Here is a 144,179-nt window from a genome sequence, read left to right on the forward strand (position 1 = left end):
ACCTGCTCTGTATTAAGCACTATCCTAGGCACTGAGGATAAAACAGCAAATGATAGATATGGTCTCTGTCCTCAGAGTTTCTCAAGAGGGACAGTCAAAACCCAAAAGCCCAAATAAATATGTGCAAGTTTTTGTAATACAGACTATAAAGAAAACAGAGGCAGGGAAGAGATAAGAGAATAGGGGGCAATCTCCTTTAAATGGCGTGAGCAGGTCTCTCTGAGGAGATGGCACTTAAGCTTAGGTGTAAAGAATGAAAGGAATCTACCTTGCTTCAAGGAACAGTGGGAAGATGACAGTTTCAAGAGGGGTAGCATGTGCAAAGGCCCTGAGGTGGGAAAGATACTGGAATGAGGGAGCTTTGAAAGGTGGCCAGTGTGTCAGGAGAGTGGTGAGTAAGGGGGATAGCTGTACTAGATTAAGGTTGGAGAAATCGGCAGGGGCACTCCCCAAATAAACTGCAGAAGATGAATGAAGGAGATTCTAGTGGCCAGTTCTTTCAATTCTTTTACCAATGGTTTAGAATCCATTTTTATCAGTTATGTATAGCCTATTGTTTTGAAATACAATAAAAGAGAACAAAACATTGAAAGAAATGTTAATTTGGTTGATAAAATTAGAATTCAAAGAGTAAAGTATAGTGGATCAGCACTTAGGCTCTGGTCTCAGACCAGTGTTTGAAAACTAGCTCTAACATTCTCTCTATGGCCTTAGACAAGTTATCTAACCCCTCTAAGCCAGGTAACAAAGACAATATAAGGGCTGACACAGCGGCTCACACCTGTAATCCCAGCACTTTGGGAGGCCAAGGTGGGTGGATCACCTGAGGTCAGGAGTTCAAGACCAGCCTGGCCAACATAGAGAAACCCCATTTCTACTAAAAATACGAAAATTAGCTGGGCGTGGTGGCGCGCACCTGTAATCCCAGCTACTCGGGAGGCTGAGGCATGAGAATTGCTTGAACCCAGGAGGCAAAGGTTGCAGTGAGCCGAGATCATGCCACTGCGCTCCAGTGTGGGTGACAGAGGGAGACTCTGTCTCCAAAAAAAAAACAAAAATAAAAATAAATTTTAAAAAAATTCAAAGCAGTTTTCATACTTAGTAAAATTGAGAAATGAGAAAAACTACAATTATAATAGTGTTTTGGGGATTAAATTCAGTAACTCCCTCTTAAGATTTAAGATTGTGCCACTTTTTCTCAGCACTTTTGTCAAGTAAAAGTTTTTTTGATGTTGCTTTATTTTCATGTCCCTATTTTCTCACGTAAGCATAGTTAGCAGTGATAGTTTTCCTTATTTGATTAAATCTTATATTTTTTTGCATTAAAATGTGCCTTTTAAAAAGTTATCCGTAATTAAAATGTTATCCATAGAAAAGTCATCCTATTTTCTCTATGTAAGCAGTTAGTAGTGATGAAGTTTTCCTTATTTGATCAAATATTTATTTTTTGCATTAAAATGTCTTCTAAAATGTTATCCATAATTGGATATCCATAATATCCAATATACATGTCTTACTTTACTGTAAGTTTATGATTTACTTTACTGTTGGCTTATGATTTGCTTAAATTTGGAGAAACTATGACATATTTAACTAGAAGTCTCCTAGGCAAGCAAACTGCTTGTTTTTCCTTACTGAAAATTATGCTGATTTTTCTTCTGCATGTGCTCCTGTTTGATTCCAGTGCCAGCGACCTGATCTAGGCAAATTTCACAGGACTTCCTAACTCCAATCCCTCTTGGTTATATGCTATCTTACACCTGCTGCCATAATTTCTAATTCTTCCTTGCTGCAGAGCCTAGGTAATTTCACACTGTTCAGTCCAGTGTATGCTACAATCACCTGATTCCTCCACCTCAATCCTGCTCCTCTTCTGTTGCTACCTGCCACTCTACTTCTGCACCTGGCCTCTCCATCATCTTCTGCTAAATGAAATTCTCATTCTCATGATAAAAGAAACCCAATACCTTCCCAATCATCCCTACTCCACTTGGGTCACTTTTCTGTTTTTCCTTATCACCAGTGAAACCAGTTTTTACTTAATTACTTTATTTCCATATATTCTCATAACTATACATTTATATAACTGCCTACATCCCCACCAGTTTATAAACTTAGTCAAGTAAGGGTCTTAATCTTCTACTGAAATCCTATTTCAAAAAAACCCTTCAGTAACTGACTCAAGATGTACAACTTTATCTTTCATGTGATTTTTTTAACTGTCAAAAATACATGAAAAAATATGAAAGAGAATGTACCAAATATTAATAGCAGTTACCTCTGGAAAATTTCAAAACGGGAGTTGGAAAGGGCAGGGGTAGGGTTGGTGGTAGTAATGTACCTCAATATATACCCATTACCTAAAATTGTGACTGGCACATGGGTCTTCAATTAATATTTGTGGAATGAATGGTCAGAGTCTAAATATTCAGTCAACAGTATGAACATTTTTTCGTTGGTTCTTTTATAATCTTTAGTACTTCTTGAATATTCCATAATGAACTTGGATTTATCATATAAAAACTCAAACTAAAAAAGATACACAAGCAAATTTGACACGGAAAGCATGACAACCAAATTTGACGTGGATAGTTTGAAGATTCAGCGCAAGGTTTGATTCCAGTATCTTAAAAGTTTTTGGAAGACAAGTCCTCTGTTGAAACCAGATGGCTTTTAAAAACAACTAATGATACAGAATCTTGAACTGACAAACTAAGAGAAATGTTGTCGTAATTATTTCCTCCAAAGAAATTCTTAATCCCATGCAAAATCCCTAGCTGTTGCATCCTGTTCTGTGGCTTCAAATACTATCAATATAGTGACTCCCCATTTCATTTTTAATATTTTTTGAGAGACAGGAACTGGCTCTGTCTCAAGTGATCCTCCTGCCTCAGCCTCTCAAGTAGCTGAGACTACAGGCGCATGCCAACCCACCCAGCTAATTTTTATTTTGTAGAGATGAGGTCTTGCTACATTGCCCCAGCTGGTCTCAAAATCCGGGGCTCAAGTGATTCTTCTGCCTTGGCCTCCCAAAAGTGCTGGGGTTACAGGTGTGAGCCACCATGCCCGGCCTAGTGATTCCACATTTTAATTTTCTCCCCTTAACACTACACTCATATATCCAACTGCCTACTATGCAATGTCTCTGTTAGAATTATTAATAGGAATCTCAAAACTCAATCACCCTTCTCACACCAAAAACTGGAGTCATCTTTTGATCTTTTTCTTCTTGTTCACATCTAATCCATCGCCAAGTCTTATCAGCTTTACCACTAAAACATACCCCAATTCTGACTTCTCCCCATGACTATCACCCCAGTCCAAGGTCCCACCATCTCTCACCTGGATGACTGTAAAAGTCTTCCTTACCTTGTTCCACTAGTCTTTTCTCCACTGACCAGAGAAATTTACAACACACCACACATCTCCTTTGCTTAAAACTCTCCAATGGCTTCCCATCACATTCAAAACAACATCTTAAATCCCTCACTATAGGCTTATAGCCCTAAATGGTCAGGCCCTTGCCAATCTCTAAAACCTCATCACCTACTATTCTCCACACTCAATGGACTTACCTTACTGGCATTCTTTCTTTCTCAGCGAGTAATTCCATATGTGCTTTGGGGACTAGTTTTATTGTTCTCTTCATCTCGAATGTTTGTTCTTTGGTCTTGGTCTAATTTTCTTGTATCATTCAAGGTTACGACCCTATAAAATTGTGCCCCAGTCCCTCCACCACCATATTCTGCCTCATTTTACTCACAGCTTCGGAAATTACCATTTCATTGCTGTCTTATCTACTAGAATTCAATAAACTCCGGAAGGCAGGAAAGCTTTGTCTTATACCCCAATGTACACCCATTACTGAAAATAGTGAGTGGCACACGGGTCTTCAATATATATTTGTTGACTGCATGGCTGAAGAGAGTCTTAATGTTCAATCAAGCGTCCAGGGCATGAAAACAAAACAGTTGCTCCAACTCATCTATACTTTGCAATAGCAACCTCTCCTCCCGTCCCCCACAAATAACCAGCTACCTCCCACAAAAATTCCACCCCAAACCTCTTTAGAATATACTATTTTAAAAGCCTATGTTCTGGATCAGCTGTTGCAAAATTATAAAACAAAACCAGAGCCTCAAAAATATGTAGCTTTTATGCACATGGGCCAAGCAGCATTGCCCTCTTTGGAAACTTTCTCACCCTTGAGTCAGCCCTTGGTATGCATTTCTATCTAATTTCATCAAAGTAAAACTGTATGTGCTGGGGTACAGGTAAGCAAACAAACTGGTGCTATTTGCTCTATGTTAACTCTCTCAAAGACAGACCTAGCTCTGTATCCTTCTTAGGAGGGTCCTATGGCCAGGCGCGGTGGCTCATGCCTGTAATCCTAGCACTTTGGGAGGCTGAGGTGGGTGGATCACCTGCGGTCAGGAGTTCGAGACCAGCCTGGCCAACACGGTGAAACCCCGTCACTACTAAAAATACAAAAATTAGCCGGGCATGGTGGTGGGCGCCTGTAATCCCAGCTACTCAGGAGGCTGAGGCAGGAGAATCACTTGAACCTGGGAGGCAGAGGTTGCAGTAAGCCAAGATCGGGCCACTGCACTCCAGCCTGGGTGACAAGAGTGAGACTCTTATCGCAAAAAAAAAAAAAAAACACACACACACAAAAAAGGAGGGTCCTGATTCACTCACAGGCTCTTTGGCTCTACCAAAAAGCAGTATTTCCTATAAAAATAAGAGATCTAAGACCAGTCTCAATAAAACTCACCAAATTAGTGTTCAGTGCCAGAGAGAAAAGCAAGCTTTGAAATAAACATAAATAGCAACCACATCGAAATGTGAAATAAAAAAATTCTTAAGCTTTCGATTTTGTCAAATGAAGCTTAAAATTCAAGTATCAGTTCTTATGGTTCTAGCCATTATAAATCTTATGTAAACATAAGAGCTAAAAACAGACTGGTGTGTGGAGAATGATTATTTGGGCTCAAGTTTTGTCTAAGAAACATAAATTTAATTATAACTCTTAGTAATTATTTAATCCAAGCTGTTTTTCTTCAAATATTTTGTACTGTGTTTAGCCAGAAAACAAAATACAGATGAACTCTTTCTCTTTGTAAGGTGACTGTATTATAAACAAGGCTAAAGTAGCAAGGCTAAACTTTTAGTGCAGATAATAAAATTTGAATAGTACAAGAATACTCTTTAGGTAATATCTACAGAATAAGATCTCTAAATGTTTTTGTATCAGGTGGAAATGCCATCTAAAGTAATATTAACAACATAAATGTATATATGTGCATACATAAATATATAATACACACTTATACGTATGGGGAAGGGAGAGGTGTGTGTGTGTGTAAGGGAATGAAGAGAATGAATGAGAATGGGTACAAATCAAAGCAACCTTTTCTTGGGTTATTTCAACTATAAAGATGTATCTCAACTTCTAAAGAAATTCCTGGTTTGTATTTAAATGCACTTTAAAAAGACCGTTAACACTCAAATTTAGTTGACAGGCTACAATGGGATTCAGAAAAGGACACAGTGAATATAGACTTAGGTGCAAGTTCATGCTGGTGATTTTTCTTTTTTAAAATGTAAGCCACTAATATTTTAAGACAAAAATTTAAACCAAAAATTGCATATTAATATTATACACAAACTGAAACATAAGTGACTTTTAGCACAGTGTATACATGCTTACATAAACTCAAACACATTTAAAACAATTTCCATTTAACATATGAAAGTTTTGAAATACATAAAAGCATTAATACTTTCTATAAAACTACAGTTAGAACATCAATTTGCTACAAGCATAAAAAAACATCAAGTGCTTTCTTGGAGTTTCAAGTTTCCTCTCTAAAACACAATCTTGCTCACATATATAGTCCTTTTCCAATAATCAGTATTAACTTTTTTTTTCTCAAGAGGTTTATTTTCCAGGTACATTATAAGCTCAAGAAAAAAGACCCAACAATTATGCAATATAATTGTGTCATAACAACTTAATTGCACATAATGCTTTAAAGTAGGTTTGGATGAAGTTCTCAAACACTTTGGTATATGATCTTCAGGGACTTTAATTAGAAACAACAGAAATTATAAGTCCCTTCAATCCCCATTTTGCTTTAAAAGGGACAAGTCTTTGGTTAAAGTTCTACATTTTCGGCATTTATTTTTAATTAAGATGGTCCCCAAACCAATAAATGGTACTGATCTATTACAAATTCACAAGACTTCATTTAACCTGCTTCTGATGCAGTGGGAGGTTACAGATACTCATTTACTATAATATGTCATTGGATAGTTTCAATCTTTCATTTATAAGCAGAGAAATCAATAGGTTTATTACTTCTCTGTCAGTTTTCTGTTATAACCTAAACTGTACAGTAATTTGCAGTAACTACAGATACTGTTCCACAGTATATATAATTATGACTGATAAGATGTAGAGCATTAAATTTAGAGTTAGCTTATTCTGATAAGTCAATATTAGACTGTTCAGTAACTCTGCATTAACTATAGAAAGGTTGTTAGTTAATGCTTATTTAAAAACCCCAAACCATTGCATTTACAAGAGAAATTGTTGCAAATGTATAAAACAGCAGATATACAAGGAGAACACCAAACATACTTTATTAGCACAAAAAAAGCAGCCATAACAAGGCACAGCAAGCAGAAACATACATTAGCAGTCAAAAGGTTAGTGTTGCATACAAATATAGCTTTCCTTTTTTGTAGCCTTGGCAATAGCCATAGGGATGTAAAATAACATTCTGTAGCAGCAGGTAAGGAAACTATGGAGCACTCACCAGTGGTACAGAGCACATTAACGAAAAGACACGAGAGTGGATTCGGCTACTTTAGTGCAAAATGTCTAGGACAGAACTGTAAATTCAGTTCAGTTACTAAGAAGCAAACACTAGAACTTGATATAACTTCCAAAAGCGCTCACTCAAGTAGTAGTACATATTATTCTAAGTGACAAAAAGGTGCTAAGTTATTTACAGATATAATGGTTGTACAGTACCTTTTAAATCTGCAATTTAGGTTTCAGATTTTCCATTAAGAATTAACTGCACTGAAATTCTATAAATTATACTTAAGCAATTCAGTTATGAGAGTTTACAAAAAAGAGATAAATTCTGCCATCCAAATTATTAATTATAGTTCAACAATAATTTCAACATCAGCAACCACTGTAGTTACTATTATCTGACTTGTTTGGGCGTCTTCTAGTCTCACGTACTTCACGGTTCACAAAATCATCCTGGGCATAGGAACAGATCCAACTTTTATGAAACAACAATTAGACTGCACATCAACTTAAAAAAAAATCACACGCAAGACTACATTGCAGCAGCTATTCCAAACGCCTGTTTTAAGTTAAAGCACTCATTTAAAAAATTAATACCTAGGCCTTTCAATAAAATTCTACTACTAGCTTTGTAAGTCTGAAATTTTAAGAATGCCTATTTAGAAAATCTGGTTTACTTAACAGTACCTTTTGCAGAAGAGAAAAGGCGTCTGATTATAAACTACATCAACACGTAAGTGAACTGCACTATGCCCTTGTGGCCAGAAAATTGCATTTTTTTCTAAAAGGAAGGCAGTCTTTTATTCTTTTTGGACTTCCAAAGCTTGATTTATAGTAACTACAAACATCACGACTTTTGGAAGGTTATAGAAAAACTCTTAGAAAAAATAATTTCAAACATTAGTCACACTGTTGAAATACTCATCCAATATTAATAATTTGTTCTTCAGTAAGAAATAGAATTCTTCATAACAAATGCCCCAGAGTTGCCTCACTCAAATACTACAGCCATTAAAAACCAAACTGTTAGCGAAATAGGCAAAATGTTTTTGTAGTCTTACTGAACACCTGTAGCTCTATCCTCTATTGTTCCAATAGGCACCATGTTTATCTGAATAAGTAACAGCAGGTAGCATCTGACAGATACTAACACTAAGCTTACATACTGTATGAAAAAGCCTAACACTGCTACGTGTGCTTGCTATAGGTGTACTGTCTGATGCACATGAAAGCGGACCTAGTTAACACCCTTTGGGGACCGGAGAGTTTACTTTGCCTTGACTGGTTCTCGTTCCAACCAGCGAACTCTAACTTTTTGTTTATAATGATACTCTTTTAAAAAATCCTGTAACATTGAGGGTAGAGGGAGCCCATCAATTCCATCATACGTAGTGCACCTGCAGATTACCGCGCGACAGATATACTGCAGGCTAAAAGGGAAAGTCCTATTTAGTGATATAGTAAGCAATGGTTCAAAAAACATGCACGAACTGGGATCTTTATAATGTTCTAAAAGTCCCGTTACAGTGGAGGAGTGAAATACACACGGGTCATGGGCGTCGAAACTAAAGTTGTGATTCCACTGCTCAATTCGGGCATGCAGGGATCTGTTGTAGCGGCGGAAGCTCACAGAGAAGAGGTAGTCCTCTTGCGCAGAGTCCCTGAGCAAAAACGTGCCTTCAGGTTTCCCTTCGAGAAGGGCTTCTGCTTCATAACGGTCCATTACTCCCCAGTAACAGGGATTCCCTGTAATTTGAAGCAAATCAGGCACGAGGCAGTGTATGTAATCAATCTGTGTGTGGACTTTCCAAGCTCCCTGTCTGCTAACATGGGTATGGCTGTCTCCAGATATCTGACGCTGCTTCTGCCTCCGTGACTGCAAACACAGGGTGGTTGTATCCTCTTCCGAGTCACAATTAGCTTGTGGAATTGCAGAACTGTCCCCACTTATTTCAGTCATTCCAGGAGCTAACTTTGGTCCCAGTTTATATAATGGATTAACCTGTGCAGTAGCTTCAAATGTATGTATTTGTGCATTGGGAGGGGGATCAACCCCTTCTTCAATACTAAGCCGCCTCCTCTCTCTAAGCCTATCTTCTTCATCTTCTGTAGAAACCAAAGATGGATCAAATGTATCAAAAAATGTTGAATGTGGGCTCACAGGAGCTGTATGCTGTTTAATCAAATGCCATTTTTGGGCTAAATCTGAGCCAGCAGGAAAAGGGCATTTCTCAAGCATTAATTCAGAGAGATGGATTTTTCTTTTATTGGAAAAGAGAGGCTTTGACTGCTTGCTGTAAGTTCTCATGGGAAAACACAAGCCCACAGTATCCTGCAACCTCTGTCTTAGAGAGCGACTTCCTACAGTTCTGCTGGAAACACTGTCCATGTCGTGTACAGAACTTACGCCGTAGCGCCTCTCTCTCCTTTGAAGTCCACTTCGAGTTCTACCAAACTTTTTATCAGCATCCAATGAACTCTGGGTCTTTGTAGAACAGGAATGTTTTTTCTTCCCACCCCATGGAGCATGTCGAGAGTAGGAATCTCTTCGTGCAAGTCTTGTTCCTGGGGTAACACAAGAATCATTATCCTTTTCGATGCTTATTTCAACAATTTGAGGGATTTCTGTGGCACAATTTTGATTTCTCCTTGAAGAATTCTTTGAAGGGCTTAATCCCAGTTGTAAGGCAATATTTTCTCTTAAGGGACTGCTTTGTTGCTGAGGAGTTGAGTCTCCTATGCTGATGTTTTTCTCTTTGACAGACAAACATCTGTTGGAGTTCATGTCCACATTTTCACTACGGCTTCCTCCCTCACGACCGAAGAGATTCTGACACCTGTATTTGAAGTTATTCCACATTTTTCCCACTTTATCCATTGATTATAAAATCTAAAGACAAAACAGCAAAAAGAGAAAAATAAATTAATCAAAGTAGCATGTGAAGGTAGCTAAGGCAGTGCTCACACCCCTTCCCGTCCAGAATTTCAGTGATACTGGCCAAGCGTTCACCTACACTGCCCTGCTGAAGTGATGAGGCCGTGTGTTCTGTTGGGCAGCAGGAAGGCCACCGGGCCTTTTAGGCACTGACCTTGTTCAAGCCAGTCATTACTTCCCAAGTCCTTTCAGGTAGAATATTCTGAACTCAGGTGAAAGGAAATAAACGCTCTTAAACTCTGGTTTCTTTTTCCCGTGCTTCAACCTGTCTCCTTAATTTGAATATTACAAAGGCAAAATATGTTCCATATTGTTGAAACACATTTGTATTCAACTTTTCAAAAGTTGTAACTAGAACATTTGTGTAACACATTAAAATTAGTTCAAAAACCTTTCATTAGTAGCAATCTTCCCAATTTTACTTAACTGGTTCCTTGCAATTCTAAGGTTTACAGGTTCATCACTTGTAAAAAACCCATATCTTCCCTCCCACCCTATAATGTATCAAATTTATCCATGATATTGAAGAAGCAGTTTGAGTAGAAAAGAAAGAAAAAGAATGTAATATTTAGGAAAGGTGTCCTTTTTTCCTTTTTCTTTTTTTTTTGAGATGGAGTCTCACTCTGTTGTTCATGCTGGAGTGCAATGGTGAGATCTTGGCTCACTGCAACCTCCACATCCCAGGTTCAAATGATCCTCCTGCCTCAGCCTCCAAGTAGCTGGGATTACAGGCGTGTACCACCACGCCCGGCTAATTTTTGTATTTTTAGTAGAGACGGGGTTTCACCATGCTGGTCAGGTTGGTTTCAAACTCCTGACCTCAGGTGATCCACTGCCCTCGGCCTCCCAAAGTCCTGGGATTACAGGTGTGAGCCACCACGCCCGGCCAGGAAAGGTGTCTTTAAACTTCCCAATTCTTTAATCCTGGAAGAGTTGGGAAATTGTAATAAAGTAATAGAGAAAGGCTATGATACTGTACTACTCGCAAAAACAAAAACCAAAAACATACAATTTGGCATCTTTATTCTTGTTCCTTAAAAAAAAATCTAAAGCAGTGTATGATACTTTACAAATAAATTCTTTTAAGACTACAGTATCAACAGGCACACTGTCTAGTTCAGTAACTAGAAGTCAACATTAGAAGAAATGGAAAAACCTAAACTTAAAATTCAATTGGTTTTGTCACATTATGATAGCAGAAAACTTTAGCTGATCTTGCCGTAACTTCAACTAATTATTTTTGTCATAAACGCTTATATTTTCAAGAAGTTAACTAGGAATAAGAGAATAACAGAGAATAAACTTTGTTAGAATGAATTATAGGTCTTCCCATTAGTTTCTCACAGAAAAGGCTCTCGGACTAATGGAAACACAACACAGAAAATTAATGTCCATGATATAAAATGTACTTTCAGATGATTTAATTCTTTATTAAAAGCACACTGTCAGGCACATAGGAAGTTTGCACAGTAGTTGGTATATATTAGAATAAAATGTATTAGACAGAACTGTTAAATCTCAGTAAAGTCTATTTTAGAACACGGCCTCCTCTGTCTTGCAAAAATCTTTCTCGTAAGCATTTTTTATGAGGTTTACGCCATTTGAACTTCACGTGCCTTGTTATCATTTATTCTTCTTCTTAAATTAAGATTTCAGTTCCTTGCCCATAGTCCTGTTAATACAGCCGAATTCCTGCCGTATTCTTGGTGACTCCATTATCTTTGTAGATGTTCTCGTCCAATATCCTAGCCCCTTTCTAGCCTAGTTTCTTCTCATTTATTTTAAAGTTAGTTTTTATTTTTACCTAATTCATATATTTGTAGTTTCAAGGTCAAATGTCACTACAAGACTCTTAACAAAAAACAGCACCACCCACCATGTGGCTACTAGAAAATTTAAAAGTAACATATGTGATTCAGGTTATATTTGTATTGAACATTACTGATGTAGAGCAAGGGCCAGCAAACCAAAGCCTGAAGGCCAAATCTGGCCCGTGGCCTGTTTTTTGAAGGGATCCCAGCTCAGAAAAATTTTTACATTTAAACATACACACACGAAGAACATTTGACAGAGACCACATGTAGTCTGCAAAGCCTAAAATATTTTCTATCTAGCCCCTTTCAGAAAAAGTTTACTGACCCTAATCCACCTATTTAAGATAAACCACATCACTCTAGACACTAGAAGAGCCATATTCAAGAAGTCCAAGAATTTAACTCTCTTCTCCGCGTTTATAAATTTTGTAGCTATCTAAAGATACTTCTCTGACAAGCAAATTATACCCAAAAAATAACTTTTAAAAAGTGACCTAACCTAAAACCACTCATCTCCTTATATAGGTCTTTATAAGTTGTATGAATTAGTGTGATATGCAGAAAACATTTCTACTTGCCAGGGCACAAAATGCAGTTTCTAACACTGAACCCCCTGGTTCAGTTTCGCAGAGCATGAAATTTAGTTATTTCTCTATTCTTATTCTGGAGCATGTTATCAGACTGCATCTTACTCCATGGAGAAAGATAGTTGATTTTTCTTGACATGTGAAATGTGATGTGGGCAGCTTTAATATTAGGAAGGAAAAAATACTGACAGTAATTCACAGACTAGTCGACATAACAATCAGGAAGGCATTTCAACTATCTTGGTATTAACAATGTCAGATTCGAAGTTCTTTTGTTTGTTTTGTTAAATTTTTAGAAATGTTTTTAAGATAGAGCTGAAACCCTTTGAGATCTAAATTACAACTCTACTACTTTATGGTTTTATATGAAATTAGACAGGGCTAAAAAAAGCGTTAAATTTCAATTGCATTGATTCTAGAATAAAAGTTTATCATCCATTACAATCTCTTACATTTCTACACATGCTTAGCTGTTCTTAAAACTATCCAAAGCAAATTTCTAAAAAGTTATTCTTTCCTCGAAGGAATAATAATTTAAAACTGATTTTATAATGCTTTTGGAAGTTAAATAGCTTTTGTTGAAAAATTATATTTAACTGGATAAGCTACAAATTAGAATTATGGAAAATTAGGTCAAATTCCATCACTACATAAGTTTACATATATAAAAATGAAATAGTACAGTCAATGGCCCTTCTTAATGCCAACTAGTATCTATTACAAAATTTACACAAAACAAAATAATTGAAATAGTTCCCAGGAGTTTATTTCAATGGGACTTAACCCATGCTTTATGAGAAATAAATTAAGTTTAACATGTTTAAGAATACATTGAGAGAGAACTATTATACTTACATAATTATAAGTTATATTGTTAAAATATACAGTTATAACATAACAGTTATATTCTTAATGCTGAATGCCATAAAGAGGAAGAATGTGACAACTCAAATCCCTCCTCTTCTTCAGTCTATCTAGACTTCTTAGCTGTAACACCTTTCCAATAGAAAGTCCTTCAGTTACAGTAACAAAAATTGGGACAGGTAGGCTGATTAAAAGTATTTCTGTATCAAATTCAGGCACAAGAGGCAGTTTAGGAGACAAGTTTTGATTGATATTTTGGTAGCATTTCAATAATTTTTAGAAAAAGATAATACGTTTGACAGTAAAACTGACCCAGAATTTCAGGAATGTGTGGCTGTCATAACTACAGCTTCTTAAAATAATCTAAGAATCCCCTGGCCTTTTAAAAATGATTTATTTTTAATTGTTATTTACGCGTCATATTGTGACAGGATCTATTATTATCTAATTGGATGGCCATTTATCCTTTACACTGTTATTTAATATTAGGTTGAACCATACAAAATTGCTATTTTGTGGGTAAAAAATAAACATATAATTCAACCTTAGAGTTACACTATTACAGTGTACATGATATATTAATACAGTAGACCATGTACACTCAAAAAAAGGTGCAGTCCTCTAATCTAGTATACCCAGACACTTCCAGTTCCCAGCAGTGAGTTACACTTTTAGTTATGTTAGGTTCCAAACCTGTTCATGCCATTTATATTGGTGTAACTATGTGATTTAATTAAATGTCAACTAACCTAATGAAGTATGGAAGAGTGGGGAGTTTTATAAAGTTGAATGACTCTGAAATACTCAATAAAAGTGAAATACTTCTGCTGCTGAATTAGGTACAGGCCAAGACAATAGTTCAAAGAAATGGAAAAAATATTGTAAAGATCTATAAGGATTTTAAGCTAAGAATTCATCTGAAGAGCCTAAATTCTTGTTCTACTTAAAAAAACCCAAACTGGAATCTTACATGATACATTATGGGCATGGCTTCCCCAATACAGACAATATGGATCTATAACTAGTAGACCTACTCTGAAAGAAAAGGCCTTGGCTCTTTCAGAGGTGTTTGAACCAGAGCAACCCCATCTTGAATAGGGGCTGGGAAAAATAAGGCTGAGACCTACTGGGCTGCATTCCTAGGGGGTTAGGCATTCTAAGTCACAGGATGAGACAGGAGGTTGGCACAAGATACAGGTCACAAAGACCCTTGATAAAACACAGATTGTGGTAAAGAAGCCAGTTAAAACCCACCAAAACCAGATGACAACCAAAGTGACCTCTGGTCATCCTCACTGCTCATTATACATTAATTATAATGCATTAGCATGTTAAAAGACACTCCCACCAGCACCATGACAGCTTATAAATGCCACAGCAATGTCAGGAAGTTACCTTACACGGTCTGAAAAGGGGAGGAACCTTCAGTTCCAGGAATTGCCCACCCCTTTCCCGGAAAACTCATGAATAACCCACCCCTTGTTTAGCATATAATCAAGAAATACCATAAGTATACTCAGTCAAGCAGCCCATGCTGCTGCTCTGCCTATGGAGTAACCATTATTTTATTCCTTTGCTTTCTTAATAAACTTGCTTTCTCTTTTCTGTATTGACTCACCCTGAATTCTTTCTTGCGCAAGGTCCAAGAACCCTCTCTTGGGGTCTGGATCGAACCCCTTTCTGATAACAGCTCCTTAATCAAAAGACTGACAAATGAACATAGTTATATTCTTAAACTTAGAATAAACTACTTAAGGTATGTATCCCTTCTATGATTTATTGCTTTATTAGACTTTACAGACAACTGGTTCTGACTGAATCAGATAAGCCTTCCTTAACAATCATAATTAAAATTTATAGTAGTACCAGGATTGAGTAGCAAGTAACAAAGTCCTAAAGATAACATGGAAACGTGACCTAGTTTCGGGGTTGGGGAGCAAGGAAGACTTTTCTGAGGAGGTGATGTTTCAAAATTTTATCCTGAAGGATAAGAAGAAATGAATCAGGACAATGTACTATAGGCAGAGGGAACAGCATTTGCAAAAGTCCTGAAGCAGAAATGAGCATGACATGAACAATGGCTGAAGTTAACACAACCCAGTGAGTGAAGGGAAGTGTGTCGAGATGAAGTTGGAGAGGTAAGCCTCATAGTCCATGATAAGAGAGCAAGGGTGGATGCTGATATGGCACTGAAGACTACTGCAGGAGTCCAAGCAAGCACCTGACTAGGATGGTGATAGTAGAGATGGCTATGAGATGTTCAGATGTCAAATCTACAGGATTGAAGATCAACTGAAAATGGGAAATGAGGAGAGAGTGGTATTGAAAATGACACTAGGAGTCTTGCTTAGGCAAATGCATGAATAGAGATGCTGTTTCAGAGAGAAAACATGAAATAAAACAGTTTTGTCAGGTAGGGGTTTGAAGACAGTCAACAAATTGAATTTTTAAAATGTTGCTGTTGTGGCTGTCATGGAGATATGTAAGTAAATGATAATTAGTCCATCAGTATACATTCATACAGTGGAGCACTATATAGCAGAAATGATCAACTATAGCTACTTGCATCAATATAGAATGTAACACTCAAAACATAATGCTTAGAGAAAGAAATTATAAGAGATGAATATATCCATTATGAAACAATTTACCTTTTAAACAAGCAAACCCCCAAATATATTGTTTAGGTATACATACATATATAATAAAGATACAAAAGCAAGGGGATGTCAGCAAAGTTAGGATAATGGATGCCTATCATGGGGAAGGGTAGAGAATTAGAAGAGGCATTCAGAGACTTCTAAAACAGCAGTCCCCAACCTTTTTGGCACCAGGGACTCGTTTCATGGAAGGTTTTAGGATGAAACTGTTCCACCTTATATCATCAGGCATTAGTTAAGATTCTCATAAGGAACACGCAACCTAGATCCCCTGAGCGCAGTTCACAACAGGGCTGAATCCTATGAGCATCTAATGCTGCCGCTGACTAGACAGGAAGTAGAGCTCAGGTGGTAATACTCGCCGAAAAAAAAAAAAAGAACAAAACACTGAACTAAATGGGTTTCTCTAATGTGGTACAGGGCTCAGCAAACATTTTCTCTAAAAGGCCAGGCAGTAAATGTTTTAGGTTTTGTGGGCCGTACAGTCTCTATGGCAACTACTGAACTCTGCCACTGTAGCCTGAATGCAGCCATAGGCAACATGCAAGTAAATAAGCATAGCTGCATGCCAATATAACCTTATTTATGGTCAGCGACACTTAAATTTCATATAATTTTCCCTTGTCACAAAATATTATTCTTCTCATTTTCATTAACCATTTAAAAACATAAAATCCATTCTTAGTTCATGGTGGGCTATACAAAAACAAGTGGTGGGCCAGATTTGGCCCATACGCCATAGTTTGCCAACCCCTGATGTACTACATAAAACATTTAAGATTATGTTTACCAAATCTAACAGTCATTCTATGGAACAGTTTGAAGATCAATACTCTAAGAAGATTATCTTAAGTGCATTAAGTAAGTGGATGATCACTAGAGCATGAAGTTATAAAATAGAAAACTTTCTTAGAAAAATAATATACACACAGAATAATTAAAATACTCCAGAAGTATTTTAAAAAATCTAACCCTCACTTGAAGTCTCACCACCTAGAGATAATCACTGTTAATATTCTGGTGAGTATCTTTCCACATGTTCTCTTTTATGCAAAACCTGTACATAATCTTCTCTTATAATAAAAAAAAAACAATTGCATGTCTGTGTCTACATTCCTTTTTATTTCTTATAAAGTGTATTTTTTTTTAAGTAAACTATGTCAGAGATGGAATCAGACTAGCAAAAGAGAAAAACCTCTGGCAATTACATTTTTTAACAGTAAATCTAAGATTCTTTGAAGTGAGTAATCAAAGAAATAAAACTCTGGAAAAAAGCTGAATCTTGAAAAAAGAGTAATAATCTTGACAGTAATGGCTGTGAGGACAATTTACATTATTGGGGGCTAACAATGTACCAGGCTCTGACATAAGCATTTTACTTCTCCCAACAACCCTATGAGTAATAATTATCTCAATTTTATAGATGTAGAAACCGATATATCTGAGAGATTAATAACAACTTGGACTTCAATTTCTTCTATTATTATTTGGTCTATTCAGCTTCTCTACCTCTTTTTGAGTCAATTTTAGAACAGTATATTAATTATTCTAAGTCCAAGTACAATAGTGTCATTAATAAGTTCTTTAAAACTTCAGAGAATACATCATATCCATATTTTGAATTACTGGAGAGCATAAAAAGATGGAATATATCTCAAATTATTATACAAACTCAGCATCACTCCAACACGAAAATTTGACAGAGGTAGCACATGCATACTCAAGAGAAAATTTCTAGCCTATTCTATTTTAATTGTAATGAAACAATACTCTGACCAAAAGAATCTCAAGTATATTCATGGGCCTACCAACAATGTTTCGGTATCTGTACTTTAAATGCCTATCAACTATTAAACCCATGACCCTTGTGTAGGCCTGTATACCGCTCAGAAATGTTCTGGTATTATTGTAACAAATGGTTCTATATTAGTAAGTTCTACTGCTTCTCTGAATACTACTTTTAATTATATGGTCAGTTAAGAATGTATTTTGTAATCAGATGCCTAATTTCAAGGGATGGAGTTTAATAAGTTCTTGTATTTTTCTCTGTACATTAATATAGTGGTCCATTTTTAAAAAGAAGAAAAAAGAAGACACAGAACCAAATTAAGAGTCATGTGTGATATAGTCCCTGCAATCCTACTCTCCAAAAAAGACAATTTTAGGGCTATTTTTTTCTAATTAAAAAAAAAGTAAGTATTTAATTTTACATTTCCAGTTCCTAAGTTTTATCCACACAATTCTAACTTCTAGTATCACGTAGGAGGGCACGCCGAGCCTAGCAGAAATCTTATTCTTAAGCCCAAATCTCACGTACAGATACTGCCTATGCTTTGCTTAGGGCACCAGAATGAAAAGCGGATAGGCAATAAAATAATCAAACGTTTGGGAGGCAGGAGCAGAAAGGATGAATTCCAGCATTACCATTTAAGAATGCTATAACCTTGAATGTCTTTCTTCATATTTCTGAACCTAAATTAGCCCCTTGGTACAATGACGATAATATCTACCTTATGGGTTGGATGTGATGATAGAAATAATATACATAAAATGGCTCATAGGAGACATTCAAAAGACAGAGAGGTTTTAAAAATGTTACCAGTATTATCTAGCATCTTTAGCTTTTCTCTCTTTTAAAAAATACTTCTTTCTTTCAGTTCTTCTGGGTCATGCCACAAATGTCATTTTCCTATGTACAGTATCTGCCAGAGTGAAAGTTCTATCCATGACTCCAACTTCCATATTATATCCTAAGAAACACTATGGACATTTCAATGTTCCTAAGCCATTGACTCTACAGCTCATCTACAAAAACTAAGGATAGCTAATCTGTACAGTACTGGGTAAGGTCCAGGAACACAGTCCTTATTTATTTGGAGGGGCTTCTGATTCTTTTTTAGTCTATAAAACACTACCACAATTTAAATTTTGCTCTATAGATACCATACACTAGAGAAGCCTAAAATCCCAAGAGGTTATGCTTCATTTTCTTATGGGGAAAATATCTTATGTAATATACTAACAAATACACCATTCATCGAAATGTTTCTTATTTGGCCAGCATTATTGGCAGACTGTGGTATAACACAAATAACATAAGCCTTAGATTTAGCAGGACCTAAAATCAAATTCAAGCTCCCACTAGCTGTGTAAGAGACCTAAGTCTCGGCCTTTCCAGGATAACATGACATAAGGTAAAAACAACTAAGTATACAATAGGGCGACAAAAATGATAGCTTCTGATATACAACCAATCCAAAGCATGTTAGTTCATGTTAGTGACAGTAACAAAAAGTAAGGCTGTTTTATGTCTAGGGAGAGATTATTGCTGAGTCAGTTCTGCATTGATATCCCATCTCCAGGGAGACTACTTCTGTTAGGCAAACCAACTTAGTAAAGTAAATAACATTTTACTCAGCATTATAACCACATGTGACTAGTACTGTCAGCACTGCCTCTACTGATCATGCTTACTAGAGCACAGGGCATCAATGCTTCCCACAAATCTCCCTTAATATAAAAGGTGGTTAAATATAAACAAAAATACCAACAAAGTAAAACAACTCTCAGTTGAGGAATTTAGCAGACAGCTTAATCCAGAAAAGAGTCTCTGATTAGGGGAACTACTTAACAATGAGCTCATTTATGATCCTGCTAATAATTTACAAATAATATTCAGTTACCAATGGTAAGTGAGCAAATGGAATCTGCACCATTTCCTTCTCTAGGGAGGATAACCATTTTATAACCCCAGCAGTTTAAATCAAGTATCACAAGAAATACGAAGACTCTAAGGACTAAAATAAATAAAATAATGTTTTGATAATAACAACTTTTTTACTTTTTATCTAAAACTGCTTAGAATACATTTGCTAATCTTTAACAAACTTAAAAGATACTACTGTCTCCTATGCCAAATTTTAGCTCTAAAAAAAACTAATGGAAAATAATTTGACAACTTGTAATGAATCCAAGAAAGAAACAAAGAAAGAAACTGATCAGGACAATGCGTGCCCCTTTTTGGATCTACCCTCCCTGACACCATAAGAAAAAGGAAAATTTGTCTGGACACAGTGGCTCATGCTTATAATCCCAACACTTTTGGAGGCTGAGGCAGGAGGATTGCTTAAGCCCAGGAGTTTGAGACCAGCCTGAGCAACAGACAGACCCTGTCTCTACAATAAGATTTTCTAAAATTAGCCAGGCCAAGTGGCATGCATCTGTGGTCCCAGCGACTCATGAGGCTGAGGTGGGAGGATCGCTGGAACCTGGGAGGCTGAGGCTGCAGTGAGCCAAGATCGTACCACTGCACTCCAGCCTGGGTGACAGAGTGAGACTGTGTCAAAAAAAAAGAAAAGAGAAAAGACAATGGAAACATCTTAAAATTAGTCTTTAGCAGGATATTTGAGAAGGGTATCGGCAGAAGTAAAGGCAAATAAGGATAACTTTTAATCACGTAAGAAAACAAATGTAGAGAAGCATGTTGAACAAAATCATCAACTAGAAACTCCAAGTAATACAGCTTAGTTTTGGTTTTACCAATTAGCATGTAACATACAAATTTAGTTTTTAGAAATAGGACAATCAAGAAATCTTTAGTTTATTAACAACTAAAATTAAACCTAACCTATCAAAAGCTCAGAATCTGAAAAGATTTTTTAAATATTCATTTTAACATTTGCTGAGTACCACATGTGGACAATATGACGATAAAGTTCAAACTCTCAGATGTAAATATTTAAAGCTCTTTCTCTATGCCTATTTACTCTAAATTGACCTTCAATTTAAGCAAACTTTATTTGCTAGACACCAAGGGCATAGCAGCTTAGAAACTGCAAATTAGAAGGGTTGGGGATGTGGTTATAGAGGAGTACTACGTGTAAGTACAATGACCACAGGAAGAGAAGAACAAAGAAACCTTAAAAAGTGTAACAGCCCAGGGCCACAGACTACATGGACACATTATGCAAGACATAAAAAAGGGAACACATGGAGATATAAAACAGATTTAAAAGAGACTAGCCGGGCATAGTGGCTCATGCCTGTAATCTCAGCACTTCGGGAGGCCAAGGCAGACAGACTGCTTGAGCCCAGGAGTTTGAGACCAGCCTGGGCAACAAGGCAAAACCCTGCCTCTATATACAAAAGTTAGCCAGGTATGGTGGTGTGCGCCTGTGGTTCCAGTTACTCTGGGGGCTGAGGTGGGAGGATCACTTGAGCCCAGGAGGTAAAGGCTGCAGTGAGCTGTGACTGCACTATCACACTCCAGCCTGACCAACAGAGCAAAATCCTGTCTCAAAAAAAAGTAAGAGACCACTATGAACAACTGTAAGCAAATAAATTTAAAAACTAAGAAGAAATGACTAGATTTTTAGAAAAACATAAATTACCAAAACTGACTCAAGAAGAAATTAAAAATCAATAGCCGTTAAAGACTTTGAATCAGTAATTAAAATCTTTGCTCAAGGAAAACACCAGCCCATGCAAACTGTTCTTCTAGGCAGAAGAAACAAATCTGTCTAGCAACCTTGATACGTAATCACTGATGGCCAGAACAAGAGATCAAAAGAGATGCAACAGCCAGCTCAATAAGGCAAAAAAAAAAAAAAAAAAAAGAAATAAAGTCATGCAAATTGGAAAAGAGAAAATAAAACTCCATTTTCTGATGATGTGATTGTCTACATAGCAAACCCTAAGGAATCTTAAAAAAGAAAGAAAAGTAAACTAAGTGAGTTTAGCAGGGTCACAGGATACAAGATCAACACACAAAAATCAATTACATAACTATATACCGTACTAACAACAAACATGTAGAAACCAAAATTAAAAGAGATGTAACAAAAATATATAACCTTAAAGGAGGCAGGCTGATGGGATCTTTTTTTTTTTTTTTGAGATGGAGTCTCTGTCGCCCAGGCTGGAGTGCAGTGGTGCAATCTCGGCTCACTGCAACCTCCACCTCTCAGGTTCACACCATTCTCCTGCCTCAGCCTCCCGAGTAGCTGGGACTACAGGCGTCCGCCACCACGCCTGGCTAATTTTTTGTATTTTTGGTAGAGACGGGGTTTCACCGTGTTAGCCAGGATGGTCTCAATCTCCTGACCTTGTAATCCACCCACCTCGGCCTCCCAAAGTGCTGGGATTACAGGCGTGAGCCACCCGGCCCTGATGGAATATTTCTATACTCCAAAGGAGAAGATTCAAATGGCAGGAGAGAAAACATGCTAGATATTCTAGAGTTACCACTGCCTTTGTACTTACTCTGGGGAGTGGTGAATAATAAGAATGTGAGTCTATAGTCTACTTCACAACCATATCAGGCCTATCCCTCTTCTCCATCTCCACTGCCCCCTAACAGGTTCAGTCTTCATCATTCGCATGGATGTATCAGATGCCTAAACAGTCTACCTTTCTCCACCCTCACTCCTTTCTGGAGCATCCTTCATAATATTGATCCCAGGATTTCGAGCATCAAAGAAAAAAAAAAAAACTCAAAGGGCTCCGTGTCTGGCTACCTCCTCCACCCTTTAAAAACTGGGAAGAAAAAGTACAGCAAAACAACAGTTAACGGTATTATAATTTAGGAATACTGAGATAATATAGTTGGAATTATGCCATCTGGAGAATGAAGGTGATCAAATGTTTGTTTTTACATATACAGAGACCCTTTCTTTAAAAATGGGAATTCTGACTGGCCGCTCTTCAATCCTTCTAAAGACCAAGACAAAGAAACTCTCAGGAAAAAATTAAATTTCAAATGGTTAAAAAGGTAAATAAACAACCGAAAGAGATTTGTGCAGAGTCTTTCATGGGAAATGTTAAAGAGGATAAACAACCCTCTGTCTCTAGCCAGCCCAGGTAGTCCTTCCTCTACAAGCAACTCAATTAGCTAACCTCAAAGATCTGTGATTTTTCTTTTAATACTAGAATTTTTAAAATAAGCAGAGCATTCCACAAATGGAATCCAGTTATTTAAGGTCTAACATAGCACAACAGTTACAACTAATTCTGATCATACTCCTCTCCAATTAAATAAAAGAAAAATCCTAATGTATAATACTGAGTTATTTAAATAGTCTCATACTCCATAGCTAGACATGTTTTTGATCAGGTACAATTTTATGTTCAATTTAAACAATGTAAATGTAGTGTCAGCTACAAAAATATGTAATCGAAGAAATGCTATTCTTCCAACACAAACTTTCCCTTTCCTGTCTCCCCCTAAAAGAACTTCTACACAGTTTAAGGTATAGTCATTTCCCATAAACATGGCTTAAAATTGAGACTTCTTTTGCAGATAAAGAAAAGCAGGTTTAAACAGTCTCAAAGATGAACTGGTAGTTTAAAGCAGAATTCTCAATATTCTTTGATAAGGATGTAGTGCTACATTAATATCCCCAAAATTCTTAAGACATTCTCTGAAATCTGAAATGAATTAAGACTTACTATTAAACAGTTTGCATCATAATTGTTTGAAGCATAGTGGGTAAAAATCCTTTGTTATTGCTTGCAGGTCAATCTGGAAATCCACTTAAATGGGATAATTCTACATCTTGTTATACAGATTTTCTAATTTTCACAATAAAATATAAAACTTTCCAGGAGCAATACTTAGATCTAGTATGGATGAACCATTCCACAACTATTTCCCAAGCACTAAATAGAAACCACAAATAGACATAAAATAAAATCGGGTCAAAAATCTCGATTACGGCCGAGCGCGGTGGCTCACGCACGTGAGCCCTGCACTTTGGGAGGCCGAGGTGGGCGGATCACCTGAGGTCAGGAGTTTGAAACCAGCCTGGCTAACATGGTAAAACCCCGTTTCTACTAAAAATACAAAAAATTAGCAGGCATGGGGGCATGCGCCTGTAATCCCAGCTACTCAGGAGGCTGAGGCAGGAGAATCACTTGAACCTGGGAGGCAGAGGTTGCAGTGAGCCAAGATAGTGCCATTGCACTCCGGCTTGGGCAACAAGAGCAAAACTCCATCTCAAGAAAAAAAAAAAAGTCTTGATTATTATTTTGAAAGAACTAGTTTGGAAATATCTCACCACCCACACTGATTTTCTATGTTCTAACTGTAATCAAATTACTTCACCACAAAGATATATATGTGGTTTGTATTATTTTGGCTCCCTACACAAATACTTTACCAGAATTACAACTTAATGTTATGCTCTCAACTTCTTAAGAGTTTATCAAATAAGTGGTCTTGTATTACTCCACGTTCTATAAAAATGGTATCAAAGGGCTGGGTGTGGTGGCTCACGCCTGTAATCCCAGAACTTTGGGAGGCCGAGGCAGGCGGATCACTCGAGGTCAAGAGTTCACAATCTGCCTGACCAACATGGTGAAACCCCATCTCTACTGAAAATACAAAAATTAGCCAGGTGTGGTGGTACATGCCTGTAATCCCAGCTACTAGGGAGGCTGAGGGAGGAGAATCGCTTGAACCCAGGAGGGGGAGGTTGCAGTGAGCTGAGATTGCACCACTGCACTCTAGCCTGGTGGACAGAGTGAGACGCCTTCTCAAAAAAAAAAGAAAAAAAAAAAGTATAAAAGACATCACCCCTGATATAAAGACCCACACAAAAAAATTCTTCTTTGACTTTACTGCCAAGGTTTCTCTTTAAAAAACTGATATGCTTCCTTTATGTAGAAAATGAGAAAAATATAACTCATTGTGTTTCTCCTTTTTTCCTATTACCAACAGAAAATACAAATCGAAGGCCTTTGTTTAAATTTCGGATATATTTGGAGATGCCCCCCAGTCCCTTGTATGACGCTTAATCAATTATCATTATACTAAATGTTCAAGTATACATCTGTTTGCCAGAGGCATGTGAACTATCCTGAGTAGGGGTTGGGTAAAATGAGGCTGAGACCTACTGGGCTGTATTCCTAAATGGTTAAGGCATTCTAAGTCACAGGATGAGATAGGAGGTCAGCACAAAATACAGGTCATAATGACCTTGCTGATAAAACAGGCTGCATGACAGAAGCCAACCAAAACCCACCAAAACCAAGAAGGCCACAAGAGTGATCTCTGGTCATCCTCACTGTTACACTCCCACCAGTGCCATGACAGGTTACAAATGCCATGGCAATGTCAGGAAGTTACCCCATATGGTCTAAAAAGGGAGGCATGAATAATCCACCCCTTGTTTAGCATATCATTAAGAAATAACCATAAAAATGGGCAACCAGCAGCTCACGGGGCCGCTCTATGGAATAGCCATTCTTTTATTCCTTTAACTTATTAATAAACTTGCTTTCACTTTACTCTATGGACTCGCCCTGAATTCTTTCTTGCGCAAGATTCAAGAACTTTCTCTTGGGGGTCTGGATCGGGACCCTTTTCCTGTAACATGTTGAATATAATACATATATGCAGTGGAAGGAGGGAGGAAGTAGATGAAAAACTCATAAAAAGTTAACAGTCAAGTTTTCTGAAACTTCAAGACTATACTTTGGGGCCTAAAATTGAGTAATCTCAAATGTTCCCATAAGATGAATGGGTAAGAATTTCAACGGATTGTAAAAACATAAACCTTCCATTAAAAAAAGTAGTAAACAGGCCAGGCGTGGAACCTCATGCCTGTAATCGCAGCACTTTGGGAGGCCAAGGTGGGCGGGTCACAAGGTCAGGAGTTCTAGACTAGCCTGGACATCACGGTGAAACCCCGTCTCTACTAAAAATACAAAAATTAGCCAGGTATAGTGGTGTGTGCCTGTAATGTGAGCTACTCGGGAGTCTGAGGCAGAAGGATCGCTTAAACCTGGGAGGCAGAGGATGCAGTGAGCCGAGATCGCGCCATTGCACTCCAGCCTGGGTGACAGAGCGAGACTCCGTCTCAAAAAAAAAGAAGTAGTAAACATAAAAAAACTTATGACTTCTCAAATAAGAGATGGGAAGGTGTACTTAAGCAAAATGCTGAAGCAATAAACCAAAAGGCAATGATCAAAAGACTAAATGACATAAAATTTAAGATTTCTGTATATCAAAAAATGTCATAAACAAAGGTAAATGATAAGCTGAATAAAACATTTTCAACATATGACATATGGAAACGACATGATACATGACAATGTTCTCATATGTTGAAAATTAATATATATATTTTATAAGAAAAAGATATGCCAGACACAGTGGTGTGCGTCTACAGACCAGCTACTAAGAAGGTGGGGGTGAGGGTGGGGGTATGGAGAGGATGCTTGCTTGAGCCCAGGACCTCAAAGTCCAGCCTAGGCAACAAAGCAAGACCTGTCTCTATTTAGAAAAGAAAACAAGACAAAGAAAATGGTAAAACACAACAACTCAATTAAAAAACAGCAAAGGATATCTCTAGAATAATCACAAATCAGATGTATACTTGGCCAATAAAGACCATTCTTGGAATTTGTCAAAGACATCCAAATTAAAATGTGATACAAATTTATCATTTATCAACCTGGCAAAGTTTGTTTTTATTTCTTTTACATTTTAATGGTACTATCTAGCATGGGTATTGAGAAAGTAGCATTGTCACACACTAATGTGAGAACATAGATCTACATGACGTTTCAAAAAGGAAATTGTATATTATGTACTAAAGCTTGAAAACTATGCACATCTTTCTATCTAAGGCTTCCCAATTAGAAATTTATTCCAAGAACATAATCAGATAAGGATGGAGATTTATATGCAGGAAATATTCATCATAGCATTAGTTATATTAGGAAAAAAATGGCAATAATCATATTGCTCAGTGAATAGAAGAATGGTTAAATAAATTCTGGTGCCTTTACATGCTGAAATAATAGACATAAAAAACCATGTTTCTGGGGCATTTAATATTCTGGTAATGTTCATGATATTAAATAAAAATGGTTATAAAATAGTACAACTAAACAGACCTCAACACACATATATATCACAAACATTTTTAAAAAAATATAGTTAGGAAATACCACTGTGGTTATCTCTGGATAGTTTCTATTTATTGTAATTTCATTTTTTTTCTTTGTTGTACTTTCCAAAATATTAGATTCAATATTTTTAAAATGTTAGTTAAAAAGGAAGTAGATCTTGGCGCCAGGTGCAGTGGCTCAGGCCTGTAATCCCAACACTTTGGGATTTGTAAAAATACAAAAATTAGCCTGGCATGGTGGTGCACGCCTGTAATCCCAGCTACTCGGACACCGACGTAAAAGAATCACTTGAACCTGGGAGGCGGAGGTTGCAGCGAGCTGAGATCACACCACTGCACTCCAGCCTGAGTGGTAGAGCGAGACTCCGTTTCAAATAAATAAAAGAAAAAGGAAGTCGATCTTGAAAAAGATCAATCTAATTTCATATTATAAACTCAAAGATATATGCGAAATGCAGAAGAAATGAATAATGAAATATTTTTAAAACTTTTTAAAGATGAAGCAACGGTGAGGAAGGAAAGAGACACAAATAAATGGTGGGTTAGAGGGGCAGAGAACACAATCAATGGAGAAAGGAATCGCAAATACAGGTCTCCACTCAAGCCAGCGTGACTTTCTCAAACAGTATTAGGAGTTAGTGGTAAGTAATATCACTAATGAATTTCAACTCATTTATGAGTCTCTTCTGGTTGCAAGGTTCTGACATACTCAAATGTAGGTGTGTATGGCTGAGGAAGGATCCTGATTAATAAGCACGGATTTGATAAGGAAAACAGGTCAGAAGTCCAAGAACAAAATCAGTGACACAAGTGGGTCTGGGCCTCAAGGATACTGGGACTGAGAAGGGTCTGGTTCCAGAGCTGCCCTAGGAAGCAGCAAGAGGAGCAGTAGGCAGTGGCAGATCCTTATTCTAGAACTCTGGTTCTTACTGGGACCCAGCAACTCCCTGGGTATCAGCTTTAGATATGTGATTTGCCTCCAGCCACCAGCTGGTATCTCTGCTTCTAGACTCTGTATTCTTCTTCTTCCTCATAGGTGCCACTTTCTCATACCTTTTGCTAATTCTTGATCTATCACAGGCCCCTCCTATCTCTCTCTTGATTTTTCAAATTCTGCTTCCAATACTTAACTGCCAATCTCTATTTCTTTTTGTGAGTTTTATGATACACATCATGTGTATCCTTACAGTAACCAGTACTCCACCTTGTCTATCTGGAGTACATCCAGACAGAAAATTAAAAGCAAAAGCTGTATTTCTTTAACCAAATATAGCCAATTGTAAGGCCTGTCAGAACCTGATTGGTTAAGCTCATTCCCATGTGGAGACAACTTTCTGTGCTTCCACCTGGTTGGGCAGTGGCCGACCAATCACTGGTGACTTTAATTTGGATACCCATGCCAGTCCAATCACCTATGGCCAGGTAAGGTAAGGTCATTCACGATTGAAAGCACAGCTACCTTGGTTTACTCCCTCAGTGAATGTTCTCCTTAGACATGATTGTAGGAATAGCAGGCACTGAAATTACTCAGTGACAAAATGTAATAACAAAAGGTCTTATCCAGTATTTCATAACTCATGTTCCCTAGAATTCTAGTATACCACATGATATTAACAAGTATTCTACAAACAAAGGTTTCCATTTGAATACGTTAATACCTTAGTTCTCTGAGAGAGGAGATCCTCCTGGGCATTATTTCCTAAACTGGTCACAGCTGCGTTTTTCAATATTATAAAGTAGAGCAGAATAAATATCTTATAGTATATTGATACAATGGAATAGTATATGCACAATGGATTAGAGAAATAAAAATACACACGAATACTGACATGTATACACATGTGTGTAGACATGTGTACAAAAGAGGCAAAACTAAACTATACCATTTAGGGATGCATATATAGATGGTAAAAGTTTAAAGAGAAAGAAAAAATGATGTTCACAAAAGTAAGAATATGGTTACTTCTGGGGGATGCGATGGGGTGGGGACAGATGGAGTATGACTGGGAAAGGGCACACAGCAGGCTTCTGGTTCACTGGCAATATTCTATTTCTTAATCTGGGTAGCAAATATGCTTTATAATTACTCATTAAATGGTACCTTTATAATGCATTCATTCTTTTATATATAGGTTACATTTTACTACAGAAAAGGAGAATAACCAAAAAGCAGCATACGCAAGAGAGACAACAAAGAAAGCAGAAAGAAGTACTGTACTTGTACTTGGAGGCATTCGCAAAGTGCTACTAACAACCACCTCAGGTATCCTTCGGTGAAACTTCAATAATAGTTCACCCCTACACAAGACTATTATTTCTCTAATTATATTACCTTTCAAACTATCATTCCTGTAAGATATTACATCTTATGACAATTTACAATCCAATAACAATGGATATAGTCTTCTGCCAAGTTTTTTTTCTCTTTGACTCCATACGGTTATGTATGTTTTGCTATTAACAAAAAGAGCCATTCTGAGAGAGAAAGCCACAAATAAAATTTGGCACAGTCGACCCAATTAAATATTCTACCAAAGAAAAACATGAAGCATCCACTTTCTACTGGTACATTACTTCAAATGGTGTAAAAATTAAACGTGTTAAATAGTTCAATAATTTACAATATTTAAGAATATAATGCTCCTTGATATGACATTATTCTGCCACAATGTTTATTCCAAGATGTTCCTTAAAGAATCTGAGTTCTTATCCTGGTTCTGCATCTTACTTACTGCTAGCAAAATGCAGCTTACTAGCTTTCTTATTTGACTGTATGGGAAAAAACTTCAGTTTCCTGGATGTGATTGACGAACTTCATCTATTTAACCAACCTAGTTCCTTCAAGTGAAATGATGCTAATGGGAAAAAAATTTTATTTGACTTAAAGATTTTTTAACACATACATAGAAGCTATGAGAACATATGTTCCTACCATTACAGTTATAAACAAATATTCTCTAGGACCAATTTTCACCTCCTCAAATACAACTGGATGTGTATGGGAAACACACTTGAGTCCACACATTCAACACACACTCTTCGGTCCACTAACAGCCTAAAAGTCTGTCCCAATCTGGCTATTCTCCATCGGACCTCAAATTAACTATATCCAAAATTAACAATATGTCTCCCCAGGTTTGTACTTGAAATGTTATTTATCAGGATTGTACTTGATTTCTTGGGAAAATCTTAGAGTATCTTACTCTTCCTCCACTTAATACCACCATATTTAATGTTACCTAGTTCAACAGTTTCTTTTTTCAAGATGTCCCTCCAGTGTACCTTTTCTGTCTACTTTCACTGCCAGTAACTTTGTCCAGATTTTTGTCTCATTCCTAGATTTCTACAACACCTTAGTCTCTCTCCTGTCTTCCTGGACTCATAATACTGCCAGATTCTGTTTCTTTTAGGAACATTCAACAGTTAGAGCATCTTGCACCTCACATTCACTCATTACCACCCATAATCAGGCCCTGCTTTATCCAAACTAATTTCTCCTTACTCTGAAATACCTCCCTTAGTTGGCCCTCTACCATTCAATTCTAATTTTAACATCTACATCAAGTTCAAATGTCTCCCTGTTGATTTCTCTAAAAGGGTTTATAGTTAACACCACAATTTGTTCTCACCTTTTCAGATCATTTCAAGCATATCAATTTTATCTCTACAACTGTAAGATTCTAAAGATAAAAAATGGTCTTATATTGCTTCTTAAAACCCAAAGCACATAGGAGAGGGATGGAAATTTACATCCCAATTTTTTTTTTTTTTTTTTTTTTAGAAAAGACAGAAAGGTATCAGAGCCAAGGTACTATCTTCTATTCTGCTGCTTTGATCTTGGCTCAGGTAACTGATTATATCAACAGCTGGTGTGTGAGTTGGCCAGTAAAGCATGACTCACCATTTTGCCAAACAATCAGCTTCAATGGGAAAGCGTCTGTGAAATTCTGTTTAAACCACTGGATATGTATTCTATGTAAATGCATGAATCATTTGAAAGCTTGATCAGATAATTTTAGTAGAAGAATCTGATTGCTAATTTGGGCTATATGCCCACTAGAATACAGACCCCAAATCAGAATTTTCTAGGCATCAGGCAAATTATTAGCAACCAAGCATCCAAAAATAATTATTGTCACCAAACTGATAATAATCAGTTATCAGATTGCTATCTGATAATAAAAGTCACCCAGTAGGAATGGAGTTAATTTTTCTTACTTTACTCATTAATAATCTTTTTCTCTTCAATACCAGAAGAATTTTATAAAAGCAAAACCATCAAGCTACAGCTATAACATTTCTTCTCATTGTCCAGTCATGATAAAATCTCCATAGTTCAAAAGAAGAGAAATTCACAGATTGTATTGTCCTGTGTCTCTCACCAAATAATTAAGAGACTCTTAAAATCTAGTCTTTTATTGTGAAAGGCCACTGTATTTCTCTAATTCCACTCTTGGATCTACTTTTAAGATTTAACACCTGGATAATGTTCTTCATAACTTTCTTAGTTTACATTTCAGAAGCTAAGATTGGGAGAGGTGATAAATTACTTGCTAGAAAAATAAGTTCTTAATATAGGTGAGTGTACTTTTCTTAAATTTCGTTTCAAGAAGCTATGTGAGTACAGGTTGAGCATCCCTAAATCCAAAAATCTGAAATTCAAAATGGTCCAAACTCTGAAACTTTTTGAGTGCCTACATAATGCTCAAAGGAAATGTTCATTGGAACATTTCGAATTTCCACATTAGGGATGCCCAACTAGTAAACATAATGCAAATATTCAAAAAAAAAATCTGAAATCCAAAACACTTCTGGTCCCAAGCATTTCAGGTAAGGGATACCAACCTGTATGTGGCTTGTGTTTGTGGGTAATAGGTGTTTGGGGGTAGCACAACAACCCAAGCGTCCATCAACATATGCATGGACAAACCAAATGTGCTACATACATAATGGAATATTATTCAGCCTTAAATAGGAAGGATATTCTAACACACGCTACAACATGGATGTACCTTGAAGACATTGTGCTAAGTGGAATAAACCAGTCATAAAAGGGCAAATACTGATGATTCTTCTCATGAGGTTCCTAGAGTAATAAATTCATAGAGACAGAAAGTAGAATGGTAGTTTCCAGGGGCTGCGGAGAGGAGGAAATGAGGTTAGTTTTTAATGAGTACAGAGTCTCAGTTGGGGAAGATGAAAAAGTTCTGCAGATAGATGGTGATGATGGTTGCAAAATAATGTGAATGTGCTTAATGCCACTGAACTATACACTTAAAAATGGTTAAAATGAGCCAGGTGTGGTGACTCACATCTGTCATCCCAGCACTTTGGGAGGCCAAGGCAGGAGGATCGCTTGGGCCCAGGAGTTCAAGGCCAGCATGGGTAATATAGTGAGGCCTCATCTTTACAAAAAAAGTTAAAAATTAGCTGGGCATGGTGGCACACACCTACAATCCCAGCTACTCGGGAAGTCAAGGCAGGAGGACAAAATTGGGCCCAGAAAGTCGAGGCTGCAGTGAGCTATGATGGCACCACTGCACTTCAGCATGAGCCAGAGAGAGAGACTGTCTCAAAAGAGGGAGGGAGAGAGGGGGAAAGAGAGGTAGAGAAGGGGAGGGAAGGGAAGGGGGTTGGGGGAGAGAGAGAAATGGTTAAAATGGCAAATTTTATGTTTTGTATATTTTACTACAATAATAAAGTATAACACAGAGAATCATATTACTTTTTAAATAACTCTATGTTCTGTGTGGTCAATTTTGAGGCATGCCCTCTACTATTGACTGTGTCTATTCTTTTCACATAATGGAGAAAATAGGAAAAAAATTAAGAAAAGACATCAATGTCTACATAAGCAATTATCTTTGTACACATGGGTATTTAAATACTGCCATCTGCTTATGTCTGATATTTTTGCTGTACTCTTCCCCAAATGTCTTTATCCATTCATTCAACAAGTATGAACATGGACTATGTGCTAAACTTTATGTAAAGTGCTAGAGATAAAAAGATGAAAAACACAGTCTCTGATAAGTCCAGAATCAAGCAGAGAAGGCAAATGACAATATAGCCTAAATGTGAAATAATTAGAGTGCTCTGGGAACACAAAGCGCAAAGCAACTACCTCTAGTTGGAGTAATGTGGCAGACTGCCAATTGTCCCCATACCTGTTCTCTTTTCTTCCATAATAATATAACCTTCCTTGTGGCCATGGACTAAGTTCTGGCCAATGCGATGCAACCAGATACATGGTGTGGGAGGCTTTAGGGAAGCTTTTTTAAGAAACAGCTGGTGTATGCCCTTTGTCTCTTTTTTCGTTCATACTGCTGCTTAAAACAAAGACACCTCAATTTTGAACCATAAGGACAAGGGTCAAATCTGAGAGCTTCCAAAGCCATGAGCTGAAAATTACTTCGTGGAGCAGAGCTGTCATTTTAGCCCTACACTGCAAACTCTGAACTTTGATAGGAAATAAATTCTCATTTTTAGGCCATCCTTATTTTGAAGTCTCTGTTACTTGCTACCGTACCCAACTAATCCTAACTAATGCAGGGGATCAGGAAAGGCTTCGCAGAAAAGGTGATCATGAGCTAGATTTTAATGACTGAATAGCTATGTGCCAAGTGGAAAATGGAATTTCAGGCAGATATCGCAAAGGCATGGACTCGGGAAAGGGCCTGGCTCTCCAAAAGATGGAAAATGATTCAGATGGCTGATGTATGGGGCGGATGATGTCAAGTAAAAGACAAAGCAACCTGAAAAGTGGGGAAGAGAGAGACTCTCAAGGGTCTTCCATGCCATGTTTAAAAGGTGCTTTTATTCCTGGATGTGGTCTTATTAAATGACTAAGACTTCATTTCTCTGCATATGCTAGAAGAACCAAATGGCTCAGCTGGAAGACAATCAAAGCAGTGTGGATTAGGTATGATGAGGACAGGGATTCAGGAAAAAAAAAAAAAATCTTATTTCTGTAAGAGAAGGGTACATTATTATTTTAGTAAATATTGAGGACTAGAAGAAACAAGACATGAAGAAAAGATTATGACTCTGAGAGTTAAGGGAGAAGAATATGGATAAATGTATACTTTGGTAATGGCTAGATTAAGTAAGGATTCAAATATCTGCCTATTAAAGTGAACTAAGGCCAATGAATTATTGTATAACTGTAACCATCTATCAATAATAAAATTCCTTTTTATTATATGCCTATACCTGTATGCAGGTTTCCTTTCAGAAATGGCTGTCATAGATTAGTAAGTGAAAGCTGAACAGTACCAGAAACTTGGTATTTGATGATCTGACCCCTCTCAAAGAGTTATAAAGAAAAATCAGTGCTTTTAAAGGTTATTAAGAGCTTTAATTTTTATTCATACAAGTGGCATTCTTTTATTTTCTGCAATGATTGTATATTATTTTTGTAAATTTTAGTTTTCTAATTAAAAAAAACCACCAGTGTCCTATTAAGAAAATAAAAAACAGCACCAACTATTGCTCCACAGAAGTATCAGAGACAAATTACTGAAAGGGTATATGGCCTCTGTGAATCCATAATCCATTAATTATACTGTCCAAAGTGTCAAAGATCAGAAAATTCCAAGAAGTCCCACAACGTTTCCATTATTTCTTTCTAACTCTCCGTTAAGTACTACATTTCAGTCTTTTAATAAATAGTTACTGCATACTGATTACATCCTAAATAGAGTGTGGGACAGTTTATTAACTAGAAAACTGTAGGACATGGTTTTTATGTTTTAACCTGATATTCCTGCTTTCAATTACTTTTGGTGTGTCATTAGTATCTTCAACCAGATTATGAGTTTTCTCAGCACCTTACTCTGTAACAGGCACCAAAACACTTGCTAAGGAGCACTGTGGGAAAATACTGATTTTTTAAAGAGTGAGATACATGGCTTTCTTCATTTAGATGTTATTCAAATCATTTGTATCTAATTGTAACTTTTGCTTGAAAGAATGTTGTAGCTTTTTTTAACCTTGAATTTTACTTGCTTATTATTTATTCATCCCTTACAACGGTTATTCCTTTTTTTTTTTTTGAGACAGGGTCTCAGTTTCACTGTGTTACCTAGGCTGGTGCAATCCAGGATCACTGCAGCCTCGACCTCCTGGACTCATGCGATCCCCCCACTTCAGTTTCCCAAAGTGCTGGAATTACAGGCATGGGCCCCACACCCAACTAGTTATTCTTTATTATAAAATAATCTGGGATTGGCTGGGCATGGTGGCTCACGCCTGTAATACCAACACTTTGGGAGGCTGAGATGGGTGGATCACCTGAGGCCAGGAGTTCAAGACCAGGATGGCTAACATGATGAAACCCCATCTCTACTAAAAATATAAAACTTAGCTGGGCATAGTGGCATGCGCCTGTAATCCCAGCTACTCAGGATGCTGAGACAGGAGCATCACTTGAACCCGGGAGGCGGAGATGGCAGTGAGCTGAGATCGCGCCACTGCATTCCAGGCTGGGCAATAGAACGAGACTCTGCCTCAAAAAATAAATAAAATAAAAATAATTTGGGCAAAAATAGGAATCTAGTATGTAAAGAGGCCTTTGACCCATGTAACTATTTGCCAGCGGATACACATTAAGATGTTAAAATCTCTCCAATTATGATTCACCACACGATTTTTAAACATTGTAAGAATAAAGCTAACAGTGAAACCAGCTATTGTGAAAGCTGATTATAAATTCACCTAACTCATCACCATATAAAAGACTAACTCGCATGGCCCTGGCCCCTAATATCAAGAGATGAAATTACAGTGATAATGATTTCTAGGAACAAAGAAAGGACACAGTTGCCAGTGAGCATCTATAGCTTTTATAATATTCTCAAAGGGGTCAAGCCTATTAAAGATACACATTGGTTCTTCCTTACCTCCAGATTCTCAGAGCCCAGCTGGGCCTGCTTCAAACTATCTTCCATACTGTCTCCAGGAGTGCTACATAAATCAGCACTGGGAAATAGTTTCTGTTCAAAATTCTTCAGTGGTCTCTACCCCTTGAAGGATAAAATGTAAATTCTTTCAAGTGGCACACTGGGCCATGATGAATTTGGCTCCTGCCTAACCACTAAGTTTCATTAACAGTGTTTCTTTTTCTTTCCAAGTTCAAACTACATAGGAGTTTTCTGGAGACACCAGGCTTCCTTCTGCATGCTATTCCACAAGCTGCTGTTCCCTCTGCTTGGAATGCCCTCCCTCTACTTACACTATACCTAGCAAAAACATTACTACACTCATTCGGCAAGTCTCAGTTCGCTCATCATCTTCCCTGTAAAGGCATCCAAGACTCCTCCAGGCTGACTGACAGCTCCTTCCAATGGTGTGCTCTCGGAATGGAATAAAAGCCCTGATACAGTCAGTTCTACTATAATGTTTGTTTTGAAAACTACAATTTGTTTCAATGTGCTGGTTACACTAGGGCACAACATGAACACATGAATCCCATTTGCTTATGTGCCATTTAACACTAGATGGATGAAATAAAACCGCATCCAGCCACAGAGCCTGAACATAGGAATACACAACACATATACCTCAAACATCTCCCAGCTACCTCAGTACATCTCTTATGTTACCAGCCACAGCCATCCACATCTGGTGTTAACTTTTCCTCAGATTTCAGGCAACTGTCCTTCCACCATTTCACAGTAACTCACAAGAGGCAACTTTTCCCATGACTACCTTCACATGCAAACTTCAGGTCTTTTTTAAGGTAAAGTGCCATATTTATTGTAGTTTTTATGTTTCTCTTATGTAAAGCTGTTAAAATGGTTCTATCATTTTTATTAGGTTCCTACTTCTTTTAAAAATGTGTTACTGATGAAACTTTTATGTGTTGTGCCCCAATCTTATTTCTCCCTACACTTGGTGATTTTTAAGAATGTATACATCTCATTATAGCAGAACTGACTGGATGCAGTATTTTGCTGGTTTCTGTGGTATATGTACCAACAACAGTCAGTTCTACTGGCCAAACCTGGCTCCAACATACCACATCCACATTCCTTTGTACATACCTGTGTCATAACAATCACATTTTTGCTTAAGTCCTTTCCTGTTTATTTCAATAGACAGTAAACTCCTTGAGGGCAGGGTCCTTGTCTTAGTATTAGTATTTTCTGGCTGTCATAATGAAAACACCATAAACAGGGTGGTTTATACACAAAAGAAATGTATTTCTCATAGTTCTGGAGGCTGAAAGTCTAAGATCATCATAGCACTGGCAGATTTGGTGTCTGGTGAGGACCTGCTTCCAGGTTCAGCGATGGCCATCTTCTCACTGTAACCTCACATGGTGGAAGGAGAACTCTCATCTTTTCAGCTCCGTACAAAGGCACGAATCCCATTCATGAGGGTATCATCCTCATAATTTAATCACCTCTCAAAGGCTCCACCTCCTTATATAATCACACTGGGGATTAGGTTTCAACATATGAATTTTGGGGGGAATACGAACATTCAGTCTACAGCAGCCCTTTCCACCTTAGTACTGATACTCCTTGAAGAGTATCCAGCAGATAGTACGCATCTTGCTAATGCAGACACAATGGAGTAATGGACTTAAAATCGAATATAAAAAGAATGGCTATAAAGCCTACTTCTACAATGGAGAATTAGTAACACCTGCTGTGCTCCAAACCCCCACCAACCTTATTAGTAAAAGGAGAGCTCGGATTTAAACACAAGTGTTTCTGACCCCAAAATGTAACACAAAAGAGACAATGGTCCATAATTAACCGTCATATCTGAATATACCTACTAATCCAATATCCTAGCCTACATATACTTCAAGGTAAATGAGAATTATAGACTGATTAATAAAGCAGACTCCAGAAATGTGATTGACAGATTTTTTCCCATCAATTAGCAAGTGTATATAAAATGTCTTCTAGGAATATGCAAATTAAATTTAGTTATACATTTAATATTTCATGGGAAAAAATTGTATGAAATAGGACCCATTCTCCAAATATGGGCCATTTAATCTTTTTGAGACAGAGTCTCACTCTGTTGCCCAGGCTGGACTGCAGTGGCAAAATCTTGGCTCACTGCAACCTCCGCCTCCTGAGTTCAAGCGATTCGCCTGCCTCAGCCTCCCAAGTGGCTGGGATTACAGGCGCCCACCACCATGCCTGGCTAATTTTGTATTTTTAGTAGAGACGGGGTTTCACCATGTTGGCCAGGCTGGTCTCAAACTCCTGGCCTCAAGCAATCCGCCCGCCTTGGCCTCCCAAAGTGCTGGGATTACAGACGTGAGCCACCATGCCTGGCCAACCTAATCTTAATCTAAGCCAATCTCAAAAGTTACCCTGAAATCTAGGACAAACAGTATTAATATCCTGAAACTTAAAATACCGAGCATTACATGGCATAGTAGTTACCAGATGTGATTTGTTGGCCAAAATCCGTATCGAAGATTGATTTCTTTACATATACAGTCATGTGCTGCATAATGATGTTTGGGTCAATGAGAGATGGCATATATGATGGTGGTCCTTTAAGATCATAACAGAGCTGAAAAACTCCTATTCTAATGATGTCTAGATGATCCTAACCAAGTGTATGCTCAGGACAATGTGTGTGTTTGTATCTTAGTCTTTAACAAAAAAGCTAAAAATTTAAAAACAGAAAAAAGCTTATAGAATAAGGATATAAAGAAAAAACATTTTTGTACAGCTGTATATGTTTGTGTTTTAAAACAAGTACTACTACAAAAGAGGCAAAAAGTTATAAAGAATTAAAAAGTCTACAAAGTAAAAAAGTTAAAGGAAGCTAAAGGTCAATTTGTTATTGAAGAAAGAGATTTTTAAGTAAATTTAGTGTACACTAAGTGTACAGTGTTTATAAGGTCTACAATACAGTAATGTTCTAGGCCTTCACATTCACACACCACTCACTCACTCACTCACCCAGGGCAACTTCCAGTCCTGCAAGCTCCATTCAAAATAAGTGCCCTATACAGGTGTGCCATTTTAAAATATTTTATACTGTATTTTTACTGTACCCTTTGTGTATAGATGTTTAGATACATAAATACTTACCATTGTGTTACAACTGTCTAGAGTATTCAGTACAGTAACAGGCTATACAGGTTTGTAGCCTACGAGCAACAGGCTACGCTATACGGCCTAGGTGTATAGTACGCTATACCATCTAGGTTTGTGTGAGTCTTGTCTATGATGGTCGAACAATGAAATTGCTTAATGACATACTTCTCAGAACGTATCCCTGTTGTTAAGCAACATATGGCTATTTTTGGATCCCCTATTATATGCATACATTCAAATTTTTTAAGTCACAGTATTTATATTTTAACTACTGTTGTCTTGAGTAACATAGAGTGAATTTCAAGCTATATGTCAGTGATGTTAGTAAAATATTAGATTTTAGCATACTAGCATATGTCTCAAACAATGGTGAAAAACTAGTTTCTTATATTAAGGTTTTGCTAAGAAACTAAACCACACATAGTGCTTGTGAAGTTATACAGCACAGATAAATGGTTCTCAAATTAAGCATGTATCAGGATAACAGACGGCTTGTCAAAATGAATTACTGGGTCTCACTCCCAGAATTTCTGATTCAGTAGATCTGAGGTAGAGCCAGAAATTTTGTGTGTCTAACAAGTTCCCAGGTTGATTCTGACGATGCTAGCCCTGGTACCACACTTTGAGAACCACTGGCATAGAGGCAAATGGAAAAACTTTGGGGGTCAGAAATACAAATCGCTGGCCAGCGTGGTGGCTCATGCCTATAATCCCAGCACTTTGGGAGGCCGAGATGGACGAATCACTTTGAGGTCAGGAGTTCAAGACCAGTCTGGCCAACATGGAGAAGCCCCACCTCTACTAAGAATACAAAAATTAGCCGGGCATGGTGGCACACACTTGTAGTCCCAGCTATTCGGGAGGCTGAGGCAGGAGAATGGTTTGAACCCAGGAGGTGGAGGTCGCAGTGACTGAGATAGCAGCATTGCACTCCAGCCTAGGTGACAGAGCAAGATTCTATCTTGAAAAGGAAGAAATAAAAATCCCTGCTTGTATTTAACATCTATGGACACAGGTAAACAGTTTTACCCTTAAATTTCCTCATGCCTAAAATGAGGAAAATTATTGGAGAATTAAACAAATAATATATGTAATAAGTGCCCAATACATAGTAAGCACTCAAATGATAGCTACGTGTGCTGGCTTATGAATAAATGAATATCATACTTAACAGTACACATTGCTTCAATGCAAACCAAGATAGAGTAAAAACACTCCATCCTGTCTCTCCTACTGAATATAGCTATAAAACCCCAGAATGCTTGGAGCAGCTATTTAAAGATTCTGAAAAGTAAATGGTGGGAGGTAGATGGCAAAATATCAAAATTCAATGGTAGCATGGAACCAGTGGTAAGTTTACTTTTTTCTCCTCTTATATCCTGCCACCTGGACTTGGGGGAAACCTGGAAGTGGAAATCAATGCAGAGATCCAGGAGAAGCCCTCCAGTTCAGGCTTAAGAAACTGGGAAAAGGATCCTGGCAGTTAACAGTTGGGCGCCCACAGGTACCTAAAACTCTGAGGGAGGGAAACATTCCTCCACAATCCCAGAAGCTGTCGTTTCAAGAGAGTAGGCAACCTCTCTCCATCAACTTTTTTTTCCTCTCTGTACTCCTACCACTTAGCCCTGGATGTGGGTGCAATCACAGGAAGTGAGCAGAGTAGAAAAAGACCCAGCTTTTTCTCTCAAGGACTGAAAAGAGGTCGGCAGCAGAAAGTATAAAGGAAATTGCTGAGAGGGAGGAACTCACAGCAAAGTGAATCCATAAAGTTGATTATAAACTCCTGGCTTCATCCCAGAGCTGAACATGGCATGGATCTCAACCTAAACAGCAAACCAAAAACTATGAGAACTGAACTAAGAGAGAGATTACCACCTATCTCAAACTGACTGGAACAGTATCAGACTGATACTGCATATAGGACAGACCCAAACAGCGAAGCACTACAGGCTTTGAAAACAAACTGACATTGAAATCACCACCCACAGAAAGCTGGCTGCAACTTGAAGGTTGAACCCAACAGACTCAACTGACTGCTAAAACACAAATAGCAACATTCTCCATGGAATTTAAGTAAGATCCAGAGTCTTATAATGTAATATTGAAGATGCCCAGGATGCAATCTAAAATTACTTAGAATATGAAGGACCCAGAAAATATCAACTTGCATGGGACAATAAACAGACACCAACACTGAGATGACACAGTATTTGAATTATCTGACAAAGACTTTAAAGCAGCTATTATAAAAATGCTCCGCTACTCGGGAGGCTGAGGCAGGAGAATGGCGTGAACCCGGGAGGCAGAGCTTGCAGTGAGCCGAGATCATGCCACTGCACTCCAGCCTAGGCTACAGAGCAAGACTCCATTTCAAAAAAAAAAAAAAAAAAAAAGGCTCCAACAAGGGAAAACACTCTTGAAACAAATAGGTCTCAACAATTAAGTAGAAGCCATTAAATAGAACAGAATGAAAATTTTAGGCTGGGCACAATGGCTCATGCCTGTAATCCCAGCACTTTGGGAGGCTGAGGTGGGCAGATCACCTGAGATCGGGAGTTCAAGACCAGCCTGACCAACATGGAGAAACCCAGTCTCTAATAAAAATATAAAATTAGCCGGGCGTGGTGGCAGGCACCTGTAATTCCAGCTATTCGTGAGGCTGAGGCAGGAGAATTGCTTGAACCCAGGAGGCAGAGGTTACAGTGAGCCAAGATCGCGCCATTGCACTCCAGCCTGGGCAACAAGAACGAAACTCCATCGCAAAATAATAATAATAATAATAATAATAATTTAGAACTGAAAAATACTGTAACTGAAATTAATCACTGGATGGGCTTAATAAGCAAAATGGAGATGACATAGGAAAGTCAGTGAACTTGAAGATAGACTGGTAGAAATGATCTAGTCTGAACAACAAAGAGAAAAATAGTGAACAGAGAGCCATAAGAACCTTTGGGATATCAAAAGGTCTGACATTCGTGTCACTGGTATCCTGAAAGGAGAGTGAAAGACAGCAATGGAGAAAAATATTTGAGGAAATAACGGCTGAAAACTTTAACAAACTTAGTAAAAGATACAGTGTATATCAGATTCTAGAAGCACAGAGAAACCAAGTAGAATAAACCCAAAGAGGGCCAGGCACAGTGGCTCATGCCTTGTAATCCCAGCACTTTGGGAGGCCGAGGGGGGTGGATCACAAGGTCAGGAGTTTGAGATCAGTCTGGCCAGTATGGTGAAACCACGTCTCTACTAAAAATACAAAAAATTAGCCGAGCATGGTGGTGCATGCCTGTAATCCCAACTACTCAGGAGGATGAGGCAGAATTGCTTGAACCGGAGAGGCAGAGGTTGCAGTGAGCTGAGACTGCACCACTGCACTCCAGCCTGGGTGACAGAGCGAGACTCCGTCTACAAAAAAATAAATAAATAAATTTTTAAATAAACCCAAAGAAATCCATGCCCAGACATATCATAGTCAAACAGGTAAAAAATAAAAACAAAAAATTTTGACAGTAGCAAGAAAAAAAAAGTGATGCATTACTTATAGGGGAACAGTAATTTGACTGCCTATAAATTTCTAACCAGAAACAATGCAGTTCGAAAGGAAACAGCACATTTTTAAAGGGTTGAAAGAAAATAATTGTCAACTCAGACTCTAGGGAAGTAAGTAAAATGAGGACACTTTTGAATAAAGGTAAAATTATGAGAATTCATTACCAGCAGATCCACTCTGAAAGTTACTAAAGGATAGAAGAGAAATGATATCAAGGGAAAAAATGTATTATCTATAATTAAGGAAGAACAAAGAAATGGTAACCATCCAATGAATGCTGAGGTTTAAAAAACCAAAAAACAAAAAAACAGTACCCGTTGGGTTCAAAGCAGAAACTACGTAATTGTCTGATGGGGTTTTATATATATGTAGATGTAATATAAAAGACAATACAACAAACAAGAAAGAAGGCAGAGAAATACATATGGTGTTAAGATTTCTACAACTTCACTTAGGTGGAAAAATACTTATTTTAAAATAGAGTACTAAGAACTGTTTAAATAACTCAAAAGACAGCAGGAAGGGGGAAAAGAGGAACAATAAACAAAGAGAACAAACAGAAAGCAAATAATAAAACAGCAGAGCCAAATCTAAACGTATCAGTAATTATATTAAATGTAAATAACCTAAAAATGCCAATAAAAGACAAAATTATTAGATTTTTTTGAAAAGGATGACCCAATTGTATGCCACCTACAAGAAATTTATTTCAAATATGATGAGATAAGTAGGTTAGAAGTAAAAGGATGAAAAAAGATATAACATAGAACTATTAATAAGAAGAAATCTAAACTGGCTATATCATTATCAAATAGGTACATTTCAAAGCAAAGAAAACTACCAGGAATAAAAAGAGCCACAACATAATAATGAAAAGGCCAATTCACCAAGAAAATATAATCCTAAATGTGTATGCACCTAACAACAGAACTTCAAAATATATGAAGCAAAAACAGACAGAACTGGAAGGAGAAACAGACAAATCTACAATGATAGTTGGAGATTTCAACACCCTCCTCTCAAAAAACTATGCAACAAAAATCTAATAGACAAAAATATCAACCAGAAGATAGAACACCATCAACCAACTGTATCTAGTTGACATCTACAAAACATTCTACCCAGCAAGAGCAAACAAAATACACTTTCTTTTCAAGTACATGCAAAATGTTCACCAAGACAGATCACATCCTAGGCCATAAAACAAATCTTAACAAATTTAAAAGAACTGAAGCAACATAAAATATATTGTTTGACCATAATGAACCTAAATTACAAATAAATAACAGAAATAATCTCCAAAAATTTAGATATTAAGTGATGTACTTATAAGTAATCCACAAGTCAAAAAGGAAGTCTCAAATGCAGTTAGAAAATATCTCGAACTGAAAAGGAAATAAAAATACATCATTTGTATGATGTAGTTAAGCAATGCTCAGAGGAAAATATATGGCATTAATTACTTATATTAACAAAAAAGAAACTTATCAAATCAGTAATCTAACTGTCCACCTTAAGAAGCTAGAAGAAAAAAAGAGCAAAACAAACCCAAATCAGGTAAAAGGACATGCCTACAGCTAACATCATGCTTAATGGTGAAAGCCTGAATGCTTTCACTCTATAATTGGGAAAAATGCTTTCCCCTCTATAATTGGAATCAATGATATTTACTCTTGTCACTTCTAGTCAACATTGTATTTGACATCCTAGCCAGTGAAAGGAAGCAAGAAGAAAAAAAAAAAAGCATACAAATTAGAAAGAAATAAAACTATCTCCATTTGCAGACATATTTATTTACACAGAAATTCCAAAGAATCTACCAAGCAAACCTCTTAGAACTAAAGAGTAAGATTACAAGGTCACAGGATACAGGTCAACACACAAAAGTCAACCATATTTTTATATATTACCAATGAACAGTCAGAAACTAAAAATTTTAAAAACCAATCATAATAGCTCTGAAATAATGAAATATGAAATCTAACAAAACATGTACAAGAGCTTGTTTACTACAACTAATAACACTATGAAAGAAATAAGAAAAGATGTAAATAAGCAGAGAGATACCACATTCAAGGGCTGGAAGACTCAACACAGTAAAGATGTCAATTCTTCCCATCTGATCTACAGCTTTAACACAATTCTAATCAACCCCTCCCCAGGATATTTTGCACTGATACAGGCAAACTGATTCTGAAACCAAAGGCAAAGGAACTAGAATAGCCAAATAATTTTGATGAGGAATAAAACTGAAAGAATCATAAATCATAAGGTGTAAAAACATCATAAAAACCAACAGTAATTAAAACATTCTGTAGTATAGGGAAAGGACAGATACATGAAACAGAATAGAGCTGAGAAAGAGACCCACACAAATGTGACCAATTGATTTCTGACAACAGTGCAAGATGACTCAAGGGAGAAAGGGTAGTCTTTCCCTAAACCATAGGTGTTGTAACAGTTGGACACCCATATACCAAAATACATGAACCTTAACCTAAACTTCACACCTTAAACAATAACTCAAAATGGATCACAGATCTAATGTTTTGTAGAATGCAAACCTATAAAACTTTCAGAACATGAGATAAAATCATTGTGACAAAATACATGAACCTTAACCTAAACTTCAGAAGACCTTACACAATAACTCAAAATGGATCACAGATCTAATGTTTTGTAGAATGCAAACCTATAAAACTTTCAGAACATGAGATAAAATCATTGTCACATGGAGTGAAGAAAGAATTTTTAGACATGACACCGAAAGTACCACCCATAAAAGAAAAAAAAATTATGAACTGGACTTCATCAAATTAAAAACTTTTGTTCCATGAAAGACAATGTGAAGAGTATGAAAAGCAAAGTATAGACTGGGAGAAAATATTGGCAAATGACATATCTGACACAGGATCTGTATCCTGGATATGTAAGGAACTCTCAAAATTCAACATTAAGAAAGCATATAACAGCCATTAAAAATGGGCAAAAGACTTGAACAGAGTTCACTGAAAAGAACAGATGGAAGGCAACTGAGTACATAAAAATATTCAACATTATTAGACATTAGAGAAATCCAAATTAAAGCCAAAATGACATAAGAACAAATAAAATAAAAAGTGGTGGTAACACAAAATGCTGGCAAGGATGCAAAGCAACTAGAACTCTCATAACATTGTGAGTGGGGCTGTTTTCAGCTATTCTTGAAAACAGTTTGGCAACTTTTGATAAAGTTAAACATACATATGCCATATGACCCAGCAATCCCAACCCTTGGTATTTATCCTAGAGAAATGAAAACTGTGTTCACACAAAAACCCATATATAAATGTTTATAACAGTTCTATTCACAATTGCTCCAAACTGGAAATAACCCATATGTCCTTCAACAGGTGAATGGATAAACAAACTATTAGTGCAGCTATACAAAGGAATACTCTTGAGCAACAAAATGGAATCAACCATTGATACATACAACAACCTGGCTGATTTTCAAAGACATTATGATGAATAAAAGAAGCCAGCTTGAATATACCCACTAATCTTAACCTACTGGCCTACATATACCTCAAGTTAAATGTGAATGACAGACTAATTGAAAAAGCAGACTCTGGAGACGTGGTTGACAGATTTTTTTCCCCCTTGACTGGCAAATGTATACAAAATGTCTTAAATCCTTTGAGCATGTGTGCATCAGTAAAACAGGAGAATGAAGACAGCTGGAAGGAGACTTTAAAAAATTACTTACAAAGATATGACATGGGTATAAACTCTAGACTGAGAAACAAGCATATCTTTCAACCACCCATAGAGGCTATTAATAGTTAATATCAACTAAACACAAATATTTAATATCACCATGTAAAAAAGAGAATTTAAGACAAAGCAAACAGAGTATATACAATCAAATAGAAGTTTAAATAAAGATTATATATTCATACTAGATATTCATTGGGTCCTTGAAATAGAAATGACAATACTGTCCATTATTAATATGGAATGTGCCTGTTTTTTCTAATAGCAGTTACAGATTTATACTAATCTATCCATATTTTTTTCACCTAATTCCCTCTGACACCAAAAACATGCACTTTGAATGCGGACTGGGATCAAGTACTTAGACTGGTCACAGTTGCACCCCTCTGTAAAACCATCCTAAGAAGGCATGAAATATTTATTTTTCCTCCAAGATAAACCCACAGCAAATCAGTACAACAAAACACACAGAGGATTATAATTCAAAGAAGACAGCTACTCATTATTTGTAACTACATATATTTTGGGATGATGCCATAAAAGTTAGTAGACTAACCAGATGACTAAAAACTATTTAAATAAGTGACCTATCTCACTCTTCCTAATTTTAATTCTTAACGTATTAAATATAAGTCTAATGTGGAAGCACTAGGCTCCTTTTAAATGACAACAGCACTAGATAACTTCTCTATCTTAAACCTTCTGAGGATATGAGCTTTAAGTAGCAGATCCAGCTCTTCATGTTTTCCATTATGCTAAAATGTAAAATTTGGTGCAATTAAAAAACTGATAACAAATATTTACCTACTAATCAAGTTAATTATTGAATGCTTAAAATATCCCATGCCCTAAGAGTCATACAAAAGAGAGATCAAAATGATACAGGGCCTCAGAGACTTGGCAAAGGAGACAATGCAGATCTGAGATAATTAGACACCAAGACTGTGCATAATAAAGTACTATGGAGTACAGTTAGGGAATAACATCTAAATAGATGTCAAAACATTCTTTAATAAGTCTCCCATATAAATCTCTTCCATGGAAGAGAAAATAAATTCATTTAAAGTAGAGAGGCACTGCAATACAAAGGAGTCTCAGCTCTGCCATGAAAATGCTCTTAGATAAGTCTCAACTGCTGTAATGTCTAGGTAGTAGACATGACACCTGACACAAAAAGGACATTTGTTCATTCATCTCTGATTTGGATTTGGCTAATCAAGAAAGCAGGAGCAGGCAGGGGTTCCCCCTAGAACGGACTCACTCAGGATGTCTGCACCTCGGGACAGCAAGCTTGCTGCTTAATTCAATACTGCTTTCTCAGAACCGTGTGAAAGAAAGGATGCTGACACCCAAAAGGAAGACTTGGCTCCTCTCCTTGCCTCCTCCAGAGTACACACACTTATATTAAGGGCCTCACTGTCCTGCGCCCAGCTGCACTGGTACCTCACAGTCGCAGGGACCCCCTATGATGCATCAGCTGTCTAGCTTAGTTTCACTCTGGTTCTCTGTAAACTCATCTGAAAAACAGGGAATTGGACCAGATCCCTTACAATACCACAATCTACAAATACAATGAATTACAAACACTAACCACAGAACACTAATCTTACAAATTTGTCAGTTATTAGTAAAAACAGCTTATTAAATTTGCTACCTGGATTTTACTTCTGGTTTTATAAAAAATATCAAGCTGTTTTAGAAATGCCAAATTGGAAAAGCAAATACTGCTGAATTCTTTAAAAGAGATTCTTACCATAGACACAAAGTAGTAAAATAGCCAGATCTCACAGTAAGACATAATCTATGCAAAAACTCATCACAGTTTGTTATTAAAGTTTTACCATTCAGAACAAAAATATTCTTGTAAATAAAGTAATGTTAGTATCCTATGACACCAAGAGCAGTACAGTTCCCAGCAATGTCTGCAGGAATCAAGATCAAGTGAACCTTTAAGTTCAAGACTTCAAATTCAGATGTACAGGAAAACAATCTTAATTACTGAACAGCACGGATGTGCAAGGAATTGTACTAATCACTTTACTTGGATTATCTTTAGTTCTCACAATAATCCTATGAGGTACAAGTTTTTATCACAGTTTTAATGATGAGAACATTGAGGCTCAGGTTAAATAATAAGACTTCAGAACAACATGCTCTGATCAGTGAACCCAATCACTCACATCCTTTCAGCCGATATAACCCTACAATGAAAAGGTGGGCCATCAGACTATCATAGCTTGATATTGTTTCTTAATATAAATTTTTTAAATTAGCTTTGCTTTCTTTATCAGTTTTCCATAAATCTGCTTAGAATAGAATCAGTTCCCTGACCAAACTGAGTTTCTGGATCTGCGACTGCCGAGGAATAGCCTCTAGACCACTTAGGTTAAGGTCATTCTTCTTTGAGGTCTGGTATGAATGATGCTTCCCTGAAGGACGCACCTATTTCTTTGTTCATTCACCACAACAATGCTTTGACTTTTAATTATTAATTTTCTGCTATGGGTTTCCAACATGTTCTATATATAGCAAAATATGTGGAGCTGAGTCACTACAGTGAGTTCCTAAAGAGCACCAGGTCCATATGCTTAAGATGCCAGGGATACAGACGTCAAACATAATATTTTACTGAGAAAACGAAGACTATGACGTCCATTCTTTCTTTAACATAAGGACATCCACACCTGCAAGGAAGTGGGCAGGAACACTGGCTGAGAAAGCAAGATCAAAACTTCTTTAAAACCAGCTCTAGAAAAAAGAAAAAAGGAAAGATAGTAATATTAAATTTATTCAAGTGCATAAAGAACTGTTTGATAGAAACTCATAATTTTAAACTATGAAACATGAGAGACTGCCTTAGTTTGGAAAAAGTTTAGGATACATATTACATGTACAGTGTAAGAATAAGTGTTCCTTTCATTAAATCTAGTTATAAAGCTCAACAAAGCTCAAGCTAAAGTATCTGCAAAAATGGAAAAAAGGACTGGACATGTATCATCCTGCTTTTATCATTCACTATATTGTGAACAGTTTCTTATAACCCTCAAAATCCAAAAGCTCTTAATTTTTCATCTCCTGCCAGTTATTTTTATTATAATCAGTACAGTACACTAAATAAAAATTTTAAAGAACATGATTTGTAATAGTTTTATGGTATTTGGTTACACAACTATAGCATAATCTAATCATTTGAGGCTTCCAATTTTTCAACATTATAAATACCATTGTAATGAATAAGTAACATACACATTTGTGTGCATCTCTTATTTCCTTATAATAAATTCCTAAAAATTAAACTTGGGCAAAGAGTATGAACATTTTAAGGATTCTGAATATTGCCAAACTGCCATTTAGAAAGCTGTATCACTGTATGTTCCTACCAGCAAGATATTTGCCAATACTTTATTCTTTTCTATGTGAGAGACCTATTGGAGCACACAATTATTGATATCATAACTCTAAGCTCTTTGGCTTTTTCTGTAATCTTATTTCTTAAGCCTAGAGAAAAATCTTTTAGAAAGTATTATCTCTGGTAGTAAATATTTATCTGTGGTTGAGCAGTTTTTCCCATATTGCTTTTATTTAACAAATTTAGCTCTGTTAATTAAACTTAAATGCCTTATATCAGAAATAGTATGAATGGCATTTTAAAAATTAATGGCATTTTAAAAATAAAATAATTATCCTTCTGAGTAGATGTGCAATAAAAGATACCCAAAATGATGTTCATATAAGTGGTAAACTTTGGGTTTGGGGATATTGAGTTATTTTTCCTTTTTTAAAAAATTTCTTCTGTAACTCTCTGTATCACTTGAAAATTAATATATGAGCTGACATGATTTTTAAAAATAAGGCCATAGTCTAAAAAGTATAATATACCAAAAACTGTAAAGAGTTTTTAAAAAGAAGAAAAAGTAAACTCCTAAACTTCCACTTTCAATTATGATGGAGTAAACTGTATTGGGCTAGATCTTCGGTAAACAACTATAAAACTCGGCAATATACATGAAATATTATTTTCAGATATTGGACAAGAGGCAGCACAGGATTGTGATTCCTGAGAGAAGAGAAACAAAGACTCACAAATGCCCAGGCTTTCTGCTTATACCCCATACAGAGGAAACACACACACACAAAAAAACACAAGAATCTCACTGAGTTGAGGAAATAGAGCTTGAAGTTTGAGGCTACTGAGGTTGCTGGAATTTGAGCAGCAAAACTAGAAGAAGGGAGCTGTGGAGACAAAGTTTCAGAAATCTTTAGAGAGATCTCCTGAATCTTTGCCTAGAGACTAAGCTGCACATGTGCAGGCAATACTCCATCAGACCAGTGAAAGAATAACATCTAGGGAAAGAGCAACTAAACAGTATGAACCAAACAACACCTAAGCTTGTAAGCACAGGTCCGGGAGACATTAAAATTCCTAGAAGCTAAGCTAGAGTGAAAAGACCTTGTTGAATACCCCATGCTTTCAACACAGACTCTGAAAAGGCATGCCTCTATATTAGAGGTAACCTAACCCTAAAATTTACAAAATTACATAAAACCAAAGATAAAAAGAGAAATCTTTAGAGCAGTGGGATGAGAAAAAAATACATACAGCATTAAGTGAGCAATTATAAGAAATACCACTGACTTCTCATCAGAAATAATATAAACCGGAAGATTACGAAATGATGACCTTAAAATGTTGAAAGAAAAAAAAACCGTTAACCCGAAATTGTTTATCTGGCATGAATATCCTTAAAAAATGAAGGCAGAAGACTTCTGAATTCTAGTCATGAGCCAGAAGCAAAGTCCAGAATTGTCCTGCAGTTACAAACAAGTAGAAAACTAGACAAAATACCAAACAATAGTTTTCACACGAGATAAGAGGCAATATGAAAACATGATCCCCTAAAGAAGGAAAACAAGCAAGGGGAGCCCTGTGATTGCTCCAGCTTTCCGCCTAGAACCAAAACACAGGGAGAGGAAGCCAAATAGAGTCAGTAGGCTCACTAAGCTGACGTGACAGAGCTCAGAATTTGTAAAGTCTGAGACAGCTAGAATTTGCAGGGCATCGAACCACAAAGGAAGAAGTTACACAGAGAAAGTGCTCCAAAAACATGCAAAAGGGGTTTTCTCGAGTTTCTGGCCAAATACCAATCTGCATACATGTGGTGTGTAACTCCATGAGGCTACACAAAGAAAAACGTCCAAGAAAATAACAAATACTGGGACACTCTCCAACGATTTAGAGTTCACACAGGGCCAGGATCAATAACCAGCTGGGATGAATAAACCTTGATGAATACATGGGGAAATTAAAGGAGACACAAAAAAGTGCACACCTCAGTGGTGGGCCCAAACAGGCCCTAAACTAAAAGCTAGTCCGTATCTGTCCAGAAACAAACAAAAATTCCCCAAACAAAAAACCCTGAAAACAAAACTTGAAAGTTCAAGTTGATTCATAAAATTGGCCAAGCACAGTAGCTCATGCCTGTAATCCCAGCATTTGGGGAGGCTGGGGCAGAAGGACTGCTTGATAGAAGTTCAAGACTAGCCTGAGCAACATAGAGAGGCCCTATCTGCACAAAAAAGTCAAAATATTAGCTGGGTGTGGTGGTGTGCACCTATGGTTCCAGCTACACAGCAAGCTAAAGCAGGAGGATGTCTTGAGCCCAGGAATTCAAGGCTGCAGCGAGCCATGTTTGCACCACTGCACTCTAGCCGGGGTGAAAAAGTGAGGCCCTGTCTTAATTAATTAATTAGTTAATTAAATAAAAATGTTTAAAAGTTGATCCATAAATAAACTGCCTGCCAGGACAAAACTCAACACTATATGCAAAAAAAAAAAAAAAAAAAAAAAGAATGAAGACATTCAACATCATGAAATCCATTAAAAATTACCAGGCCTATGAAAAATAAATAATAAACTATAATAAGGACCAAGAAATGGCTGGGGTAAGTAAAGGACATTTGAGTAAAAGACCTTATAACAGCTATTAGAAGAGAGTTTAAAGACATAAAGAAAAACATCAACACAATGAAGAAAAAAGGAAATACCTCATAGAGAAGTGGAAACCAAACATATGTAAGAGAACTTCTAGAACTAAAAAAAAAAAAAAGGGGGTGTCTGACATGAAAAATTGACTGGACAGGCATAACAGCAAATTAGACAAAGAAGCTATTAACAAAAAAATCAGTTACCCTGAAGACAGGGCAGCAGAAAATTTCCAAACTAAAGAAAAAAGAAACAGATTGGAAGAAAAATGGACAGGGCCTCAGTAAACTGCAAGTTAATATTAAGTGGTTGAACATATGTGGGATTAGAGTCTGTAGGAGAAAGACACCTGAGAAGAAAAAAAACTTCAAGATAGATGGCTAAAAATTTTACAAATGTGATGAATACAATACACCCACAGATCCACGAAACTCAATAAACTTCCAAAAAGCCACACCAAGGCTCAACATAATAAAGTTGCTGTCAATCAGTGATACAAACAAAATCTTAAAAGCAGCCAAAGGAAAAAAACATATTATATACAGAGAAACAAATAAAAGAATTACAACAAACTTCTTGTCAGAAACTATACAAACAAGAAGATAGTGGAACAATATCTTTAAGATGGTGGGTGGAGGGGATCCTAAAAACCTAGAATTCCATATCCACACCAACAACTTTCAAAACTGAAAACAAAATGAGAGGAATGTTGAACTACAGGAAATGTAACAGGAAGTTTTTTAAGCAAAGGGAATATACTAGACACAAACTTGGATGGATACAAAGAAATAAAGATCTGAAAAAATGGTTAAATGAAGGTAAATATTAAAGATATTTTTCTTTTTTCTTTTTTTTTTTTTTTTTGACAGGGTGTTACTCTCTGTCACCCAGGCTCAAGCACAGTGGCATGATCTAGGCTCACTGCAGCCTCGACAGCCCAGGCTCAAGCAATACCTCCCACCTAAGCTTCCAGAGTAGCTGGAATTACAGGCACGAGCCACCATGTCTGGCTAATTTTTGTTATTTTTTAATAGATACTGTGTCCTACTACGTTGCTAAGGCTGGTCTTGAACTCCTGGGTTCAAGCAATCCACCCACCTCAGCCTCCCAAAGTGCTGAGATTACAGTATTTTTGTCACTTTTAATTGCTTGAAAAGGTAACTGCCTGACAAAGCAAAAAGAACAACTCAAAATGCATGACAACAAAAGCACGAAATATGGAAAAGAAGAAATGGAAGTAACTATTATGATTCTTGAACTACACATTAAGTGGTAAAATATTAGCTGAAGGCAAATCACGGTTAACTAATTAAGGCCGCCAATAAAAAAAAAAAATTAAAAGAGATGTAAGTTACAAACCAACAGGAAAGATAAAATAGAATCATAAAAAAAATCCATCCAAAAACAGGCAGATAATCAAGGAAAAAAGAAACAACACCAGCCAACAGAAAACAAATAGTAAGATGGCACATTTTCATTCAACTATATCAAAATTACATTAAGTGCAAATGGTCTAAACCACTGGTTGGCATGGGGGCATGGCTGTGTTCCAATAAAATTTTATTTACATAAACAGGTGGCAGGCCAGATTTAACCTGCCAGCCATAGTTTGCCAACCCTGATCTAAACACATCAATTAAAGGAGGGATTATCAGACTAGATAAAAAAAGTGAGACCCAACTACACACTCCCTACAAGAAATCCACTTTAAGTATAATGATATAAATAGGTTAAAAGTAAAAGGATGAAAAAGATATATCATGTAAATACTAATCAAAAGAAAAGTTTGTATCAGACAGAGACTTCAGAACAACGGAAACTACCTGGGATAAAGAGGACCATTTCATGATGACAGAGGGGTCAATTCATCAACAACACTTAATCTCCAATGTGCATGCACTCAACAGTGCTGTAAACTATGCTTGAAATAGGAAACAAAACTTATTGGAACTGAAAGAAGAAACAGACAAATCCAAAACTGCAGTTGGAAACTTCAACCCTCGTCTCACAATAGTTGACAGAACCACAGACAGAAAATCAGTAAAGATGTAAGATATAAGAAGATCAGACTAACCTAATTGGCATCTATAGAACACCCCACCTAGTAACAGGAAAATAACCATTCTTTTCAAGTATACATTGAACGTTCACCAAGACATACCATATGTTGGGCCATAAAACAATCAAAAAGTTTATATTGGTTGAAGTTATTAAGAGTATGTATGTTCTCTGATCACCACGGCATTAAATGAAAACACAGTAACAAAAGGATACCTGAAAAATACCAAATATTTGAAAATTATTTGGAAACATTCTTTCAAACAACCCATGGGTCAAATAAATTCCAAGAGGAATTTAAAAATATTTTGAATGGAATAATAATTAAATCATATCAATATCTGTGGGATGCAGCTAAAGAATGCTTACAGGGAAACTTATAGCTTTAAATGTTAATAATTGTTTTTTAAAAGGAGTTTCGAAAATCAATGATCTAAGCTTTCACTTAAAACTAGGGAAAAAAGAGCAAATTAAACCTAAAGTAAGGAGAAGGGAAGGAATTAAAGAGCTCAAATCATGAAACAGAAAACAGATAAACCACAGAGAAAAAGCAATGTCAAAAGTTGGTTCCTTGAAAGGATTTATGAAATTGATATTCCTTTCTCAAGTTAGATTAATCAAGGGGAAAAAAGGAGAAAAGACATCCAATCTCAAGAATAAAAGAAGGAATAGATCCTACTGACATAAAAAGGAAATATTGTTTCATAAAATTTATAATTTATTTTCATGCTGATAAATTCAACAGGTTCTCCAAAATGCAAATTACCAAAACAGACATAAAAAAGAAAAAGAAAATCTGAGTAGTCTTACATTTGTTTTAGACCCAGAGACTCACTCTGTCACCCACCCTGGAGTGCAGTGGTGTGATCACAGCTCACTGCAGCCTCAACCTCCCAGGCTCAAAGGATCTTCCTGCCTCAACCTCCTGAGTAGCTGAGTAGCTGGTGGCCTGCGCCACCAGGCCTGGCTAGTTTTTAAATTTTTGGTAGAGATGGGGTCTGCCTATGTTGCCCAAGCTGGTCTCAAACTTCTGGGCTCAAGTGTTCCTTCCACCTCAGTCTCCCAAAATGCTGGGATTACAGGCATGAGCCACCATGCTGGGCCTATATTCATTCTTTTATAAATTAAATTCCTTAATTAAGAACTTTCCACAAAGAAAACTACAGGTCCAGATGGCTTCATTGATAAATTCCATCAAACATTTAACGAAGAACATCAATTTTATCCAAACTCTTCCACAAAATAAGAGGAAACACCTCCTAATTCATAAAAAAGTCAGCATAACTCTCATACCAAAACAAACAAAAAACTATAGACCAAGAATAATCCCTCATTGAATCTAGAGGAAACAAAACAAAAAGCAAAAACAAAAACAAAAAAACGACAATACATCTCAACCAAGTTTATCTCAAGAATGCAAGGTTGGTTTAATAATCAAATACCAATCAATGTAATGCACCATCTTAATAGAATAAAGAAGAAATACCATATACGCGTCTCAATAGTGCAGACTCATTTTTTAAGAAAGCTGAACAGGCCGGGCGCAGTGGCTCACGCCTGTAATCCCAGCACTTTGGGAGGCCGAGGCAGGCAGATCACGAGGTCAGGAATTCGAGACCAGCCTGGCCAATATGGTGAAAGCCTGTCTCTACTAAAAATATAAAAATTATCTGGGCGTGGTGGCACGCGCCTATAGTCCCAGCTACTTGGGAGGCTGAGGCAGAAGAATCACTTGAACCCAGGAGGCGGGGGTTGCAGTGAGCATGGGCAACAGAGCGAGACTGTGTCTACAAAAAAAAAAAAAAAAGCTAAACATCCACTTGTGGGGAAAAAAAAAAAAAGCTCTAAGCAAAGAGAACTTCTTCAATCTGATAAAGGGCATCTATGAAAAATGTATAGCTAACATATACAATGGTGAAAGAGTTCTCTCTACACTAAAAAAGAAGATCTAAATAGAGCTATATTATGTTCATGTTAAGATGTTAATTTTCTCCAATTCATAGATTCAAATGCAACCCTAATAAAAATTCCAAAAGGCTTTTTTGTAGATATTGATAAGCTGATTACAAAATTTATGTGGAAATGTACAATACCTAAGAAAAAGTCTAAACAATCTTGAAAACTAAGAACTAAATTGGAGAAGTTCTATTACCTTATTTCAAGACTTAATGCTATGGTAAATCAAGACAGTGTCATAGTGGCAGAAAGACAAACAGATGAACAGAATAGAGTTTAGAGACAGATCCACACTTACTCCATTAACTGTGCTTTAACAAGGTGCCAAAGCAATTAATGGGGAAAGGAAAGTATACTGTGTTGGAACAATTAGCTATCTATATGGGGGCAAAAATCTAATCTCAACCAATAACTCAGCCTCAATACACAAAAATTATCACTATAAAGCATCTGGAAGAAAACAGGATAATATCTTCACAACTGTGGGGGTGGCAAAGATTCTTAGACAGGACCCAGAAAAACACTAGCATAAGAGGAAATATTGATAAAATAGACCACTAAATTCAAAACTTTTTTCATCGAAAGATGCCACCAAAACAATGAACAGTCAAGCCACAGACTGGGAGAAAAATCTCTAATACATTTATGCGTCAAAGAAGTTGCATCCAATTAGTATACAAATCCTAAAACTTAACAGTAAAATGACATAAAATTGGTAACTGGTTAATGTCTTGAACAGACATATCACTAAGGGTGATATGCAAAATAGCCTATAAGCACATGACAAAATGCATGACATCGATAGTCACAAGGAAAATGCAAATTCAAACCACAATGAGATATCCCAGTAAGATGACTAAACCAAATATTGATGATAATAAGAAACAGAACTCTCACAGATTGCTAGTGGGAACGTAAAATGGTAAAACTATCTCAGAAATTAAATTGTTCTGCAAGTTTCTCATAATGCTAAACATAGACCTATTTTAAAACCCAGCAATTCCACTTCATGTATTGACCCAAGAGAAAAGAAAACGTGTCACAAAAAGACTTATACAAGAATGTTCATGGTAGCTTTATTCATTAACAGTTGAAAACTGGAAACAATCTTTCCCACAATAATATTCATATAATGGAATACTACTCTACAACTAAAAGGAACAATTATTATATGTAACATGGATGAATCTCAAAAACATGCTGATAAAAAGAAGCCAGACTCAAAAGAGTACATACTGCATGACTCCATTTATAAAAAATTCTAGAACAAAGTTAATCTTCAGTGAAATAAATCAGAACAGTGACTGCAGCCACGGAAAAGGAGAAACAGCAAGGACTCAATGGGAAGAGAGCACAGGGGCTCTTTCTGGATGACAGAAATCATAAATTACAAAGATGTATTAATTGTCAAAACTAATCTTGAACTTAGGTACATCTTGAACCTGGTATATCCCTATTTAGATCTTTAAATTTTCTTTTTTAGTGTAGAAAGAACTCAGTCTTTCACCACTGAATATGATGTTAGCTATAGGTTTTTAATAGATGCCCTTTATCAGACTGAAGAAGTTCTCTTCTATATTTAGTTTGCTTAGAGTTTTTTTTCACAAGTGGACATTTAAATTTCTTAAGGTTATTAAAGATATTTGGTGTATGGAACTGTACATACACTTAATATCTGTGTATTTCACTATATGTAAATTACACTTCCACTTTTTAAAAAAATTAAAGGAGGCCAGGCACTGCGGCTCACACCTGTAATCCCAACACTTTGGGAGGCTGAGGCGGGTGGATCATGAGGTCAGCAGTTTGAGACCAGCCTAACCAACATGGTGAAACCCCATCTCTACTAAAAATACAAAAATTAGCTGGGAGTGGTGGCACACACCTGTAATCCCAGCTACTCAGGAGGCTGAGGCAGGAGAATTGCTTGAACCTGGGAGGTGCAGGTTGCAGTGAGCCAAGATTGCGCCACTGCACTCCAGCCTGGGCAACAGAGCGAGATGCTACATAAAAAATAAATAAATAAATAAAATAAAGGAAAACAACCACCAAAAACTGAAATTCTATCTCCTTACTCTTTGCCCACCCTCTAGAACAGTATCTCCTAAACTTTGGTCTGAGGACCACATATATCAGAATCACTTGAACCCTTGCCTTAACTTTTACTGAACCAGAATTCAAGCATGGGGGGTGGAGACTGGAAATCTGTATTTTAAAAAAGAGCCCCAGGTAATTCTCATGTCCAGGAAAGTTTAAGAATTGCTGTTATAGAAGTATGTAAGAAGAAAACAAAAAGATACAAGGGATTTTAAAATAGCATGTAAATTAAGTAATCAGTGCTACAAACATCATAAACTATAACAGTTGTCACTGAAGTCCTAAATTGCTATTTAAATTATGTTATAGTATCCTCTGTTCATGTTCAATTTTCTACTCAGTGCTTTAGGGAGTTGCAATTCCAAATTTTAGTCTTCAATCATCTAACTACCCAAATTTCTCATTAATCCCAACTCAAAATATGCATTTTAGATAGGAAATCTTGTTCACCAGGTCCTTCACTTCCCCCTGCTGCTCCACCCTTAATGTTCTATTACTTTCTTGGTACTGTTTTTCCCAACTCTTAATAGTGTTATTCCTACTTTTCTCTGCACAGCCTTGTCTTTCTACCTCCTTTAAAACCAAACCCAAAACTCATCTTTTCCACTAAGTGCTAAACACCACCTAAGTCAGATTCTTTCCAAATTCCCTTCAGCACTTGAAGATCTTCCTCCTAACAGACACATTTATTTTACTGAAATTGGACACCTCATCTTTATGACAAATTAACTCCATCCTCTGCTTAGAAAGCAGAACCTTTGGGGGAGAACTGAAAAGATTACAGCCTCTTCTCTCAAGCTGTTTTTATTTTTCCCTCTTTGAGTTGCTCTAAGGGGCTGGAGAGGTAGAGGCAAAGAGGCAAAGTGCTAGTTGCTTAGGGATGCTCTGGAATAGATACTAAAGAAGGTGAAAGCCTGTAATCGCAGCACTTTGGGAGGCCAAGGCGGGCGGATCGCGAGGTCAAGAAATTGAGACCGTCTGGCCAACACAGTGAAACCCCATCTCTACTAAAAATACAAAAATTAGCCAGGCGTGGTGGTGCATGCCTGTAGTCCCCGCTACTTGGGAGGCTGAGGCAGGAGAATCTGTTGAACCTGGGAGGTGGAGGTTGCAGTGAGCCGAGATGGCACTACTGCATACCAGCCTGGCAACAGAGCGAGACCCTATCTCAAAAAAAAAAAAAAAAAAAAGGCTTCAGGATTCAGTATCTGTTCAGAGACCACTTCACCAGCCCAAAGAAGCAAACATGGATTCCAAAAAGAAACTCTAGTTGAGGGATAAGGAAGTGCATTTGCCTAAGAATCCTGTGTTGTACTGGATGGCTAGCCAGGATTCCGAAGGCAGGAAGAAAGATCCCAACTGGTACAGTGTTTCAAGGACACTCAGATATTTCTGGCTTTCTGGCAGCAAATATTTTTCTACATTTTTTGTAACAGAGTTTGGGGTGGCAATGGGTAATAGGTAAATATTATGAAACTCTTGAACTAAGTACCAGTAATGGCAGTTACTTTTTGTTCTGAACGCATTATCATTTAGATATTATGGGCATTATTCATCTATTTTCATAATTTTCAGCTACAAAGTATATGCCTTCAAAATCATATCTATAATCCTGACCACGCTCCTGATCCAGACCCGTATTTCCAACTGATATTGTGGTATCATTACTTACCTAAAAAGCATTATTACTTATCTGAAATTAAACTCAGTATTCTCTCTCTCCCAAACTTGCATATATTATTCTATTGCCAAGCCAGGAACCTTAGACTTATACTCAACTTCTAACACCTTCTAACATTAACAAAATCTGGAGGACTCAAACTTTTAAGTATCTCTGAAATCAGCAGTGCTCTTGTTTCCAACCTCACTACAAATTCCTTAATTCAGACCATCATATAATTAGTCTCTTTCTTGAACTAGAGCAGAGCCTTAAATGTCATCCTTGACTGTCATCTATCTACCACAAGCCAAAGAGAACTGCTTCATTCACTCACCTTGCCATGTGTATTACAAACAGTCTCTGACTTACAATTTGGTTAAACTCACAACCATTCTATTTTTCATTTTCAGTACAGTATTCATTAAATTATATAAGATATTCAACACTTTATTATAAAACAGACTTCGTGTTAGATGATTTTGCCCAACTATAGGCTAATGCAAGTGCTCTGAGCACATTTAAGGTAGGCTAGGCTAAGCTATGTTGTTTGGTAGGTTAGGCATATTAAATGCATTTCTGACCTAATGATATTTTCAACTTAGGATGGGTTTATCAGGACTAACCCCATTGTAAGTCGAGGAGCATTTGTATTTGCTCAGTAATTATTTGGTAAATGTCTCCAATCTTTTCTCCTCCAGACTATTCTCTTTATGACTGCTATGATCAATTTTCTAAAACACAAAAGTGTTTGTGTTACTTCCCATCTATAAAACTAAATAAAAATCCAAACTCCTATATGGCTACATACAAAACCCTTCACAATTTGTTCCCCTCCTGCCTCGGTCCTAGTCTGATTTCCTAATTTTCTTTTGCACTAGTTTAGAAAAATCAAATAGCATCTTCCTCCTTAAACACTCTATGTCCTTTCATTTCTAATCATCTACAATAAATAGTAACTCAGTCCAGCTTATTTCATTTTATGAGTGCTCTTATACTATCTACAATCATTAGCTAAACCTATACAGAAGTAATGAGTGAAGAAACAATCAGACAACACACCAACTCTCAATTAGCTTATTTTCATAGCCTTATTAACATGGTCAATATAGATTAAATGAAAATGATTAAAACGTTTCAACTATCTCCTGAGCTTCCACTTTACAGTAAATTGATGTTAAAATTCTTCCGTTATAGATGTAATACCTACCTTTTGACTGACAGGCACAAAGAGAACCATAATTCAACTTTCTCCACATTTGTCCTTTTCCTCTCATCTTTAACACCTCCCTTCCCCACTTCTCCTCCTCTACCTTCTGTGCTAGTCCTGCCACCTAAATTTTCACTGCATCCTCTTTGTCCACTCTTCAAATGAACATCAGTATTCCTCCATCCTCATTTGTACAGCATTTAAAAATTTTTAAAGCATTTTTACATATACTTACTCACTTGATCCTTATAATCTTACTCTGAGATTCCAAAATCAAATGCTGCCGTTGGTACTTTCTTATATTTTATCTCAATTTTGAGGAAACTGAAGTTCAAAGAAGTTCAGTGACTCATCTAATATACTGCTGTTCCCTCTGCCTGCAACTCCACAACCCCTCTTCACCGGCTGATCTCTCGAGACAGTTCAAGCTTTCCTCTACCTCCAGGGCAAGAAGAATGTTATGCTTATTTCCATGCCATCCTAATGTTTTTCACATTACTACTTTATACCGCTAGAACAATCCAGGTCTCTGGACTCCTATTCTGGTGACTTTTCTATTAAACGATATTTTCCTTGCTAATTAATGTTCCTTTTATTAATGTAACCATTCAGCATTTTATAAAGTCAAGGGGAGAAATGTCAGGGGTCACCAGAGGTGACTAAAACTGTACACCAAGACATTCCTAGCTTTCCTTAAAAATCAAGAATTTAAGGAATGTCTCTAAATCCTCTCAAAGTATTTAGATACCATCCTTGTGGTAAAATGACATCCAAAGCCGACCATAGCAAAGAGTAAAAGAGCACTTCACAAACCCTAAATTAAATTATTACAAGTTTTAAGTGCTGCCTCCTAATATCCTGGGAAATGTCTAGGATTAACAATCAAAAGACTAGCACATTAGTCCCAACTCTACCACACATGGGCTGACTTGGGAAAGTCACTTAACCTTCCCGTGTCAAACTTGCTCTTCTATAAAATGGGATAATGCCACCTACCTTTCTGAACTAAGAGAATTAAATGAAAGAGCAGTCATAATAAATCAGCCTGGAACATAATAAACAGTCGAAATATGATAACCCCTTTATAATTTTTATATAACATCATTTTTGTTTTCAGAACCATGCCCAACAATGTTTAACATATTCTTGGACTTTCTGGCCCGGCAACAACCACAATAAATGCCTTCAAGGAAGTCATCTACATAACTTCTGGATCCCCTTCCTGGGTCACAATTCAGGTCCTATAAATATAATTTGGAATATCTTCCCCTAAATGCATTATCTTGTTCTGTGCCACATGAAAACTCATCAGAGGATATTCCTGTAGCTTCTCCTTGCTGGCTTGGCTTTTAACTACCTGGAACAGCACATGGAGTCAGCTGCAAATCTGGCAACTGTCACTGCCAGTCCGTCTTTTAAATCATTTATAAAAATGTTAAATAAAACTCATCCCAGTACTGATCACCTGAAGGATAATGGGGTAGGAATGCTGTTCTCATGTAAATAGCCAAGGTCAAAAACTAAATAATTAGATAAATGAGCTCCCCTTTGGCCACATGCATATTTTAACCCATAAGAAAGTGCTTGAGCTTCTCCTTAACAGATTATATTTAACATTCAGTGGGTTTATCCTTTAGTGTTAAGCATATTTCAGACGCTTTCCTGTCTGGTAATCTGTAGGAAAAAACAAACTCAGTTTCTTCACACTGTCCTTCAACAACCAACACAGAAGACTTTTGTGACCTCAAAACATATGTGTAGGGATTTCTCTCTACCGAAAAGCAAGTAATCAATTCTAAAGCAGCTACCAACTGGCTGTCCTCTAATTCAAACCAATTCTGACACCAGCTACACCTAGAGACAGCGTGAGATTGCACAGGTTGAGGACCCAGACCCAAAAGACTGAGCCCCACTTCCAATGCCAATCCCAAGCTCAATTATTTTACCTTTGCTTCTGACCAACCGGCTATAAACTGGGGTTCCTACAGCCCTCTCCTTGAGTTTGATTAATTTGCTAGAGCAGCTCACAGAACTCAGGGAAACACTGTAAAGTAAGTAAAAGTGTTTTAAAACACTTTTGCTGGTTATTACAAAACATATTTTAAGGATACAAATAAACAGCCAGAAATAGTGACAAATACAGCAAGGTCTGGAGTGCAGGAACTTCTGTCCCCATGGTGTTGGAGTGTGCCATCTTCCCAGCACATGGATGTGTTCTTGTTCACCTTCCTGGAAGCCCCTAAATGTCTGGCCCTTCTCTTCTCCCCAGTGGTTGGGAGGTGGAGTTGAAAGTGCCAACCCTCAGGGCCCAATGCTGATTTCCCTGGAGTATCAACACCTCCAACCAGTGCTTACCTAGTGACTTTCCAAAAACAGCCTCATTAACATATGCCCAGGTGTGTTTGAAAGGGCTTGTTGTAAATAACAAAAGACTATCTTTCACCTTTATTGCTCAGAAGCTGTTTCAGAGCTGCTTCAGGAACCAAGGATAAGAGGCCAACTACTTCAACAAAAGATATTCTTTCTGCTCTAGTCACTTAAGAAATGATGAGGCTTACAGGACCTGTGTTGAGCCAGGAACCACCACCGAAAAGCACACTGTATACAGTACATAATAGTATTACATCCTGATACAAAGACATGCCAACCTGTGGGATTCAGGATTTACACTAGGGCTAAATTCCTACAAAATTCAGTTTACCTCAACACTTTTCTCTACCCAGCCTCCAATTCTCATCCTAACTCCCCTTCCTCCAACTACCTACCATATACGCAGGTCTAACCTGCAGTTCCCGTATCATTTCCATTCCATCATTCGAGTTCTCATTGTTCCATTTTCCCTATATCTATTATTTAAATAAGCTTCCACCCTTTTAAATTGCTTGAAATACTTCTAACTCAAGGATACTGCTCAGAATAGGAAGACTGGACATTGTTCCTGTTTATGGTCATCTTCAAATAAAATAAGGAAGTCAATTTAAAGACAATCCCAGAGCACATAAGCCCATTTCAAATACAATTTTAAAAAAATTATCTTCATCACTGCTTCCTCTTACTAGCTTTGATAAAAAGATTACTGTATGAAAGCTCATCAGAGTAAGGTAAATTTAATTTTGGTGTTAAGCAGCATATGAATCTGTGAAAATATATTCTTGCTATATTATATTTCATAATACAGTATGGTCTCTCTGAAATCATTCCCTACAATTTTTCACCTACATGTAAAGGCAGGCAACTAATTTTCAGGTCACTAAGATGCAAATTTATCCAATATTAACATGAGTCAACAATCCAGCCTAATTACCCTTTCAAGATTACTTCTGCTCTAACCAGATTCAAAAGCCCTCCCCGCTCCCCTTGAAAGTAGGATAGCTGGCTGACTCAGATGAAGAATTTGTTAAGATGGACAATGCAAATAATTCATATTTTCCCTCTTTCATTCTCTAACAATTGCACTGAAACTAAGAAAGTAATTTGTACAGTCTACACCTACTCAGTTCACATAACCATGAATTTTAAATATGAATAACAGTCCATTCACAATGGCATAATTATCTTTAAATGTATAAAGAAAACTCCAACCTAATGAAAAAATGAGCAATAGTTGGTTATATTTTAACATGACATGCCTTCTAAAACCATATTTAACTAATTTATTCCCATGATTAGATTATGTAATAGACTTGAAGAAAGTACCTATGAAATTCCTAAAAGTATGTCATGAATGCAATAAATGTCCAATAAATTGTGGTAACTTCATAATCCTTATTATGAGAGTTAACCAAAAGAATATTAGAAATTGGTCACTCTTCAAACACTAAAATTCTGTATCAGTGAAAAAAAAAAAAAAACTGTGAAAACTTGTGATGGCTACATGTGGCTTTCTTAGCCCTGCTAGCATCACTTTGGACTCAAGAGCTGGCCCAGGTATTTATCATCTGAAGTACCACCAACAGCATGCCTGCCTGAGATCTAAAACAATAGCAAGACTATTACTAGTACAGTAACATTGCTTTCGAGCTATAGCTTGTTTCTAATTTTAATACCTCACCTGTAAAATACTCACTTCAATGAAACTCTACAAATAAGTGCAATTAAAAGACATTATGTGAGATACATTGAAAAAATAATGAAAATGAATGTTAAAACATAGTCATTAAAATAGAGCTCTTGCATGACAGATAAGAAGTTACATATTGTGACAGAAGGCAAAGATGCTTTAGGAAAGACCACAAAGATGCATGAGAATCAAAGTTGAAAGGACCACAAATAGAAGAAGGGCTGTTACAAAAGCAACAGAAAAACCTGAGAAGGCAGAACCACAGAACACCAAGAGAAATTCACCATTCTTTAAGTGATACACCATTAAGAAGGATTCTGAGATAACTTATGACTCAAACTGTCACCGTCAAAAACATTTGCTAAAACACATGGTCATGACACTAGTTGGACCTGGGTTACAGCAAATTAAAAAGAACCATATGTTATAAAATTGGAGTCACACACATTTTATCACTAAAATCTCACAGCTTAATGAATGAAGTCATCAAAATATTCATTTAATAGAAAACAGGGTTCAATGATTTTCCCATGGTTCCACTGGCAGAGAAGAGCTGGGATCAATAATAGACCTTATAAATTCCTGACTTCCTCACCTAAGTGTACCCAGCAGGTCTCTAGTACTCTAGTACGGTATTTTCACTAGAATATCTGCAAATCAATTATTAATATTTTTGTTCTAGAATAATGAAACTGCAACAAGGATCTCCCAATGACATTCAGAAACAGTAACACATTCACTCTAATTTGATATGCAGACCTAATTAAAGGTCCAAGGTAAGCAGAGGAAGGAGAGCAATACCAAAAATCAGAGCATCATTTGTACCAAGTACCCCCTTACCGAAGAGTATGATTTGCTCGTGCATTTTTCTAGGAATTTTTGTAACTTGAAAGTGCGTGTACAGCAAGGAAATAAATGGGCACACAACTGCCTGCTTACATCTAACGAACCACAGAGAATAATGTCTAATATTTGCTGTACCCTTTCTATGTAGTAGGTAGGCACAGTTAAACCTCACCACTATGCTGTGAGGTAGGTACTTTTAACACCCTCCCTTTACAAATGAGTAAACTCAGGTACACAGTGGTTAAATCACTTGCCTAAGATCATATGAAGGGGCTGGGATACAAATCCTGTCTTTCTCTATTACAACTATGATAGGAATGATGTATTCATAATGATCATGTAATTCTACTCTCTTTTTAAAGGTACTAAACCCATTTTAACAGAACCCCCACACTAACTGAAAATAATAATTTTCACATAATTTACTTTCAAAATAAAAAAGCCTTCTGAATTTTGAAAATCTTTTAAGCAATTAATTTTAGCATAAAAATTATAGAATGCTAAACTACTCTAGGGCATTCATTTAATATTTTCATCTAAATGACAGTTTGTCTCTTTCCAATGACAGGGAACTATCAGCACTAACGCTAACAATGCAGCATATTGTTTTAAACTTTTAAATAAAAGCTCACCCAGTTTTACAAAATTTCATGGATAAAAGTAGTCAACTCAAACTTCTTCATCCTTAGAAGGGAACAAATCACAAATAATCCAAAAACCATTAACAGTTGGCACGAGAATGCTTTAGAAATAAACAGTGTGAAAGTGATAAAGCAATCTCTGGACTGGAGTCCACAGACCTGCCCACCAATCCTGGCCCCACCATTAAATAGCAATTTAATCCCTTCAACTGCTCTGGGCCTTGGTTTCCTAATCTGCAAAATATCATCTCCATGGTCTACCCTTCCAGCTCTAGAAGAAACGTGACTCATACACATACATCTTTTTTTCCAAGCCTCCCATTCTCATTCTGTTTAGCTATTACTACTACTTCACAGCCAATGAGTCTTACTTTTCCTTAGTTCTATAAAAGGAGAAAACAGCCCAATCTAAACAAAGGTGATAGGGGAAAGCTTCCCTAACCACTGGTTTGCCATAGATGATTCTCAAGGTGAATAATGTAGAAGCTATTATAATGTTAAAAGGTGTTCGGTTTCAATATTTTAGGCTACTGTTTTGTAAGCCAGTACATTCTCCCTGAGGACGAATAGTAAAATTCAAGGACAATAAAGAGAAAATATATATAATTATCCATTAGTTATTCAAGAACTAAGAAGGTGCCAACTGAAAATATTAACACCTTTTTGCAGAAATGTTTTCTCTGATGGATAAAAGGGCCAAAATATGATATACAAATTTTTCCAAAATATGTTTAAGTACTAATCAGCTTTCATTTTGTAAACCGTAAAGTACTGTACAAATGTAAAAAATTACTAACATATATAAAATTAAAAAAATATTCATAAGATTAAAGATCTCAGTGAAATGAAGAACCGCCACGGACTGCCATGGAGGTGCACTCTGGAGACCACCACTGCCTAAACCCGGTGTGCATTTTCTATGTTCTCAAGAGTGCTATATAAATGAAAAATTATTAAAATTAAACTAAACAACTGACATTAAGATTACCAATTGTTAAGGAACTCAACCTGATTTTAGTATTGCTTAATAGAGCTGCTAGCTTACCACCTCCTTCCCAGTCAACACAAGTTAAAATATTTTAAAACTTATATAGAATCCGTAGTTCAATTTTGCATGATCTTGTAGAGAAACGAAAGTAAGGAAAAGAAAGTGAATTACTTATTAGTCTTCTAGAATAAAAGTCAGTAGTACATAATAGCACAATCCATTCTAAATGTTAAATAGGGAAGAAGTAAGCCACCACTATGGATAGAGAGGTTGCTACAAGAATTTCAAGGTGTAGTTATGATAATTTCCAGAAAAACTTGTGACTGATAGAATACCATCAAACATACACATATATTCTTCAATAAAAGATAACTGACAAAGTCCAGCAGCCAGACACCCTTTAGTTGGAATGCCACAAGAAAATGTCAAAATTTCCTTGTGACTCCAATCCCTCAAGCCTTTCAAAGTTCGGAACCAAACCAAGATGTATTTACACTGTTTTTTTAGCATCCTTCTTTAAATGCAATTCCCTCTCCACAAAAATCACTCCGCTTCTGCTACTCGGATGCCCAAACCCCACATCAAAGACTCTTAGGAGCCCAAGTAGTTGCAGAGGGGTCTTCCAGCTCCCGCCTCCGCATCCCTTACCCACCTTGGTTAGTTAAACCTCCCGGGGCACTCAATTCATTTCCCACATATGTACTCATTGGTTCCCTCCCTCCCCAAGAGGATCTTTTCTCCTCGACCTTGAAGACCCCCAGATCGGGCTCTTGGAGCCCCAAGTGACTTGGTCGGTGCTCCCTTCCCTGCAGCCTGTGTAACTGCTTCAGTCTCCGATGGCCTCCCCGCGACCCACCACGACCCCGATCACGGATGCCCTCCTACTGGCCCCGGACGACCCCCTTCCCCTTAGGAACCCCACGTTCCTCCAACCAGAAAAACAATTCCACAGAAATGCATCGAGAGCCTACTAAGCGCAAGCTCCCACTGTGAGCGGCGTGGTCTGCACGGGGCTCGCGGCCCGGGCTAGCAGTCCTTTTCCCGGCCAGCCCATCCCAGCCAGAGGCCGGCGCTGCCTCCGCCGGGGTGCGGGGGCGACAGCCGGGGGCGGAATGCGCCGGGCGCGGGCACTGGGGCACCGAGAGGCGGCCGCGGACGACGGCGCGGGGGCCGGGGAGCAGGCGGCGGGCCGGGCGCGACCGCAGGGACACTCACCGTTTGGGGCGCGCGGGGCGGCCTCATTCAGGGCACCTGCGGCCAGGCAGGACGGGCCCGGACGGCGCAGTCACCGACAGGGCGAGTCCGCCTGCCCTCCGGTGCGTCCCGTCCCCTCCGACTGCCCAGCGAGCGCAGCGTCGCTTCCTCCGGACGGAGCCCGGGGACCCCAGCTCCGCCGGATGCCCCCGCCAGGCCCCCACCCCCTTCCCTGCCGCCTCCCCCTCTTCACCCGTTTCCCCTCCCCCCTCCCCCCTCCCCCCAACCCCCACCAGAATGGAAAATACCTCCCGGGGCGGGGGGCGGGGGGCGGGCAGGGGCACGCCTCTCTGAAGGGCAGTCTACCGTGACCAATAGCAGGCAGGGCTTTAGAGGGGCGGGATTCCTAGCGGCCAATCCGGAGGCGGGTAGGTGAAGGCCGAAGGAGGGAGGCAGGGCGCGAGACGGGGGCGGCCCGGGAGTCGGGGAGGTCCGGCCGCTTGGGTGCGCGCTCGCGCGGCTGCCATTTTGGAGTCTGGCAGCTGCGACGGCCGCCGTGTCCGGCCGGGGAAAGGGAGGAGCCAGTCAGGTGGGAGGGAGGCGGTCACGTGGACCTGAGAGGCGGGGTAAAACGGGCTGCGGCCCGAAGGGAGGGGTCGACGGCGGGGAGTCTCGGGGATTGAGGGGGAATGTCACGTGGTCGGAGAAGGGCAAGCGATGGGCTTGTGGGTGGAAGGTGAACCTGAAGTAGGAGTGGGGGGAAAGCTTTGTCCCTGGTTTCAAGTCTTAGGGAGAAGGAGAGGAAAGTGCTGAATGGAGGGCGTGAGTGCCGAGTAGGAAAATGTGAATGAGTCTCCCTAGCGCCCTTCAGCATGGAGCCACCCAGTTAGCAAGTTCCAAGATCCACGGGAAACCGGGCACCTCCTGCAATTCAAGTATTCCCATCCCCGCCCCCAGCTGTCACAAAAATGACTCACAAATCGGAGGGAGGGGTGTCGGTCTCCGTCGTTTTGTCTGCATTTTATATGGAAGGGCCCCCTCCCTGGAAATGGCTGAAAGGGTGGAGGAAGAGAAGCATAGTTCACGCCTGCAAGGGCTCTTCCCGCTGGCTTTTTTTTTTTTTTTTTGGTAGACAGTGTCTTCCTGTGTTGCCCAAGCTAATCTTGAACTCCTGGGTTCCAGGGATCCTCCTACCCCGGCCTCCCCTCCCAAAGTGCTGGGGTTACAGGCGTGAACCACCATGCCCGGCCCCACTAGCATTTTAGAAACCTTGTCGTCGTTCACAAACTTACCAGTCACTTCTTAAGTGTTAGACATAACCTTGATCATGTTCCAGCGCCTCAACTTAATAAACCAAAAAGCTCTTCTGTGAGACTGTCTAGCTCTCACCCTTTATTTCAATTCATCCCTCAAGTACTGGCTAAGTTATTCTCCCAACTAATCCACTAAAAAGTGCTTCTGTTAAGGCTCGCAGTGACACCCATATGACCGGGTTCAAAGGTCGATTTGTAGTCATCCTGCTTGGTCTCCTGCGGTGGATTTTGTGGACTACATGAAGCCTTTTTCTCTTCCCTGATGTAACCCTCACCCCACTTTTCCTAACACCCTAAACCCTCAGATTGTCTTTCTGTTCAGTTAGCCTTTCTAAATCTGTTCTCTGTTGACTCTACGCCCAAGGATCTGACCCTCAGTCCTCTACTTAGTGGGCATGCAGTCGTTTCTCTCTCTGCCCACTGGGTGATCTGACCATTCTGATGGCTCAACAGCTGAATGTATGTTTAATGACGTCCAGATCTGCAGGTATAAGTGCCTCTTGGGCATCTGCACTTGCAAGTCATGATGTCTCCACGTGGGACCTCATATACCCTCTGAGGTTCACAAAACCTGCTCCTCCTTCTCATCCGTTCCTTATCTTTTTTTGATGGTAACAGCCATCCACTTATTTGCCCAAGCCAGGAACCTGGAAGTAACCTTTCATGCCATTTCCTCACTGCTCTAACATCTCCCTACCTCTTCTAACTTTATCGTGTTGGTAATATTTACTAAATGCTTTCTCCTGTTCAGTTCTACTGCCACTGCCACTGCCTCACCTGCATCATTTATTTATTAGGCCAGTACTTAACTGAGCACCTTACTATGCACCAGGCATTGTTTGAGATGCTCAGGATGTAGTGGTGAACAAAACAAAGTTCCTGAGTGGGACAAGACAAATGGTAAAAGTACATTAGTAAATAAATGAGATAATTCAGGGAATGATAAGTATTATGAAGACAATAAAGCAGGGAAACCGATAAGAACTTCCCAAGTTGTTGCTCAGCTCTTCACTGATGTCCATTCCCCCTTCCTTCTGCTTTCTTCTTACTCTCCAAGAAGAAATTGCCTTGATCCTTTCACTTAGTGTGTTGATTCCATGCCCTTTCATCAGCCAGGACTTTCCTCTATCTTTATATTTTTATATTACAGCTACCTGAATACAAATCCTTTAACTAGATGATAAGGTATTTGAGGTCAAGGATTATATCTTACGCATCTTTGTGCCCCCACAGTGCCTTAGCTCAGAATAGGTGCTCACAAAATGAGTGTTGAATGAATTGGTGAGCCCCCTGACACCTGCAACAGGCTACCACAAAAGTATCTCCAGCCCAAATCAGAATGAAAAGGTCAGTGAACTCGCCTACTTGAGTGTAGTGGCGGTGATGCCTGAGGGCAGGGGACAGAATTATGAATGATGTCACCTGTTTTGGTCCCTTCCAGGCCTGGGACTCCATGATCCTGTGCCCCATGTGTGGCAGTAGTTGCTTCATAAACGCTACTTTACTTGACAGTGCCAAGTACATGCAAGCAATTTAAAAGCACTCTTTGTTTCTGATGATGAGCTTCAAACCCAGAGAACCCTGGGTGAACTGCCAGGATAGGCCCTGCAGGAGAAGGCTGCAGTTGCCACTTCACTTTGTATTTCCAGGCCCTTGGGTATTGCACCCCAATAGGGAGCAAGATGTTGCCAGTTCTGTCATAGTCATTATAATTAAATCCAAGTTCTGGCAAAGGGCAGTACATAATTATGAAGTATTATGGTTTTTATCATTAGGCACCCAGCTGCCCAGCCCAGGAAACCACAGTAGTAAAACACTGAGAAGCCAAGCTCCTTTCCCAGCTGGCATGAACCAGTACCAGGTGTATTGGCACATCATCCTGCAGCTTCACACTCATCAAGATTAGACTTTCTGTCCCCTCTTTTTGGCAAAATAAAATTGTAAATGAATGGAAAGAGGAAATGTAAAGAAAGACCTTTGCCACCGCCTCTGAATCAAATTCCTTTTTTTCATTCCCTAAGAATGATCTCTCCTCATCCACCTATTTATTGCATAAATCTTCTTCAATTTTATCCTTGACCTGCTAGCTTTGTAAACATCATTCCACAATTACTCCTGAGAATATATCCCACTGTATTAGGGTGAAAGTACAAAGCACAGAAAAGAGTGCTTTCACGTTCAAGAAACTTAAGAGACTAAATATTTAGGAAAGGATAGTCAGGTTTGACAAGAAATTTGCCATGTATTGAGCACCTACTCAATGCTGCCACTGGCATTTTCACGTATACTATCTGACTTAATTCATACCACCCTGCAAGGTAGGTTTCATTATCTCCATTTTCTTCAAGGTCACAAAGACTTAGTAAGTGATGGAACCAAGATACCAACATATAAGTTTGATGATTGTATACTCATAGTGGATATGTCCATACTGGTAGCTGAATAGAGGTAACAGATTTCTGTTACCTCTTTCCATCAAAGTAAAAATGGTTTCTTGTACAAAATAGAGTTTAAGCTGAGCATTGAAAGGACAGTTCATAAGTGATGCTGAGGGATTTATGCCAAATGAGGAGGCCAAATTGGCCATAAGCCTAAAATTAATCAGTAAGGAAACATTTCTTGTTCAGCGATGAGTCACATTGTATTCTTCAAGTACTTTTGTTGTCTCAGCCACACCAAATGGGGAAGCCAACCCATGTGGCACTGAGTTGGCAGGCATAGGCTGAGGAAGAGTGTGCTCAGGGTGGAGGCAGGTGGTTTGGGGAGGGAATAGGTCTTTGAATGGAGGGATCCCCCAATGGCCAATAAACTGGCACATCTAGCAGTGGCTTCTGAAGCAACTGAAACCATGGCAACTTTCTTTGCTGCCAATCACTTGTTTTTAACTGATGTGTGTAGAACAATTTCCCCTTAAATAGTTATATAGCTAATTTAAACTTAGTTAACTATATAACTTAAGTAGTTAATTTCATCTTTAAATAGTTTAATGTTTGTCAATTTTTAAACTATTCAGCACTTATGTGTTGTACAAGGCAGTTTACTTCTACTAATTTTAGTGGGGTTTTCTAAGGGATTTATGTTTCAGTAAAATAGACACGTTCTAAGTGTACCAGTTTAATCTGTTTTGAGACATACATAACCCTGTAACTACTACCATAATCAAGAAATAGAATATTTGCATCACACCAAAAAGTTTCCTTGTGCCCGTTTACAGTAGGAATTTTAATAAAACTTGTATTTTGACGACTCTAACATTTAGATCTCCAGCTTAAACCTTGTTTTCGAAGTCTAGAACCATATTTTTAGCTACCTGCTCGACATACCTACTTACCTATTACAAACAAGCATCTCAAACCAAACATGGCTAATGGTAAATGCTTTAACTACAAGAAAACTCCCATCCCCCACCTACCATTTCCTTCTCAAACCACTTTTTCTGTACTCTCCGATATGGTTGAGCTAATCATCATTTATCAAAGTCACATATGCTAGAAGTTGTCTAAAATAATCTTCTCTTCCCTCTCTGCCACCTCCCAAGGTCAATAAGTGACTCTAACTCACACATACATTTTTTAGTAAGTATTTTCCATTTTCACTATCCTCATTCAGACACTTACCTCGCAAGATCGCAAAAACTCCTAACTTGTTTCTTCATGCTCCAATTCATCTACCAATCTGCCACTCTAATTTTCTTTTGAAAGCCCAGATCTGACTGTTTCAGTTCCCCGCTTTCATGGACTACCCAATTGCATACAAAACGGCACAAAATTGCCCCAACCTTCTCTACTGGGCCTCTCTGCTACCCACTACATAGAATGTGCTGTTCATTGTCATCTTTCTGCTTTTTCATCAAATCTTTGCTTAAAATGTGACTCCTTCTTTACCTGAAAAACTCCTGTCTGTCCTTCACAGCCCCATTTAAATGACTTTTCCTCGGCAAAGTTTTTCCAGACTTTTCCAATAAAAATAGTCCTCTCAGTTACACTTAACCTCCTATAACAGGTTGCACATACATTTATCACACTAAATAGACATGGTGATGAAGTAGAACAGGAGACCTGAGTCAGAAGATCTGGGCTTAAATTTAAAATCTCAGTTATTTGCTATGTCATCCAAGACAAATCACATAACCTATCTGAGCCTTGGTTATTTCACATATAAAATTGTAATAAAACCATAGTAATACCTTACCTCATGGGACCCTTGTGGTGATCAAATAAAGTAATTATAAATATGAACATGATTTGCTTTATGCAGATGTTAGATATTATAATTACAGAACTATATCTCCTGATAGATTTTGAGTGCCTTCAGTAAAAAACCAGTGTCCAATTATCTTTGTTTTGTTTGTTTGCTTTGTTTTTGCTTTTCTGTTTTTTGAGACGGCGTTTTTCGCTCTTGTTGCCCAGGCTGGAGTGCAATGGCACAATCTCAGTTCACTGCAATCTCCACCTCCCAGGTTCAGGTGATTCTCGTGCCTCACCCTCCCGAGTAGCTGGGATTACAGGCACCTGCCACCATGCTCAGCTAATTTTTTGTATTTTTAGTAGAGACGGGGTTTCACCATGTTGGCCAGGCTGGTCTCGGACTCCTGACCTCAGGTGATCCACCTGCCTCGGCCTCCCAAAGTGCTGGGATTACAGGCGTGAGCCACTGCACCCAGCTTGTCCAGTCATCTTTATATGCCTTCTACCTGACATAGTGCCTGGGCCTCCCTAGATTGGTTTATCACATAAATTATTGTTTTTTGTAGAATCGTATTCTCCCAATTAGTCCCTTAATTAACTCTCTTAGCCTACTTTCTTTTTTTTATTTTTTGAGACAGGGTCTCACTCTGTCACCCAGGCTGGAGTGCAGTGGCGCAGTCATGGGTCACTGCAGCCCCAACCTGCCAGGCTCAAGCATTCCTCCTGCCTCAGCCTCCCGAGTAGCTGGTACTATAGGCACATACCATCATGCCCAGCTAATTTTGGTTTTTTTTATAGAGACAGGGTCTCCCTATGTTGTCCAACCTGGTCTCCACCTCCTGAACTCAAGTGATCCTACTGCCTCAGCCTCCCAAAAGTGTTGGGATTACAGGCATGAGCCACCATGCCCAGCTTCTTAGCTTACTTTCTACAATGTTTCTTCAAAAACCAATCATGACATCCTCATTTATTTTAATAATCGTTTATTGCCTTTATAATTCAATAGTGACATAAAAAGGTCTCTAAAGAAATTAAATAAATATTCTATCCATGTTTAATTTTAAAGGCCTTTATTTACTTAACAAAAACTTTTTAGAGCATTATATACCTGGCCCTATTCTAGGCATCAGGCATGCAAAGATGATCACGAGTCTTCATCAAACTTACAAGATAGTGGGGGCAATAAGCACAAACCAACCAAGATTTTCATCTATATAGTTAAAGGTGCTACAAATAGCACAGAACAATAATGTAACTGGAGTGGTCATGGTGGGCTTCACTAAGGAAGTGGTGTTTGAGCATCGATGACTAGAAGGAAGCAAGTATACGAAAATCAAGAGGAGGGCATTTCAGGCAAAGGGAAGAGTGCAGAGACCCTGAGACAGGAGCGCACAAAGTAGATTTGAGAAACTGAAAGAAGATCTTTGTGGCATGACAGAAGCAAGGGGCAGTGGTAGGAATTGAAATCAAAGAAGCAAGTGGGGCCAGATCATGCAGAACTTTGAAGGTCAGGGTGAATAGTTTAAATTTTAGTCTAATTGTAACAGGAAACCATTGAAGGGTTTTAAGCAGAGATGTGATATGACTTATTTTTTAAAAGAGTGCTCTGGGCTAGATACAGTGGCTCATGCCTGTAATTCCAACGCTTTGGGAGGCCTAGATGGGAGGATCCCTTGAGCCTAGGAGTTTGAGGCTGCAGTGAGCTGTGATCACACCACTGCACTCCTCCCTGGGTGATGGAGCAAGACCCTGTCTCTAAAACAACAATAAAGATTGCTCCATCTGCATATGGAGAATGCATCCTGGGGTCTTTGGGAGTGAGGATCAGAAGGAAGATTAGTTGTTTTGGTTCAGACTACAGATATCAGTGGTCTGGATTAGGGTGGTAACACTGAAAATGGTGAAGAGAAGTGGGTTTTAATGTATGTTTTGCAGGTAGAACCGAAAAGTCTTATTTAATGGGGTGAGTGAGGGAAAGACATTCAATATGACTCTTAGGACTTTGGCCTAAGCAATTCGGTGGATGAAATACCAGTTTGTAGAGTGCCAGTCTTGTGGCAGGCACTGTGATAGGTTCTGAGAATACAAAACTCAATGAATAAGACACATTGCTTGCCCTCAAAAAACTCAGTCTAGTGGAAAAGACTGCCTCATACCCAGTGATTCCCAAGGAATGTTTTAAGCTCAATAACAAAGCTACACACAGGTGATCATGAGGGCATCGAGAAGGAACCCAGTCCAGACACATGAACCAGGAGTCTCACCCTCTTGGGAAGATAACTAGGGAACTTTCTTGGCATTTATGAATATATGCAATAACCCACATTCTTAGTAAAGCTTTAACTTAACTCTTTATTATATTAATAAAATATAATCATTGTCATCAGCATCTTCCAGAATCTCTGATTTCTTAGAGGAAAGAAAGCTATGAAAAGATAGCCAAGCGCACTGAAGATATTAGACAGGCCAGGTGCTCAGCGAATGGGACACTCAGAGAATGGGAATCAGTATGGTCTGGGTTTCTGTTGCAGCCCCCAACTTGACCCCTACCGAAAAGATGCCTTTCGTTGTGGAGGGTGGATTCAGGTTATTTGTTGTGGTTTTAAAAGCAACTACAGCTCTTGTGAAGTTTCCCTCTGACTCCTTTAATGACTTCTTTCAAGCATTTTCCTTTTTAATATTTATTTATATTTAACCAGCTGATACATTCACATTTTACAAATCAAAACCCCATCCATGGTTTTGCTTTCTGTGATTTGTTACCTCTAGTCAACTGTGGTCTGAAAACATTGGATGGAAAATTCCAGGAATAAACAATTCAAAAGTTTTACATTTCACGTCGTTCTGAGTAGCGTGATAAAATTTCCCATCATCCCACTCTGTCCCATCCAGCAGGATGTGAATCATCCCTGTACCCACCCATTAGTCATTTAGTAGCATCTCGCTTATCAGATTGACCGTCGCTGTATTGCAGTGTTTCTCTTCAAAGAACCCTTATTTTACTCAAAAATGGCCCCAAAGCACAAGAGTAGGGAAGCTGGAAATTCAGATATGTCAAAAGAGAAGCTGAAAAATGCTCCCTTTAAGTAAAAAGGTGAAAATTCTCAAAGAAAGAAAACAAAATAGTAGTCTGAGGTTGCTCAAATCTGCAGTACAATAAGGTATTTTGAGAGAAAAAGAGAGACCATTCACATAACTTGTATCACAGCATATTGTAATTGTCCTGTTTTATTATTAGTTGTTCAAATCTCTTACTGTGCCTAATTTATAAATTATAGTTTATCATAGGTATGCATTTATAGGAAAAAACATAGTATATATAGGGTTCAGTATCATTTGCAGCTTCGGGCATCTATGGGGGGTCTTGAAACACATCCCCAAGGGGGATCAGGGGAGACTACTGTAAAAAGGTGGAGTGGAAAGTCTCTCTCCTTCTTTGTAAGAGCTGGCCATGAAAAATAAAAAAGTCTCTCTCCTACCCTACCCTTTCACTCTGTTCTCCCCCTTAACACACTCTCATAGGTAGAGCTATCTATTTATATTGGTTTGTCTGTATATCCTTTCGGTGTTTCTTCATACAAGTACAAGCAATTCTTACATTTCTTCTCTTCCCCCTTCTTACATAGGAGGTAGCATATTGTATCCCTGATCTGTATCTTGCTTTTCTAACAATGTTCCTTGGGGATCTTTTATATCAATACTAAGAGAGCTTCCTCATTCTTTCAACATCTGCATGGCGTTACACTGCATGATATGCCATAGTTTATTTAATCGTTCCCCTCTTGACGAACACTTGGGTTGTTTCCAGTCGTTGCTATTTCTTACAAACAATTCTGTAGTGAAAAACCTGGCACATCTCTGCAAATATATCCTTATGATAAATCCCCAGAGGTCTCCCAAACTGTAATAAACTGATAACATCTTCCAAAGGACTGTTCTAAGATGTTGGGACTCCAAATTAGAACCTCAGTTTTCCAAGAATTAACTTTCTCATTTCATTAAGAGTACCCTGTACAGGCCAGCGCGGTGGTTCACGCCTGTAATCCCAGCACTTTGGGAGGCTGAGGTAGGCGGATCACGAGGTCAGGAATATGAGACCAGTCTGGCCAGTGTGGTGAAACCCTGTCTCTACTAAAAATACAAAAATTATCTGGGCGTGGTGGTGTGTGCCTGTAATCCCAGCTACTCAGGAGGGTGAGGCAGAAGAATTGCTTGAACCCAGGAGGCAGAGGTTGCAATGAGCCGAGATCGTGCCACTGCACTCCAGCCTGGGTGACAGAGTGAGACTCCGTCAAAAAAAAAAAAAAAAAGAGTACCCTATACATTCTTTGTGGGTTTTATTTTGATTTTGTTTTGTTTCTGAGACAAGAGTCTTGCTCTGTCATCCAGGCTGGAGTGCAGCGGCACCATCTCAGCTCACTGCAACCTGTCTCCCAAGTTAAAGTGATTCTCATGCCTCAGCCTCCTGAGTAGCTGCGATTACAGGCGCCCACGACCATGCCCAGCTAATTTTTGAATTTTTAGTAGAGACAGGGTTTTGCCATGTTGGCCAAGCTGGTCTCAAGCTCCTGGCCTCAAGTGATCCACCAGCCTTGGCCTCCCAAAGTGCTGGGATTACAGGCATGAGCCACCGCACCCAGCCATATTTTTTCTAATAAGGAACATTTAAAAATATTTAATCTGCCTCTCCTGCAACCAGTAATAGTTGGAATGATGCTTTAAAAGGGAAGAAAAAAAAACTCAGAGAGAATAAAATTCAATTTGATTATGCCCCAGCTAATGAATTGCATCCTCTAGAAAACTTGCATTTTCTTAATTCAACATATAGAAGCATCTCTGGAATGAAGTCTCAAATAGGATTGATGGGTTTGGAATTGAAAACTTGTAAGGTATTCCCCGCCTGAAACAGCTCTAGTGCTACCCTAGCCCCAGGGCCAAATACTCTTTGACCATTTTTCATTAGCATTCCTTCTCATTTCCCTTAGTAATTTTTCACTTTCCCATAGTTGCTTTTGGAACATAGATTTTAGGGCTTGGTGAAGTGGGTAGACTTTTGTAAATGTGCTTTATAACTGGGCCATGTAGAGCAGGTATTCTATCTTTACACTAGTTCCCCCCTCTACTCCCAAAAGACCTTTTCTTATTTATCAGATTCCAGATATACAAGATGAGGATAGAAGGATCCTAAACTTACATGAGTTCTTTGCGAGAATATATACAGATGTAGAAATGTGTATGAGTGATGTGGTAGTGTGAGTCGCCATTTAAAAAATATATACATCTTAAGAAGCTAGCCCAGCCACATCACTATCATTTTTATTTTCTATTTTTTTGACACAGAGTCTCACTCTGTCACCAAGGCTGGAGTGCAGTGGTGCAATCATGGCTTACTGCAGCCTCAACCTCCTGAGCTCAGGAGGTTCCCTCCCTCCTCAGCCTCCCAATAGCTGGGACTATAGGCACGTGCCTCCACATCCGGCTAAATTTTTGTATTTTTGGTAGAGACAGGGTTTCACCATGTTGTACAGGCTAGTCTTGAACTCCTGGGCTCAAGTGATCCACTCATCTTGGCCTCCCAAAGTGCTGGGATTACAGGCGTGAGCCAACATGCCTGGCCACTATCATTATTAGAAAATAAAATTATCTTTCCCCATAGAATTTCTCTTTGGTTCTGTTTCATGTGTATGGAGGTTTTTTTGTTTTGGGTTTTTCTTGTTTAATTATAGCATAAGAGAAAGTATTTAAAAATAGAACATGAGGTTAACAAGATACAGCAAATAACCATCCAGAAAGTTTTTCCTAGCTCCAGTGCACGTCAGAAATCACAAAATCTACAAATTATAGAACTCTCCAAACTCTCTGAAGAGTATCTAGTCCAATTCTAGTTGAAACTATCTTCCATTTTTTAAATGGTACAGTCTATCCTTTAGCTATTACCTTTTTTTCTTCCTCAGCTGTTAAGACTTGGACTTTATCCAGAATTCCCTCTTATGTGAAAAATAGTATTTTCTGAAATTATTTGTGCACATAGTCCCAATGTCTGTCGAGAATATCAGTTCTACTGACCACACTCTCATGGTCTTCAGGGAACTACGGTCCTCCCTTATTCACGGTCCATGGGATTGACAAGGGGAGTGATGTCCCCACATCTAATCCTTCCCTGCCTGCCTTAGGGGTGAAGCATGTGACTTTGGCCTATACCATCTAGTATGTCCTATTCCCTCAGTCACAATAATCCATTCTGGACTCACAAGAAAAAGTCAACTTGGATCTGAGCCTAGGTGCAAGTAGTCCCTGGCGTAGCTTGCATCCATATTGGGCATACAAAGGGTGAACTTGCCCAAAGATGGAACCAATATTGAAGATGCTGAATTGAGAATGGAGAGAGAGAAATCAGGTCCTGGGTCACACTGTTGGAGCCCTAGATCAAGCTTCACCTCAATCAGATGCCCTAAATTGTTCAGTTACAAGAACCAATAAATTAACCTTTTTGAACTTTTCTTCCTTTTTAAATTTTTATTTATTTTTATTTATTTATTTATTTATTTTGAGATGGGCATCTTGCTATGTGGCCCAGGCTGGTCTTGAGCTCCTGAGCTCAAGTGATTCCCCCCTTCTTGGCCTCCCAAAGTGCTAGGATAACAGGCATGAGCCACTGTGCCCGGCCAAACTCACCTTTTTCATTAAGTTAGTTTGGATTATGTTTTTAAATCTCTGGCAGAGGATTTTTAGTTGATGTAATATCTTCAAGTAAAATTAGACAAATTAAACTCATGGTGTTCCCATGGTTTGACAAATGATTTCTCTAGTTAATTCCCAGAGTCTGCTTTTCATGGTAGGAATAATGCTACTATGGCAGCCCTACCCAAGGACTGAACACCAACCCAGGCCAGAATTCCTTCCCCTTCCTCCGAGGACTCCTCCAGGTCTATGATTAAACTCAGCCCACTGGTGAAGTTAAAGAAGGAAGGGAACAGATGGTAACCTGAGGGAATTAAGCCAATTTACTTTAGGGGTCAGTTGCAGTTCACATTCAGCAGTGAATGAAGTTGTTTGAATCAGTTTCTGGTTCAGGCCTGTAATCATCTTGACGGATCCAAAATTCTTCATGTGGGACAAATATTTGGAGGGTTAAAATGTTATTCCAATTTGAGAGAACTAGGAAACATGGAATCAGGTAGCACCTGTCTTACCAGGTCTTTAGTACTGAATGCATATGAGCAGGGTAGAGGGACATTGATAACATAGTTAACACTTTAAAAAGTGAGTCTAGACTGCATCCAAAATAGGCAGTGTCATAAAGCCTACCCTTTGGATTTACTTTTAATATTTCTAATCCACATGAGAGCATACTTTGAAATATATCCTATAGTGGCCACTAAGTTACTAAAATATAAATTAAAACATCTTTTGTCATTTTTGCCTCTTTTAGAGGAACAAGATTTTTATAGGTGAAACATTGATAGCCTGTATTTGAAAATTATTTCTAGTTAGAGTGATATTTCATCAGTATCTTAAGGCCTTAAGACCTAGTGAGCAGTCTTGGGACAGAATTATTCTCTGGAAAATGTCATTAAAAACATAGGCTTAGAATATCAAATAGACCACTTTAAACTACTTCAGGTAATCTATTGAATATGCTCTGATATGAAGGATCATTTCTTCCATTGCTTCCATAATTTTTTTAAAATTTCAAGACACTTACAAAATGCTCAGCTTTTTCTAGCATATATTTTGTGAGTGGGTGGTATGCAAACAAAAGATAGAATGACAGATGCCATCTATATATTTTACAAAAACACCTCTTGCTTATGCATGTGTAAGCAGAAGTTGGATTTGACAAGATGCAAAAAGATGTCTTACAGATGGTACATGTGAGCAGGACAGGTCTTCCCAAACTGATGGAGCCATCAAAACAGTTGTCATGAATATGTGGACGTCTGTCACACCTGTTCTTCTGCAAAGAAATGCCCTCTTGTAAATATGACCAGATTTTCAGAGAGGCCCAAGGTTAGCTAAGCTTAGTTCAGTTTTCCATTAGCTCAAGAGAGACTATGGCTACCAAAGTGGATTGCAGGTCTTTTTGTGGTTCTGAGATTCTTGAGTGTTCCTTGGTTTTGTATTATTTACAGTTAAAGTTTAAGATTAAAATTCTTTCACTTGGCCCTCAAAAGAGTAACCATAATTAATCTTATAGCATTAAATTCATTGGCAATCTGCTTTGGAGGGAATAAACTCATATTCTGCAAAAGGGCTTGGATATACAGAATTTCAATGCTTCAAATGATGTAATTGTCTATAATATTTAGCCTGCCATTTTTAGTTTGGTATTCGTATAATATGAGATTTCGAAGAAAAAGCTAAAGAGAGGCTAATTTGCTTGGTAGTGCTTCTGTTCTTTTGTTCTTTTAGAATCTAAAATTAACCAACATCTGCAGTGTCAACAAGGACTCCATATGGCATTCAAGTTTGTACTTTTCCTAAATAATGCATTTGAGGCAATGTAATCTGAGAGGAATTCTGAGGTAATAATGAGCAGAATGTGTTATATTGTATAGCACTTTATAGTTTCAAAGTTATTTAACAACTAGGACCTTATTTGATCCTCACAACAACATTAAGAGGCAAGGAGGTGTAGGGTATTTATTATTCCTGTTGAACAGATGAGAAGGCAGGGATCCAAAGTATTGAAGAGACATGACCATAGTCACAAACCTGGTAAATAGCAGGGTGAAAATAAAACCCAGGTTATCTGATTCCTAATTCAATGTCCTTTCTACCATATTACTAGAATCAAGTTATTGACAACCCATGTTATGATAGCATGCTTTGAAAATAATAGATTCCACAAACAACTCTGCAGGTAAATAAAAAGAACTCAATCATGCATGTTTGATTTTTGAAAGTTTAATGGACTTCACTTGCTCAATTAAGTTAGTAGATGATTTCTATAGGAGTTCATCTATAGTTACACTTGTGATTTTCTATTTTACCTCCAAAAGTTTTCACTCAAATCCTTTTTCTCCTTGTGAAGTTGTACCTCATAAATTGTTATTAGTCATATCTAAAAAATTCAAAAACTTTCCTGTAAGAGATGTTACAACTAAGTGTTTTCCTCACAGTAATAAATATAATTTATGTCCAGCTGAGTTTTGAAACTTTTTGTTTCAATTCAAACTTCTGTAAATTTCTGTATCACAGCAATCAGAATTTCTGAGACAAAAAGAAAGTTGTTTGAAGCTAAAGAACATTCTAGAAACATAACTTGTGACTGGCACACAAATGTAAATTTAGAAGGACTCATTTTTTAAAGCATAAATAATGTTACTGCCAATACATACCTGATAGAAATTTCTAGCTATGTAATAGTACCATTTCTACTTTTAAATGCAGTGTAATTCAATTGCTTCCATTTCTTGAAAGTTTGAGGCTTAAAAATTATGAATGCTGGCATTCTGGAAGAGGAGCACTGTGAGTTCGTAACATCAAAAAGGTGCTGGCGTTCTCAGACATTGACAGGCAGATATATTTCAACAAGTGGAAACACAGGACTGCACTGGGAGAAGGAGCAGACAACAAGAATTTTCATCATGATTTGGCTTGGTCTATGCTGGTTCTGCAGAGACTTCACAAAGTGCATCTTTAGGAAGCATCTTCTACCAAGTGGAAAGCTGGCAAGAGGCAGCAGTAGAGGCTGCTGACACCAAAGCAACAGAGCTTACTTAAAACTTAGAAAAAAAATTGTTTCCATTAGTTGTTTGGATATGTCTCAAAGAACCACAAACAGAAAAGCAATATTTAAAGTTGCTACTGTCCAAACATTCTTGCAACTCTAATATCCTACCTACTCAATGTCTGAGATTTGTGGAAATACACTCCACATTTTTGAAAAGGAGATCATCTAACCTAAGTAGAATGTTGTCTCTCCATACATGAGCATACCTGGACATGGCAGTGGTAAAAAAGAGAGAAAGAAAGTGACAAAGAGAACAATATGGAATGTACAAGGGAGTCAGAGGAATTGAGGGGAGGTGGAGAATTTGGGGAGGAAAGCCTTGAGAGAGGAGGTTTAAATCATTTGAAAAGGCAATAATTCTGTCTGGCAAGTCCTGGGAATCTGTGAGGAGGGAGCAAAGGGTGACAGAAGAAAGTGGCTGTGGCGGTAGCATTCAGAGGGACTCTGGTTGCAGAGAGACGGCAGGTGCAGAGGCGGGGCATGAGGAAGTACCCGAGCCACCATGAGAACCTCCACTGTGGCTGTTTGCTCTTCACTTACTGGGTTAGGTCTAGTTTTGGCCCCCCTTCCCACCACACCTCTGCCCCCGACTGCAAGAAAAAATTGTATTCAGTAGGCTCAACTTTGTTTAACTTAGTTTTAATTGTCCACCAAGTGATTTGTGGAGATGAGGACTGGTAGTAACTTAGCAATGACTTCAGAATCCAGAATCAGAATTGGAGTGATAGAACTTTGTTCCCAGTCAACCCACTCACAACCACAGACCTCTCTGTTCTACAGCAAAGTAATGTGGTCCCTTGACTATTCTGCTGCTAATGAATGGATTGGACAGAAAAGCAATGGAAGGGCCGATGCAACTCTCACAACAGTCCAACTCTTTTCTGCCAGATTGGCTTAAAAAAAAAGGCAGCTGATCATGGCAAATCAAGTTAGCCAATACCTGTATTGTCTGCCTGAATTATAAAGCATAACAGTACATCCTGTTCTCTTGCAGTCCTTTATTAAAAGAAAGAGGAAGAGGAAGTATTGGACCATGCCTATAATAGACAAAATAACTAGAAAACCTCCTACACTACCCACTGGAACTTGTCATTTGCACACTGACACAGTAATGATTACTCTCAAAGTTAGACACAATATCACCCCCTCTTCCCCTCATTGCTTAGACACAGCTAAGCAGTGACTCTCAGAGGCAGTGGGATGAGGACATGGCCTTGCCAGTTGATGCTGAGAAAGACCAAACACTTAACTACACATAAATAGCTCATGAACCTACCTTTCCCAAAACTCCCAGGCCACATGCATCATTGCCACAGGAACAATCAGGTCCCCAAAGTCATCCTAGAGATGTCTGTGGTGGGTGGCTGGACCCATGAGACTTTGCCTTCATCCCTTAGGATGGCCTTTTGGAGCCTGGAGACTCTTAGGAAACTGATTTCTTATGCGGGAAGATATTGAGAGCCAGGAAGAATGGAGCACAATGTAATTTATTTCTGAATCTTTCATCTTGTTGGATATGCCCCAGGGTGGAGTAATTCTTTCGATCACAGATAATTCAGCCCTGGATGGATCAACATGCTTAAGAGAAGTTTCCAAATATGTCTAAGACTCTAGGTGCAGAGACTTAAGTGCCTATTAACAAGGGCAGTTTAGAATAGAACAGAGGTTGGAAATTAGAAAAAATGAAGAGGCACCATGGTATAATAGAAAAAGCCAGCTATTGTTGGCTGTTAGTATCTGTCAGTAACTAGTAGCTGTCAGTAACTGGTTGTGTCACTGTATGTAACTAGTTGTGTGCCTTTGGTCATTATGCCCATGTCTCAGTTGCCTCAACTCTAAAATAAACACTAAAATGAAAGGAATTTCATTTTAGAAAAAAGAGGAAAATCTTTGAGATACTGATTTAATTTCTCTCTTTGTATTTTCCCCTTTCCCTTTTTCATTCTGGCTGGCTCTGTGTCTCAGCCTCAGGAGAGACTTGTGGCTGGACTTCCAGGCTTTCATTTCAAATAAACCTGCAGAGAAGAACAGGGTTTGAGGAGGGCTGTATTTTCCTAAACTAAAAAGGTCTGTGAATCCAGAAGCCTCAAGGATGTCACCTGCTTCTTGGTGGTACCCCCTTGCTCTATGTGCCTCAGGGAGGCTGAGTCTTTGCCAAAGAGTCATTTTTTTTTCTAGAAAATATTTAATAGCAGAGGGGTAACCCCAAGGAGACCATGCAGACTGGGACGTGCTCATGTGAACTAATGATGGGAAGGGCCTCCAGATGACCTAGTGCTTCTTAAGATGCCTGGTTCCTAGCAGGGCCCTCAGCAAGGGTGTGAAAGATGTTCCAGGGGTGACCTGGACAGCTGCACTTCATACACGGAAGTCATGACCTGGACAGTTCAATTTCCTGTCAGTCCAGCAGAGTAGGGGCTCTGCGTTTAAATTGAATTGCCATGTTCTAAAGATCCTAAGGAGCCATCCGGGGCAAGATCACCTTTAGTTTGTTTAATTGTGTCTCTTTATTATTTATTAAAACTAAGCCTAAGCAAAGCTTGCACACTCCAGGAAATCTGCTTTCTCAGGGTTGAATTCACCATGGGCTTACTTTGCCAGCCATCCTTGTCATATTTTTCCCACACCAGCCCTTTCTGGGTTCCATGTTTTCCCATTGGAGATGTTTTATTGAGAGAGACTGGTGGCACCTTGAAGAATATCACATGCCTGCTCCCCGATCCCTGGACATTTTCTTCAAAGTTGGAAAGGAGTTTCTTTCATCCACAAGGACAGCTATCTGATGTCTGAAAAGCAACTCAGGTCTGTGGTCTTCTTATTCTCTGGGGTCATGTGTGTTTTGGGAGTTGCTAATAAAACAAACAATACAAAGCAAAATACAAACTTAAAATAAAACATCTCTTATACAGTTGTTTTTGTTGTTGCTGTTTTATGGTTTGATTGGTGAAAAGAATTTTTGTAGGCTGGGTGTGGTGGCTCACACCTGTAATCCCAGTACTTTGAGAGGCCAAGGCGGGTAGATCGCCTGAGGTCAGGAGTTTTGAGACCAGCCTGACAAACATGGCAAAACCCTGTCTCTACTAAAAATACAAAAATTAGCCAGGTATGGTGGCGTGTGCCTGTAATCCCAGGCTGAGGCAAGAGAATGGCTTGAACCCGGGAGGCAGAGGTTGCAGTGAGCCAAGATTGCGCCATTGCACTCCAGCCTAGGTGACAGAATAAGACTCTGTCTCAAAAAAAAAAAAAAAAAAAAAAAAACAGAAAAAGAAAAATATTTCTGTAGTTTCAAGACTGTGTTGCAGTTGGAAAGGGAGAAAATGCTTAGCAGAAGTGAAAACCGAGGTCCCGGGCTGCCAGCCTTTTTGACTCTGAAAGCACTTATTTGACATTATCTCTTGTATCTTTTTCTGGGTAGAAGACACAAATTGCCATGTTCTTCTAAGAACATTTTCCTATTGTTCCTTGCTTCTCTATTTAAATATTTTCAGGAGGAAAAGTAATGTGTTTTTTTTTTTTTGTTATTATTCTTTTTTTCTTTTTTGTAATTTAGAGCGCCTATGTTGTTGATTCAGTCAAAATAATCTTTGGATCAATTTGTATTTCTTGCCAAATAGGCTTTCTCAGAACTTGGAAAACAAAGTAAAGTGGTAGCCCAAATCTTCTCTTTCCTCTTATCTTCGAAATTCTCCCATATAGCCAAGGAATTGCCATTCTTGGGGGATGGGAGGAAGCCTCTCTCTAATTTAAGTCCTTCTAAATCTAGATTTTTTTATGTTGTTCAAGGAACTAAGTAATCTAAAATTTCTACCGAAAACAATAATGCAAATAGTCTTCTCCCAATAGAAACTACTAAAATAGTCACATGGCCTACCTCTCAAAGTAGAATATATTCCTTCTTTCTTAATTAAATGAGAAATAAAAGGAAGTCATGCACAAGCTTTCAGAGCAATGACTATAATATTAAAAAATGTAGTTCTGGTCAGAAAAAAAATGTTGAAAATGGAAACAATGTGAGACTGTACTCAAGTAGATCCTTATACTCCAACCAAATGCTGGAAGAATCAAGAAAAGCTCTAAAGCAAGGGAGAAGAATGTGAACAATGGAGAAAAGCAGAGGAGTACAGAAAATCACTAACAAGTGCATAAAATCATAAAGCAGAGTCTGAGGTGGTTCTTAAATTACTCTCAAAGTTTTTAAATAAAACATGAGATTGAAAAAACTCATTGCCGGGAAAGATAACATCAATTTATTTTATTTTATTTTATTTTACTTTATTTTATTTTATTTTTGAGACAGAGTCTCACTCTGTCACCCAGGCTGGAGTGCACTGGCACCATCTCAGCTAACTGCAACCTCCGCCTCCAGGTTTCAAGCATTTCTTGTGCCTCAACCTCCCAAGTAGCTGGGATTACAGGCACGCACTACCACACCTGGCTAATTTTTGTATTTTTAGTAGAGACGAGGTTTCGCCATGTTGGCCAGGCTAGTCTTGAACTCCTGACCTCAGGTGATCCACCTGCCTTGGCCTCCCAAAGTGCTGGGATTACAGGCATGAGCTACGGCACCTGGCCAACTGGAGTGCAATGGCGCAATCTCAGCTCACTGCAACCTCCGCCTCCTGGGTCCAGGGGATTCTTATGCCTCAGCCTCCCAGGTAGCTGGGATTACAGGATCCCACCACCACACCCAGCTAATTTTTGTATTTTTAGTAGAGATGGTTTTACCATGCAGGCCAGGCTGGTCTCAAACTCCTGACCTCAAGTGATCTGCCCACTTCAGCCTCCCAAGTGCTGGGATTACAAGTGTGAACCACCGCACCCAGCCAGAAACAGAACTTTTGTCCGCCACATAAGAAGCCAGAAGTTCTCCAAGTGCTCTGCTGTGAACACAACTGTCTCCCTCCCCTATAAGTAACTACTATACTGACATCTACAGAAATCACTTCCTTCTATTTTTGTGTGTGTGTGGTTTATCACCCAATTGGCATCCCTAAACACTGTAGTTCAGTTTTGTCCATTTTTGAAAACTTTGATATGTCCTTAACATCTCGTAAACCTACAGTTTTCCTCTTCAAACTTTTCTTTTCCATGCAACTTATCTGTTGAAGTACCTAGAGCATTTGGCCTAGAGTTTCCTGCAGTCTGGATGGGGCTGGTTGCTTACTCCTGATGCAGTTCAACACATTCTTCTGTCTTTTACATATTTCCTGCAACCTGCCAGCTGGATTCAGAGATTTAACCAGACTCAGGTTTGATTCCTTTGGCAAGACAGTGATGGGTGGTACCTCTAAGGGCACACAACATCTGGTTGTCTCTCTTCATGACATTAGCAGACATCAATGTTCAATGTCTGGATTTATTAATTTATTGTGGGCTATAGAATATTCCAATTCCGTTATTTCTTTTTCACTTACTAGTTGGAATAGTTCTATAAAAAGATACTTCCCTTCATCTATTATTTATTTAATCAGTGGTACAATTCAGATGGGAAAGGCAAAGTAAAAGCTTGATTTTATTTACCAGTTTTCAAGACAATGAATTTTTCCTATCACCCTACAAAGGTGACCTTTTATTTTAGTTATCCTGATCTCACGTATGTATGTATTAACACATGCATTCAACATATTTTATGGGTTTTAAGCCATTGCAATCATTATCTTTATTGCAGCTCAATTTGACCCATCTTTGGATAGTGAGAGCCTCTCCCACTGGCACTTGAATCCTTTTGATTTGACCGTAGTAGCCTTTGATAGCTGCCTTGCTATCTGACATGACCAGATATTCCAGGCTCATCTTGTGCGTCTCACACCCCAGACCTGGAATCTGTCATTTCTCCAACAAACCCTGATTTCTTTTCATGGGAAATAGTATTTCAAAACCAAAATCCAGGCACTAAACATGTTCATCATTACCGTGTTAGTTACAGTTTCTAAGCCTTTTCAGTGGCCAGAGCTAGAAAATCCCCCGCTGCCCCCCCCATATATATATATTTTTATTTTATTTTATTTTATTTTATTTTGAGATGGAGTCTCGCTCTGTCACCAGGCTGGAGTGCAGTGGCACGATCTCTGCTCGCTGCAAGCTCTGCCTCCTGGGTTCAAGCGATTCTCCTACCTCAGCCTCGCGAGTAGCTGGGACTACAGGCACGTGCCACCACATCTGGCTAATTTTCTGTATTTTTAGTAGAGATGCGGTTTCACCATATTAGCCAGGATGGTCTCGATCTCCTGACCTAGTGATCCACCTGTCTTGGCCTCCCAAAGTGCTGGGATTACAGGCATGAGCCACCGTACCCAGCCCAAAAATACCTATATGTTTTTAAAATATAAAACAGCTTTTGAATTCATTTTTATATTCCAATTCAAATTTAGTCTCATTGGTTTTTATAAATGCAACAGGCTCAAAACAACAATGCTGCAGTACCTCAACCAATATGATTACTAAGAGTTATGCCCAGGTGTGGTGGCTCATGCCTGTAATCCCAGAACTTTAGGAAGGCAAGGTGAGAGGACTGCTTGAACCCAGGAGTTTGAGACCAGCCTCGGCAACATAATGAGACCCTGTCTCTATTGTAATAAAATTATAATAAAATTTTTTTAATTATTAAGAGATACATTTTTTAATTTGTTCTCCGCATTTGCCTCTATTTTCTAAAAGTAATTTTACTGTATCTACATTGTCAGAGTATGTAGCCATTACACACAATACTTGATCTCTTTTATCCCTCACTTAATCTTTTTTTTTTTTTTCTTCTAAGAAACAGGGTTTCGCCTTGTTGCCTAGCCTGGTCTCGAACTCCTGGGCTCAAGGGATCTGTCCACCTCGGGCTCCAAAGTGCTGGGATTACAGGCGTGAGCCACTGCACCTGGCCTTAATCTTAATTCTACATATTTAATGCTCACCAGGAGTCTTTACATTGATGTGTCTCTAGTCATTCTGAAGTTTGTTTTCCAGTAGATACACAGGAATGGTTCACAAGAACAATATTTCCTGAATTCTTGCATATTGATAGCAGTTTATATTATTTGTAACTGAAAGTCAGTTTTTCCACATATAAAATCCTCAGATCATATTTTCTTATGAATCTTAAATATGTTACTCCATTTTTTTAGACATAAGTGTTCTTGTTGAAACATATGATGCTAACTTAATTGTCTTTCCCTTATAAGTCACTGTCTTTTAGAACTATATACCAAAAGACGTTTTCCTTTTTTTAAATATTCAGTAATTTTATTAGAATATGTCTTGGTTCATCACTCTAAGTCAATTCTCAGGTACATGGTGTGCTCTTTCTACACATAGTTTTAGATAGATAGATAGATAGACAGATAGATAGATAGATAGATAGATAGATAGATAGATAGATATCTTTTTAATTTCAGGAAAGTTTCCTGAATATTCCTTTTAAAAATATTTATTCTGTTCCCATGCTTTGCGTTTCTTCTTCAGAGACTCCTATTATTGTATGTGTGTGTCTTTGCCTACCATGGATATTTCTCACTTTCTCTTGGATCTTTTTACTTCTTTCTTCATTTCATATAGATTTTAAAGATTGTCCTCCTTTTTGCCTTGTATGTATTTTAAAGTATTATTTGTTGTATTTATTTGCTCTTTTGTTCCTTTTTATTTAGTATTTTTGAACTAAATTTTTCTTTTATTTCTAAGTCTTTCCTGAGTTCTGCCTCATTTCTGAGCTTTTCTAATTTTGATTTGTGTTATTCTTTCGTATGTTATATAACTTTCCTAGTGTCTTTCATTTCATTTTGAAACGGTAGGTTACAGTTTTGATCTTATTTAGTATTTGAGGACTTGCCCTATTGAGCTCCTTATTCTCTTTTTTCTAATAAAATTTGTATGGGATTTAACCTGGATCCTTTTCTGTTGCTCATTTCTATGTAAAATTAGTTTTCCTAAATTTTTATCTGGGGGCATGTTTAGTTAAAAGACATGGATCAGGATGGGTGCAGTGGCTTACCTGTAATCCCAGCACTTTGGGAGTCCAAGGCAAGAAAATCAAATCACTTGAATCCAGAAGTTCAAGACCAGCCTGGGCAACATAGTGAGATCCCATCTCTTAAAAAAAAAAAAAAGTCATGGCTCGGAGTTAGAAAAGCTAACTTCACAGAGGTCCCTGTTTTGTAACCTTTGTGAGGTCTTCAAAAACACAGTGGCCAGCTTTCTGAGATGTCTGGCTGTGTTCTTCTCCCCTTTTTAAATCAGAAATTTATCTTCCTTTGTCTCTATTATCCTAATCCAATTTTTGGTTCGACTCCAAAAGTAGTAGAACCACAATTTTGGTTCTACTCTCAAAAGTTTCTCCTCAGTGTGGGGGCCCTGCCTTGGAAAGATGCTCTGACTTTTCAGTCTTAAGAGTTCATAGGGGTTACATTGCTTCAACCGCCTTCAATTCTTCTCACTGTGGACTCTGTGCACTCATCCACTATTGAAAAGGGTGAAATTCCTCCAGATTCAGCCGCTGTTATCACACCGGCCCACTGTGCCTTCCAATGAATACCTATCATATTCATAGCTTTCCTGCTCCCAGATCTTTTAGATACACTATTCTTTCCCTCTGCTTCTTCCTGCACAGGTGTTAACAGCATGCAGGTCTTGTGGCCATCCCCTGTTGCTAGTGTTCTGAAGTTTATGGAGATACTCTGTCACCTAGCTTTATCATATATATTTCCAAGAGTTGTGGGCTTTGCTATTTAGTTACTCTTTTTGTAAAGGGATCTAGGGAAATTTACATTGATGTTTCCTCGTCTGCCATCTTCCAAGAATCCTCTCCTGATTTAAAAATTTGATAGGTATTACCAAACTTCTTAGAGGATGATATGCTTCTTGTGGACATTTGCTTTAAATTAATAAAGGCTTCCTATTCCTAAACAGCAAAAGGAAAACTATGAACATTCCAGGAAGAAGCCATATGTCCCATGCCTTCTCATTCTGAACCCAAAGTCTGCGAATAGTATCAAAGGGCTTTGCAAAAAAGGGCTGGTAGGATTGTAAATTCTGTGGAATCTTTACAGAATCTTTTTGGGCTGCTCTGAGATGATTAATGCAGCTGGAGGACAGGGGAACATACTGACTTCCAGAGTCCCAGTCAAAGGAAAATGTATATGCATCCTTCCATGAGCCATCATATCTACAAAACAGAAATTGCAAATCTCCGTAGGGTCAAGTTTGTATCTAAATACATTCGATGAGTTTATTTGGGAATCTCTCAAACCACAGGTCACATGTCAGTGTTTCTTCAGCTTTCTTCAAAAATTAAGTCAGCTGAGAAGGACAGTTGGTTTTTATTATATTCTTCTATTCCAACAGGCTTTTCATTAACAACAAGCAGCTTCTGACAGGGACTTTTAGTTATGTTCTCAAAAAAGCTAGCTGTTTTGAACCTCATATTTAGTTTATGCCTATACTGTAAAAATGAGTCCAAGGCCTCTAAAATTAGGAACTGACAGTATTGTCTAGTCAACTAGTGCAGATATTTAGGTTACAAAAAGAAAATATTCTGTATGTGACTTATCTTTCCAGACTGATATGTGGATTCTTAGTTGTTGACAAATTATATATTTTAGAATATTAGATTCAACAATCTCCTTCCTTATGCTTGGGTCAACATTATTCCTGTGAATTTCCTGTTTAGTTCAAATTCACTGAAATATAATGCCACCTACTTACTCAGTGGCCTGATTACTTAGAGGTGAGGATCCCACCTACATCTCGGTGCAGCCCTGTGGCATTGAACCTGCCACTGGAAAATTCAGGAAGAAAACTCAATAGAGGCTTTCTTTGGGGAGTTCTAGGCCAATGATGGTTTTGTAGACTATGCTAAAAGTACTTAGAGTGGACCAGTTTAATAAAAGATTTAAGACCCCTGAAGTCCCATTACTATCAAGTTTCATGTGCTTTTTTTAAGCTTCTCCAGTGAATGCATACAACAGCGAATGAAACCTTTCTGAGGACACGCCAGTGGAACATTAAAAAGCATCAGTTTCTAGAACTCATTAACTTATTTAAATGTATGTTGCTCCCATATTTGCATGAATTCTACAGAACACTAGCCCATAGACCATCTAGATGGTACCAAAGGACTATTACCTCCTAAAAAGGGAAAACCCAAATACTCCATCCCATTCTTAACCAGGCCACCACATGATTCCCATCTATTCATCAAAAACATTCACAGAGCTAACTAAACTTCCACCAGAAATCTGCATTAAAAAGTACAACCTACAAGATAGTGGGATATTTTTCATGTAGTCATCAGAATAAAGACCGATCGAGTATTTAATATATATTTCCTGCACCCAAGGCATCATCATAAATCATATCCAATGTTGTAGAGTCTAGTTTTAAAGCAGTTAATTATTACCTAAATACACTTTTGCAATTGGCATTCATAAAATATGAAATGTCAAGAGGTTTTTTTTATTTTTTTTTGAGACAGAGTCTCTCTCTGTCACCCAGGCTGGAGTGCGGTGGCACAATCTCGGCTCACTGCAACCTCCGCTTCCCAGATTCAAGTGATTCTCCTGCCTTAGCCTCCCGAGTAGTTGGGATTACAGGCGCCCACCATCATGCCAGGCTAATTTTTGTATTTTTAGTAGAGGCAGGGTTTCACCATGTTGGCCAGACTGGTCTCAAACTCCTGACCTCAAGTGATCCGCCTGCCTCAGCCTCCCAAAGTGCTGGGATTACAGGCATGAGCCACCGCACCCAGCTAAAAGCTATATTTTTAAGTTCCACGCACAGAAGATACTGTTGATTGCTAAAATTTATGTGGCTTAAGAGATCTATTCACTCCTCATTGCATTAGCTATGCATTAGCTGGGGAATAAGCAGTCTTTTCTTTTTGTTATGTTTTTAACATACGCTACGTGGAAAAAAAAAAAAAGACGAGAAAGAACCCCTACAGGCCAGAAGAGAAAATGGAGTTTAGGGAGGGAGTAGAAATATGTTAAAGAGAAAATAAGGGATATGTAGGGAATAAGGAGAAGGTTTGTTGTTTGGTGTCTTGCCAGGAGGAAAGGAGGGATACATTATGTTTTGCTCTGTTTTGCTCGTTTGTTTTAAGTACATAAATGAGTGCTTAAGTGTACACAGAAAACCAAAATCAGGGAAGAGAATGCAACAACAGCAAGGAGTTTTAAAGGAATGTGCTAAACAGGTGTCTGTTACATTAGGGCTGTTTTATTTGTTTGTTTGTTTTTGCAGTAAGGAAGTTCATATAGCAAAAATGTGTCTGGATCAGAAACATGAATTAATGATAAATGATTGTATGACATACTGACCTATGTATTATTAAGTAATCATGGAGACATCAACCTAAATATATACAGAATCACACTGTCTATATTTGTGTGTTTATTGCCTACTCTTTTGTCAACCACACACATCAGTAAAAACATGAAGAGCTAGAAAATTTTCAGGATGGCCTCAAAAATGACTTAAGGACTGATGACTTACTGCAGGGGATAAAGCATTTTGGAAGGAAGACCGAATAGGAACATGATTACATTTCATGAAAATATGAAGTTTATATACTATGTAATCAGGAGTGGTTCACCAGATTATGCAGCACTGAAACTGAAGGGGAGAAGAAGCACTTGCATGTTGAAAGAAGTAATTTTAGAACATATAGAAGGAAATTCTACTGTACTCTTTGAGTTATACATTCATCATACCAAGCAGTGCTAGAGACATGAACAGAATACATGCTGAAGGGATTCAGATAACTGCATGGATAAAGTACTCACAATGAGTTGTTAAAGGGAGATAGAGCTGTTTAGGATATGTCTACACTTTTGTAAAGATGATATACTGAAGATTATTTTTGTTCTTCCACAAAGACATTTCTTAGCTTGTCTATCACGGTAGTCTTCTGAATGAACTAAGTGTCACAGTACCTAGGACAATGCCTGGTAGGAAGTAGGCTACAGGTCTTTGCTTGATTTGTTGAATCCCTTTTGTACTTCAGAGAGATATCACCTTCAGAAGACTGATGTTGTTGACCTAATATGCTAATATTTAATTTGGATGAGGAAGTTATCTGAGCAGTGCATATAACTGTTGCTAATAAATAAACAAATGGGATGAATTACTATTAGCAATGGGATATTAATGCATAGGATGCCAGACTTGGTTAAGATGCCTGAGTTTCTCTGTGGCTTCTGCTACTGCCCAGGGAATGGTTCATTCCCTTTAAAGTAAATGGATACAGATAATCAAGGCTAGACCAAGACAGACAGCTGTCTGTGTAGGCCAATTTAGTATTGCTTCAGCCCATATTCTTTAAATATATGCTTATTATTTATTTAAAGACAGCCTGATAAGCACAGAGGAAAGAGGATAGGATGGGCCTCTTCTCCACTGGCTTGAACAATTCAGCTCTGACTCAAACTTGTACCTTCTGCTCAGCAGAATGTGACAATAGCAGTAACCAACACCCCCAGCCCTCTTTGAAGGCAGGTAGGTGAAGGGAAGGTCTGTTGTTACTTGAGCAGGCCCTTGGAAGTCTCAGTGTTCCATTGCTACCCCAAACAGCTTCCTGAGAGGCTCCTAGTAAGCATATTATCTGTTTTATTACATATCAGTATACAGATTGATTCAGTATACTGTTTCCATTTTCAGTATATGTTTAATTTACAGAATGGTGCCTGGAGTTCCACCCTTAATTCAGTTCTTCAGCTGAAACAAAAAGAAGAGTAAGAACGATTATCCAGTAAATTTGAGAATTTTACTTAAATTCTTTGCCGTGGCCACAGATGATCAGTAGATTGGGACTCTATGAGGGTAGAGATTTGTGTTATTTCTGTATTGACATCATCTAGGCCAGTGACAGAATACAGTTAGTCAATGCTTATGGAAATAGTGAATGGATGACTGACGGAAGACACAACACCAGGTCACTCCCTCATTCTCCTCTTCATTTGGTCCATGGATACACCCCAACGACCACTATACTTTATTCTCACACTACTCATGGTGAGAACTAATACAAGTTTATGAAAGAAGGAGGCCTTCTCGGGAGGGGATACGCATTTAATGCTAGCCAGCGACAGCACAGGAAGTTCAGTTTTCAAGCTCAGCCATTTAAACTATTTAATTCTGTCCAAACAGTTCCATATGCATTGGGTTAGACTGCACCATATGAAACAGCCTATTTTCAACCGTGATTGGCTTACAAAGAGGCAAATCATAGTAGAAACCGCATTGCTTTCAGAACGACTTGGTAGAAGAAACATGGAGATCAGATTCTGGGGTTCTGAATTCAGCTCTCAACACTGAAAATCACTTTCATTGACTCATTCAATAAATATTTAGCTTATATCATACGCAAGACTGTGAGGAATACTAAGATGTGTGAAATACAGTTGCTGCCTTCTTCAGGCCCACAGCTTACTTGGGGAGATAAAATTCACCAACAAAACACTATAATCCAAGGCAGAGTATGATGGCACCAAACTTGCCCATTTTTTTAATTAACTGCATTTCGAGCAAGAGAAATTACTTCCTGCTGTAATAATCAGGAAGGCAATATAGAAGACAGGACAGTTGAGCTTGGGATTAAAGGATGATTAAGTTTCATTAAGCAGAGAGTTGGGGGAGGGTGGTTCAAGCCAGCGACAAGGCAGGAGCCAGGGTGCAGAGGCTGGAAGCACAGTGCTATTTTGGTTTGGCTGGACAGATGGTTTGCGTGGGCAGACTATGCGAGATAAGACAAGAAGCCTGTTTCTTCCATGCCATGTAGTAGGCACGTTTTCATTTGAGTTGGTACATTGAATAAATGAAATAAGAAAGATCAGTAGAAAGAATCCCAGAATGGAAATCAGGAGACCAGATGTCAGCTTTGTCACCAATTCTCTGGGCTTCTTCAGAGAAGTCACTATGGGGCTGTATTGTTCTAGTTTGTCAAATGCAGGTAATTTGACTAATCTCTACGTGGTCCAAAGAGGTACAAAGATAAAATGAACAATGATAAAGAAAACTCTCTGAAAAGGAAAACTGGTATGCCATTTCCCCTAACACGAGTTGTTATGGATTAAAGTTAAGTTAGACATTCTTGGTAACAACAAACATATGTACCTTCTGCTTAGAGTACTTATTGCATGGTAATCTAATTTGTCAGTAACAGGCAATTGTGATCACCTGGGTCAACCAAGAATACAACAAACTCTCAAAGATGGAGGCATGGACAAAGACAGGGTGGAAATAGCTGCTCAATATCAAAGGAAAGGCCCATCATGGTACCTGGGGAGAAACCAGGGGAGGAAGCCTCCTGGAAGTAGGAGACTGGATGGAAGAATTCCTTGAGCCCCAGGAATGTTATCAGACAGCAGAAACCTCCTGGTGTCCTTCCAGTCTACCCTTGCTCCAGCAGCTCATAATCCAGGCACAGGTTGCCGATGCAAAGCAGGAAGAAGTGCTCTTTTCTTTGCCAGTAACCTATCTGGAACTCATCTACAGTGCCAGCCAGCCATCAGGGCAGCATGGGTGTGCCTCCATCACAGCTTCTTGGGTGAGTCCTGCTCTTTTTAGCCAATTTTCCTCCCCTCTTAGGTCCTGGGATGGACCCTACCAGAATAGGCCTGCATTTCCAAAACAGGATTTGTTTTGACAGATTCTCCTCTGCTGACTCTAATCCGGTCAGATGCCTGCTGAGACATTTCCTATGCAGGTCCCAGGGACTGTGGCTTCTTTTGGTGTTTACATTCTGTGGATTTGAGAAGGCTACCAGGTAGACTGACCCATCTGTGTGGCACTGCCACCAAAGCCACAGGGAACAGCAGCCATTTTCTGGGGAATTGTCCTTGACACTCCTGATCAGTCACTGACATCTGTCTGATCAGTGACCAGATGAGCTCATTTTCCCCAGTGCAGTGAGTTGTCCTAGAAAATCCAGGCCAAACCCCTAGGAGGCAGAACCTCAGGGAGTCCAGTTTCTGCACAGAGTACCTCCCCAGGCATCTGCTTTCTAAGTTTGGAGTCTCCATCTTACTAGAGCTCACAGGCAGTTTCAGGAAAGGAAATGAAGACTGGGTGGCCATGGAATTTGGAATTGCGCAGATGTGGGGCATTGCTCCACACCGTAGGCATCTGCTTCTTCTGTTCCCTGGGCAAGGTGATTTGGGGCCAGTCTCAGGTGTCTCTGATTGGGAGAGCCCCATGCTCCTTCATTCAACCTGCGTCACATCATGGAGAAGCAGGAGTTGCAAGGGGAGAAGTCCAACCACAGTAGGAAAGTACTAATATCATGCAGAAGAGCAATGCTGCCGCTTACCAGGTATAGGTATGATGAAAACAACCAATGTTGCTGCATACAGAGACTTAGAGCAAAACAGCACTTGTCTGGACCCCTTGGGAAAGTTTCTCTTAAAATTCAAGTGAGCAAGAAACATCCAGTCCAAGGAAATTCTCCACCACGTACGTTTTCTGGTCTGGAACAGAATACCAAAAACTCTCCTTTATGTCTGGAAGTAAAAATTACCTGTCATTTCCTTGCATGCCTGTCACTTACAACATAATTTCAGGAAGATTGGCTGGTGCTCATGGTGTGCTTCTGCTACCACGAGGTGGATGAGTTTCAGAAGAGTATTGTTTATAGCATTTGAGAATCTTCCAGTGTTCTATTATCGTAAAAGGAGATAAAATAAAGGTTAGGCCTGAGTTATAACTCCAAGTCGACATGAGCCCAACGTTGAGCTATTAACAGGGCTGGCATTTCACAGCAGAGCTGCCATAAGCGGGATCAACATTAATTAATAATACCTTGGCATATAGCAGGGAATTGTTTGGCAGCTCAGAAAGCCCTTGTCAAGACAGGCAAAGGTCTAAGCCTTAAGGCTGTAGATCTGCATGCTGAACCATCCAGAGAACCAGGGTGGAATTAGGTCTCTGAGTGATAGGGATAACGATGCTCTTGTGACTCCTGAGGACATAGTGAGATCGGGCAGTTGGGAGTGCATGGATATGCTGCATAAGGATGTATCACCACGTGTTTACAGTCTATAGACTTATGTATGTGATTATTCATGGCTTGTTTTCGTACAATGATACATAGTTACAGTAGATATTTGTGTATTGGGTGTTATTATTTTCCACGAATGTAGACTAGGCCAAATATTTTCTATTCCTCAATCAAGGTACACTTGGAGAATTGACTGGATGTGTCAGATTTTCATTTCCTGACACATACTTTCTAGATATGTGTCCGCATAGCTTCACTGAAGTAGAATTCTAACAGCCACAGAATTGAAATTGGAATGGCTGGGCAAGATCTGTACCTGGGCTTCCTTGTGTATGACTATTGGATTGGAAAGGGTTTTCTCTTTTAGCAACCTTTTTCCTTCCAAATAACCCTGACCTATTCTGTTCACTCCTTCACTGTGTCTGCTCAATATTTTTAGACTCCTTTCCCTTGGAACTTTCTAGCACATGGTGCTCTGTGACTATTCTTTTCTGGTAAGCCAAAAGCTCGCCAGCACTAGGACCTACCTATGCCTCATAAGTTGGGATTTCCTAAGAGCAGGAAGGGTTTCTCTCCTTTTTGACCATGGGCACTCTTGGGGTAGAGGCTCCTGCCTCTCACCTCCCCTCAGGGCCTTTGGAGAAGGGGCTGCAGTTGGCTGACTCAGTTCAGGTTACCATTCAGCCACGTGGTTGCAAGGGACCTGCAGGCCAGTAGACCTGTCTTCACAATAAAGAATTCTGTCACGGCCAGAGCAGGTTTACAGACCGTGGAATTTTCAAGTGGCTCAGTGGGTCTGTTCCTTCTCCCCCCTCTCTCTCTCACATACTCTCTCTGTCCCTTCTCTCTGTCTCATGCTGATTTTCCATAACTTAGCCTGAAATCCTTGAATATAAGAGACAATCTTCCACATCTGACTTGTACATTTTGTGTAAGCTAAAATTAAACAAAACCAAAAAGTAAAATATATTGCAAATCCCTGGCATTGCCCTGGAGTCCCTGTAGCGGGTGGCATCATTGTCAGCTGGTGAATTTGGGAGGTGGGGAGTGGGGTGATGATCAGATGCCTGTTAGTTTTGGAGGCTCTTCTCTGAGCTCCACTATATCATATAGCTCAAAATTATTTGGATCCACTTTGGGGCAACTGCTTGGCCTAGAATGTTCCCCAAGTGCTTTTTTTTTTTTTTTTTTAAAGAAATGAATTGGCTGTATTTCACAGAGTAGAGTTAGTGTTTTTAAAAGTCTGAAAAATGATATCCAGATGTTCAACACAAAGTTGGGGGGTGGGGGCTTTCCTCCAATTCCAAGCCTGCCACAGTGATCCTTATTTTGGTTCCTCCCATCTGGACAGCTGCCCCGAGCTCTCTGGGGGGCTACCTTGGGAGACCGCCCGGGAGCTCCAACTGGCCCCAAACCTAAAGAAGGAAGGCGGGCCATCTGGAATGCATCGTCCAGATCGGCTCCACGCTGCCCAGGCACCCTGACAGCTTTTTGGGACTGCGCGAAGCTTGGATTTAATCCATCAGGCTCTCTCTCCAGTCGGAGGCCTCCAGACTTCTCTTTGTCTCCTTCCAGCATTTGGATTCCATAGAGGCATAATTAGACCTGCTAGTCACTTCCAAGTTTGGCTTTCTCAGGAAAAGGACCAAGGTGTACTCTGAGAGACACTGTCCAGCAGCCCTTGGGCTGGGAACAAAGGAAGGGGAATGGTTTAGGCAAGAACCTTCTCGCCATCTCCTTTTATTCCCACTGCAACATCTCAACCATCCACTTCAGTCCAATGATCGACGCTTATTTGGAAAGGAGAAAGAAAATTTGTCCAGGATACTATGGGGAGCCTTACAAAAAATGGCAACCTGACTTTCCATATCATTTCCACACCATGGAAGGCCTGGCTGGGAGAAATAAAGGGATGAAAGTTATGGGAGAGAAAGGGGTTAGGAAGACATTTAGAACTGTCCTCAAACCAAATTTCAAAAAACGATTGAGGGTTTCACATTTTAAAAACCCATACACTCCTGTAAACTATTGATGGATTTATTGCAAATTATTTTTCTAGGGCAATAAACACTTTGTTAGTATGCGAAAAGTACTGACCTGTTCCTTTACAAAATCTAAACCTTCTCCCTCTCACTTTGTTTCTACTTCTGATTTGTTTCTTCATAGACAAGACAAAAGATTATTTCCCCCAAACTTCTGACCAAGGAAGCACAGATACCAAGTTAATTGGATCTAAATGAAAGAGAATCTACCGGTTGGGTGCAGTGGCTCATGCCTGTAATCCCAGCACTTTGGGAGGCTGAGGCAGGTGGATCACTTGAGGTCAGGAGTTTGAGACCAGCCTGGCCAACATGGTGAAACCCCATCTCTACTAAAAATATAAAAATTACCTGGGCATGGTAGTGGGTGCCGGTAATCCCAGCTATTCGGGAGGCTGAAGCAGGAGAATCGCTTGGACCTGGGAGGCGGAGGTTGCAGTGAGCCGAGACTGTGCCACTGCACTCCTGCCTGGGCGACAAAGGGAGACTCCGTCTCAAAAAAAAAGAAAGAAAGAAAGAAAGAAAGAAAATCTATGTCTCACATCAGGCTAGTTTTCTCAAATGGCTAGAGTGTGCTGACAATAAATTCCAGAATTATCCAGTACTGTCATCTAAGAGTTGCCTTTGAAGCCTCTAGGATGTTTGGCAAACATACTAGAGCAAACTAGGTGTATGCTTCATGCATCTACTCAAGTCACCCATCTGCCAGCTGCCAGTTGCATTAAGCTCTCCTTGCTTCCTCTTCCAGCCCCATTTCCAGCCACTGCTCACTCCTCCAGGTTCACCACCTAGAACTAGCAGAGTGCAACCTAGAACCAAGTTACAATGCTGCTAGCTACACGTAGGTCTCAGCAGAGGTGAGTGGAGCAAGCCACACTTCTATATATGGCCCTGCTCTTTCACCTTCCCCCCCAACACATGCCACCACCACAAAAGCTATACAAATGTATCAAGATTTGGAGCAAGAAGGAGGTCATATTGTTCTACAGTGGACAAATTAAAATTGAGCGGCGAAAGTCCTCTGGCTATTCCATATAGGGAATTTTTTATTCTGCTTTCCCCATCTATGTTCCAGCCGCCTGTATCATTCAAACTGCTCCAATCTTCTCCAAGACTCTCTGTTGTATTTTCTCCATTACCGCCAGTATCTACCAATTATTTATGCAGAACAATTGAGCCAACCCTTTGTCTCCTTCCAGATGACCACCTCCCATATCGAAAGAGACCTGCAAACTATTACAACAGACAGGTTAGTGTACTCCTTCCCCATGCTGGAAAAAAATCACTTGAAGCACTTGTCCTCTGCAGGACATCTTTGTGCTAGATCTCACTGGCAGATGAAGGCATGTGGCCAGGGTGAGGTGGGGCTGGGGAAGTGATCCAGTGCAGAAGTTGGCCCTGGAAGTGCCAGTGACAGGTAGACAAGCATCTCAAGGTCAATCTCAGCTTTGATTTCATACCAGGTTGAGCCTGAGGTTTCTAATCTGGCAGGCAGAGCATAGCCCAGGGAATTCGAGACGCAGTCAGAGCTCAGAAAGCCTCTGGGTGGGCAGATACCACATGGGCGGTTGACCCGTGGGCTGCAGGACTCAGCAACCAAGTTTGGGTATAGACCAACACTCCAGTTCAGGAACGAAGACCAACAGCAGTAGAGTCTCCTATCATGGGATCATCATTCAGAGTGGAGCTCTAACCTCAGCAGAGGATTTAGGTGCTAGGCAGAATAATGAGCTGAAATGTCCGACATCAAGGTCAAAGCCTCAGGAGAACATGGAGAATGTAGAAAGAGCTATATATAACTCAGGGCCAATATGCACACCCAGTAGTCACTACAAAGGCCTCAGATCTCCAATTCATTTACCAGCAATAACCCTTGGACAGTAACATAGACACCAGGTGCTTAGGCACCTGGCTGTGGGGCATGACCTGATTCTAAGCCCCACTGGTTGGTGGGTGAGTGGGCTGGGCTAGGCTATTTCTGTCCTGAGCCAGCAGGGCGGGCTCTGTTGGACTAGGGAAGGCAGAGGAAGAAGAAACCATGCAGGGAATGGTAATCTTCAACCATGAAGGATAACATGTTTATTATTAGCATAGCAACTCCCTGGCATCCTGGCCAGGTACCAGCCAGATGTGGTGGAGAAAGCACCAGATGAGGAGTCCAGAAGTCCCTGTTCTAGTCTGGCTTTAGCCAGTAACCAGTTGTGGGTGCCTGAGCATGTATTTTCATTAACTGTTGGGCTTTTGGGCTTCAGTTTCCTCATTTTTGAAATCAGGAGGTTAGATTAAATCACTGGTTTTCAAAATGTGATCCTCAGACTGGCAGCACCAGTGTCACCAGGGAGCATATGGGAAATGTAAATGATCGGGCCCTGCCCCAGACCACCTGAATCAGAAACTCTGGGGGTGGAACCCAGTAACCTGTGCTTTAACATGCCTCCGGGGGTTCTGATCTACAACAAGGTTGGAGACTCAATAGGCTAAATAATTTCTAAGTCATCATCTGTTAGGAGAGATGAAATCAATCTCTCCATTTCTCTATGTCTTCTCTCTCTCTCTTTTCACACACACACACACACACACACACACCCCAAGCCACATATAACTTGGCCAGTAAGACAACCCATCTTCTAAAATCTTGCAGTTAAAAGCCCTATGAGCAGGTCTTGGCTGCATGTACCAGAGACCCAGCTCACAGCTTCTCTCTCCTCAGCCTGTCCCTGAAACCAGAGCCTGCCTCTGCAAGGGCTACATTAGCGTTCTAGCCAGCAGGAGGCAAAGTGTACAATAAATTCTTGTCTCTTCTACCTCCTGCCCAATTAGCCAGAGGTAAGATAGGAAGATTTACTTTTTTCCACAAGCAAGGTCACAACCTGAAGTCGTAATAGAAGCCAGTTTCCATCCTGGCTCTCCTGAGGCTGCGGCAGCGGATTGGCTGACACGCAGATGGCTCTGCCTGGTAGCAGGGATTTAATAGGCAAAGCGATGCAGGGAGGAGAACCGAAAGGGAAGAATAGCTGTGCTAAGCCTGTTGCCTTCTGGTTAAAAAAAATTTATAGATCTATTTATAACCTGCCTTGCTCCACAAAGGATTTGAGGCTGCTGCCTTCTTGTTGGGAATTCCTTGATGCCAATGCCTGGCATCTGATACCATGGACTTCCTGGCCCGCAGCAAGGGGCCAAGTCTTCCTTGTTCAAGAAACCTCTGTGGAGGATAGAATGGCTACTCCTCCCAGTCTGTTGTAGAATATTCATCTTCCTGCTCATCCCCTTCCTTCTGCCTGCCTCCCCTCGGAGAAGATATGGTCACCATGATCCTGTCTGGTTTTTGTTTTTAAATGATATAACCTGACTCCTGGCTTTACATTTTTCCATTCGGGCCAAATAAACAAGATCCGCAAGGAAAATGTTCAAAAGCCCAGTTTGAGGAGTGGTTGTCAAAGGTCTACACATAAAGGGAATTCTTCACCTTTCCTCAGTGATTTATTCCTATGGGAAATATGCCAACCGATCAATCATCTGTTGGATACATACTCTGAGTTGATTTGGGTTGGCAGGGGGCATGGAAATAAGTTAATACACATTAAATGCTTAGAAGAAAGCCCGGCCCATAGTAAAAGCTCAATAAGTGTTATCTTAAATGAACAACAAAACCAAACAACTAAAATAAACCCCAGTAATGAACATGGATTTGTACTGAAACCACCTAAATTCCCTTTGGGAAAAAGCAGGCTGGAGCTATGGATTCAGCTAGGTTTGTCTCTTTGTGATACTAATTGATCCCTGTGAGTCTGAATTCCCAACTCTGGCCTCTTTTCCATTTTCACTTATCTTCTTAGCCTAGAGTAATATTTAACAATTAAGTCCTTCGTAGCTTTTTTCCTCTTTCAGAATAATTCCATTTCCTTAATAAACCTCCCAAAGGAGGCTTATGATAAAGGTTTAGTACCTTTGTGATGTCCTTGGGCCACTAGGATAATAGTAAGCAGAGACTGCCACCCATCATGTTTTGACATTGGCTGAGCCTACCTACATGGGGTGGTCTTGCCCTGGACTGCAGATGTGCTGTGGTCTCTGACACTGCTTTGCATGGTCTGGCCCCTACTCTGCCCCAGCATTGCTGCACCGGCATTGTTGATCTGCACGTAGATGCTCATCCCTGCCCTTGCTGTTTACCCATGACACTGCCTGCTCAGGCTCTTTTTGGAATCTGATAAATCATTTAAAAAACTTCACAGGGAAGAGTCAACAGCAAAGAATAGACAAGATACTTCTAAAGAAGAAAAAAGGACTTATCCTGACAGATATCAAGACTTATTTCTAAGCTATAGAAATGGGAACTGTGGGCTGGGAACGGTGGCTCATGCCTGTAATCCCAGCACTTTAGGAGGTGGAGACAGGCAGATCATGAGGTCAGGAGATCAAGACCATCCTGGCAAACATGGTGAAACCCCGCCTCTACTAAAAATACAAAAAATTAGCTGGGCGTGGTGGCACGTGCCGGTGGTCCCAGCTACTCAGGGGGCTGAGGCAGGAGAATCGCCTGCACACAGGAGGCAGAGGTTGCAGTGAGCCGAGATCACGCCACTGCACTCCAGCCTGGGTGACAGAGCGAGACTCCATCTCAAAAACAAAAAAGAAAAAAAAAAAAGAAATGGGAACTGTGTTGTTGGTGCAGGGACATAAAAATACACCAGTGGGATAGAAGAGAGAGCCTAGAAACAGACCCACATATTTATAAACACGTGGCAGAGGAGGCAGTAAAGATGCGCAAGCGGGGCTGGGCGTGGTGGCTCACACCTGTAATCCCAGCACTTTGTGAGGCTGAGGTGGGGGTGGATCGCTTGAGCCCAGGAGTTCAAGACCAGCCTGGGCAACATGGTGAAACCCGGTCTCTACAAAAAATACAAAAATTAGCTAGGTGCGGTGGTGGGTGCCAGTAGTTCCAGCTTCTTGGGAGGCTGAGCTGGGAGGATTGCCTGAGGCTGGGGAGGTTGAGGCTGCAGTGAGCCATGTTCATGCCACTGCACTCCAGCCTGGGCAACAGAGTGAGACTCTGTTAAAGAAAGAAAGAAAGAGAAAGAAAGAAAGAAAGAAAGAAAGAAAGAAAGAAAGAAAGAAAGAAAGAAAGAAAGAAAGAAAGAAAGAAAGAAGGAAGGAAGGAAGGAAGGAAGGAAGGAAGGAAGGAAGGAAGGAAAGAAAGAAAAGAAATAAAGAAAGAAAGGAAAGACAGATGGGCAACGGGGCTGATAGTCTATTCAATGAATGCCACTGGAAACTTGGTTTCCATGAATATGAAAAAAAATGAATCCCTGCCATATACAAAAAAATGAAACTTAAATGTAAAAGGCACAATTTTAAATATCTTTTAAATGAAACTACAGAAAAACTTTAGGAATTCAGCATAGGAAAGAAAGTCTCTGATAAGTCACAAAAGACACAAACCAGAAAGGAAATGGTTAATACATTTTCTCCATTAAAATTTTAAATGTATATTCATCACAATTCATTTTTAAAATAGTGAAAAGACATGCCACAATCTGGGAAAAAATATTTGCAGTTTATGTAACTGGCAAAGGGTTAACATCTAGAATATATGAAGGAAACCAATGAATCAATAAGAAAAAATGAAACACTGCAATAGGAAAGTGGACAAAAGACACAAACTGGCATTCACAGAAAAGAAAACCAAATGGGCAGTGAAGAAGTGGAAAGATGCTCAACCTATCAGTAATAAGCAAAACGAAAATCAAATCTACAATGAAATACATTTTCCATACCTACCAGACAGGCAAAAATTTAAAAAGTCCAGCAATAACAAATGCTGGAAAGAATGTGGAGCAACCAGAACTCTCAAATCCTATTGGTATGAAAATAAGTTGGTATCATTACAGGAAAACAATTTGGCATTTTCTAGTAAGGAGAAAAATAGGCATACCCTACAATACAGCAATTTTACTCCCAGGTTGGTACCCTAGAGACTCTGTATATGTATATGTATGTGTATATTATGTATATGTATATCTATGTCTTTACCAAAAGATATGTACAAGAATATTTTGTGCCATGTGTTCAAAATAACCAACCCAAATATCTATCCCCACCACTAAACAAACTTGTTAATTTGTATATGTTCATCCAATGCAATACCATATGGCAGTAAAAATGAACAATAACTACAAGCTTCAATATGGGTGAATCTCACAAATATTGACAAAGGCCAAGAAAAAGAAAAATATACTGTGTTCCTTCACTTAAAGATAAAAACCTGACAGAACTAAAATATTGTTTATGGACACAGTATATTGTTATATTATTCACTATATGTTTAACTAATACATATACTATAACAATATGTTGCATAACATATTGTTATATATGTTAGTGTCTTGGCAAGAAAGAGATAGCACACTGGAAATGGGTGACTAAAGAGAATGTATTAGAGGGAACTACAAAATATAAGTTGGGTTAGGGTATACATTCCTAATAAGGTCAGTATCACCCTCAAGGGGTGAAATTGCTTTTTAGTGGGCAAAATATAGTATTCTTGTCATATATAAAACACAAAGATATCTACAGTACATCAATAGATCAACGGTATATGTGTGATATTAAAATTTCATGGCAGGGAGATGATTGGAGGAAAAAGTCTGAAAAGGGTATTTAGGGGAGTCATGATTTTTAAAAATGATTACGAAACACTAGGTTTGGGAAACCACCAGGGGATGGTTCAGCACCCTAGGGCTGGCAGAGCAGCCAGGAAGCTTTACCATCACTAGACCTGAAGGAGCTGGGGAGGGCAGGGAAAGGGCTGCAGGGTGGAGAGGGCTACCTGCCAGAACCAAGAGTGACCTTGGTAGATGAATGCAGCCGATTCATGGTGGGTGCCCCAGCAGAGAGGGAGCAGGGGAGCAGACACCCTGGCCTCATTCTCATCCTCTGCTTTCCTGTCAGTGTTTCACTTTGGCCAAACCCACCACGAAGCCAAGGATCAAGAGAGCTCCCTGGTGCAGTCCAGATGGGCCAGCCTCATGGGACACACGGCAGTATGGAGAAGCCTGGAGACGGAGCTGGAGGGGCAAATGGAAATTATTCAGCAGATGTATGTGGCAACATTGTAAAGGGTAAAGGAGTCATCAGCAGACATTTCAGCATCATGGTCGCCTCTGAAGGGTGACCTTCACGCTACCTTCGATAGCGGTGGTAATATTCTATGCCTTAAATTGAGTGGTGGGGCCGCAAGTGCTTATTTTATTCTTCTTCAGCAAGACACATATATTATTTACACTTATTTGCAGATAGAATCCATTTCATAGAATATTTTTAGCAAGTTAATATGGTAGTAACTAGGTAGGTGAGGTAAAATGAAAAGAGCATTCACTAGGCCTGGAGACAAAAGGTGGATAGAATCTAGGCTTTACCACTAAGTAGCTCAGATTAAGCAAATAAATAATCTTTGATGAACCCTGTCAGAGGCTGGGGAACCACTGTCCCTAGCCTCACCTGAAATTAAGTACTGTTGTATCAGCAGCCTTTTTGGGGCCTAATCCTCAACTGAAAGTCAAGATATAGTACTCTTCTTACACGGTTGCTATGATTAAATTAAACTATATACAGGATATGAAATCATGTGCTACACTAACTGGTGCCTACTTACATATTTTTGCCTCTTCTCTATCCTACCTATGTCCTGTTGTGTATTTCTTTGCAAGTTCCTGTGCTCTGGCCAATCCAATCTCCCTGACCCCCAACACTGTCCCACTTGGTGCTATATCCAGACAGAAGTCCATGCCCCAAGTCCTTCCCCAGCCTGGTCCTCCCACGTGTCCATCAGCCTGGCTCAAGCCCCACCCTTCCAAGGTGCTCAGCACAGTGTCTCTGTAGTCCTTTACAAACTAGATGTTAATAAAAATAGGAGTTAAGGTATCATCACACACGCTCTCACTGAATGCAACTGGGGCCAGGCGCAGTGGCTCACACCTGCAATCCCAACACTTTGGGAGGCCGAAGGTGGGTGGATCACCTGAGGTCAGGAGTTCGAGACTAGCCTGGCCAACATGGTGAAACCTGGTCTCTACTAAAAATACAAAAATTAGCCAGGCATGGTGGTGCATGCTGATAATCCCAGCTACTCGGGAGGCTGAGGCAGGAGAATTGCTTGAACCCGGGAGGCGGAGGTTGCAGTGAGCTGAGATCGCACCACTGCACTCCAGCCTGGGTGACAAGAGCAAAACTCCATCTAAAAAAAAAAAAAAAGCAATTGGGACTGTTGACCAGTTAACAGACAATGAAACACACCAGCCTTCAACATCTTATTTTAACTTAAAATGTACAAATACGTGCTTCTTGGCCACTGTTTTGATGAAAGACCCAGGCATTTTATTTGTGCATGAGCTTGTCATCATCTTTCTTGCATCATTCCAGTTTCTGTAAGTTGGAGCAAGAACATAGTCAAGTGTTCTTGTCAAGTCTGTGACCTTGAGAAGTGCAAGAGCTTGCAACAGACCTGGTACCAGAAGGACTTTGTATTCCTAAGCACAGTGCTAACTGGAGTAGTGTCCTACAAATTTAGCTGAATTGCACAGAGCTTCTTGGATGGGGGCCGGAAGAGGATTGGGACAAGAACAAATAGGAGAAGCTGTAAGATATGGTGAGTGCCAAAGGAAACTCGTCTTAAATGATAACACTGCCTCTGGTGGTCAATCTCTAGATCAATAACTGGGCACAGTTTCACAGGTACCAAAGCCTTCCACCAGGTCTGTCCCTCTCATATTCAGTTGCTGAATCCTCTTTTCGGGTGTGTGTGTAGGGGCTGGGGTTTGGGAGGCTGGGGAGAAGAGGACAAGCATGGTGAGTGGGGCAGGCTTCACTTTCCCTCCTGAACTCAGCTTCCTTGGCATCTCTGTGCCATTCTTTGTCCACTCTTTGCTCCCAGGTAAGAATTCAGTTCTCAGCAATTTACAAAAGTCTTGACTTGGCCGTGGAATGCTGGCAAGCTCCAGTGGAATCAGAGACCTGAGCACAGTTCCCTAGGGCTGTTGAGGCTTCATGTGAGAGGCTTAGCAAATCCCAAGGGGAGAGTCAGTATACACACGTGCATATACATATGTGTGTATGTGTGAACAGGTATGTATGTGTGTGATTCTTCCCCCCACCTAAGCCAGGTGAGTAAAAACTGTGAATTGCAGGGATTAAAGAAATGCCCTTCCAGTTTATGGCCCCAGGAATTTCAAGGTGTGCACATGGTGGCTATAAATTATATTGTTTTTAATAAATATAATCTTATTTCCCCCACATGGACAAGGATCTCCCAGGGTGCAAGGGAGGCCAGGAAAGTCCAGCTTGTCTGGTGGGGATCAGTCCTTCCCATAGTGCAGCCAGCTATGGGGGGCATGTGGGCTGTGTAGGGAAAGATGGCCAGGTGGAGGCACGCTGGCTACAGTGGCTGCGGCAGAGGGTAGGCAGGGGTGGTGACATAGAAACCCAGGCCCCTTTAGCACTGTGTTTCTCATCCTCCTGTCCACCCACAGATACTGATTTAGGAGAGCTGGAGAATGGCTGTGAAACTGCTGCCTGGCAGGAAAAAGGAAGGGAATTCCTGAAGTGCTCCTGATTAGCGCTCCCAGAGTGTTAGTCATTTATTTCTTGTTAGCATGACTGGGTTCTTTAAAGATTTGGACTGGATGTGAAGAAGTCCTTTTTGAGAACAAGGGCAATTATAGCCTGGGTTAAAAGCTTGTAGGAGTTAGGACCTTCTAGGACAGGCTCCTGACATTAAAGATGTTCAAACTATAGCCCAGAGAGGTCCACTGACTTGCTCCAGGTCACACAGCTCATTGGATGGCATGCTTCATGTTTTTTTTTTTTAAAGACTGAAACATTCGGAAAAGTTTCATTGATTTTTACACTAAATGAAGAGCAAATTTGTAACTGGTTTCTTTGTTGACTAGCTTTGGAACTTTGGGCAGTGATTTTTAAAAACTTATTATTTTTTTGTAGAGGCAGGCTGGTCTCAAATCCCTGGGCTCAAGCAATCCTCCTGCCTTGGCTTCCCAGAGTGCTGGGATTACAGGCGTGAGTCACCGTGCCCAGACTGTGTAAGTGATTTAACCTCCATTTCCTCCTCTGTAAAATGGAGTAAATAACACCTCCCAAGATCATTGTGAGGATGCATAAGTTAACGTGTATGAGGCATGTATCTCAAGAACTCCAAGGACTCAATAAATGTTAGGTCTCCTTTCCTTCCCTCAGTATTCATTTTCTCCTCCCTGCCCTTTAAAATCACAGTAAACAAAAAATAAGTTCACAGCTGATTTCACAGGCAGGCTCACCTCAGTCCATATTGCAATGCAATGCAAATAGAGATGTCCTAGCCAGTTTGGGTAAGTCAGTGGCATAGTAAAAGGGATTGTGAGCAGGACGCTGAGAACAAGGGATGGGATTGGGTGGGGCGGGGATTGACTGAAGAGAAAAGGTCTCCAAAGGGAAGGTCGGAGGAGACTCTTACCAGTTACTAAAAAGATGTACTACAGAAGGACAGGCCTTGAGAGAGAGAAAGGGAGATGATAGTGACAGGACCAGAAGAGGAACTACTCAGATGTCATGGGTGGGAGTCCAATTAAGCAAGGAGGCCTGGGATGACTGTGGAGCCCACAGATCCCAGGAGCAAAACAAGCAGTCATTCAACTCCAGTCCCCCAAGGCAGACAGGTGAGCATCAAAGTGTGTGGGGATGCCTGGGGATGAAGCCCAAAGAAAGACACCTCCTTCCTCTGCAGCCATATGAGCTAAGGGAAGGATATGCCCGACCTTCTGCAGCGTTGGCAGAGGGGGCTTTGTCAGCTTCATATACCAGCTACCAAAGGAGTGATTCTAAAAACTGTTTTATGTTCATTACACTTCTTATTACAGCTCCTGTGCCAAAGATGCTTGGCAATGGAAAGCAGAGTGCTTGATTTGTGTAACAGATATTTTCACATGCAGCGTACAGAAACACAAAAACAAAAGTGTCATAAAATGTTTGATCTGGTCTTTTTGTAGCAGCAATGGAAAACACAAAGGTTTCATTATCATGATGTTCCCCTGTAGGGTGTGCAGAACACAACAGAACATGAGGGGAAGAGGGTGTTACTGCTGTGTAAAATTGGACTGAGGGAACACTGGAGCAGAAATGCAGACCTGAGTGCCCAGTGTGGGTGGCTCACCTTTCAAGCCCAATGGAAATCTAGCCTTTTCTTGGAAACTTTCCTAGCGAAATCTTAGAGGCACATGATGACTTTAGGGGTGTCTCTCCAGGTCACATCAGCCCTGAGGGGTAACCCAGTTTGTGCGGAACAATTCAATCACCTTTGGCCGCCTGGGTTCCCAGGTGCTCATTTCCTCGCACAGAAACCCCTCCTTACCATTGGAGGTAAATCTCCTTGTTGGGTTCCACCTGCCACATCCCAGCCACAACCTCAAGACCCAAGAAACCAGGGTTGAAATGCAAGGCACCAAGACTGCTGCAGCCATCATCCAAATCCTCCACACAGGCCAGGGGCTGCTAGGCACTGGCCCAAGGCAGGGTGTAGCATCCAGACAAGAGGGGAATGGAATTTGCCAGATAATGGATGCCAGTGATTTGAGGAAGGCAACAGCCAAGGGAGAAATGGAAATGCAAACCAGGTACTGTCCAACGCAGCCGTCTACCTGAAAGGGCTCAGGAGAGGGAATCCATTTGGAGGCAAAGCAGTACAGTCAGGTAGAATTCCCTGAGCCTGAGAGCACAGCTCCAGTCTCTTTTTAAGAGGTGGAAGAGGAGGAAAGGGATCATGGCTTGGCTGGATGATCACTGTCCACTCAATGCTTACTGCTGTTATCACTTGCCCTAGAGAAGAGTTCTTGTTCTCTCCCTGCTGCTAATTACAACTCTTAATAGGTTTCCAAAATGCAGCTAATACACCCTCTGATGAAAAATGTGGGGTGAGTTCCTAGGCCTTTGCCAAGAATCTAGAGCTATTAGTGAGTAGCATTGCTACATCTCTTATCAGAGATATTCCTTTCACCTCACCACAATTCCTCATCCCTGGCCAATCCTCTTTGCTGACAAGGTTCCCAGATTGGGGCTGATGGAGTGAATGGAATGTCTTGCCTGGAATCAGGGGGGCACAATAAAATAATAGAGCAGGTGAAGGGAGTGGGCTGAGGTCAGTGAGCCAAAGATGATCTAAATGGATGAAGTCAGGGAGATCATGTCAACAAACAGTGGTTTCAAGCTGGCAAGCAGGAGGGTGGTCATGGCAGAAATCTGGAACATGGGCTGGAGCCGCGGCCCTGCCCAGGCTTTCTGCAGCAGGAGTCAAGACGGGGCTGCACTGATGGCCCTCCACAACTGGCCCAGCCCTGGGCCTAGGTGTGGGCTTTTCCAGACACCTCAGCTCTCCTATCTCGGCTGCTGAGGGCTTCTTCCCAGAGATGAGGGCTTGCTCAAGGTCCCTCTTAGTTCAGGGAGTGAAAGCCTGGAGTTTGGGGGCCAACTGTCCATCCATCACGTCCTCCTCAGAATTTCTCTCCAAAGGCCTACAAAGTGTCTCATGCAAAACAGATTCTTCAGACCTGACCCCCTGTTCCTCAGTTCCTGTGGTATTTTATGTCCCCTGCCCCACCCTAGACTTTTACTACCTTGCACATTTGGCCATTTTCTTAAATTACCAGCTATATTTTTGGTAATTATAGCCCATGTATCTTATCACGCCAGTTACCTAGCGAGTGACTTTGGGTTTAAGTATGAGTGCTTAAAATGTTTCTGATCCTTTGCTAAGTGCTGTGTATAGACTATCCCATCTAATCTGCATAACAAATCTATGAGGAGATGTCACAACTTATTACCCTCATTCTTTTGAGAGGAACTAGGGACTAGAAATGTCAACAAACTTGCCCAAAGTTCTGGCTCGCTCTGTGAGTTGAGCAAGTTATAGCCACTGTGCGCCCCAGTCTCTTCATCTGTAAAATGGGGTGAATAACAGTGCCTACTTCATAAGATTGCCAGGAGAACTAGATGAACTAATGCATAAAGTGCTCAGGACAGCGCCAGGCCCATTGATGTTTGTACCTGGTTTGCATTTCCATTTCTCCCTTGGCTGCTGTCTTCCTCAAATCATTGGCATCCATTATTGGGCAAATTCCATTCCCCACCTTGTCTGGATGCTCCACCCTGCCTTGGGCCAGTGACTGTCTGTGTGGAGGGTTTGGATGATGGCTGCAGCAGCTTTGGTGCCTGGCATTTCAACCCTGGTTTCTTGGGTCTTGCGGTGGTGGCTGGGGTATGGCAGATAAATAAATGAACATCTAAGAGGCAGAGCTGGGTGTAATCCAGGGGGTTTGATTTCAGAGCATAAGTTCCTACCTACTACCTGTGACTTCTTTCCTTGTTGACTGTGTCTTGTTCTGTTTCTTCTGAAAGCTTTGGCTGGGACTTTGATTTTCATTTTACAGATGGAAAACTGAGCTATCATAGACATGATCCAGCCAGGGCCACACACCTGTTTCTCTTCCTGAGAATTCCATGGTGATACTTCCTATATTCATATGGACCAGGCACCATTCTGAGCACTTTACACGTATTAACTAACAGATCTCACGTGCAGTTTTAGGCACAAAGTGCTGCTATTTATCCCATTTTGCAGATAAGGAAGCTGAAGCACAGAGTGGCCTGATTCTGTGATCATACTTGTCCTCTGCCTGAGCCCTCCCTCAGAACTGGGGCCAACTATTTCTGCATGCAAGGCCTACAGCAGGTGCTCTAGGTTGGTAATCTAGGGACTGAGTAAAAGGTACTTGTTGTACCACACTTTGCCCACCTTTTCTGCATTGGTCTGTGGCCAAGGCCTCAAATTGACCCCAGATTTCAATAAGTGTTTCGGCCTAACTTCCACGGGTACATCAGATCCTCCCAGTCTGGCTCACTGCTAGGTGACCAATCGTCATAGTTTGCCATGAGAATGTCCCAGTTTTGAAGCTGAAAGTCCTGTGTTGCAGAAAACCTCTAAGTCCTGCAGCTATTTTCTGACCCAGCGATGTTCTGCTCCTTAGTGGTTATTAATCCTTGCAACTTCCTATAGATTTCCAGAGGATAACCTCTCTTCTCCAAATGATCCCCCAAATCATTTTAATTTAGCAGCAGCTGCAACACATTTTAAACCACAAGAGTATAAGCAACATTATTAGGGATACTCTCTTTCCTGATGAAAGGGATCTCTTGGGTTTACTTTCCTAAAATCACACCAGAGGAACATAACTAGCCAAGTCAGCAGTTTCCTCTCTGCCCTTCACACATGACCCACTGGGCTGTTATTTAATTTTCCCGCCCTCCCTCTGCATTTTCGTTTTCCCCAAGCACTTCTCCTAATGGTTTCCTTTCTGTCAAGGCAAGCAGCATAATGCAGAATAAAGAGATCTGGGCTTAGCATCTGGGAGACAGCTTCAGTAGAGGAAAGAGCATGGGCGCTGTGAGCAGAAAGATCTGGGTGTGAATCTTGACTCTGACATGCCGTTTTATGTCTTTGTACAAGTTACTTAACCTCATTGCACATTGCCTGTAAAAGGATAACATGAGAAAGTCCGCAGTGGTGTATGTAAAGTGACTTGCACAGAGTGGGATGTGATAGACGTTAGATGATTGATGAAACAGGCCTCAGTTCAAGATGGGAGCTCCTGACAGATTGGCAGGATCCTGATCCTGATGGGGTAAATGTGTCCAGGGAGGTGCCGCTGGGCGGCTGTTACCTGCCTGATGTGGTCTCCTGGCTGGATTCTATGCTTCTTACCTTTAATGTCACTTCCCTAGGGAAGCCTTATTATAAACTCACAGGCTACTGTACTCTTTCATAGTGCTTTTCATAAGTTGAATTCAAATTTTATTTCAGTAATTATTTTATTTCTATCTTCCCACCTGACCACAAACTCCCTAAAGGCAGGGACCATGATCTATCTTGTTCACTGTTGTAGCTTCAGCTGCCAAATCAGTGTGTGGCACACAGTAGGCATTCAATAAATGCTTGTTGAATAAAATGAATAAATTAAGTGGCCATTCAAAGGTACTGGAAGACAGAATTCCGTAAGGAAGCGTAGGCAGTAATACACCACTAGATGGCGCTAATGCCATGCATGTAAACTATCCCACCAGCTTTCTCAAACCAGAGTGATGGGTGGCTAACAGTCAATTTCTAATTTGACTTGGAAGTGGTTCTGCCGAGAGTGTAACATCTTGTACTGAGCACCATGCTAGGCAATTTACCAGTTACTACAATTCTTACAACAATCACAGAAAAAAGTAGCCCATTGTACAGATGATGAAATAAATTCCCAGTAATTTTAAGTAAATTTTCTAAAGAGACACAACTTGTAGGTGATGCAGTAAGACTCTGAACCCAGATCTGTTGGCCCCCAAGCTGTGTTCTTTCCAGAATATCTCAATGCTTCCACTTTAGTGGTCTAATGCAACCAATAAACAAGCTTCCTGGTGCGATAGGGCCCCCTTCCCACCCCCACAGTTGGTTATTTTATTACGTACCCAGTTAGAACTCTCCACACAGTCATTGATTTCTTAAAAGTCAACTTATAAGAAAGGGATAATAAAAGGCAGAATAGATTCAACGCCTCTTAAACCAGACTTTTACGTCTTGAGCTCCACTGATGAGCGAAGTGTAGCATTCTGAGGAAGGAGGAAATAATCTTTAACGTATCAATCACTCATCGATAGTTCTTCATTCAGCACCTCTGTTGCACACACAGGGCGGAGCAAACACAGATGGGCTTACAATCTGGTTGGGGACAGAAGACATGCACATATGGGACATACCAATATACAGCAGTACCTAAGTACCTTGTGGATGATATATACAATATGAGCACTAGGAATCCGGAGGCCAGAAAGATTCCTGTGACTGGGGTGGTCAGGGCTGACCCTCACAGAAAACACATTCAAGGAGACAGCAAGTCAACTAGTCCCTTTCTACTCAAGGTATAGACCAAGGGCAAGCGGCATTGATACCACCCGACAGCTTGTTAGCAATGCAGAATCTTGGGTCTCTTCCCTGACCTCCTGAACCAGAATCTGCATTTTAACAAGATATCCAGGTGATCTGCAATGTTTAAAGACTGTTGAGGATCCAGTGTTTGTATTCATATCTCTTTAAAATGAACGAACACTCTAATTTCACTGTTTAGTTTTAATTTGGCATTTTGATTTGCTTTTAGAAGAATGTACTAAATACTCTAAGCTTCTGCCATTCTTCACTCCAAGAATCTATGGAAAATCCTAATAGCTAAATCTTCTGTGGCCTGGTGATTTCTTAACTGGAAGAAAAGCTCTTATCCGAAGCACCTTTTCATGTATTTATGCAACAGGAATTATTGTTCAAGAAACTAGACTTAAAAAAACCAAAGATATATTTTTTTGAGTGACTAAAGGAAGTTTACGTTATGCTCACTACAATTCGGGTACAGTCTAATTCTTTGCAGATTGCTCATCTATGTATGGTAGACTATGGAACCACAATACTAGATCACGTTTCCTCAGGTCATTCCCCACCTCCCCACACTGTCCCCCCATACATCATTTTGAATCAGTGAAAGTTGTTGTCATGTGGAATTTGTAATAACTCTGATAGAGAAAATTAGACACTTCACACACCAGTACATGGACAGGACTTGTTTTAACATCTCACTAAGAAGTGACAGTGGCCCTGTGTCTAACTGTGGTTCCATGTCTCTTATCCACTCGTGGAAGCTGGGTGTGTCCCTTCAGAAATGCAGTGTGGCAGAAAGAAAAGAGCACCAGAAAACTAAGCAAGAAAACATTCCTCTGGAGAACCCTGACTAACATAAAGCCCAATCCCCATCAGCACACAATATAACAAATATGCATATGGACCCTCTCAATCTAAAATGTTTAAAAATAACAATATATAAGTAAACTGGCTTGCAAAAATCACTCATTGTGAAAAAAAGAAAACTAAGTGAGAAACCATAGGCTCAGGGCTGACACACGGTAGCTGTGTAGTGCCACTTCTCTGCGTCTCAGTTCCCATCTATGAATGAAGGAGGTGGAATGAGATGGTTGCTAATGTTGCTTCCTGGTCTAGCATCCCATGAGCCTAGTTAACTAGAAGTTAGAGGATGGGTAGTTATTCACTAAACCCAGAATACATAGTCCCAAACAGAAGGGGCCATATGATCCTTACTTCTAGATATAAAAGTTGAGAAGGCTGGTTACCATAGCAACTCACCTTCATGAAGTCATTTATAAATTCAATTTTGTAAAGTGACAATATTATGTACTGGCACCTGCAAAACTCCATAATGTTTCCTTTGCTTCCATTCTTGCCCCGGGCGATGGTGCCAAGAATTGTCATAATCTGGAGAAGCAATCAGAGTTCTCAAGCTGCCTTTCGGTCTGCTAGAACAGAAGGTGCTGACAGGGGTGGGAGTAAAGGAAGGCCTCCTTTCAGTTTACTAATTCTGCAGCCGCCCTTCACAAACTCCAGCAAATATTTTGCGATGTTGCAAGGTGTTACGAAAAGTGAAAAGCAAGCTGTGATTCAGCTGGTATGAAGACTTTGCAAACAAAAAAGAGTGATCTGTTTGCAGCAGACTATTACTTCTGCCAGAGCCCACAGACTGGAATACTAAAAGAGGAATTTCTGCGAGACATTGCCATCATACTTACTGGATTTTCAAAACAAAACCGATTTTAAATTGTTCGGCCTGGTAGGTTTCACCTTGTGAACCTCAGATTCCTGGGAGCTGTAGAGTCACTGCAAGGGATCTGCAAACCAGCGTGCATGTTCCGTCTGTAGAGTGAATGAAAAATATGCTCATCCATATGGATTACTTTTCAAATACACATAAATGTCATTGTGATGAATACAAGAAATTAATTTGCAACGTTAGTGAAGATACCTCAGCTCGTTATGAATTTTCGTAACTGATATTCAAAGTAGAGCTAATATCATGCTTGAGTTTAAGAAAACTCTTTTTCATGTTGAAAAGCAGTCTTCACACTTCTCAGATCACTTATCTTGGTTCTTGGGGCAGAGAATATGGACACCTTACCATTAGGAGAGAAGCTTTCCCCCAGGATTGGCTCTGCTTTCACGGCATATGTTGGATAATATACCCACCATTTGGTTTCTAGAACCTTAACATTTGTTAGGAAGACATTTAAGTGGCTCATTGAGCCCTGTTCTTCCATGAGATATGTCATCCCTGAATATAAGTAAGATCTGAGCAGTGGACACAATTCTAGTCCAGACATTTATGTAAGAAATAGAAACTAATTTTGATTTCAAGCCTCCCTTTCTTTGCATTGTCAGAAACTTTATCTCAGTGAACTTGTGGATTTCGACCTCACCTTTCCCTGGAGTTGTATCTAGTTTCTGGGAGGGGGCTTCTGAGATGCAAGATGTGCAGAAAGGGAGAGGGGAAGGAGAGAGAGTGAAGGATGTGGTCCTCAAGATCATTCTTCCACACTGGTATTTATTGAGACATTCTTCACTCTTGACTGTGTGACCCTTTCGGATTCAGGAGCACTCTCCATTTCTCTGATGTGCTCTTGGGCATGAAGAGACATGCTTCTTTCTCACTGGGGCATGGAAAACTTTGCACATCTGCCTATGTTCTCTTCAGTGGGGACCCATTATGCACCCATTTCTTCTCTGGGGCTTCACTGAGGATGCAAAGAACATGTCTTTTCTGCTCCCAAGTCTCACAAAAACATCTGCAATTGTGTCACCTTCCCAGGGTGAAGTAGCACACAGGATCCAGAAACATCTCTGCCCTCTGTACCTTCCCATGAATTCACTTCCTCCCCCTAAGAAACTCTTTTCTACTCTTGTTATCTTTTCTTCCAAATATTTTATCTATGCCACATTTGTTTGTTTTTTCCTTCCCATAAGGGCAACTTCTGAATCCAAAAGCCAGGAACATACTTTTATTTATCTGCCTCTTATTATCACATCTCATCTCTGAGATAAGGAGTACAAACCAGGCTAGCTGTCCAAATGAGGGGAAGGAAAAACGAGGTAAGGAATTGGCTAATATTATTCTGCTGATTAATACAGATTTCACGAATCTAGGGCCTGCAAGAAAGGAGGTCAGCCCCAAATGAAACCAAAGACTGAGCAAAAAGTGAATTTTTCTAGAATAATTAAAATAGGACCCCCAGCATTGGTGCAGTTTTTCTACTGGCTGTTGGTATTTTCTGCAGTCGGGCATCCAGAGCTAAGTGCCTGGACTTCGGGCACAGTGCTGAATTAAAAGGATCTTTTCTAAAGATTCGGTGAACAATTAAAGCTCCATCAGTCGTATATAGAGGTGCTTCGCAGCCTGTCAGACTTGGGTTTTGGAAGAGGAGGGATGGGAAGGGAAGAAAGGGAAAGCAACCTAAGTTTCTAGCTCCACAGTCTCTGCCCCAGCCAGATCCGAAGTCCCTTCATTCACTCATTTATCCTTTCATTCAAAAACCATTGAATTTCTATAGTGGGCTATATACAGGGAACAAGGAACTCTGTATTTTAGTCCTGGCAAATTCATCTAACAGTCTCTTTGAAAAAAAAAAAAGACATGGTTTCTGGATTTAAGGCTCTCACAGTGTAGTTGGAGGAAAAGCCCATGCGAAGATAGGCAAAGTAGCAATTTCAAAGTTATGATGAGGAAAATGCAGGTTGTAGGTGACTGTGAGGCAGGACACCTAGCCAGTCCTTGAGAACTCAGAGAAGGGTTCCTGGATAGGCCAGAAAGATAAGTGGAAACTTGACAGAGGGAGTACCAGGGCTCTGGGGAAAAAGCAACCTTGAACAGGCGAGGCCACAGACTAGACTGCCTCTTAAGTAGAAGAGGGCCCCAGGAGCAGCTGGTCTGGCTCTGAACCAGCCTCAGATTTCCAGCAGCAGTGATGGCTCTGCATTTCAAACTTGGTGATTATGAACACACATTTTTCTGATTCAAAGGAGTTAGCTGCTGCATGCCTGGGCAAGAAGATTCCATTTCCCTGTTTCTCAACTTGTGCTGTGTGAATCAGGAGCCTGTAGGAGGAACACGGGGGTGGAGGGTCCTTCACAATGAAAAGCCTCAAGCTCTCTTCCCTCTCGCATCTTGAAGAGAGAGTGGCAGCTGCCTTCGAAGAGCCTATATTTCAGGCAAAGATGAGTTTGTTGGCAAAACCATGTAGGAGGCACCAGAGTGCTAAATTAGAGCTTTTGCAAGCAATATATTTTTATCATTAAACTCTTGGCTAAAGCTCATTTGTTCCAAATGGGCTGCCTTAGAAAGTATGCTAACCTGAGTATGGGGTGAGCACTTTGAAAATACAAGTTTGTTCCAAAAGATGCACAAAGAAACAAAATTAACATTTATTTTATAAAAGAAGGATAGTGTGAAAAGAGATACAGCTCTTTGGCTCACTAAATCGTGAGATTAGACTATATTTCTCCTGCCACGAAGAGTGGAAAATTAACATCCTGTTTGAGGAACCTCAATCACATAACCTAAAGGCCAACTCCATGTCATGGAAACAAATCAGAGAACTGAATTTGAAGGAAGGCCCAAACATTGCAGATCCCACAGGAAATGATTACATACTATTATTCTTGAGAGAATGTAGTAACATAATCCTTGAGTAAATAATCAGAACAGACTAAGTGCATTTGCGTTAAACTGTAAACAATCATCTAGATCAAATTACTTAATATTTTAATCCATGAATGTAGAATAATACGTGCTTTAGCTTATGCCAATAGGACAATCCTTAGAGATGTCTGAGTTACTTCTGGCCATGAATTTAATCCACAAAGTGATTAAGAAATTAAGAAACAATAAAATAGCCTGGGAAAACAATGTATCACTACTGTGCAGCCACTAAGCTTCTGCATCAACCCGAGGATTTTCCACACATGCTCATCATTCCAGAACTAACTAAAACAGGGGTCAGGAAACTTTTTCTTGAAGGGCCAAGCAGTAAATATTTTAGGCTTTGCAACTCTGCCATTGTACACAAAAGCAGCCATACACACTATGTGAATAAATGGCTATGGCTATGTTCCAATAAAACTTTATGTGCATAAATATGCAACTGGCCTGTGGACCACAGTTTGCTGACCCTTGATCTTGAACAATCGCATAGGTGTAGAAAGATGGTCCTTTTGGAGAAATTATGAGTTCTTTAGAGCTCCATGGCAGACCGATTTCTGTGGGGCTATATGGTGAGGGTGCATTAGTCCACTGGCCTGCAAATTGCACCCTTTCTTTTTTTTTTTTTTTTTTTTTGAGACAGAGTCTTGCTCTGTCTCCCAGGCTGGAGTGCAGTGGCGCAATCTCGGCTCACTGCAAGCTCTGCCTCCTGTGTCCACGCCATTCTCCTGCCTCAGCCTCCTGAGTAGCTGGGACTACAGGCGCCCGCCACCACACCCTGCTAATTTTTTTGTATTTTTAGTAGAGACGGGGTTTCACCGTGTTACCCAGGATGGTCTCAATCTCCTGACCTCGTGATCCACCCACCTTGGCCTCCCAGAGTGCTGGGATTACAGGCGTGAGCCACCGTGCCCAGCCCCTTTCTTTATAAATATTATATAAGGAAGCCTGTATAAAGACTGATGGGTGCTGTCAAAGAGGCCAGATGACTCAGCAGGCAGCAGACTTGATGTGGGATTCAGGGAGAATTGTTAGTTTGAGGTATAAACCACAGGAATAACCACAGTAAGCCAATCCCATAGTCTTTTCACACTTTCACCTGGACTGTGGCTTTGTGAGGTAACATGGGGATTCTGTACCTGATACCAATTTCAAAAGTTAAGGTTGTACACCAAAAAGTTCCAGTTTCCTTTCTAACTAAGCAAATGTTTCATTTGGGGCTGGGTAGGTACATTTTCCTGCCATATGCATGGTCCCTGCTGAATAAACATTGCTTTGTAAGCCCCCCACCCCACCATCCCCACAACCTATCCCCTGCCGTAGTTGGCCACTCAGTTATGTGTAACTTGCACCCTGTCTTGAAAAGTGGAGCTGGGCCCTAGTTCTCTTTCAGTCATCTGAACTGAAAGCAAGAGGGAAAATGCAGGCAGAGAGGCAGCCAGAAGGGTCATGTGGCCTCAAGGCCTGGAAGAGCCTCTAGGGGGCCTTGTACAAGATGTGTTCAATGAAAAAGCACAAGCAATATTATGAAAGTGTTTCCTGTTGCGGGAAGTCAGGGACCCCGAACAGAGGGACCAGCTGAAGCCACAGCAGAACATAAATTGTGAAGATTTCATGGACATTTATTAGTTCCCCAAATTAATACTTTTATAATTTCTTATGCCTGTCTTTACTGCAATCTCTGAACATAAACTGTGAAGATTTCATGGACATTTATCACTTCCCCAATCAATACTCTTATAATTTCCTATGCCTGTCTTTACTTTAATCTCTTAATCCCATCATCTTTGTAAGCTGAGGATGTATGTCGCCTCAGGACCCTGTGATGATTGCATTAACTGCACAAATTGTTTGTAAAACACATATGTTTGAATAATATGAAATCTGGGCATCCTAAAAAAGAACAGGATAACAGTGATTTTCAGGGAACAAGGGAGATAACCATAAGGTCTGACTGCCTGTGAGGCCGGGCAGAACAGAGTCATATTTCTCTTCCTGCAGAAAGCCAATAGGAGAAATATCACTGAATTCTTTTCCCAGCAAGGAATAACCCTGGGAAAGGAATGCATTCCCAGGGGGAGGTCTCTAAAATAGCCGCTCTGGGAGTGTCTGTCTTATGCAGTTGAAGATAAGGGATGAAATACACCCTGGTCTCCTGCAGTGCCCTCAGGCTTGCTAGGATTAGGAAATTCCAGCCTGGCGAATTCTAGTCAGACTGGCTGTCTGCTCTTGAACCCTGTTTCCTGTTAAGATGTTTATCAATGACAATGCATGCCCAGCAGGACATGGAACCTCATCAGTAATTCTAATTTTGCCCTGTCCTTGTGATCTTGCTCTGCCATTTGCCTTGTGATCTTTTATTACCTTTTGAAGCATGTGATCTCTGTGACACACTCCCTATTCGTACACTCTCTCCCCTTCTAAAACCCCTAATAAAAACTTGCTGGTTTTGCGGCTCAAGGTCACCATCACGGTCCTACCAATATGTGATGGCACTCCCGGAGGCCCAGCTGTAAAATTTCTCTCTTTGTACTCTTTCTCTTTATTTCTCACACTGGCTGACACTTAGGGAAAATAGAAAAGAACCTATACTGAAACACTGGGGGCTGGTTCCCCTGATAGTTTCCAGTTCTACAATTGAAGAAGGCCAGTTGTTCCTATTCAGGAATCCTTACATTCCAGAAAGATCGCTCTGCGGATTTACAAAAGCTTCTCTTTCCCTTTTCTTGAGTTGCCTTGAGTGGGCCTCTCTAATGAATAACTGACTTTCCAATATGCACTCCAGAATCATGTGATGCTCTACTGGGCACAATTCTTGCCACATCTAACATTCGTTAGTTGCCACAGAAACAAGCCATGAAACATTTTATTTCATGTTTAGATTTGTCATCCAACACAAGCTTCCATAGGCTTGGCTGACATCTATTTAACTTCTATATTGGCTGGAGGTAACAAATCCAATAAAAATTTCCCTGTCAATGCCTTTAAAACAAACAAACAAACAAACAAAGATTAGGTTTCACTATGTTGCCCAGGCTGGTCTTGAATTCTTGGGCTCAAGTGATCCTCCTACCTTGGCTTCCTAAAGTGCTGGAATTGCAGGCATGAGCCACCAGGCCTGGCTATCAATGACTTTTTCTTTTTCTTTTTTTTCCTTGAGACAGGGTTGTGCACTGTCACCCAGGCTGGAGTGCAACAGTGCAATCATGGCTCACTGCAGCCTTAACCTCCTGTGCTCAAGCAATCCTCTCACCTCAGCCTCCTGGGTAGCTGGGAACACAGGAGCGTGCCACCATGCTGGGCTAATTTTTTAATTTTTTGTATAAATGGAGTCTCCCTGTGTAGCCCAGGCTGGCCTCAAACTCCTGGGCTCAAGCAATCCTCCTGCCTCAGCCTCCCAAAGTGCTGGGATTATAGGCCCAAAACACTCCGCCTGCCATCCATGACTTTTTGATCTGTCCTTTCCATGCCCACCTAGTCCACTATGGCCTAGTACCTTATCACTCCTATATGGATTTCACCCACAGTCTCCTATAAAATTGCTTTGACTCTACTCTCTCCCTATTCTTGTCCATCTGTTGTCAGAGCTATTAGATTAAACCTACTTTCATCAGATTATTTCTCAGATGAAAAGTCCAGCTGGGCACAGTGGCTCACGCCTGTAATCCCAGCACTTTGGGAAGCCAAGGTGTGTGGATCACGAGGTCGAGATTGAGACTATCCTGGCTAACATGGTGAAACTCCGTCTCTTCTAAAAATACAAAAATTAGCTGGTGGCGTGCACCTGTAGTCCCAGATACTCAGGAGGCTGAGGCAGGAGAATTGCTTGAACCCAGGAGGTGGAAGTTGCAGTGAGCTGAGATCATGCCACTGCGCTCCAGCCTGGCAACAGAGCAAGACTCCATCTAAAAAAACAAACAACAACAAAAAAAGTCCACAGTACTTTCCTATTATTTCCCAGATCCAATCTGAGTTATTCGATCCAGTATTTTAGGTGTCGTAATCTGGTCCCACCTAATCTATTTATTATATTCATATCTCCCATGACCCTTCAACATGAACTTCAACTTCAATCAGGTTAATGTCCTATATCCTCTGTTATATCTCACTCTCTATTCCCACCTCCATGCCTTTGCTTGTTTTTGTCCCCACTACTTCTTCTACTAATTAGAGTATCTCCTTTCTGTGTCAAAGTCTAATTGTAATATTATCTATAGGCCACACATTAGGAAGGATGGGAAGAAAATGAAGGAAGGTTATATCTATCACCTTCCACCTGACAACCTACAATCCAAAGTAACAGTCAATGTCTGGCAACCACTGGAAATGTGACAAAAGTCTCAAAAGCATATGAAATTGACACTTCTGGAAAAAGAGAATGAAATAGACTTTTTTTTTTTTTTTTATAGAACTGATACATGCCTACACCCTTTATTTTAATTTAATTAATTAATTTATTTATTTGAGACAGACTCTCACTCTGTTGCCCAGGCTGGAGTGCAGTGGTGTGATCTCGGCTCACTGAAACCTCTGCCTCCTGGGTTCAAGTGATTCTCCTGCCTCAGCCTCCTGAGTAGCTGGGATTACAGGCGTGTGCCACCACACCCGGCTAATTTATGTATTTTTAGTAGAGATGGGGTTTCACCATGTTGGTCACACTTGTTTCAAACTCCTGACCTCAAGTGATCTGCCCACTTCAGCCTCCCAAAGTGCTGGGACTACACACGTGAGCCAGTGCCTGGCGTATTTTTTTTTTTATTTTTTTGAGACAGAGTCTCTTTCTGTTGCTCAGGCTGGAGTGCAGTGGCACGATTTCAGCTCACTGTAACCTTTGTCTCCAAGGTTCAAGCAATTCTCTTGCCTCCGCCTCCCGAGTAGCTGGGACTACAGGCGTGAAACATCATGTTCCGTTAATTTTGTATTTTTAATAGAGATGGGGTTTCGCCATGTTGGCCAGGCTGGTCTCAAACTCCTGACCTAAAGTGATCTGCCTGCTTCAGCCTCCCAAAGTGTTGGGATTACAGGCGTGAACCACAGCACTCAGCCAAAACACATTTAATTTTTATCCTTCCCAAGGGTTCCCACTAAAACTATATAAAATGCTTGTTGGGGGGTGTGGGGCTAGCATAAACTCTAAGGACAACGATGTGAAAAAAGATATCAAAGGAGCCAAATTTTGGAGGGTGGCAGGCTTGAAAAACCAAGTTGTAAATGGACATTAAGTAAATACAAGAACAAATTCAATATGCACTCCAGAATTGTCAAAATGCTCAAGAGTTGATGAGATCTCTAGAAGTGGCGTGAACTGGGATGTTGGATTAAGGAAGACTGGTTGAATGAAGGTTGTTTGAGAGTCAGGTGAATTCCTGGATTTCTCCTTTCCCCCACTTTATATCACTGGTTGATTGCTCCTCCCACACTTTGGCCAATGTCTACAGGTTTAGGTTCCAGAGAGGGGAAAAAAGATGGTTTCTGGGTGAAGGAACACCAGGCACAGTTGAGGGCGGGCATGAAGTACTTAAAGTAGGGAGAATAAGTGAAGGTATGTGTATTGACTACTCGGGCTCCCTGCTCTCTTCCTGCACTTTATCCTTCAGGCAAGGTAAATGACAGGGCTATTTTCTGGAAAATATGACTATCTCAATATGAAACACCTAAACACAACGACTTCAAGAGTCTCCTCACAAACATCCTAGACAGATACTCTTATATTAGTATTTCTCAACTGGAATATGGCAATGTCTGGAGACTTTTTTTTTTTTTTTTGAGACGGAGTCTCACTCTGTCGCCCAGGCTAGAGTGCAGTGGCACAATCTTGGCTCACTGTAACCTCTGCCTCCCAGGTTCAAGCAATTCTCCTGCCTCAGCCTCCTGAGTACCTGGGACTATAGGTGCGTGCCACCACACCCGACTAATTTTTGTATTTTTAGTAGAGATGGGGTTTTACCATGTGGGCCTGGCAGGTCTTGAACTCCTGATCTCAGGTGATCTGCCTGCCTCGGCCTCCCAAATTCTTGGGATTACAGGCGTGACCCACTGCACCCGGCCCGAAGACATTTTTGATTGCCACGAAACTGGGAGTGGGAGGTGGAGGTGTGCTGCTGGCATCTAGTTGATAGAGGCCAAGGATGCTGCTATACATCCTATAATGCACAACAGCCTCCCACAACAAAGAATTATCCAGTCCAAAATATCATTAGTGTCATTAGTGTCACTGTTGATAAACTCTGCCTTACATTAAACTCATGGTCAACTGGACCACCAATACAAGCAGTTTTCAAACAACCCAATGGTCCTCCCACTCTATTAAGAGTGAGCAAGACGTCAGGTGCAGTGGCTCACGCTTGTAATCCCAGCACTTTGGGAGGCCAAGGTGGGCAGACTGCTCGAGCCCAGGAGTTTGAGACCAGCCTGGGCAACATGGTGAAATCCCAAATCCCATCTCTACAAAAATACAAAAATTAGCTGGACTTGGTGGCATGCACCTGTAATCCCAGCTACTTGGGAGGCTGAGGTGGGAGGATCACCTGAGATGGGGAAGTTGAGGCTGCAGTGACCCATGAGTGTGCCACTGCACTCCAGCCTGGGTGAGAGAATAAGACCTGAAAAAGAAAGAAAAAAAGAAAAGAAAGAGCAGACAACAAGAAATGACCAGATATCTGAGGAAAACCTCTAACAACAAACAGAGAGCTAAACAAACAGAACACAGCAACTTGGAGTAATAGAGACTCTACAGGAAGATGAAAACTTTAAAAAACTATAATCGATTTCCACTTATGGCCATGACTGACTGTGAGGGACCAGATTTACCTTCCTGCCCTAAGCAGCTAGAAAACTGGGATATTTGGAAAGTATTTTCTGATACTGAATAGCAGGCTGCACAGGACTGAGACTCCTGAGAGGGGTGAGTCCTGAAGACACATTCCATACCCAATCAGATGTTGTTAATCTTAGAGTCAAGAAAAATATTAGGCTGGGCGTGGTGGCTCACGCCTGTAATCTCAGCACTTTGGGAGGCTGAAGCAGGCGGATCACGAGGTCAGGAGTTCGAGACGAGCCTGGCCAACATGGTGAAACCCCATCTCTACTAAAAATACAAAAAAAAAAAAAAAAAAAGCTGGGCGTGGTGGCACATGCCTGTAATCCCAGCTACTTGGGAGGCTGATACAGAAGAATCACTTGAATCCAGGAGGCGGAGTTCACAGTGAGCTGAGATCATGCCACTGCACTCCAGCCTGGGCAACAGACTGACGCGCCATCTAAAAAAAAAAAAAAAAAAAGCACTCAACCCAACAGAAAGCACAAAAAGAGGAAAACAGGCACAAACAACAGGTAGGACAAATGAACAAGTAGCAAGTTATTAGATTTCAACCTAACCATTGAATAGTTACACTAAATGAAAATAATCTAAATTCACAGACAGGCTGAATTTTTTCTAAAAGTCAGACTGGATAAAAAATAATACCCAAATATATGCTGTATACAAGAAACCCACTTTAATCATAAAGGCATAGATAAAAAGTAAAATCATGTAAAAATAGGTGTCATAAAAACACTAATTATAAGAAAGCCAGAATGGTTATATTACTATCAGACAAAGTAGACTTCAGTAGAAAAAATATTACCAGGGATAATAAGGGATATTTAATAATGATAAAGGATTAATTCATAAAGAGGGCATAAAAATCTTAAATGTGTAAGCATTTTTAAAAAGACCCTCAAAATACATGAAATGAAAACTGAAAGAACTGCAAGGAGAAACAGAAAAATCTACTATAGTTGAAGACTTAATCCGTCTTAGTAATTGATAGAACAAGTGGAAAAAAAATCAGTAAAGCCATAGAACTAAATAACAGCATTAACTAATTTGACCTATTGACATTTCTAGAACACTGATCCAACAAGAGCAAGATTGTTGTATTTTTTTCAAGCATATGGAACATTCACCAAGATAAATCACATGCTGGGCCATACAGCTCAATTAAAAAAAAACTGTTAATATACTCATAGGCAGAAGAGAAGCTAGTATACCCATGGAACAAGAATACTCTAAAAAATCATAGAATAATAACAGCAAAACCTTAGACATTATAAATACACAAGATAGAAGAAATGAAACACTACAGACATGTGACAAGATAAAGTGAGGAAATCTCCCATAAAGTAGAGGAAACTGCAAACACACATGCACACAAGGGGAATGGTAGAGAAAAGATGAAAACTTGTGTGACATCTGAATAAAAGGAGTTTTGGAAAGAGAACAGAAAATTTGAAGGGGAGAAAATAGTCACATACTACTTTAAGAAAATTTTCTTAAAGGACATTGGTGTCTAGACTAAAAGGGCCTATTGAGTATCCAGTATATTGGATGAAAATAGACTCACCCTAAAGCAAGTCATCATGAAATACTGAGGATGAATGAAAGATGCTACAAGTTTCCAGGGGGGTGGGAGCAATAAAGGATCTGAAATCACAACGGCTTCTTTCAACAGCGACACTGGGATCTAAAAGATAATAGAGCAATGCCTTCAACATTCTGAAGGCAAGTGCTTTTTATTTTGAATTTGATAACTTACCAAACTATCGATTAAACATGAGTAGAATAAAGACAAATTCTAGAAATCCAAGGTCTCAAAATTTTACCTTCCATGTATCCTTGATCAGGAATTTACTGGAGGATGTGCTCCAGGAAAACAATGGAGTGTTTGGGAAGCTGAGGTGGGAGGATCACTTGAGCCCAGGAGTTCAAGACTGTATTGGGCAACATAGCGAGACCCTGTCTTTACAAAAAAATAAAAAAAATTACTCGAGTGTGGTGGCGCATGTCTGTTGTTCCAGCTACTTGGGAGGCCGAGGCAGGAGGAATGCTTGAGCCCAGGGAAGTCAAGGCTGCAGTTAGCTGTGACTGCACCACTGCACTCCAGCCTGGGCGACAGAGTAAGACCCTGCCTCAAAACAAACCTAAGGAAACTAAGAAAAAGAAACAAACCTAAGGAAACTAAGAAAAAGAAAGACATAGTGATAAAGAAACAGGACATTCAACACGGAAGAGAGGTGTAGGGAAATCCAAAGGTGACAGCTGCACCAGGTGTAGATATAATCAGTTCATACTAGAGTGAATCTTAAGAGACAGGTACACTGGGGGCTATCATCACCAACATGCTTGCTGCCATTATCCTTTTTCATTTTTTAAATCTGAACCTGACCAAGTTTATCTGTATTTGGCTTGCCTAGATCATGTCCTGGTAAAATTCATGTGTTCTCCGCCACACCTTACAGCTTGGATCAGCTGAAGATACTCATTTCATCCTACAGACATGTTTTCTCTGACCCATTCCTGAGAGCTGGGGGTAATTAAGATTGAGTTTAGAAGGCAAATTCCTGCTGCTGTACATGGTCCACGGTACATGACCAGTGAATGGTCAGTACATGGTCTACGGTACAGGCTGGCCACATGCCTACACCATAGCAAGTGCTATGCTCCCCAATACTCATTCGTTACTTCGCCTGCTGACTTTCTAGAAGGGTATTCTTGTATACTTTCCAAAACGCTGAAGCCGAAACTATGACTTTGTGTAGCTTATTTTCTCTCAGGAACTTTTATTTTGTTTTGCCCTCTTTTGGCACAGATAGGTTTGTGCTTGCTCCTAAACTTTTATGTTAAAACTTTCATGCTAATTTATATATAAAAATTGCAGAAAATATTAAACATATGATTGACAGATTTGGTGACAGTAAAAAACAATAATATGAAGTAGGCTATATCAGTTATCTCAGCAGAGGTGGGAGCAGGCAGTAAGAAAGGACTTGAAAAATGCAGTGGGTGTTACAAGACCCAAGGAAGTTTTCAAGGCACACAACACACACTTCACATCTCCCCATAAAGACATTTCTCCCTCTGTTCTTATGCACACCCTTCCCTCTTGAAATGTTCAATTCTGTCTGATCTTTTAAGTGTCAACTCTAATGTCTCTGCTTTAGAGAGGCCTACTCTGACCACACTCCTCACTCACTGTCACTTTTCACACTCTGTAAACATCTTGTTTACTTGGTTACTATGTACCTTTGCATAGTCACCACCTCAGTGTAAGCTCTGTGAGGGAAGAGAGCTTGTCTTGCTCACTACTGTATCCTTGGTGTTTGAAAGTGTCTGGCAAATATTAATCTCATCAAAAATGACGTTGAATGAATATTACTGAAGGAAGTTGGTTTTTCAAGTGAATGAAGAGGAAGCAAAAACAAAGTTGAAAACCACAAAAAAGTTAAATTAATTTTGAAACATGGAACCTCATTCATATTTGTTCTCTAAAGGTTTTGTCTTTTACATCTAAGTCCTGGGTTTGATTTTTTGTGTGTGTGCACGTATGGTTAAGAGATAGGAATCCAGTTTGAATTCACTGACGAATTTCCCTAGTGATCTACAATACTACCTGTCATATATCACTTTTACATATATGTAGTTATCTACTCCTGGTCTGTTTTTGTGTTGAATATTGTCTCAATATTTCAGCTTTAAAATATGCTTTGACATGTGGTAGAGCAGGTGTGTTACGAAAAATTTTAGGGCGGGCGTGGTGGCTCATGCCTGTAATCCCAACACTTTGGGAGGCCGAGAAGGGTGGATCACAAGGTCAGGAATTCAAGACCAGCCTGGCCAATATGGTGAAACCCCATCTCTACTAAAAATACAAAGATTAGCTGGGCATGGTGGCAGGTGCCTGTAGTCCCAGCTACTTGGGAGGCTGAGGCAGGAGAATAGCTTGAACCCGCGAGGCAGAGGTTGCAGTGAGCCGAGATCGCACCACTGCACTCCAGCCTGTGTGACAGAGCGAGATTCCATCTCAAAAAAGAAAAAGAAAAATTTTAAATATATATAAACGTAGAGAGAATAAGTTCTTCTGGAACTTTGGGTACATATCAGACCTTTTCCTTCTATTGTTCATGTCTCAATTTCTATTTCATATTTTTTTTTCTAATGTCTTTGCTCATGAGTGATAATTACCTGTCATTTTATTTTTTTTTTGAGACGAAATTTCACTCTTCTGCCAAGGCTGGAGTTAAGTGGTGCAATCTCGGCTCACTACAACCTCCGCTACCAAGTTCAAGCAATTCTCCTGCCTCAGCCTCCCAAGTAGCTGGGATTACAGGTGCGTGCCACCACACCTGGCTAAATTTTATATTTTTAGTAGAGATGGGGTTTTGCCTTGTTGGCCAGGCTGGTCTCGAACTCCTGATCTCAGGTGATCCACCTGCCTTGGCCTCCCAAAATGCTGGGATTACAGGCATGAGCCACTGCGCCCAGCCTGTCATTTTCCTTTCTTTATAATACTTGCTTGGCTTTGGTAATTAGCCTTTTAAGTATTCTCATTTTTTCATTGTTTGAAAAAGTTGTGCAAGTTTGGAATTAGCTGTTATTAGAATTTTGGTATAACTTGCCTATAAAACCACTTCACTCTGGTGTTTCAATTATTGTTTTTTTAAGGAAACTATCCATTTCTTCTATTTTTTCTAATATAGATGCAACAAAGATCACAAAGAGACTGTTATGAGCTATCTAAACTCAATATATCTATTTTTTGAGACAGAGTCTGACTCTGTTGCCCAGGCTGCAGTGCAGTGGTGTGATCATGGCTCACTGCAAAGTCCACCTCCTGGGCACAAGTGATCCTCCCACCTCAGCCGCCCGAGTAGCTGGAACTACAGGTGTGTGCCACCATAGGCATGAGCCACTGCGCTTGGCTTTTTTTTTTTGAGGCAGGGTCTTACTCTGTTGCCCAGGCTGGAGTGCTGTGGTGTGACCATGGCTCACTGCAGCCTCAACATCTTGAGCTCAAGCAATCCTCTCATCTTAGCCTCCTGAGTAGCTGGGACTACAGGTGCACACCACTACATCTGGCTAATTAAAAAATTTTTTTTGCAGAGACAGGGTCTCATGTTGCCCAGGCTGGTCTTGAACTCCTGGGCTGAAACAATCCTCCTGCTTGGGCTTCCTAAAGTGCTAGGATTACTGGCATGAAACACCATGCCTGGCCTATTTGTCATATTTTCTATCATTGGATCTTTGTGCTTAAGTTTTTGGAGAGGTTTCCAGTTTTTTTCTTTCCCACTCTTCCCGGGGCTAAGGCCAAGATACAAAAGTATTCCCACTGTCTTTCTCAGCATATGTGAGGGGATATTCTAGTAAACACACTGAAACTGCTGCTTTTCAGGGCTCCATGCTTTGGGCACGTATCTCTGATCTAACCTCCTCAACTTGCTCAAGTCCTGGGCTCTGTCTTCCATGCATACGATACCCCTTAAAGCATAGGCTTTAGACCCTGAGGGAATGGCGGATATTCCTAGGGCAAGCATTAGTACTTTTTTTGAATTTGTACTTTCCCTTTTTTCTAGCCTCAGAAGATAATCATTACCTCTTGATAGTTTAATCATACTCATGTTTTAAAATTATATATATATTTCCATATGTATATGCACAAGTGTGTTTATATACCTATTTTTTTCAGGCTTTTTACTGTTGTTTAGCAAGTTTCTCTGGCAGTTGTTAGAAACTTGTCTATCTATCTGATCTTTAAACTGCTGTAATTGCAAATCTCTTAGCATGGCAAATTAAAAACTAAGAAAAGAGCATCATTGCCATCTGGTGGAGAGAACTACTATTACCAATCTAAATGAGACCCAGTGATTCAGGCAAGGCCTTCTCATTCCTCCCACATTTAGTAACTGAGTCCTGTCAAATCTTTAATTATTAGGTCTTTCAAATCTGTCCCTTGACTTCCATTCTCCCAGTGCCTTAGTCTAGTTTCTTTTTTCTTTCTTTCTTTCTTTTTTTTTTTTGCTAAAATCATTGCTTTTGAATTGGTCTCCTTCTTCTTCTTCTTCTTCTTTTTTTTTTTTTCTAAAGAGAAGGGGTCTCACTTTGTCACCCAGGCTGGAGTGGAATGGCATGATCACAGCTTACTGCCACCTTGAATTCCTAAGCTCAAGGGAACTCCTCCCATCTCAACCTTCAGAATAGCTGGGACAACAGGCGCATGCCACTGTACCCAGATAATTTTTAAATTTTCTGTAGAGATGGGGTCTCACCATCTTGCCCAGACTGGTCTTCAACTCTTGGGCTCAAATGATCCTCTCGCCTCAGCCTCCCAAAGTGCTGGGATTACAGGCGTAAGCCACTACAGTTGGCTTTTGTCCCTTTAGTTACTATTCTTTCAAAATATTTTCCTTGTTCCTGTTGTCAATCTTATTTTTACACTTCCACATTAATTTGATGTTTTTGTTTTGTTTTCTTTGAGACAAAGTCTCACTCTATTGCCCAGGCTGGAGTGCAGTGGTGCTATCTGGGCTCATTGCAACCTACACCTCCCGGGTTCAAGCGATTCTCCTGCCTCAGTCTCCTGATAGGTGAGATTACAGGTGTGCGCCACCACACTCAGCTAATTTTGTATTTTTAGTAGAGACGGGGTTTCACCATGTTAGCCAGGCTGGTCTTGAACTCCTGACCCCAGGTGATCCACCCACCTCAGCCTCCCAAAGTGCTGGGATTACAGGCGTGAGCCACTGCACCCGGCCTTAATTTGATGGGTTCTGTATCAAGTTCTTGCTTATTAGCAAAAACTGTGGAACCAATAACAGCAGTCTGGCTAGAGATGAGAACAATGTAGAAGTCCAATAAATGCTGTCTGAAGTGAAAAAGTGGCACCATTTGCTCGTTTGCCTAATTTATCTAGGAAGCAGTACACACGCAGAAATTCCCAAGCTGTTTTCTATAATAACATATTAATGAATGACATTCACATGTGTAATACTCCTGTGGGCTCACCCAGAGTTTTTTTTTTAAACTTAAAATTATTTTTAACTACAAAAGGCATACATACCTAACACTTTAAACATTCACAGTTTTGTGAATGAACAAATACACTGATAATGCTGAGTGCCAGGGTTTTGACTGTGGAAGAAGATAAAAGTAAGGAATAGGAGAAGGCAAGGAAGAACCCTGTAGGGTTGGACTGGAACTGGAGATATCAGTAAAACTTGTGATTTCTAATATATGTTTCCTAGCTCTTTCTGTCAAAGGGGCCTAAAAGCAATGACAACCCAGGAGGCTCAGATCATGGTTTCTAAAAACCATTCTCCACTAAAAGAAACTAAGGCTCTTTGGAGAAATGGCTGATTCCAAGGCTTTAGTAGAATATTTCCCTTATAGTAGAATGCCACAGAATAAATACAGAAATACAATTGGAAGAATCCCCACTTGGCAACACCAGAGTAACAATTAATTCCACCAAGAAATATCACTGGATGCTAAAATGAGTGTGTGAAAGTTTGTTGAGAAAAAAAATAGTTATCATCTGAAAGTATTTCCCCACAAAACGCTTATTAACTTAACGTAAAAAATTAAAAACTTTACAGTAGAGTAATATAGCAGATATCACCTAATACAAGTGATCAAAATTAACATCCTTGTAATGGGACAACTGACACCATGATACGGTGCACTGAAAAGAACAATGCCATTTCTGTGGTATCCCCGCCAAAAATGTATAAGCTCAGTCTAATCATCAAGAAATACCAGAAAAACCCAGATTAAGAGTTACTCTATAAAAAGTCTATGGGTTGGGAACAATAGACACTGGGGACTACTAGAGGAGGGAGGGAAGGAAGGTGCAAGGGTTGGAAAACTACCTATTGGGTACTATGCTCACTACCTGGGTGTTGGGATCAATGGTGCCCCAAACCTCAGGATCACGCAATATACCCATGTAACAAACTTGCACATATACTCCCTGAGTCTAAAATAAAAGTTGAAATTAAAAAAAAAATACAACTGGCCCATAACCTTGGCATTTTGAAAGACTGGCTGAAGAACTGCTCCAGAATAAAGGAGACTACAGACATGACAACTAAATGTAATATTACTCCAGAGTGGATCCAGATCAGACTTTTTTTTTTTGCATATTACTGAAACAATTAGCAAAATATGAAAAAGATTTGATAATAGTAAAGTATTAATGTTAATTTTCTGATTTTGGTAATTGTGCTATGGCTATGCAGGAAAACACCCTTGTTCTTTGGAAATACAAACTTAAGTAATTGGGGTAAAGAGGCACCACATCTAGTAAGGAATATTCAAATGGCTCAGAAAAAAGTACTTACTCGAAGTTGATGATAAAGGGAAACCTCTTCCTTACAGTAGAATGACGACTAATTAATACAGAAATAATAATGGAGTTAGAACAATCACAATTTTGGAAACATCCTAGTAAAAATTTATTCACACAAGAATCGTCAAAGGATGCTAAACCTAGGAGGGGTAGATTTGATGAGGAACAGAATTGTCAACAAGGTCTCAAAGTTTCTCCTCACAAATTACCCACTAATTGCAAAAGGCAAAACAATAACGATACACTGGAGAAACTGGACATCTTACCCAAGTGATCAAAATTAGCATCACCAATAAGGGGCAAATGGACCTTCTGTGCATCTGGATGTATACCTGCAATACATATCACTTACAGCATTTCAACCCTCACTGCACTACCCGAACCTAACCATGAGGAAACATCAGAAAAACCCAAATAGAAGGATACTCTATCCTTTAGCTATCCTGTATTTTTCAAATATATTACTATTATAAAAAACAAAGAGCTGAGGAACTGCTCCAGATTAGAGGGTTATGGCAATACAACATATGATCCTAGGCTGGATCGTGGAGCTGAAAAAAATTACCAATAAAACAGCAAATGAAATTGAAATATGGACTGTAAAGTATTATGGCAATGTTAAATTTCTGAACTTGATAGCTGTACTTGGGTAAGACAGCATGCTTGTTCTTATGAAGTACATGTGTAGTATTAAATGGTAAAGAGTATGATGTCTACAATATACTTTCTAATGGGTCAAGGATTCTAGGATACACACCCCCAGGTAAGGGAACTGGGAGTTAAAAGGTATTCGAAGGCTGCCATAAGGATGTAAAGAGTTAAGTCTCTACCCTTACACCCACTCCAGAGAAAAACAGTACTATTAGCTTCCTGTGTTTTCCATATGGATACATAAACTTCTGCACACATACGTAATGCTTCTATCATTCTGACAGCTATATATTCTAATGGATGAATATATAAAATGTACTTAAGTGTTCTATTGGCATTTGTTTCTAGTATCTTTTATATTACAATCTGATATCTTAACAGTTAGATTCTTTCATCACTTTTACATTTATTTTGATAAAAGTTAGGTTTGGCTTTAATTCTTTGTTTTTAAACTTTTTTTTCTGCTTTTTATTTTTCAACTCTGGCTGTGGCATAAGGCCTTAATTCTGTCATCTTATTTTGTTATAGTGTCTGTTTGTATGTCTTCCTTTTAAAAATATTTTATGTTCATGTTTTGTTTTAGGGTTTTCCTCCTCATCTAGTAAATACTTCTATTCAATTTATGACCATCATTATTATTATTTAGAGAATATGGAGATGGTTCTGAGGTACAATACAACAAAAATCTTCATAGGAGAACCTAAGTGTGGCCACTGGATGATCCATTCATGGAAGGAGGCTACTCAAAGTATGAAGATAAAATGTGAGCTGGACAAGAACTACAAAACACGCTGAAAGAAATCAGAGATGACACAAACAAATGGAAAAACATTCCAAGCTCATGAGCTAGAAGAATCAATATCATTAAAATGGCCATACTGCCCAAAGCAATCCACAGATTCAATGCTATTCCTATCAAACTACAAACATCATTTTTCACAGATTTAGAAAAATCCTGCCGGGTCCAGTGGCTCACGCCTGTAATCCCAGCACTTTGGGAGGCTGAGGCGGGTGGATCACAGGGTCAGAAGTTCAAGACCAGCCTGGCTAAGATGATGAAACCCCATCTCTACTAAAATTACATAAATTAGCTGGGCATGGTTGGCGGGCTCCTGTAATCCCAGCTATTCGGGAGGCTGAGGCAGGAGAATTGCTTGAACTCAGGAGGCAGAGGTTGCAGTGAGCTGAGATTGCACCGCTGCACTCAGAGCCTGGGAGACACAGCAAGACTCCGTCTCAAAAAAAAAAAAAAAAGAAAAATCCATTCTAAAATTCATATGGAACCAAAAAATCAATCCTAAGCAAATAAAACAAAGCTGAGGTATCACATTACCTGAGTTAAACTATACTATAAGGAAGCTACAGTAACCAAAACAGCATGGTACAGATATAAAAACAGACCCATAGACCAATGGAATGGAACAGACAGAAATAAAGCTACACACCTACAGCCATCTGACCTTTGACAAAGTTAACAAAAATAAGCAACAGAGAAAGGATTCCCTAATTCAATAAATGGTGCTGGAATAGCTGTCTAGCCATATGCAGAAGACTCAAACTGGACCCCTATCTTTCACCATATATAAAAATTACCTCAAGATAGATTAAAGATTTAAATATAAGGGGCCTGGTGCATTGGCTCATGCCTGTAATCCCAGCACTTTGGGAGACTGAGGTGGGTGGATCACTTGAGGCTCGGAGTTCAAGACCAGCCTGGCCAACATGGTGAAACCCCATTCCTACTAAAAATAGAAAAATTAGCCAGGCGTGGTGGCATGTGCCTGTAATCCCAGTTAGGTCGGGAGGCTGAGGCATGAGAATCGCTTGAGCCTGGGAGGTGGAGGTTGTGGTGAGCCAAGATTGCACCACTGTACTCCAGCCTGGGTAACAGAGGGAGACTCTGTCTTTGGGAAAAAAAAAAAAAAAAAAAAAGATTTAAATGTAAGATTTCAAGCTATAAGAGTCCTAGAAGAAAACCTACAAAATAACATCTGGACATCAGCTATGGGAAAGAACTTACGGCTAAGTCCTCAAAAGCAATTGCAACAAAAACAAAAATTGACAAGTGGAACCTAATTAAACTAAAGAGCTTCTGCACCGCAAAAGGAACTATCAATACAGTAAACAGACAACCTACAGAATGGGAGAAAATATTCACAAACTGTGCATCTGAAAAAGGTCTAATGTCCAAAATCTATAAGGAACTAAAACAATTCAGAAAACGAAAACCAAGTAACTCGTGGCCAGGTGTGGTGGCTCACTCCTGTAATCCCAGCACTTTGGGAGGCTGAGATGGGTGGATCACCTGAGGTCAGGAATTCGAGACCAGGCTGGCCAACATGGTGAAACCCTGTCTCTACTAAAACTACCAAAATTAGCCACGCGTGGTAGCAGGCACCTGTAATCCCAGCAACTCAGGAGGCTGGGGCAGGAGAATCGCTTGAACCCGGGAGGTGGAGGTTGCAGTGAGCTGAGATGGTGCCACTGCACTCTAGCCTGGGTGACAACAGTGAAACTCCATCTCAAAAAAAAACAAAAACAAAAACAAAAATACACACACACGAACAAAAACCCATTAAACAAATGCCAAAAGACATGAACAGACACTTCTCAAAAGACAACATACAAGCGGTTAACAAACATGAAAAAATGCTCAACATTACTAATCAGATAAATGCAAATCAAAACCACAATGAGTTACAATCGCACACCAGTCAGAATGGCTATTATCAAAAAGTCAAAAAAATAACAGATGCTGGTGAGGCTGTGGGAAAAAGGGAATGCTTCAACACTGTAGAAGCCAGTGCAGTGTAGAATGCGCCTACACTGATGGAAATGCAAATTAGTTCAGCAACTGTGAAAGCAGTTTGGAGATTTCTCAAAGAAGTTAAAACAGAACTACCATTTGAACCAGCAATCCCATGACTGGATATAAATCCAAATGAAAATAAATTGTTCTACCAAAAAGACACATACACTCACATATTCATCACAGCACTATTCACAACAGCAAAGACACAGATTCAACCTAGATGCTCATCAATAGTGGACTGGATAAAGAAAATTGGTACATATACACCACAGAATACTATGCAGCCATAAAAAAGAACGAAAATCATGTCTTTTGCAGCAACATGGATGCAGCTGGAGGTCATTATAGTGAATATACACAGGAACAGAAAACCAAAGACCGCATGTTCTCACTTATCAGTGGGAACTAAGCAATGGGTACACATGGACATAAAAATGAGAACAGACATAGGGGACTACTGGAGGGAAGAGGGGAGGGAAGGGGTGAAAAACCACCTGTTGGACTCTATGCTCACTACCTGGGTGACAGGATCATTTGAACCCAAACCTCAGCATCACAAAATATACCCATATAACTCACCTGCACATGTACCCCCTACATCTAAAATAAAAGTTGAAATTATAAAAAAAAAAAACAACAACAACAAAAATGAAATGTGAGTTAGGCAAGTCCACATTCTAGCTGATCCCTGAGAAATGTACTTTTCTCCAAGTCAATGAATCCAATCTTTAATGGATCTGGGATGCTCTCTGACCAGGTCCTGTTATGAGTTTCCTGTGTTATAATTAAAAACCCCAAACTGATTAAGCATGAGAGGATACTTCCTGCTCTCAGAGAAATTATTTATTATATTCTGTATTATCCTTGTAATTTTTCTGGATATGAATAAATAACAATGTATCTCAGAAAAACACATTTTGAAAAGCCTTATAAAGTTAAAACTTTAAATGCTTTTCATCAAAATGTTATGACCAATAAAAATGCCATTCATGTATCTCATCACACTTTCTATACATTTTGTAGTGATATGTATTTATACATACTGCAGTTGGAAATAGGGAATGCTTTTTTGGTTTCCCATGGTAGGCTGCAGGTTTTAAAAGCAGAAGTCCTGAACCTCTGAAGGCAACATAAGAAAAGTATTCATTTGAAACCTGTAGTGTTAAAAAAAAAAAAAAAAAAAAAAAGAGAGAGGCCAAGTTCTGTGGCTCACACCTGTATCCCAGCACTTCGGAAGGCTGAGGCCAGAGGATTGCTTGAGATCAGAAGTTCGAGAACAGCTTGGGCAACATAGTGAGTCCTCATCTCTACTAAAAATAAAAACTAGCTGAGCACAGTGGCACACGCCTGTAGTCCCCAGCTACTTAGGAGGCTGAGGGGGAAGAATTGCTTGAGCCCAGCAGATGGAGGCTGCAGAGAGCTTGATGATGCCTCTGCACTCCACCCTGGGCAACAGAGTGAGCTCTTGTATCCAAAAAAAAAAAAAAAAAACAAACAAATTTTAAAAAGGGAAAGTCAAGATGTTTGCTTTATTTATTTCTTTTAGGGGGCAAGACAGGAGGTAAAAAAAAAAAAAAGTTTGGTTTTTGCTTCAAAGAGCTTTTCTCAGAGCAGGGATTTATTTTCATTACATGCAACATGGACAAACACTGTTCTGGTTTTCACGACAATTTGAATTCAAAGTAATACGTTTTTCTAAAATTCAGTGTATTTATTTGGCCATATGGATGCTCCTTGTGTTCTTGGTCACATATTAAAGAAACTGGCACTTTGGCTGCAAGAACAAATAAAAAATATCATAAATCCAACTGGTCTTTGATTTGGGTCTAGGTTAACAACTAAAACCATTCAGCAATAATGGCTTGAAACATTTATATATCCTATGAAACCGCAATTAGTTAAGAGGCTGCTGATTCTAATAACCATGACACCAGTAAGGGAGTGAGGGGAGAAATGTTAACTCTGGATGCCAAATTCAGAGCAAAATATCTATTATCTCCTTCTCACTTTTGCAGTATCTATAAATAAAGTGGGGGGGGGGAGAATTATATGAATAATGTTAAATAAAAGTGCATACAGAACTGAGAAATATTTTCATGGAATTTGCCACTTAGTTCTTAAAATTCTTATAAGGAAAATAACCATTTACAGCAAAAGACTAGTTACACTGTTGCTGTTTAGAACATGAGAGCAAAATGAATAACAATCAAATTCTCTGGTTTAAACTTAATTATCTTAAAACATGTTATTCTGTAAGTTGACATCTATGCCTTGAAAATGCAAGGCAGAAAGTAAAATCATTTAGAAAGCCAGAAATTCCATCAATACATCTAGACAGATGTTTGCTTGTAGTTTTTGGTATCCAAAACCTTTTTTCCACACATCGCACAGATGCCTGAAACAAAAGAAGATATGTCATCAATCAAATCATAATACCAACTGTTTGGTTTAAGTCAATCCTGAAGCTTAAAACATAATTTAACAGCATCAGGAAAGAAAATAAAAGAAAAAAATATATATATATATACTTTTAATTATAAACAGGTTTTAGGTTCTATTTTGCCTTAGGATAAAGAGAGTGTTTGGCTAACAGAATTTATGACAGGCTACATCTTTTCTGTTAACCAAATTAGCAGCAAATGAAGTAGGTTTTATGAATAGAAGATGGTATTAAAAGAAACTTACCTTTTTTGTAGGCACAGCCCTGGCAGTAATGAGAACCTGGTTGGTGCACAGAACTTTTACAAATTCTACAAGTGGAGAACTTATTCTTTCCATATGGATCAAATCTAGAAATTTTTTTTAAAGAGAGAAAATTGTATATTACACTAGAAACACTCTTAAATAACCCCACTTATGCAACACACAGGATTAATCCATGCTCTCTATCCCTCCATCAACCTCTACAATTGATGGGTTTAGCCTATTCCAGATGGCTACTGTCTGATATGCCTGTACATCTCTGCTCTGCT

At 39.6% G+C, this 144,179-nt stretch overlaps 2 protein-coding genes and 1 long non-coding RNA gene across 7 annotated transcripts in view; all 3 read right to left on the reverse strand.

Moving 5' to 3' along the window:
* Nucleotides 1-5,567: 5,567 nt before the first annotated feature.
* SOCS5 (suppressor of cytokine signaling 5) lies at nt 5,568-69,263 on the reverse strand. Of its 4 annotated transcripts, none has more exons than XM_055377833.2 (2): nt 68,981-69,263; nt 5,568-9,716 (listed from the first exon to the last, which is right to left on the reverse strand). In XM_055377833.2, the coding sequence occupies exon 2, from the start codon at nt 9,702-9,704 to the stop codon at nt 8,094-8,096; it is 1,611 nt and encodes a 536-aa protein (XP_055233808.1). In that variant the 5' UTR covers nt 9,705-9,716; nt 68,981-69,263; the 3' UTR covers nt 5,568-8,093. The 4 variants fall into 4 exon arrangements, with proteins under 4 accessions (XP_055233808.1, XP_018877103.1, XP_055233807.1 ...); XM_019021558.4 differs by lacking the exon at nt 68,981-69,263 and adding an exon at nt 68,694-68,908; XM_055377832.2 differs by lacking the exon at nt 68,981-69,263 and adding an exon at nt 66,482-68,446.
* A 27,738-nt stretch (nt 69,264-97,001) lies between these two features.
* Nucleotides 97,002-128,427, reverse strand: LOC129531584 (uncharacterized). 2 transcript variants are annotated; one of them, XR_008676855.2, is made up of 3 exons: nt 119,624-128,427; nt 99,432-99,540; nt 97,002-99,351 (listed from the first exon to the last, which is right to left on the reverse strand). It is a non-coding gene; the product is annotated as an uncharacterized lncRNA (long non-coding RNA). The 2 variants fall into 2 exon arrangements; XR_010129983.1 differs by lacking the exon at nt 99,432-99,540.
* Nucleotides 128,428-142,706: 14,279 nt separating this feature from the next.
* Nucleotides 142,707-144,179, reverse strand: part of CRIPT (CXXC repeat containing interactor of PDZ3 domain) — a 7,918-nt gene continuing 6,445 nt past the window's right edge. Inside the window, exons 4-5 of the mRNA XM_004029179.5 lie at nt 143,893-143,996; nt 142,707-143,602 (exon numbers count right to left, since the gene is read on the reverse strand). Coding sequence (XP_004029228.1) covers nt 143,538-143,602; nt 143,893-143,996 — 169 coding nt within the window. The 3' untranslated portion in view covers nt 142,707-143,537. The remainder of the gene's footprint in view (nt 143,603-143,892; nt 143,997-144,179) is intronic.

This window comes from Gorilla gorilla, chromosome 12 (genome assembly GCF_029281585.2).
Source record: "Gorilla gorilla gorilla isolate KB3781 chromosome 12, NHGRI_mGorGor1-v2.1_pri, whole genome shotgun sequence".
Taxonomy (NCBI): Eukaryota; Metazoa; Chordata; class Mammalia; order Primates; family Hominidae; genus Gorilla; species Gorilla gorilla.

Excerpts from the sequence above, each read along its gene's own strand:
- SOCS5 (XM_055377833.2), bottom strand. The coding sequence starts at position 9,704 with ATGGATAAAGTGGGAAAAATGTGGAATAACTTCAAATACAGGTGTCAG.